Below are 144179 nucleotides of genomic sequence, written 5' to 3'. Positions count from 1 at the left end.
CATATACAATTTTAAACTTTCTCACAAAGAGAATTTCAGGCCCAAATCACTTCACCATTCAATTTTTCCAAACTTTTAAAATAAAAATAATATACCAGTCTTGGAGAAATTCTTTCAGAAAACAGGTTAAAAAGGAAGTCTTCCTAACCAATTTTATGAAGATGATGATTAAATGTAATGTGGGATCCTGAGTGGGACCCTGGAGCAGAAAAGACATTAGGCAAAAACTAAGGAAATCTGAATAAACTACAGACTTTAGTTAATAAAAATGTGTTAGTGTTGGTTCATTAATTATAGCTAATGTACCATACTTATGTAAGATGTTAATAATAAGGGAAACTGAGGAGGTATGTGGCAACTCTCTGTACTGTCTTCTCAATTTTTCTGTAAATCTAGAACTCTTCTAAAAAACTGTCTATTAAAAACCTTGAGATAAGAATATTGTAGAAATATAATAAATATAGGGATACTACAATAAAATGACAGCTTTTATATTGAGATAATTACCAAAAACAAACATACAAAAATAGATTTTAAAATAAAATAGACGTTTGCACCCTAATGTTCATATTAGCACTATTTACAATAGCCAAGACATAGAAGCAACCTAAATGTCTATCAACAGATGAATGGATAAAGAAGATGTGGTATATATATACCAAACACACACACACACACACATATTCAATTTATGTGTATATGTATATTTATTTATACATGTACACACATGGACTGTTACTTAGCCATAAAAAAATGAAATAATGTAATTTTCAGCAACATGGATGGACCTAGAGGTTATCATACTAAGTGAAGTAAATCAGACAAAGAAAGGCAAATATCATATGCTACCACTTATGTGGAATCTAAAATATGATACAAATGAACTTATTTACGAAACAGAAACAGACTCACAGACATAGAAAACAAATTTATGATTACCAAAGGGGAAAGTGGGGGAGGGATAAATTAGGAGTTTGGGATTAACATATACGAACTACTATATATAAAATAGATAAACAACAAGGTCTTACTGTATAGCACAGGGAACTATATTCAATATCTTGCAATAAACCATAGTGGAAAAAATATGAAAAAATATATATACACACACATATATGAATCACTTTGCTATACACCAGAAACTAACAAAACATTGTAAATCAACTATACTTCAATAAAAATAAATAAATAAATAATAAAATAGATTTTAAGGCTGAAGAGTAGGGTTAAAGAATGTCAGTGTATAATGATAAAAGCTTCAAATCGCCAGGGGGATATAGCAAATCTAAATCTGTATGCACTCAAGATATAGATTCATCTAAAATATAGATTTAAATATCTAAAGCAAAATTGGACCAACCTATCAAAAAATGTATAAACTTGCCATCATAATGAGAGATATTAACTCACCTCTCTTACCATTTGATAGATCAAGTAGACAAAAAAGACAGAATATAAAATATTTGAACAATATAACTAATAAACATTATCTAGTGGGTATATATGGAGCCCTGTACCCAATAATTGAAGAACACACATTCTTTTCAAGCACACATGAGACCAAAAAACTGATTACATATTGAAATACAGAGAGAGTAAAAATGAATTCTAAAAATCAGTTTCATAGAGATTACTTTTCTGGCACCAAGAGAATTAAGTAAAAAACCAATAACAAAAAATAACTTAAAGCTTCAAGTCTGGAAATTTTTTAAAAAGACCTTTAAATTACCATTGAATCAAAGAAGAATCATAACATCACTATATATATCAAGTGTGTGTGATGCAGCTAAAGCAGTACTTAAGGAAAAAACTACAGCTGCAAGTATGTTTATTAGAAAACAGAGAATGGCTGAATAATCATGAACTAATTATATAACAGAAGTTAAAACAACAGAATAAAATCAAAGAAGGTAGAAGATGTAAATAATAAAAAATATGGATGGAAATTAATGAAATAAGAAATAAAACTATAATAGAATCAACAAAACCAAAAGTTTATATGAAAAAATTAACAGCATTAACAAAATGTTGTCAACACTGATCAAAATAATAAATAATAGAGCAAAAACACCAAGAGTAAAAATGTAAAAAATGTAAAAGAACTAAAATATAGCAGATTAAGGGAATAATCAAGAAGTTACCAGGAACAAGCTTAAGCAATAAATTTGAAAATGTATTTGAAAAACTAACTGAAGAAGTAGGAGGAAAATACATATTATTCTGTAACCACAAAGAATTGAATTCATATTTAAAAATTTTTCTATGAATAAAATTCTAGGGCTGATGGCTTTAGAAGGTTAGTTTCACCAAACATTCAAAAACCAGATAATTACAACCTTATACAAATTTTTCTAAAGAATTGGAGAAGAGGGAATGCTCCCCAACTCATCCCGATCGATCCCCGACTGGAAAGGACAGTATGAGAAAGGAAAATCAAAAAGTCAGTCTTACTCCCAAACAGATTTTTTTAAAAACCATCAAATTGAACTTCACATTATATGAAAAAGACAGTATTTCATGGCCAAGGGTGGTTTATCCTAGGGATGCAATGTTATTTTAACATTAGACAATATGACAGTGGAAAGGGGCATTGGTAAAACCCCTGTTAAACTTCCTCTCCTGTGCTCGGAGTAAAAATTGAAAATGGAATTCCTCTTGCACAGAACTATGGGCACAGTGATAAGTCCTGTGTGATACCATGAAACATCCCGAGGAATCAGTATTTTCAGACGTTATATCTTTGCATCTATTTGGTTTGAGGGATAAAAATATCATCTTTCTCCACATTCCCTAACCAGAAGCATCTTCCTCACAGAATTCCAGTGTCACCGTCCAACCATTAGACACCACGACTTTGATTTAAAGGGACCATTTCCATGGGCCTCCGACTAAGGGTTATTAATTTGTAAGCACATACCAGTTTGCTAGATTATGTTCCCACGACAGCTAGCTGAGACCTAGAATCTGAGGGAACAGGACATAGGAATACAATTCCCAGTGGGAGGAGCTTCAGAAAATTGGGTCCTTCAGAGGATGAAAATAATGATCCCAGAATCACTGCTGTACTGGCACTTCCCTTAGCTCACAGCCTTAGTAACGTGATGGGTGGGTGTTTTGGCCAGTATCACTATTCAAAAGTTTACAGAGTATTTAGTCCAGATATAGGATCCTGCATATCACATCAGATCAAGAAACCCACTTTACAGCAAAGGAGGTGTGGTTGTGGGCATGTAATCAAGGGATCCACTGCTCCTCTGGCATCTGCACCACCCAGAAGCTGCCGGCCTGATAGAACATAGCACTGCCCAACTGAAGGTACAGCTGAGGCTCCAACTTGGAGACGACGCTCTCCAAGGATGGGGCACCATCCTTCAGAATATTCTCCAAATAAACACCCTGTATATGGTGTTGGGTCCTTGAAAGGTAGAATGAAGGAAGCAGCAGTGGTCCCATTTACCATCAATCCCAGTGACCCTCCCAGGGATTTTTTTTTCCTGCCCTTGTAACTCTGGGCAATGCCAGCGTGGAGGCCCTGCTTTCCACTGGGAGACATCGAAAGAGTCTAATCAAAGTTAAATCTATGGCTGCTGCCCTGCGTCTTCAGGATCCTTGTGTCTGGGGACCAGAAGGCTAGGAGAGGAGCCATGCTCTTGGCAGGGATCACTGGCCCTGATTATTAAGAGGAGGTGGGACTGCTGGTGCACAACGGGGACAGGGAGGAAGACCTTGGTATCCAGGTGATCCACAGGACATCCCTGTGAAGCAGCCACAGCCTGAGAAAAGCATGGTAACCAGGGATGAAGGTCTGGATCACCTCTCTAGGGAAGCCATCTAGCCCAGCAGATCTACTAGGTGAGAACAAGAGGAATTTAGAATAGAAGGTAGAGGAGGGAGATAATGATTATCCATTGTTATTCTAACACCAGTTGCAACTGCAAGGACTATAGTTTGTCCCACTAACATTTCACAAGGTTTGTCCAAGAAAAGACCAAAGAAATCCTGAAGGAACTGTTTCCAGATGGGATGATCTTATTATATAAACAGACCACCCCATGCAAAAGGATGATTGTAGTGGATACTGTGGTACACTGTACAAATCTCCTCCTTTAGGACTGAGTCCCTCATTCCCCTAGTGGCTGACAGTTCAAGGTGAAGTCCCTACCTGGGACCTATGTCAGTCAAAGGAAGCCCCTTCCTGGATGCTGCATGCATCGCACGACTGACTAACAGTGTGGGTACAAAGACCTGGTTCCTTTATCTCAGCTCTGAAGGACCACCCCAGCTCCAAAGAGACCTTTTTTGTGACCCCATAACTTCCCCCTCTGATCAATCCTGCTGCCTTTATTTCTCACAGCTGTTTTTGCCAAGAGCACCCCCTATTGGGGTGCTTCCAGCACTCAAATCTTTCTTGACAGAATGCAAATAGCATAAGTGCCCTTCTACTGTTTAGTGAAGCTAAGATGTTTGAATATGTGATATGAAATAGAAAAATGTCTCTTTACATAGCAAATCTTTCCTAAGCGTATGGAAATCTTAGCATTCAGTCTTTCATTAATTCAAAACGCTTTTCTTTATCACCTATAATGTACAGAACAATTTCAGGTTATGAGAATGCAGAGATGATTTAAAAACGGTCTCAAACCATATGGAGCTTACAATTAAATTGGAAAAAAAGAAGTATATGGGGAACTTAAATATATAAAAATAGGTTCAAACACAGAAAGAACAGTATAAAGAAGTCTGGGGTGGGAACTTACATCACTTCCATTTGGGTATATCCAGTAAGTTTTCTTGCAGAGGGTGCCATTTCAGCTGGCACTTGGAAACAGGTGCGAGGGGGATTGGTGAGGAAGAGGTAAGTGCACCTTGAGCAGAGAGAACTGAATGAGGAAAGGCATCAAAGTGTTGCAATGTGGGGCTTACGTACGTGGGGCAGCAACTGCATTTGGCTGGGTTTGGGTTGCTGAGAGAGACGGAAGGTAGACAGCCTGGAAGGAGAGCTTGGGACTGCATTGTAAAGGGCTTTGAATGCTTGCTTAAGAGAGAATCAAAGAAAATTTGAGCAAGCGAGTGATGATCTCAGATCTGTTTTAGGACAATAGCCAATGACCTGCAATCAGGAGGTGTGAATTCAATTCCCACCTCTTCTAGCTGTGTGTCCTTGAATAAATTTTATAACCTCTCTGTGTTTTGGATTCCACGTCTGGAAATAAAGCTAGATTTCAACTATTTTTCTTAAGCAAAGGGATAAGTTACTGACAATCAGAGATTATAGGGAATGCTGTCTCTGTAATATAGGCATTGATAATATATTGTCTGGTTATTAACAGATTCTCTGTTATTTTAATATTTATTAATTTATTGGCTGCAACGGGTCTTAGTTGTGGCACACAAGATCTTTGCAGCATGCGGGATCTTTCCTTGTGGCTAGCGGGCTTCTGTCTAGCTTGTGCGGGCTCCAGAGCACACAAGCTCAGTAGTTGTGGCACAGGCTCTAGAGCGTGCGGGCTTAGCTGCACCCCCCAACCCCGGCATATGGGATCTTAGTTCCCTGACCAGGGATCAAACCCCCATCCCCTGCAGTGGAGGGTGGATTCTTAACCACTGGACCACCAGGGAAATCCCTCAGATTCTCTGTTTTGATAGACCCAAACTGTGGGGGTGATACTTTCATTCTCCCAACCTGAGACATCAGTGAAGGCATTGAGTAGTTATGTTCTAAGATGGGAACTCTGAGTCCTAAACACCTCTGCGTGTGTGTGTGTGTGTGTGTGTGTGTGTGTGTGTGTGTGTGTGTGTTGGTAGGGCTCAGGGGAGGCAGTAGAAGTGAGCGATGTCTTGATTGGTTCTTAACAATAATGGCTGCCATGTATTACAGATTTACTATGCTCCAGACACAGTAATAAGTGCTTTAAACATATTTTCTCATTTAATCAATACAGTTTTGTAAGAAAAGTCCTGGGGAACATTGGACCACTTGTCCATGCATCTGCTATAAAGATGTTAGTAGGGAGAACAAAGCTTTATGACTATATAACAAAGGTATTTACCCCTTATGTAGTGACTGGAAGATTCTGATTATAATCAATTAACTTAAAGAGTCAGCAGACACTGAACCTACATGTAGTTAACTGATGGAGTAGTTAAAAGGAGCAGAGTTCATTCAGTCCCAAGTTGACACTCTCTGCATTTTAAAATGATGAGAAGTTGTTTTGGATTCTAGCTTGGGAAAAGGAATAAAGATGATTCATTTACTAATTTGCTGAATGACAGATATTTGAGCTGTGCATTGGTCACTGATGCTGGAGGAAATATATTCTTCCACGTTATTTTCTTTAATCTCAGAATGTATCATGATTTTAATAATCCCAAGTATTTCTTTATGATACTAACAATAAGCCCCATTTTCCATCTCATCAGAAGCATCCAGGTTCACTGTAAACCCTTCAATCTCTCTGAGCTTCAGTTTTCTCATCTATAAATAGGAATAATTCTTAATTTGCAGAGATATTGTGAGCATTAGAAATAATGTGTGCAAGACACCTCATATACTGCCTGTCACACAGTAAGTGCTCAGTTAACGGTGTCCATCCAATCACTTCTGCTTTACTTTCTATATAAGCAGATGGCTATAATTTTGCACAAGTAGACACATGCTCTTTCATTATAATATCTTTCAAACTATTTAGTTCCTTTATCATAATAAATGAAGAGACTTATAAACGTCTAATGGAAAAAGCTCAAGACACTATCTTCATGCTAAGATGTTGTGATTTGTAAGACTTTTGTGATGCGAACCCTATATAACAGTTTTTTCAGCCCTCTCACCAGTTCCCTATCTGCAACCTTACATGGCAGCTAAACTTAGCTACTCGTACCTCTTCTACACATGATGTTTCTTCACGATACTGAAATGACATTTTCGTATTTTTCTGCCTGGCTAATTCCTCTGCAAGCACTATAGCCTCCATAAAGTCTTCTACTCTCCATTCCCACCCCATTCCCCTGGCTGATTTTGGTACTTTTCTCCTGGGTTTCCACAGCATTCCACGCTTACTTTGGCATGCTGAGTAACACACTGAATTGTTACAGATGGTTTTCTTAATTATTGCTCCCACTAGACAAGAAATCCTTAGTACTGGGATATGTGTTTCTAATCTAAATATTGTCAGAGTCCTATACAGTCCCTGGCTCATGGTTGGTGCTCCACTAATGTTAGTTAATTGTTGAATGAGCATGAGGTGGGGTAACAAATGTCAATCATTTCCTCTCTAGGGACTAGTGCTATCAACATGGTACCCACATTCTTAAGGATTCTTATCCTTAAGAATGTAACGATAAAAAACATACCCTTTGCTAGTAAAGGCTTTTGGTTCTGATATTGACAACATGATATACATTTTGGAATAAACAGAAGTCCCTCATAATGGTAAGTCTAAGTCTAAGTATCTCTAATAACTGATAAAAAATGATACTTATTAAGGGATTTATCTAAAATTTTCCCAAAACCATATATTCAACAAGTAACTAAAAGTCAAGCTAACAAAAAGTCAAACATAATAATATTTAATTTGGAGGCCCCAAACCATCTTCATTCAAGTTTTAAGGGACTACCTCCTGATTTAATATAAGGATTTTATTACCAAGTGAGTTAGTTCATAGCTACCCTATTTCTTTTCTTTTCTGATTTGTTAAACTTTAATCTTAGCTCCTTTGCTAAAATCTTTCTAGCCTAAGGAATTGTAATTTTTTATTTTGTTTATTTTCCTTTGAAATCTGAAGAATTTTCAACATTTTGATTGTAATCATCTACAATGGAACCAAATTAAAGTCTTTACCAGTTAATAGGCCAAGAAAGGCATTTTGGGAACTTGAATTATGATAAAATATAAGCTGAAAATATTCAAAGTTGTAAACATAATGTGAATGTATAGTTAGGAAAATCCACTTGGTGATCTCAGGCTTGTAAATAACTCAGAGTGATCTTTTCTTGGTTAAAAGCCAGTTTGCTAAATTCTATGACTATTTTTGGGAAAGTATGTATTTTAAAGGCCATGAAAAAAATCTAATGTTTTTCTTCTCTCTTTACTGAGGTCTTTTCCCTTTTATAAAGCCTGTCCTGTTTCACCCACAAGAGATTTTTTTAGAAGCGATTTTCTGAAAGAAAGAGAAATTTTCTTCATGCATATCAAAGAACGTGCTCTTATTGTGATGATACCATGGTATATCATGGCAAAAGCAAAACCTTTCTGATTTTAATCTACAGTTTTACCATCCCTGTGATGTGACTCCTTTTCAATGTATCTATTTACTTTGCTTACAGTGTATCCATTTACTTCCCCCTTTCTGGCTACAGCAAGTTCTAGTTGAGATCATTTAGATGTAGGTGGTGTTGGAATCACCAAGGATAAGCTGCAGTGCTTTCTGCATGATAAGCTGCAGTGCTTTCCGCAAGACTTGTCCTCCTTTCCACATTGATTCTAGACACAGAAGTTAAGTGTCTCATGGTGGAAAGCATACTAGTCCAAGAGTCAAAACCACATGTTTCTGGTACTTTCTAGTTGTTCTTACCTTGTAAGTCTGTAAGGCTTCTACTGCTTGTAGCACCATTATAAGGTAGAGGCCCCTTTTGTCTGAAGAGTTTTAAAAGGATTATAGTGGTCATGGTAGTTGATTTCCCCACAACATTCCTTCTCCAGATGATTAATCTAAGACAGTGGTTTTCAAATTTGGCTGTACATTAGAGTCACCTGGGAAATTTTTTAAACTCTGGGTGCCCTGGCTACACCCCAGACCAATTAAATCACAAACTCTAGGGGTTGGGTCCAGATACTCAATTTTTTTTACATTTTCCCAGTGATTGCAGTGTGCAGTCAAGGCTGAGAACCTTTGATCTTGGGAATGCCATGACCTTTGTTAGTAACCAGTTTATGAATGAGCATGTGATCCAATTTTGGCTAACAAAATGCAAAGCAAAGGCTGCAGGATAGCTTTGGGAAAAGATTTCCTTCCCCCAAATGAGACAAGAAATATAAAGCGCCTTGTTAAAAGTATGACGTTGAAAACACCTCTCAGAGGCAGAAAGAGCTGCCAAATCAGACAAAAGTGCAACTAAAACATGGAGCATGCCCAACCTCTAAGCTTCCAGTTACCCAAGATTATAAATTTTCTTATTGTATAAATAAAATTCACAGTTTTTCTGTTATTAGCAATTGAAACATTCTAAGCAACTTGCTCCAAATAGGAAATACTGATTTTACTCCTGGCTGCTATAACTCTAGGTCTGTGATTCTCAAGCCTGGCTACATGTTAGGATGAGTATCACTTTCAAAAAAATGCAAAATCTTGAACCACACCCCAGACCTACTGAATCGGAATCTTTGGGGCAAAACTTAAGACTATATTTTTACAAAACTCACCAGAAGATTTAAACACAGCCAGGGCTGTGTGACAATAACTACTTTTATAATAAGGAGAGAAAATAAAAGAAAATAGAGTTATTACGTCATGCAAATTAGGATGATTAGAAAGAATTTAAAACATTATATAGTATGACTTTATCACCTCACAGGTGCAAATATTGAGGTCCAGAGAAGTGAAATTATTTGCTTCTAGAAAAACATCTGTTCCTTAATACAAGTACAAAAGTTATGTCTATATTTGCATTTTGGCCTTTCTGCAACTGAATGTTTCTTTTGTTCTGAATCACTGGATTGGGATGTGGGCTTATAGATTGTGGACATACTTCTTTAAACAAACCAGCTTGGAAACTACCTGAACTAAATACTAAAAGATATATTAATATCTTGTTCAGCTAACATGTAACTTATACCAGAGACTTGTTTCATGCATTCTTGTGCTCAGAAATATTATGAGTTAATTCCATTGGCATTTCCTTGCCCTTTGCTCTGCTGAGGTTGAATGTGGTTGGAAACCAGAGGTCTAGGGGGAAAATTGCCAATAGTTGAAACAATATCTCCTGTCAGGTTTGTTTGATCTCTTTGTGTTTATTACCCTTTAGATATGTCCTTGGATACTTTTCCCCTACATTAGGATTCTTTAGCTTTCTACTGAGACCATTTTAGATAATTGACGCCATATGAAAATTGGTGTTTAGGGTGGGGATTCTTATCTCACATACCAACTTCCATAGAAAGTCTTGTGCATTGTATCACCAGTGAGAAAAATCTGCCTCTACCTAGCCCAATACTGATATAATAATTATTATATTATAATAATGAATACAGTACCCCATTCTGAAGGGAGCTGGAAACAGAATGTCTTCATCAATTAGGTTCACATTTATAGGTAACTTGTAAGTGGCTACTATAGTGTAAGTGGCAAAGTTCAGCATGTTGTTTCTGAGATGCAGTAATATATGCTTTCTCCACAGTCCATATAAAATTTGATGTTATCAGGGTGAAATTGTGGATCTTTGGACAGCCCTACTATTTATGGATTCTGTATCAGCTCAGAATCTGAAGGATGAGTATGTAGGGGTCTATGCTCTTCACACTTGGGTTATCTTGGAGTATGATGGATAGTGGTTTGGAGCTGTGGTCATGGAGGATTCATACTCCTAATAAATATAATAAAATGATGTTTTTAAATATATAAATTTTAAAATATTAGTACTTTGTTTCTGTTCTCCTGTTTCCAAGATTTTATCTTTTTGCCCCCTCAGAGCTAATCTCAAGGAGATTTGAGATACTAAAACTCAACACATTGGCCATAAAGTAGGAAAATAGAAACCAGAAAAGGAAGCCCATTCTGTTCCATCCCTTTAGGCACCTTGGAAACTTTATGTAAGAAGTGTTAGGGAAACTGAGAATGTTTGGAAAATACTCAAATGAATACAAATTTAAGGTATTTGTTAAAGTACTATATTGGTACAGCAATATCTTTGCATTAGAAACAATATAACCTCTGTGATAGCAAAAGTTAAGCCTAAATTAGTGTTTTCCAAGGTATAGTCTGCAGAACAATGATTATGCACAATACAAAATACAGTTACATGAAAACTTTTAAGTGAGTAGTCTGGGGAAATTGAATTAAACAAGACCTTTCAAAGTCTTTAATACTCTACTATAGAGCGTGATCATCCAAAAATGAGGCCCTAATCTGCCACCTTTTCCAAACATATTTGAGCATGTGATCTTTTTTTTAATGAAGCATTTTGCAGGAGTAAAGCTGATCTGTATCCTTCTGTGGTATCTCAAGGACCACAATAAAGACTTCTCTGAGGTGAAGTGGAGTGGATTTCTGAAAACAGGAGAGAAGAACCAGAGGCTAAAGGCTGGAACTGCACAGTGTGACTATACCTGCAGATAAGGAGCATTACAATGGCTCACCTCACAGACTGGATACATGTGTACACCAGTAGCATGGGGCTGCTGCTCCACCATCCCTTGAGATTTATGGGTGCCACTCAGTTACAGAAACCGTTATCTACAAATTATTTTCAGAATTTGACTTAATTTTTTATTAAAATGCCTACTTTTGTTTAAACACACAACACCCTCCTCCCCACAAACACACACTACTTAACACCTTCCCAACAGTAGTAATACTTCCAACTGGTATCCAACAATTGAGCTCATTTTGTTGCTGTTGTTGATGTCATGAATTTGTGAGCCAACTTTCCTATGAAGATCTGGCTCTCAACCACATTAACTACCGAATGCATAAGAGGATCAAAGTGAGGCACCTCTTTCTGACTCTGGCCTTCTCTTCCAGCATTAAATTGATAACCATCATTTATTGAGCTTTCAACTGTAAAGCACCTCTGCATTACCTCTTCTCTTTATTTTTTTAAACATCTTTATTGGAGTATAATTGCTTTAAAATGTTATGTTAGTTTCTGCTTTAAAACAAAGCGAATCAGCTATACATACACATATATACCCATATCTCCTCCCTCTTGCATTTCCCTCCCACCCTCCCTATCCAAGCCCTCTAGGTGGTCACAAAGCACCAGCTGATCTCCCTGTACTATGCAGCTGCTTCCCCCCAGCTATCTATTTCACATTTGGTAGTGTATATTACTACATGCCACGCTCTCACTTCATCCCAGCTAACCCTTCCCTCTCCCCACCTCCTCAAGTCCATTCTCTACATCTGTGTCATTATTCCTGTCCTGCCCCTAGGTTCTTCATAACCTTTTTTTTTTTTTTTTTAGATTCCATATATATGTGTTAAGCATATGGTATTTGTTTTTCTCTTTCTGACTTACTTTACTCTGTATGACAGACTCTAGGTCCATCTACCTCACTACAAATAACTCAATTTCGTTTCTCTTTATGGCTGAGTAATACCCCATTGTATATATGTGCCACATCTTCTTTATCCATTCATCTGCTGATGGACACTTAGGTTGCTTCCATGCCCTGGCTATTGTAAATAGAGCTGCAATGAACATTGTGGTACATGACTCTTTTTGAATTATGGTTTTTTCAGGGTATATGCCCAGTAGTGGGATTGCTGGGTCATATGGTAGTTCTATTTGTAGTTTAAGGAACCTCCATACTATTTTCCATAGTGACTGTATCAATTTATATTCACATCAACACTGCAAGCAGGTTCCCTTTTCTCAACACCCTCTCCAACATTTATTGTTTGTAGATTTTTTGATGATGGCCATTTGGACTGGTGTGAGGTGATACCTCATTGAAGTTTTGATTTGCATTTCTCTAACGATTAGTGATATTGAGCACTCTTTCATGTGTTTGTTGGCGATCTGTATATCTTCTTTGGAGAAATGTCTACTTGGGTCTTCTGCCCATTTTTGGATGGGTTTTTTTTTTTTTCATATTGAGCTGCATGAGGGGCTTGTATATTTTGGAGACTAATCCTTTGTCAATTGCTTCATTTGCAAATATTTTCTCCCATTCTGAGGGTTGTCTTTTCATCTTCTTTATGGTTTCCTCTGCTGTGCAAAAGCTTTTAAGTTTCATTAGGTCCCATTTGTTGCTTTTTGTTTTTATTTCCATTACTCTGGGAGGTGGGTCAAAAAGGATCTTGCTGTGATTTATGTCATAGAATGTTCTAACTATGTTTTCCTCTAAGAGTTTTATACTGTCTGGCCTTACATTTAGGCCTTTAATCCATTTTGAGTTTATTTCTGTGTATGGTGTTAGGAAGTGTTCTAATTTCATTCTTTTACATGTAGCTGTCCAGTTTTCCCAGCACCACTTATTGAAGAGGCTGTCTTTTCTCAACTCTATATTCTTGCCTCCTTTATCAAAAATAAGATGACCATATGTGCATGGGTTTAATATCTGGACTTTCTATCCTGTTCCATTGATCTATATTTCTGGTTTTGTGCCAATACCACACTGTCTTGATTACTGTAGCTTTGTAGTATAGTCTGAAGTCAGGGTGCCTGATTCCTCCAGCTCCGTTTTTCTAGAAAGATTGCTTTGGCTATTCCGGGTCTTTTGTGTCTCCAAACAAATTGTGAAATTTTTTGTTCTAGTTCTGTGAAAAATGCCACTGGTGGTTTGCTAGGGATTGCATTGAATCTGTAGATTGCTTTGGGTAGTATAGTTATTTTCACAATGTTGATTCTTCCAATCCAAGAACATGGTATATCTTTCCATATGTTTGTATCATCTTTAATTTCCTTCATCAGTGTCTTATAGTTTTCTGCATACAGGTCTTTTGTCTCCTTAGGTAGGTTTATTCCTAGGTATTTTATTCTTTTTGTTGCAATGGTAAATGGAGTGTTTCCTAAATTTCTCTTTCAGATTTTTCATCATTAGTGTATAGGAATGCAAGAGATTTCTGTGCATTAAATTTGTATCCTGCTACTTTACCAAATTCATTGATTAGCTCTAGTAGTTTTTTGGTAGTGCCTTTAGGATTCTCTATGTATAGTATCATGTCATCTGCAAACAGTGACAGCTTTACTTCTTCTTTTCCAATTTGGATTCCTTTTCTTTCTTTTTCTTCTCTGGTTGCTGTGGCAAAAGCTTCCAAAACTATGTTGAATAAGAGTGGTGAGAGTGGGCAACCTTGTCTGGTTCCTGATCTTAGTGGAAATGCTTTCAGTTTTTCACCATTGAGAATGATGTTGGCTGTGGGTTTCTCATATATGGCTTTTTTATGTTGAGGTACGTTCCCTCTATGCCTACATTCTGGAGGGTTTTTATCACAAATGGGTGTTGAATTTTGTCAAAAGCTTTTTCTGTATCTATTGAGATGGTCATATGGTTTTTATACTTCAATTTGTTAATATGGTGTATCACATTGATTGATTTGCATATATTGAAGAATCCTTGCATTCCTGGAATAAACCTTACTTGAGCATGGTGTATGATCCTTTTCACATGCTGTTGGACTGTTTGCTAGTATTTTGTTGAGGATTTTTGCATCTATGTTCATCAGTGATATTGGCCTGTAGTTTTCTTTCTTTGTGACATTTTGTCTGGTTTTGGTATCAGGGTGATGGTGGCCTCGTAGAATGAGTTTGGGAGCATTCCTCCCTCTGCTATATTTTGGAAGAGTTTGAGAAGGATAGGTGTTTGTTCTTCTCTAAATGTTTGACAGAATTCGTCTGTGAAGCCATCTGGTTCTGGGCTTTTGTTTGTTGGAAGATTTTTTAATCACAGTCTCAATCTCAGTGCTTGTGACTGGTCTATTTCTATTTTCCTGGTTTGGTCTCGGAAGGTTGTACTTTTCGAAGAATTTGTCCATTTCTTCCAAGTTGTCCGTTTTATTGGCATATAGCTGCTTGTAGTAATCACTCATGATCCTTTGTATTTCTGCAGTGTCAATTGTTACTTCTCCTTTTTCATTTCTATTTCTTTTGATTTGAGTCTTCTCCCTTTTTTTCTTGATGAGTCTGACTAATGGTTTATCAATTTTGTTTATCTTCTCAAAAAACCAGCTTTTAGTTTTATTGATCTTTGCTATTGTTTTCTTCATTTCTCTTTCATTTATTTCTGATCTGATCTTTATAATTTCTTTCCTTCTGCTAACTTTGGGGTTTTTTTGTTCTTCTTTCTCTAGTTGCTTTAGGTGTAAGGTTAGGCTGTTTATTTGAGATGTTTCTTGTTTCTTGAGATAGTATTGTATTGCTATAAACTTCCCTCTTAGAACTGCTTTTGCTGCATCCCATTACCTCTTGTCTTTAAAACAACCTGTGGAAGTAGTCATTATTATCTTCATTTAGAAGTGAAGAAACTGAATCTTGGACAGTTTAAGAAACTTGCCGAGATAACACAGCTACCTCCCAGTAAGTCTGTACTTCAATAAAGTTGAAGAAAGTGTATTGATGGCTTCAAAAGCTCAATAACAAGAAAAGTTACTCCCGATAATGTATTAATTTGTAAGTATCTAAGAAGTCAAAAATGGCAGCTTTTTCTCCTTCTTTCTCTTTAGGTTTGGTAAAAATCCTTTGAAATCCTCTATTCTTTGCAACAGCCAATTACACCAAACTATCAAAATGATCAAATCCAAAGTGCGTGCGTGTGTCTTTGTGTGTGTGTGTGTATGTGTGTTAGGATGGAAAAATGACAAAATATCTAAATTATTTTGGAATCAAAACCTTGCACTTATAAGCTGGTAAGCCAACCATGGGAAAAAATATATAAAATTAATGCAATAATGGTGTTTATGTTTTTATTACCCCATAATTATAACATTCCTGTGATTGTTTTTCTTTTCCTGCTGGCCTATAAAATGTTGCTGCCTCAACTTGTTTTAAACATCTACATTTGTAGGATTAGGACCAGTGATGTTTTGCCAGTTTCCATGAAAGAGAAGCCAGCTGTACCAAACCCACCTTCTTTGATAAAGTCTTTCATTTAATTTGACACCTGGCACTCTTATCTGTATTCTTTTCAGTGGAACTGTCGTGGTCTTTGACTAACAATACACTCTCTGTCATGGGAAATATGGCATAAAATTGGTTATTGTGCTGATTATTATACTTTGCTGTTATAACTTACATTAGTTATCCTCTTATTGTAAATAGTGATTTACTGCAAATTTAAGGTTCCTTATTTTTAGGCTTACATATTAAAATAAAACTTTCCACATGATCTTTTTCATTGCTATCACATTATTTATTCCAAAGGTACTTGTTATTTGTCCTTATTCATTTTGCACTATTTCAAATGCTACCAAAATTCACATTAAAGTATAGAGACATAATTAAGTCTAGGTTTGCCAAGGAGGATTAGTGGGTGGTTACTTTTCTTCTTTCCCACAGAAGGATTGATTATAGAATTCCTGTAAATGCCAAGTTTTCAATGTGATCACATTTCTAGAAGTCCATTTTCTAGCAAGTTTTCAGGAATCACTCTCTTACATTAAGAGAGGTATGTATGCCTGCATAAGTAAAAGGTGTCCTACCTAAAAATTTTGGGTTCATACCTAGGAACAAGAAATTGTTCCTAAAAACTGTATTACCTTGAACCACCCACTTCTGTTATCAAGTAAAACACTTTTAGAATAAATATTTAACAGTATATCTATATTTTTTTCTGGCATGACCCCAATATTACTCATTATTTTAAATTAAATTATCTATTAAAACACTTTTAGCCTTTGTCTCAGAATTATTTTAATTATTTAAAAAATACGAAACTTTAAAATTGTTAGTAGATATAGCCTGTTAAAGTTGGCCTTTGGGTTTGTCTGTTCTGCTTGGAAATGTTCCAGACCATTCTGACTTTGACCTTGTAATCCAGTATTTGCCAGTCAAAGCAGCATTGTATAAAGCATCCCATGTGTCTTCCTTGACCTACATCTCACCAGCTTTCCTATTCTCCCCTCAGTCTTCCCCTACCCGCAGGAGTAAAGGGCAATGATGGCAGTTCCATGATTTCTCCTTCGATTTTATAATAAAATGATGCTGGGGGAACAGGGCCAATGGACTAAATGTGGAGATGAGCACTGCTCTAGATCTGTACTGCTTATTTATTGTCTATCTCAATGCATAGTCCACAGACAATTTATAGCTGAAAACACATGTCTGATGCTTGTTTAAAATGTGGATCCTTGGATCCCAACACAGACCTACTGAACTCAGGGAAATTCTCTGGCGTCTGCAATTTTAACAGGCTCCCCAGCTCTTTCTCATGCACAGTGAAGTTCAAGAACCGCTGTTCTAGATGGCCAGACACACTTCACTGCACATGCTGCAAAAAAAAAGAGGTACACTGGAGACTTCTCTGAAGATGACAAAATGAGGAGTCCCCTGAATCTCTTCTAGAGAAATTTCCCTGAAATAGTTTTAAAGCTAACAAAAACCAAAAATATCCTGGGCAAGAGCAATAAATGCCAAAAGTAAGCACATACTAAGCTGTGACATTTTAATAAGTATTTTAACCTCAAAAAACATTTTTTACCTCTAAAATGGAATTACAATCAGTTCCTCATAAAGGGGTTGTGAGGGATAAACAGAAAGCACATAAAGAAGCTAGCATAGCACCTAGTATACAGGCAGCACTTAAAAATTGTCCACACTTCTTCACTCTTTCCACTAAGATTTTTGTCAGCTTCTGCTCACCCCAAGCTAGGAGTGCAAGCTGAACATTTGCTGACATTATACCACTGAGGTCTGAGCCTCCTCCTTATGAGTCAATAGGGTTTGATATTGGTCCTAAACCCACAATTTTTAGGGCATTAGTTTCAGAGAACTTACACTTCTGTACTGATTGCTGGTGTTAACACAAATCTACCCTGCCTCCCATCTTTTTTTTTTTTTTTTTTTCTTTTTCCCTTTTGCGGTACGCGGGCCTCTCACTGCTGTGGCCCCTCCCGTTGCGGAGCACAGCCTCCGGAGGCACAGGCTCAGCGGCCATGGCTCACGGGCCCAGCCGCCCCGCGGCATGTGGGATCCTCCTGGACCGGGGCACGAACCCGTGTCCCCTGCATCAGCAGGCGGACTCTCAACCACTGTGCCACCAGCGAAGCCCCCATCTATTTTTTTATATCCACCCAGACCTCCCAGGGACTATGATTCGGGTACTCTTCAGATACCAACTATTACTGAGGCCTAGAAGCCCCTGCTGAGGCCTCTTGATCCCTTACATGTCAATGTCCACTAGCCTAAGACTCACACTCACTCCTCCACTGAGGCTCCATCCTGCTGACTCCTGTCTATAGAGAGATTCTCCTGTGGGTCCCAGTTCCCAGTTATTTCCCTGCTGGCCACAGGAACTGTCCCTCTCAACCCAGAATATGTCATAGCTTGGAATGTACACCACCACTTTCTACAAGCCTCCATACGAAATGGTAAACAGTGAATATACACTATCCCTTGCCCTTTGGCCCCTCTCCCCAAACTTGCTCCTCTATGTATGCACTGTCTTGCCTCCAGCTTTGATTCAGGTTCCTTTCATATTTATTTACATCACAGGCTAATCAAATGAAAATTAACACCAAAAAAAAAAGTGACAGCACAGAATGACAAAAGTTTAAACTGTGTGAAATCGACAAGCATCTAAAACAGGGGGAAAAAATACCTATTACAACTTACTGTCGAAAGAGCTAAAGTCAGGTAATTTTCAGATTTCTTTTATGTAAACACCAACGCTGACAGAGTTGTCACAGAGTGACAGTTATATCTCTTTTTGAATAAATGTTCAAATGATAACAGAGTTAAATGCTATTTCTTAGAGGAGTCTCATTGACTCCATGGTAGCTGAATATATTGGGTTGGCCAAAAAGTTCATTCGGGTTTTTTCCATGGAAAAAATCCAACGAACTTTTTGGCCAACCCATATAAAGCCAATCAATACACAGAAGTAGTTTTATTGCCAATTTCCTCATTCACAGTCTGCAAGAGTCAGCTAAGAAATTTTCAGGTAAGAATTCTACTTTATAAATTAAGAAACTGAGCTTAGAGAAGTTATTAGTCTTTTTAAAAAAATTTTATTAGAGTATAGTTGATTTAAAATGCTGTGTTAAAAAAATAAATAAATAAAATAAAATGTTGTGTTAGTTTCTGCTGACAAGCAAAGTGAATCAGTTATACATATATATATATCTACTCTTTTTTAGATTCTTTTCCCATACACGTCATTACAGAGTATTGAGAAGAATTCCCTGTGCCATACAGTAGCCCCTTATTAGTTACCTGTTTTATATATAATAGTGTGTATAGGTCAATCCCAATCTCCCAGTTTATCCCTCCCTGCCCTTTCCCCTATGGTAACCATAAGTTTGTTTTCTACATCTGTGACTATATTTCTGTTTTGTAAATAAGTTCATTTGTACTCTTTTTTTAGATTACACTCATGATATCATATGATATTTGTCTTTCTCTGGCTGACTTACTTTGCTCAGTATGACAATCTCTAGGTCCATCCATGTTGTTGCAAATGACATTATTTCATTCTTTTTTATGGCTGAGTAATATTCCATTGTATATATGTACCACATTAAGAAGTTACTAGTCTTAAGTCACAATAATATTGATGGAAGAAATGGGCTCAAACCCTGCCTTTATGACACCAGAGTTGGTGGCTTTGACTCCTTTGTTGTCTCCCCCATATTGAACGGGGAACACAAATATGCCCTATGTCATGTGCACAAAATGAAATTAATTTGTGTGCAGAATCTTCTCGTGGAGCTCTTTTGCTACCCAACATGATCTTAATTGATGTTTGTTCTGATGATGTGGTGGATTCAGGGGTCTATTTTCATTTGAGCTGCTGAGGAGCATAAGGAGAAGGTGGGGATTTATAGCCCTTTACACACTGTATTGAAAGCATATGCTTATAAATTACAGACCTTCCCTGTTAGCCTGTGACCATTTAGAAGGCATGATCTTCCTTATTTCTTCATTAATGGAACCTTTCACTATAACAAAGAATGGCTGATTTTGTAATAAACCTTAAGATAAGAGAGGCAAACCTGCCCATAGTATTTGTGAAGCCCCGGGGCAAAAACATAAATGAAAATTTCTAGCTCATGGCCTGCCCCCTTTTTTTCCCTCATGCTCCGCTCAGTCCTATACTAAGTTTCAAGGGCCCTCAAAACTTGTATGTGGACACTCCAACCTGTATGTCAAAGGTCTGTCTACATACACCCAGGAAAATAGACATCACTTGGCTACTTCTCAGGCCTGGGATGTGTCGAGTGACATCACGGTGCCCCTTTAGGAGGACCAGGGAGCATGCTCATGCAGCCCTAGAACAGGGTTTGTGTCCACACGGGACAGAGAACTTTGAAGACCTGTGTATCAGACCATGTCTAGAAGAGGGACTCATAGTGTCTGGTTGGGCCTAGCTTCCTTGATCCCCTTAACTCTTAGGACTCTGTGGGAAGGGACACACCACAGGAAGGCTTTAAAGTGTAGGATCTAAACATGCTACTGGATCTTGCTATGACCTACTTTACAGAATGAGGAAATGAAAACTCAGATACTTTATGTGCCTCATTCAGGCTTTAAAAACTAGTGAGAAGATCTGAAGCGATGACTTCTAATGTCAAATCCAAGACATTTTCCACTACACCAGCTGTACCATTGTGTTCCTATAGGGAACAGTAACAAATTATCCAGAATATTTAAAAGCAACAGATTCTCTCTTAGCTTTTCTCTGCAAGCAAGGCTGCGTTCTCCCTCTGGACATCATCAAAAGGTTCACATCAACTTTATAACCTCTGGGCCTCTGACCTCTAAAGCAGAGAATGGGGCTGATTGAGCGATAGTAAATTTGTAAGGGCTTCTGTCTCTTGTGGAGCAGGACTGTCAAAAGTGATGCTTGTTGTGTCGAAAGAAAATTGAAGTTTTGTAAGAGCTGTAACCAGAGACTTCTTCTTATCATAATATGTCACTCATCCCAGTTGGTTTCCAGTCAGGACGGGATTGTGGGAAATGAGCATTTTCTTTCTTAGCAATTGCAAAGACCAAACTGAACATCAAGGAGTTCTTACGACTAGCATCTCTGGGTTCTAATTCATTTCCCATTTAAAGATTAGCTTCATTTAGTTAGGTTCTATTGTAAACACAGAGAAGAATATGTTAAAATGTTAGGAAAGACTAAGACTAGTACCAAGACTAGGTTTTCATGTTTTAATTCTCTTTGTGACAGAAACCTCTAAATTGAAGAGAATTACTTACTAGTCTTTTATTATTATTACTATTTATTGAGTATGTACCAAAGTCAGTACTATATCAAGTACTTTACATTTTCTCCTTTAATCTGCACACAACTGGGAGATAATTTTTTTTATTTTTTAATAAATGAAGAAAATGAGGCTCAAAAATTTTAAGTAAACTCATCCAAGGCTACTTAGCTAAGAGTGGTTAAATTGGAATTCAAAGTCAGGCCTGCTTTCCCTCCCTTAGTTGTTTGCCTTTTATTTTAAAAATCCATCTAATGGAGATCAAATTTTTGCTTTTACTTTGTTCACCAATCTATTCCAGATTCTAGTTGATGGTTTCAATGCAAAGAAGAATGGATAATATCTACATTATTAACCCTATGAGAGAGATGGTATTTCTCATGTAATTTTATACTCCCACATGTGTATTCATGATGCTTTGGGAAGACAATGATTTTCTTTGATATCTGTCTTGACTATCCAAAAGAGAATAAGGATGCTAAAAGAATAAGGACAGAGTACTGGGCTTATATTTGAGAAATACGGGTTTAGACTTGTGAGTCTAATATATATGTTATATGTTGCTAAACACCATGTGATAAGTAAGCAACAACTCTTCAGGTGTATGTGTGGGTTGGTGCAGAACCTGGGCAGGTTTCTAGGTTTCCTTCTAAATATTCCTGGCTGTGCTATAAATCCCAGGAAGGTGACCTACATTTCTTGGTCATTTCTCATTCTGTTTTCAGCTCAGCCTGGTGGCTAGTTGGAAGCTCTCACAGAGACTGCTGGTCATTGGGGCTTCCCTGCCACGCAGACCCTCTGCCCTTCTGAGCAACCTCTCCCGCTGGCTAAAGTAAGTCATTTTTCCCTTAGGGAACCAAATCCAAACACTAGACCTTCTCTCGAAGCCTGTAATTAAATCTGGCGGGCAGGTCAGCAGTGCCACTGGGTCAGGAAACAGAAGAAAAAGGAAGTGGAAGAAGTGGCATTTGTTTCTTGGCTGGCGCTGGTTCTTCTCAGAGGGAGGCTCTGGCAGCCACACAGTGGTGTCCCTGTGCCCAGAATATTCATGCTTGCTTGGGGGCTGCCAGCTGGCTCCGAAATGGTGCTTCCCAATCAAGGGCTTTCGTGCTCACTCAGCACTTAAGGCTGAAGCCCTTTCTGGTGGTCTGCTGCTGCCTGAAGATCTTTTTCTGAATTCACCACCTCAGATTATAACACAGTAGAGCTTCTCATACTTTAACGTGCATCACACTTGCTCGAGGGGCTTGTTAAAAAAAGACTCCAGGACTCCCACCCAAGGATTCTGGTTTCGTGGGGCCCAAGAATTTGTGTTTTTAACAAGTTCCCAGGTGATGCAGATGCTGCTTGTTTATAGCTACAAAAGGCTACAGGTGGTCAAGGAAGGAGAAATGAGTTGAGGTCAAGTGTCCAGAGACTATGAAAACAAGGTGTCTTAGAGAAGATGCACAAGAACTCTGTGGTGCCTTAGACATAAAATCTGCCCCATAATTTGCTTTCAAAACATAGTTGAGGGCATTGTTTATTATCAACAATTGAGTAACTAAGGAAAAACTGTCCCTTTTCTAATTACATAGCATGAAATGCATGAATATCAAGTGTACAGTTTGATGAATTTTGACGAATGCACACACCCATGTGATCTATAACCTTATAAGATATAGAACACTTCCATCTCCCCAGAAATTCCCCTCATGCCCCTTCCTAGTAAATCTCCTCCTACTCCTCCCCTCCAGGAAACCACTATTTTTATTTAGTTTAAAAAAGTAGTTTTCTTGTTCTAAAACTTCATATAAATAGAAGAATACAGTATATACTCTTTTGTGTCTTGTGTCTTTCGCTTTGCTCGGCATGTTTTTGAGAGTCTTCATGCTACTGCATGTTTAACAGGTGCTCCTTTTCATTACTGAGTAGTGTTCCAGTGTATTAATATCATACAATTTGTTTATTCACTTCTCCTATTGATGAATGTTTTTTTTTTTTTTGCGGTACACGGGCCTCTCACTGTTGTGGCCTCTCCCGTTGCGGAGCACAGGCTCCGGACGCGCAGGCTCAGCGGCCATGGCTCACGGGTCCAGCCGCTCCGCGGCATGTGGGATCTTCCCGGACCAGGGCACGAACCCGCGTCCCCTGCATCGGCAGGCGGACTCTCAACCACTGCTCCACCAGGGAAGCCCCTGAATGTTTTGATTGATTCTAGTTTTGGGCTATTTGAGTAAAACTGATATGAACATTCTTGTCTAAGTTTTTCTGTAGATCAGAGGGTAGGTATATTTAATGAGAGTGGTTGTGTCATTTTACACACATAGAGAACTTCTAATCCTCTCCAACATTTCATGTTGTCAGGTTTTAAAATTTCGGCCATTCTGCTGGGTATGTAATGGCATTTTTACCAAGTCCAAGTTCATACTGCTCACCACACAACAGGCCAAGAAATCGAGAGACGAGTTGTTGGGAGCATGGAATAGTGACTTTATTTGGAAAGCCAGCAGACAAAGAAGATGGTAGACTAGTGTCCCAAAGAACCATCTTTCCTCAGTTAGAATTTAGGCTTCTTTTATCCTAAAAGGGGAGGGGGTAAAGTCCTGGTTCTGGCAGGACTCCAGAGGGGATGTGTTAATTTCTTCCTTCCTGCAGCCATTCACAGGTGGGCCTGGTCAGGATGTTTCCTGTGAGCTAAACAAAGGTTTTTAGCTTAACAGTCATTACTTGGGAGGCAGGGTTCCCAGAGATGGACCATTATGTATAATTTAAGCTTATAGGCAATATCCCTTTAGTGATTAACTTGTAATAGAATACAAAGGTTCTTCCCAATTACAGTATCCCATTGTGACTTATTTTTTATTTATTTATTTTTAACATCTTTATTGGAGTATAATTGCTTTACAATGGTGTGTTCGTTTCTGCTGTATAACAAAGTGAATCAGCTATACATATACATATATCCCCATATCTCCTCCCTCTTGCATCTCCCTCCCACCCTCCCCATCCCACCCCTCTAGGTGGTCACAAAGCACTGAGCTGATCTCCCTGTGCTATGCGGCTGCTTCCTACTAGCTATCTATTTTACATTTGGTAGTGTATCTATGTCCATGCCACTCTCTCACTTTGTCCCAGCTTACCCTTCCCCCTCCCCATCTCCTCAAGTCCATTCTCTATGCGTGCACCTTTATTCCTGTCCTGCCCCTAGGTTCTTCAGAACCTTTTTTTTAGATTCCACATACATGTGTTAGCATAGGGTATTTGTTTTTCTCTTTCTGACTGACTTCACTCTGTATGACAGATTCTAGGACCATCCACCTCACTATAAATAACTCAATTTCATTTCTTTTTATGGCTGAGTAATATTCCACTGTATATATGTGCCACATCTTCTTTATCCATTCATCTGTCAATGGACACTTAGGTTGCTTCCATGTCCTGGCTATTGTAAATAGTGCTGCAATGAACATTGTGGTACATGACTTTCTGAACTATGGTTTACTCAGGGTATATGCCCAGTAGTGAGATTGCTGGGTCATATGGTAGTTTCCCATTGTGATTTAAACTTACGTTTCCCTGATGACTAATGATGTTGAGCACTTTTTCTCGTATTTCATGGCCATTCGTATACTTTTCTCTTTCTTCAAGTTTTCTGCCCACTTTAAATATTTTGGACTGTTTGGCTTTTTATTATTGAGTCCATTATGCATTATGATTATAAATCTTCTGGTAGATATACATAATGCAAACATCTCTGCAACTGTGTGCTTTTTCATCTTCTTAATGATGTCTTTTGATGAGCAGTTTATAATTTTGATAAACTCTATTTAATTTTTTTATAGGTAGTATTTTCTGTGTCCCTTGTAAGAAATCTTTGAGTCACAAAGATATTCCCAGATATTTTCTCTTTCTATAAGCTTTGTAGTTTTAGCTTATTTGATATCTTGCAAATGAATTTCAGTGTATGGTGCAACTTTGTAATTTTTAAATGATTTCCTTTTTGTCTTAGTTACCAGGGATATCAGAGTCTAATTTTAAAGTTATGGCCACTATGTTAACTTTTATGGCTATCACATTTGCATTCTTCTTTTCCTTACTGCTTGTTTTCTATTTTTATTTTTTCTTCTTATTGTATATTACTTTTATTTAAGAGGGGAAATATTTATACTTATTATTAAATAAGTAGGATTTCCTTATTTATCCTAGTAGATAATTAGACTTAAAATTTGCTACTTCGAATTTTCTTCTGTTGTAGAATATGAAGAACAGGTGGGACCCCAGGCGAAGGCATAAGAGATCTCTGGATAATAACCACCCAACTGAATAAGAAAAATCTAATTTAATGAAATATCAGATTAATGCCTCCTGTAATCAGTGCGGGGTCCAAATGCAGTTCCTGATCCCTGTCAAAGAATTTCCCTGATTCTGTCTCACCTATGTTTGTTTTTTGTCCAAATGCCTAGAATTCCACCTCAATATGCCACCAGTTGGGCTTCTACCTGTTCTTTTTGCTCAGGAATATAAAGAAAGTTAAAAGGATGTGTTTTGTCTCACCATGCCTTATCTCAATATTAACACACCTGTGTTTGCAGTACAGTATGAGGAAGAATGAGAATATGAGTCAGATGACCTGACAATATATTTCCTCCTAGCAAACAAGATGTGTGTGCTGGCCCACCTGTCTTTACACTAGCCCTACCTTACTACAAATAATCAAACTCCATCACACAGAGCCTTGTATTTATATATTCATTTATTTACAACAATGTTTAGTATATCAATAAGATTTCTCACAGGCTTCAACATAATTAAGGCAGGCTATTTACTGTGCCAGATACCAATCCTGATAGCTTTATTGTCCAACCAGCCTATCTCTCTTCCAAATAAAATTTAGTAGAATGCAACTGAGTAGAAGTGATGGTGTTGGAAAGATAATCTTAAACCTTTTATAATTTATAAGAAATTTAAAATAAGGAGAGAGACCTTCAAGATGGGTGCAGAGTAAAATGGGGAGATCACCTTCCTCCCACAAATACATCAAAAATACATCTATATGTGGAACAACTCCTACAGAACATCTACTAAATGCTGGCAGAAGACCTCAGACTTCCCAAAAGGCAAGAAACTCCCCACGTACCTGGGTAGGGCAAAAGAAAAAACAGAGACAAAAGAATAGGGATGGGACATGCACCTCTGGGAGGGAGCTGTGAAGTATCCACACACTAGGAAGCCCCATCACTGGCGGAGATGGGGTGTGGGTGGAGGGGAAGCTTTGGAGCCATGGAGGAGAGCACAGTAACAGGGGTGCAGAGGGCAAAGCAGAGAGATTCTTGCACAGAGGATCGGTGCTGACCAGCACTCACCAGCCCGAGAGGCTTGTCTGCTCACCCACTGGGGCGGGGGGGGCTGGGAGCTTAGGCTTGGGCTTCTGAGGCCAGATCCCAGGGAGAGGACTGGGGTTGGCTGTGTGAACACAGCCTGAAGGGGGCTAGTGCACCACAGCTAGCCAGAAGGGAGTCTGGGAAAAAGTCTGGACCTGCCCAAGAGGCAAGAGACCATTGTTTCGGGGTGCACAGGGAGAGGGGATTCCTTCCCCATCTGCCGACAGAAGGCAGAGCACTGCCTAAGTGAGCTCCAGAGATGGGTGCAAGCCACAGCTATCAGCTCAGACCACAGAGATGGTCTTGAAATGCTAAGGCTGCTGCCGCTGCCACCAAGAATACTGTGTGCAAGCACAGGTCACTAACCACAACCCCACCCACACCTCTGCCCCACTGGGAGCCTGTGCATCCTGCCACTGCCAGGGTCCCGTGATCCAGGGACAACTTCCCTGGGAGAACACACAGTGTGCCTCAGGCTGTTGCAACATCATGGTGGCCTATGCTGCTGCAGGCTCGCCCTGCATTCCAGTTATGACTACTGTACCCTTCCCTCCCCCCGGCCTGAGTGAGCAAGAGTGCCCTAATCAGCCGTGGCTTTAACCCCCTCCTGTCTGGGAAGGCAACAGATGCCAGAGGGTGACCTACACACAGAAGTGAGGCCAAAACCAAAGCTGAACCCCAGGAGCTGTGCAAACAAAGAAGAGAAGGGAAATTTCTCCATGCAGCCTCAGGAGCAGTGGATTAAACCCCCACAAGCAACTTGATGTACCCTGCATCTGTGGAATACCTGAATAGACAATGAATCATCCCAAAATTGAGGTGGTAGACTTTGGGAGCAAATGTAGCCTTGGGGTTTGCTGTCTGCAACTGATTTGTTTCTGATTTTTATGTTTATCTTAGTTTAGTTTTTAGTGCTTGTTATCATTGGTGCATTTGTTTATTGGTTTGGTTGCTCTCTTCCTTTTTTATTATTACTATTTTTTAATGTTAATTAATTTTTTTTTCTTTCTTTTCTTCTCCCTTTTTTTCTGAGCCATGTGGCTCACAGGGTCTTGGTGCTCCAGCCTGGTGTCAGGCCTAAGCTTCTGAGGTGGGAGAGCCAAGTTCAGGACACTGGACCACCAGAGACCTCCTGGCCCCACATAATATCAATCAGTGAGAGCTCTCCCAGAGATCTCCATCTCAGTGCTCAGACCCAGCACCACCCAACAGCGACCAAGCTCCAGTGCTGGACGCCCCATGCCAAACAACTAGTAACACAGGAAAACAACCCCACCCATCAGCAGAGAGGCTGCCTAAAATCACACTAAGTTCACAGACACCCCAAAACACACCACTGGATATGGCCCTGCCCAGCAGAAAGGCAAGATCCAGCCCCACCCACCAGAACACAGGTACCAGTCCCCTCCATCAGGAAGCCTACACAAGCCACTGAACTAACCTCACCCACTGGTGGCAGACACAAAAAACAACGGGAACTACAAAACTGCAGCCTGCAAAAAGGAGACCTCAAACACAGTAAGTTAAACAAAACGAGAAGACAAAAATGCAGCAGATGAAGGAGCAAGGTAAAAACCCACCAGACCAAACAAATGAAGAGGAAATAGGCAGTCTACCTGAAAAAGAATTCAGAGTAATGATAGTAACGATGATCCAAAATCCTGGAAATAGAATGGAGAAAATACAAGAAACGTTTAACAGGACCTAAAAGAAATAAACAGCAAACAAACAATGATGAACAACACAATAAATAAAATTAAATATTCTCTAGAAAAAATCAATAGCAGAATAACTGGGTAGAAGAACGGATAAGTGACTTGGAAGATAAAATAGTGGCAATAACTACTGCAGAGTAGAATAACAAAAAAAAAAATGAAAAGAATTGAGGACAGTCTCAGAGACATCTGGGACATTAAACACACCAACATTTGAATTATAGGGGTCCCAGAAGAAGCAGAGAAAAACAGAGGGTCTGAGAAAATATTTGAAAAATTATAGTTGAAAATGTCCCTAACATGGGAATGGAAATAGTGAAACAAGTCCAGGGAAGTGCAGAGAGTCCCATACAGGATAAATCCAAGGAGAAACACGCCAAGACACATATTAATCAAACTAACAGAAACTAAATACAAACAAAAAATATTAAAAGAAGCAAGGGAAAAGCAACAAATAACATACAAGGGAATCCCCATAAGATTAACAACTGATCTTTAAGCAGAAACTCTGCAAGCCAGAAGGGAGTGGCAGGACATATTTAAAGTGATGAAAGGGAAAAATCTACAACCAAGACTACTCTACCCAGCAAGGATCTCATTCAGATTCAACGGAGAAATTAAAACCTTTACAGACAAGCAGAAGTTAAGAGAATTCAGCAGCACCAAACCAGCTTTACATGGAATGCTAAAGGAACTTCTCCAGGCAGGAAATGCAAGAGAACGAAAAGACCTACAAAAACAAACCCAAAGCAATTAAGAAAATGGTAAAAGGAACATACATATCAATAATTACCTTAAATGTAAATGGATTAAATGCTCTGACCAAAAGACACAGACTGGCTGAATGGATACAAAAACAAGACCCATATATATGCTGTCTACAAGAGACCCACCTCTGACCTAGAGACACATACAGACTGAAAGTGAGGGGATGGAAAAAGATATTCCATGCAAATGGAAATCAGAAGAAAGCTGGAGTAGCAATTCTCATCTCAGACAAAATAGACTTTAAAAAAAAGACTATTACAAGAGAAAAAGAAGGACACTACATAATGATCAAGGGATCAATCCAAGAAGAAGATATAACAATCGTAAATATTTATGCACCCAACATAGGAGCACCTCAATACATAAGGCAAATGCTAACAGCCATAAAAGGGGAAATCGACAGTAACATAATCATAGTAGGGGACTTTAACACCTCACTTTCACCAATGGACAGATCATCCAAAATGAAAATAAATAAGGAAACACAAGTTTTAAATGACACATTAGACAAGATGGATTTAATTGATATTTTTAGGACATTCCATCAAAAAAGAACAGAATACACTTTCTCCTCAAGTGATCACAGAACATTCTCCAGGATAGATCATATCTTGGGTCACAAATCAAGCCTTGGTAAATTAAGAAAATTGAAATCGTATTAAGTATCTTTTCTAATCACAATGCTATGAAACTAGAAATCAATTACAGGAAAAAAACTGCAAAAAATACAAACACACAGAGGCTAAACAATATGCTACTAAATAACCAACAGATCACTGAGGAAATCAAAGAGGAAACCAAAAAATACTTAGAAACAAATGACAATGAAAACATGATAACCCAAAACCTATGGGATGCAGCAAAAGCAGTTCTAAGAGAGTTTATAGCAATACCATCCTACCTCAAGAAAAAAGAAACATCTCAAATAAACAACCTAATCTTACACCTAAAGCAATTAGAGAAAGAAGAAGAACAACAACAAAAAAAACCCCAGAGTTAGCAGAAGGAAAGAAATCATGAAGATCAGATCAGAAATAAATGAAAAAGAAATGAAGAAAACAATAGCAAAGACCAATAAAACTAAAAGCTGGTATTTTGAGAATATAAACAAAATTGATAAACCATTAGCCAGACTTATCAAGAAAAAAACGGAGAAGACTCAAATCAACAGAATTAGAAATGAAAAAGGAGAAGCAACAACTGACACTGCAGAAATACAAAGGTCATGAGAGATTACTACAAGCAACTATATGCCAATAAAATGGACAACCTGAAAGAAATGGACAAATTCTTGGAAAAACACAACCTTCCAAGACTGAACCAGGAGGAAATAGAAAATATAAACAGACCAACCACAAGGAATGAAATTGAAACTGTGATTAAAACTCTTCCAACAAACAAAACCCCAGGACCAGATGGCCTCACAGGCAAATTCTACCAAACATTTAGAGAAGAGCTAACACCTATCCTTCTCAAACTCTTCCTAAATATAGCAGAGGGAGGAACACTCCAAATTCATTCTATGAGGCCGCCATCACTCTGATACCAAAACCAGACAAAGATGTCACAAAAAAAGAAAACTACAGGCCAGTATCTCTGTGAACATAGATGCAAAAATCTCAGCAAAATACTAGCAAACAGAATCCAACAGAACATTAAAAGGATCATACACCATGATTAAGTGGGGTTTACCCAGGAATGCAAGGATTCTTCAATATATGCAAATCAATCAATGTGATACACCATATTAACAAACTGAAGGATAAAAAACCATACGATAGGGGCTTCCCTGATGGCGCAGTGGTTGAGAGTCTGCCTGCCGATGCAGGGGACACGGGTTCGTGCCCCGGTCCAGGAGGATCCCACATGCCACGGAGTGGCTGGGCCCGTGAGCCATGGCCGCTGAGCCTGCGCGTCCGGGCCTGTGCTCTGCAATGGGAGAGGCCACAACAGTGAGAGGCCCGCATACCACAAAAAAAAAACCCAGCAAACCATACGATAATCTCAATAGATGCAGAAAAAGCTTTGGACAAAATTCAACACCGATTTATGATAAAAACTCTCCAGAAAGTAGGCATAGAGGGAACCTACCTCAACATAATAAAGGCCATATATGAGAAACCCACAGCCAACATCATTCTCAATGGTGAAAAAGTGAAACCATTTCCCCTAAGATCAGGAACAAGACAAGGTTGCCCACTCTCACCATTATTATTCAACATAGTTTTGGAAGTTTTAGCCACAGCAATCAGAGAAGAAAAAGAAAGAAACGGAATCCAAATCGGAAAAGAAGAAGTAAAGCTGTCACTGTTTGCCGATGACATGATACTATACATACAGAATGCTAAACATGCTACCAGAAAACTACTATAGCTAATCAATGAACCTGGTAAAGTTGCAGGATACAAAATTAATGCACAGAAATCTCACCTACCTAAGGAGACAAAAGACCTGTATGCAGAAAATTATAAAACACTAATGAAAGAAGTTAAAGATGATACAAACAGATGGAGAGATATACCATGTTCTTGGATTGGAAGAATCAACATTGTGAAGATGACTATATTACCCAAAGCAATCTACAGATTCAATGCAATCCCTATCAAACTACCAACGGCACTCTTCACAGAACTAGAACAAAAAATTTCACAATTTGTATGGAGACACAAAAGACCCCAAAGAAATCTTGAGGGAAAAAAACACGGAGCTGGAGGAATCAGGCTCCCTGACTTCAGACTATACTAGAAAGCTACAGTAATCAAGAAAGTGTGGTACTGGCCCAAAAACAGAAATATAGATCAATGGAACAGGACAGAAAGTCCAGAGATAAACCCACGCACTTATGGTTAACTTATCTTTGATAAAGGAGGCAAGAATATAAAAGGGAGAAAAGACAGCCTCTTCAATAAGTGGTGCTGGGGAAACTGGACAGCTACATGTAAAAGAATGAAATTAGAACACTTCCTAACACCATACACTAAAATAAACTCAAAATGGATTAAAGACCTAAATATAAGGCCAGAAACTATAAAACTCTTGGGTGAAAACATAGGCAGAACACTCTATGACATAAATCACAGCAAGATCCTTTCTGACCCACTTCCTAGAGAAATGGAAATAAAAACAAAAATAAACAAATGGGACCTAATGAAATTTAAAACCTTTTTCACAGCAAAGGAAACCATAAACAAGACGAAAAGACAACCCTCAGAATGGCAGAAAATATTTGCAAATGAAGCAACTGACAAAGGATTAATCTCCAAAATATACAAGCACCTCATGCAGCTCAGTATCAAAAAAACAAACAACCCAATGCAAAAATGGGCCGAAGAACTGAATAGGCATTTCTCCAAGAACATATGCAGATTGCCAACAAATACATGGAAGGATGCTGAACATCACTAATCATTAGAGAAATGAAAATCAAAACCACAATGAGGTATCACCTCACACCAGTCAGAATGGCCATCATCAAAAATTCTACAAACAATAAATGCTGGAGAGGGTGTGGAGAAAAGGGAACCCTCTTGCCCTGTTGGTGGGAATGTAAATTGATACAGCCACTATGGAGAACAGTATGGAAGTTCCTTAGAAAAATAAAAATAGAACTACCATGTGACCCAGCAATCCCACTACTGGGCATATACCCTGAGAAAACCATATTTCAAAAAGAGTCCTGTACCACATTGTTCATTGCAGCACTACTGATGTTAACCAGGACGTGGAAGCAACCGAGGTGTCCATCCACAGATGAATGGATAAAGAAGATGTGGCACATATATACAATGGAATATTACTCAGCCATAAAAAGAAACAAAATTGAGTTATTTGTGGTGAGGCAGATGGAGTTAGAGTCTGTCATACAGAGTGAAGTAAGTCAGAAAGAGAAAAATACTGTATGCTAACACATATATATAGAATCTAAAAAAAAATATGGTTCTGATGAACCTAGGGGCAGGACAGGAATTAAGATGCAGACGTAGAGAATGGACTTGAGGACATGGGGAGGGGGAAGAGTAAGCTTGGATGAAGTGAGAGAGTAGCATTGACATACATACACTACCAAATGTAAAATAGATAGCTAGTGGGAAGCAGCTACATAGCACAGGGAGATCAGCTCGGTGCTTTGTGACCACCTAATGGGGTGGGATAGGGAGGGTGGGAGGGAGACGCAGGAGGGAGGAGATATGGGGATATATGTATACGTATAGCTGATTCACTTTGTTATACAGCAGAAACTAACATTGTAAAGCAATTATGCTCCAAAAAAGATGTTAAAAAAATAATAAAGTTAAATTACAAAAAGAGAAAAAAAAATAATAAGGTCTTTGGATACCTTTGCACTTCATTAGTAATGCATTTCTTGTCATAGACCTCACAGTCTACTGTGGCATATAGGATGTCTGGACTCTCCTTTGAGTTACTGACTTTGATTATTTGTTGAAAAACTCCTTTTTATTATATTTGGTCTTTCTGGTCTGCCATTTCTCCTATGCCTTCCTGTTTCTCTGAAAATTATTACTCATATGCATTGAACCTTTAAAAAAAAAGCCTCAGAGACGGTTCACTGATTCTGAAGAAATAAATTTGGCACTAGTACTTGGAGAATAAGGAAGCATCACAAGAAAGAGTGACCTTGAATAGAATCCAGCATCTACCATTAAGAACAATTGATCTGCTGCTTTTTCTGGGCAATTTACTCTAAAGTGAGACAGAGAGAAAACTAATATGGTCGAAAGAGGCAGGAGATAGAGGGATTTCATTTCCAGAAGCTAGAGCTTTTTTGGGGACTCACCAGCAGTTGTGATAGAAATAGCACAACATAGAAGTCTGTTGTGCACAAGATCTCAAGCAGGTTTCTGTCACTAATTCACTTTACTTCCTTGAAAAGGGAAGAGGACTAAGAAGTACTATGTGTGTACTATTTATCAGACATTCGATACATAATTTTAATGAAAATCTCCAGGGTGTGCCTAGCAGTTAAGTATTCTCATCTCCACTCTGCAAAGGAGAACACTAAGGCTCAGAAAGTTTAAGTAACTTGTCCAAGTTTACGTGGTTGCTAAGATACAGTTCAAGTCTGATTCCAAAACTCATGTCCTTGTACAAAACCATACTGGCTCCTTAATCTTCAGTCTGCTCATCTGTAAAGGGAAGGAGTGCTAGCAGATGCTTTCTGATGTCTTTCTGGTCTCTAGCACTCTGTCATTTTACATGCATAGGGACATGAGGGCTGTAAGAGATATGAGTAATAGAAATACACAATGTGCTTTATCTTGTGACACAACTTTCCTTCTAACTTAATGTTATCTTCCTAAATTATAAGGGGAATGAATGTCCAAATCCAAAGTTGTAAGAAGATACTACTTCAGATTTAGATCCAAAACAGCAATACAAAGGCTGCATATTCTTTCTTTCCATACTTTGCCAAAAAGATCTTTAAAAATAAAAATATAGGGCTTCCCTGGTGGCGCAGTGGTTGAGAGTCCGCCTGTCGATGCAGGGGACGCGGGTTCGTGCCCTGGTCCGGGAGGATCCCACATGCCGCGGAGCGGCTGGGCCCGTGAGCCACGGCCACTGGGCCTGCGCGTCCGGAGCCTGTGCTCCGCAACGGGAGAGGCCACAACAGTGAGAGGCCCACACACTGCCAAAAAAAAAAAAAAAAAAAGACAGTTTTAGTATGAACTTCAATACTAACTTAAACTTCAAAATTTTAATAACTGAACAGTATCATGGTTACACATCACTTTAGAAAATGAACATTTGACATGTATAACTGATTCATTCTGTTATAAAGCAGAAACTAACACACCATTGTAAAGCAATTATACCCCAATAAAGATGTTAAAAAAAAAATGAACATTTGTTTTATGCCTATGCATACATTTCAAATGCATGCTGCTGTTTTTCCTATTCAAATGTTTTCTAACCTTGTTATGTCTTGGATTTTTCCAACTTTTATAAGAATGTGAAAAAGAACCATTTTATCTTATCTACTAAATACAGAAGCTATATTCTATGGCTGTATGGGGGGCTGAAGATTTCTTTATAACCAGTACAACTTCCCCTGTGAGGTTTTGGACTTTGCTGTAGATGTTAACCTGATAGACACAAAGGCCACAAAGTATCCAGACTAACCTGGGTCCTGGATATCTGAAAGCCCACCCTGGCAGCATCCAGAGGATAGTGTACTCCTTTAGATAGTTACCGTATTCATTGCTGGGAAACTAGTCAAGGCAGAGGATTCTCCATGGAGTACTCTGCAGCTGGAAAACCAATTCCAGCCCTGAAAGTAATGGTCTTCAAACTTCCTGTTTGTATACTCCCTCAAGGAATTTGAAAATCAATATAACTCCTTGCAAAACTTTAAGGTGACATCTAAAATTTGTCTAAAATGTAAATAATTACAAATTAAATAATTTCCAACTTATTTTAAATATTAACTTTTCAAAATAAAATTGTTATACAATTTTAAACTGCCTCCTAGAGAATATAAATACCAAAGTGATTTGATCCCCTATTATCATCCATCTAAAAGAATAGCAGTTCAAAAATAAGCTCTTATTTAACAACTGGAAATTTAAAATTTTCGTTTTATTTTTTTGAACTCGTTTCTCCATTTCCCTTCCTCATCAGGTTTTATTCTAATTTCATACAATCTTATTTATCTAACATAATATAATTTTATTCTCTTTTTAAGTAAGAAAGTAATATATTTATTTCCTTATTATGCTTAGTGCACTTGTCCCTGAAAGTGACAGTGTGAGTAAATCCTAAACAGAGAAGCAAGGGAAGAAGTTTTTCCCTAGTAGTGATGACAGTAAGGAAGGTGGTAAACACACAGGTGTAATGAGGCCAAGGCAGGGGCCAGCTATTTTCTCTAGCTGGTCCAGGCCTTGGTCTGCCCACCATTACATCTTCTAACAAGTACATTCTGCGGTGATGGTGATTGCTATTCCCACTCATCTTTCTGTCAGTCTTCACAGAAAAATCAATATAATTTTATTCTGGAAAGTCTCCATTAAGGACTATTATACTTCTTCACAGCAAAAATATAAGCCAAATTTACTTTTAAAATTTCTTAAGCTCTAAATGTTAAAAAAAAGTCTCCTGAGTAATATTACAGTTATTAGTAGTAAACAGTTGAGAAAAAGAGTATATTACTGAGTTATGTTTAATATAATTGTGTTAAAATATTGATAAATATATATTAAGTTAAAAGTAATAATAAAAAGTAATATTTTAAAAATACCTCTTTTTGTATGTGTATCTCTCAGTGAGATGGATCAGCCAGGATTTTTCCCCATGGATCTGAATATGAATATTACTTACTATTAGAATAAGATAGGGGTTTACTATTGATTCTATTCTTGTTTGTAATTGAGGTTAGTGCTAAAATCCTTATTTGTAGATGGGATGGAAGGCCTTTCATTATAGTTATGACACAATTCTTGGACTTTTAAATAGCTTTTATGTCAAAATTTATATATTGGTATATCATATGAAATTATTTTTAAAGATCTATCAGCTGAAAATTTATTTAACCCTCCTTCATTTCTGTGGAAAGCAAACAATTAGAGACTGTCTGTGATTTGTTACACAGATATGAGATCCTCCTCACTCTTTTATACCAGCACAGCCAGCATTTTCAGGTATCCCTGTGTTTGGTATCACTGCTAAAATGCTTTCACTCTAGGGCAATGCAATGGATGAAAAATATGTCTTTCTTTTGTAAGGCTGCCCCAGATCCACAGACTCTTTCTTAGGGAAGAATTCACAGGAAAGGTGTGGCTCTGAAAATATCCTTAGCGCTATCTATGTGCTTGGAAGGTCTCTGTAAACCCCTATATGAGTACTCTTTTTGAGGACCACTGTCTTGAAGCATTTGTGGTCCCTTGGTGGCCTAAGAGTTTTTAAAGGACAAATTAATAGGAAGATGGGCTGTTTTCATGGCTCTACTACTGATTACCTTTCTATAATATTTTAGTTAGTGATTTCTTACAGTCCTGCCTTGAGGTAACTAACACAATGTCAGTGTAATATAGTAGGAAAGGACTGGATTTAAGAGTCCCAAAGCATGATTTCATCTATTACTTCTGCTTCTAATTGGCTGTGTGCCTGTAGAAAACATTGCCTTAATTCTCTGGGCCTCAGCTTTCTCATTCGAAGGCCGCACTAGAACAGTGTTTCCCAAAGCTAAATGGCATAATTTTAGGTGGTATATGTGTAAACTTTGTTATACATTTCTTTTATTGTTTATAAGGAAAATCAACATACTAATCAGCATACTAAATCTATGATTCTTGAATATAGTTTTAAAAATGCATCTAAAAGGGGGAATATTTAAGATTTTTTTAACATATAATCTACCAAAAAAACCATTAAGTAACTAGATATGTAAAATCCATGAACGTGGTATGAGAATTAATTAAGTTTGAGAAACACAGAGTAGTTACAATTACTATGGTTCCACCAAATTCCAACATTGTATGATTTTATGAAAAAGAACTGGAAGAAAATAAAAAAAGAAGGGAGGAAACATGGGAGAAGAGAGGGAGGGAGAGAGGAAGAACTTTAAGAAGGATATTTCTCAGTAGGCTTGTAAAGTGCCATAGTCATGAATATCAACCCACATCAGAAACTCCAAAAAGCAAGTTCAGGCAAATTATTCAGTTAAGCATTCATAGACAGATGTTTTAAAAGCAGAATAACAATTATGCAAGTCAGGCTTTCTTAACCCGCTGAGCATGAGCTAAAATCTTCACCATGTCTACACAGCCAAATGATGTGGCAATTTGATGTAATTACCTGGGCAAGGCAGGCAAATAACACCACAAAATTTGGGGGACTGAGTTACATACATACATCATTGATCTTTACTGATCAAATTATCCAGGTAATCTGTTTACCTCTTTGTCACATGGCCTGTCTTGCCACAGCCAATTCCAATGCCGGAATTTTAATTAAGACAGTTTACTGAGAATAAATGCCCTCCAAATAAGTGTGGGGTTTTCCAGATTAGTAAAGAAATTCAACTTTTTAAAAGTTAATCACTACTCAGAGATAAAGAATACATTGAATTACTCTGTATTAATGTGAGCAATTTTCTAAGCCTTGTACATCTTGGGCGTAATGTGTAAATACATTCAGCTAGTGATATTAAGATATTTTTTTGCTTCATTTTTTATGTTATTATGGTCAATTTCCTTGAACTCTTTTAAGTAAGATATGAGTAAAATCTACCTTTGCTCTTCCTTCCTGTGTCCTAATCTTTCTTTTAGAATCAATAAAATGAAAACTGTTCACCCAAATAAAAATATTTTAACGTGCCCACAGAGACACAATACACTCACACATGCACACACAGGTACACATAAATAAACACCACCAAAGTTTCTTTTAGAAATGCCATAGTTACTACATACTAAAGATGGATCAATCCAAAAAGTATGTAAAAAATGAATCTTGGTTATGCCTTCAGCTAATGCCTTGCTTGTCTTCCTGTCCTATTTTCTAACAAAGAAAGAGAGATCACCCTATGTGGTATAGCCTTCAGTGTCTCTTGGATCTCAAGTGCCTTTTCTTTAAATAACCATAGTAACTTTATATTTGTGGCTTTACAAAGCACTTTCCATTTTCTCTCTTTAATACAACAACCTTATGTGATAGTGACACCTAAAGAAAATCTGGTCAATTTCTCTGAGCATTTCCTTTTGCTAGGAAAGTTCAGGATATTAAGACAACAATACTAATAATAGTTTCCATGTATTGAAAACATTACTACTAGAGAGTTTTATGTATAAAAAATCTTTATTATTCCTCACAACATTGTAAAGAGATGTTTTATTTTATAGATTAGTAAGCGATGCTCTAAGAGTAACATGCCCAGAGGCATACAGATAGTAGTGGCAGAGTTGGGATTTGAACCTAAACCAATCTTTTTCTGAAGCGAGAAAAACTTTATTCTACTCCACACCACCCCCTTATTACTAATGATTACTGCTTAATGTTTGTTGAATGAAACCTAATTCTCAGACATGCTCTTTCCAGATGGGCTTTGATAGCAGATGTCAGTTTGAATCCCTTAGGTAGCTAGGATCAAGCAGAAAAAGGTTGGAAATTTTCCAATTGACTATGAGTAATAATGAGGCAATCTGGGTAATATATAAACCCATTCACACCAACTCTTCTCCAAATCCCCCAGAGCATTTTTATTTAGCAGGGCAACCAGAGAAGGCTAACTGGGTTCCTGAAAGGGAAGGTGGAGCAAGAGGAGCTTTGCTCTAACATGAGCAGGTCATTCTATCACCAATATAATCCGGGAAGGGTCCGGTTTTAATAAGTGTCAGTCCTGAGACCACCCAATATTGATTGAGCCATACCACTATGGTAGATCTCTGTTCCCCTAAATACCCCAGAATGAGGGGAAGCTGACAATGTGAACACTCAATGGTGAAATATCTAAGGATAATTCTCCTTGAACACATGCAGGTTTGTCATACGCATTAATGTAAGTAACCATGTGCTATAGGTATTCTGAGTGAAGACCTGTTAAATTTATGTGCAAATTACCAAAGACTATGCTAAACAATAACAGCAGTAAGCCCACATTCAGACAATGGAAAAAAGGAATGGGTTTATTGCCAAGAGGGAGTTAGATAATGCTTATAAGTCACACTGGGAAATACTTGCTCCATATAGCTCCATATTAATCCATAACATCCCTTTGTAGCAGAATATGGCATGTTTTATTCTTCCCCTTTTCCAAGTTAGGAAACGGGTTCAGGGAATAAATAAAATTTACTGAATACTAATGTGTCCCAGGCTCTAGGAAATAGCTCACATTATCTTATTTAACCCTGTCACAAGCTTCAGAGGAAAATTTCATTGTTACTCTATTACATAAGGAAGTTAAAGGTGGAGAAATAAATCACCAAAAGTCATGTGGCTGGTAAGTGGTCCACTGAGGTTCTAGCAGAAGCCTGTCTGACTCCAAAACTCCGTTAGCACCGTGCTGTATTTATTTGATAAGAATTTAAGGGACTTGCCCAGAGTTCCCAATCTCAAACCCATGTCTGTTAGTTCTGAAGTCCTTTATTTTTCCGTAACCACAGTCTCCTTAATATTGAATCTGGTAATGGATTTTACTAAAGGAAGAGTAGATTCTTCCTCTTGAAGCATCTCTGAAGTGAGGTTATTACTCTATGATGGCTTCCATCCAGATAAGAGGCATATCCACCAGAAATAAGTATTTTCTGAGCATCCATCTGCCCCACACTGCGATAAACACTGCTAAATTCACCAAAATGAACCTGACAGCTACTGGAATTTCTAGCAGCAAAATGCTTTTCTAAAACCAATGAAAATTAAGTACTCGTACCTTTTCAGTTCTCACGTTTATTCTAAAGAGGAGTAGGGAAATCAGATGATTCCATTTCCCTTTGTACTGTTTGAGGAACAGAGGTGAAAGCCCAGCTTCTTGTCTTTGAATCATAACCCTTGGACAGTAGGTCAGGCAAACTGGTGGTCACCTTCAGGTCCCAATCTGCAGAGCAACCCACCTCAGGAAGCCTCGTCATTCAGGGAGGTGAGGTGCCAGGTTCCACAAACCTGGACTTGTGGAACAAAGTCCACAAACCTGGGGGAAGGCCTCATCAGCCAAGAAGAGCACAGCCAGCAAGCGGTAGTGGGAGGTGGAAGCAAGCTCGGGGCTGGCAAGAGGGAAGAGTGAGTCACCCCTTTATGTGGAGTGGTTATTCCAAACACAGCAAAAGCGAGCAAGCACTTCCTGCCCCTGACTACTCTGACTACTGTGCAACAGCCCCTTTGTGTAGGCTACTGAGTCACAGGACAGAAAGGCTTTAGAACTGAGGGAGAGGACACTGCTAGTATATAGTGTAATACAAGTTTTACCGAGATTAATCTGGTCTGGTAAAATTTCAGTCTGCCGTATAAAGAACTTATCTCTTTGTTTCTAAAACCCTTCCCCCACTGCTCCCTATTCTTATTCTTAGTGGTGATATCAATTGAGAGGTGTCCATATTTAGCAAGACCCTTCAGCGGAGTTAATCACTAAGTCAACTAATTTTAGTAAAAAGATTTGTGTGTGCTTTTGTGTGATCATCTTACTTATAGAATGAAAATGCCATAAAGAAAAGATTATTAAACCCATTGGTGGTTCGAGGAATGCCTGGTTGTTTCATAAGAACAGAAGATTCAAATGCTGGGTCATATTGGAGCTATCTGGTCCAGTCTGAATGGATCTAGTTTGATGGCAGAAGCAGATGGAAAGCACTGCTATTCCCACTGGCTTCAACTTGGGGCCTGATTTTTGTTGGTATTTCAGCATGCTTCCTGCTGCCTTTCTGTGCTCTTCTGGAAGCAGAGCCTAGAAGCCTGAAGACTACATTTCCTAGACCTCATGTGAGTTCTGGTTTAGGATCCTCCAATAAGAGACACTTGTATGAGATCTGGAAGGTGAAAGAGAAGCCACCATTATTGCTTTGGCAGTAGCCAGATGCAGACAGTCTTTGGCTGACAGGGACTTGAGGTTCTGCCAGTGACTTCTGAGGGCCCTCCTGCAAATCATCCTCTTCGGCACCGCAGGCAGCTGATATAACCAAAGGAGGTTCCTTACAACTCCTGTACTTTCTGATTTCCTGAATTAAATGGTAGTTCCTCTGATTTTTCTTGCCTTCCAATGTTTTGTAATTCCCTAAATTAAATTCCTTCTTGGTTGAAATACCTACAGATTGCTGTTTTCCTGACCAAACCCTGCCTGGTACCTACTTCAAAAGGGCAAAGAATGTATCCAAACAATTTGCTTTCCACAACTTATTAAGGGTCTATTTCCATCTAGCTATTCATCTTTTTTGAGTTTTTTTATATTTTCATTGCTTACTTCTTGTGGCAATGAACTACAAACTGTACTACCCAGGCATAAAGTGTATTTCATATATTTGCTCCTATTAAAAACTATTCCAAACTCCAGGGCATCTCTGGTATAATATTAATTAAATGTATATTCATCTACCTTACGTCCTTTATTTCATTATGGTTACTGATCATATTTAGGTTGAAGTATTTTGGTTGTTTAGCCTGTTCTTAGATCAGAGGATATCATTTTTTTAACCTGAATTTCAACTTTTAAATTTAGTTGTCCTTCTCTGAACATTTTCTGAACAAAAAGTAGAAGGACAGAAAGATAGAACTGAGCTGAGTTCTTAACAATAGCAACCAAAATTGTGAAATATGTAAGCTGACTAAAGAGGTGAGATAAGACTTTGAGATAAACTATCTCTGTGAATTAACTTCCTTCACAAAGATCAGTCTTAATCTTTGCTCCCGCCTTACTCTTTTACATTTATTTTATTTTCATTTCCCAACCTCCAAAGGAACTATACTTCTTTTAGATACTACTTACTTGAAGTTCAATACTGTAGGTAATAGATTTATTCTGAGTAGCTTAAACTCTAAACTTTGTCATTCAATAAGCATCGAATCAAAATGGAGTGAATAAAATAATGAATTTGACATTGTTGGGTATGCTTTACTTTTGCATGAAGGACACTATACTAACAGCAATGCTCTCTGAAGACTGTGGATGATGTTGTTTGATTACCTGACTTTCTTACACAGTAAGAGTTTAGGTGTTCACTGCCCAAACTCTAACATGTCTACTTACTCTGGGTTGTACCATGAAACTTTCAGGGTAAATCAGTAGGCACAAATTGGAAGCCCAGACCACAGACCAAAAACAGTCTGCAGATTTAGTCATTCACTCATTCAAAAAATATTTATCAAGTTTCTCCTATCTGCCAGATTCTGTTGTAGGAACTGGGAATACAGCCATGGGTAAGATAAACCAAAATCTCTGCCTTCAAGAAGTTTACATTCTGCTGCCAGTATCCTTGTCCCTGCAGTGAGCCACAGACGCCCCCCACCTCTGCAGGAGACCCTCCAACACTAGCAGGATCTTAGAGATAGCTTCATCCACCAGAGGGCAGACAGCAAAAGCAAGAAGAACTACAATCCTGCAGCCCATGGAATGAAAACCACATTCACAGAAAGACAGACAAAATAAAAAGGCAGAGGATATGTACCAGATGAGGGAACAAGATAAAACCCCAGAAAACCAACTAAATGAAGTAGAGATAGGCAACCTTCCAGAAGAAGAATTCAGAATGATAGTGAAGATGATCCAGGACCTCAGAAAAAGAATGGAGGCAAAGATCGAGAAGATGCAAGAAATGTTTAACAAAGACCTAGAAGAATTAAAGAACAAACAAACAGAGATGCAAAATACAATAACTGAAATGAAAAATATACTAGAAGGAGTCCATAGCAGAATAGTTGGGGCAGAAGAACAGATAAGTGACCTAGGAAGACAGAATGGTGGAATTCACTGCTGTGGAACAGAATAAAGAGAAAGGAATGAAAAGAAATCAAGACAGCCTAAGAGATCTCTGGGACAATACTAAACACAAAAACATTCACATTATCGAGGTCCCAGAAGGAGAAGAGAGAGAGAAAGGACCCAAGAAAGTATCTGAAGAGATTATAGTCAAAAACTTCTCTAACATGGGAAAGGAAATAGCCACCCAAGTCAGGAAGTGCAGAGAGTCCAAGGCAGGATAAACCCAAGGAGAAACACACTGAGACACATACAAATTATATTGACAAAAATTAAAGACAAAGAAAAATTATTGAAAGCAACAAGGGAAACATGACAAATAATATACAAGGGAACTCCCATAAGGTTAACACCTGATTTCTCAGCAGAAACTCTAAAAGCCAGAAGGGAGTGGTATGATATATTTAAAGTGATGAAAGGGAAGAACCTAAACCAAGATTACGCTACCCAGCAAGGACCTAATTCAGATTCGATGGAGAAATCAAAAGCTTTAGAGACAAGCAAAAGCTAAGAGAATTCAGCACGACCAAACCAGCTCTACAACAAATGCGAAAGGAACTTCTCTAAGTGGGAAACACAAGAGAAGAAAAGGACCTACAAAAACAAACCCATAACAATTAAGAAAATGGTAATAGGAACATACATATCAATAATTACCTTAAATGTAGATGGATTAAATGGTCCAACCAAAAGACACAGGCTTGCTGGATGGATACAAGAATAAGACTCATCTATATGCTGTCTACAAGGGACTCACTTCAGACCTAGGGGCACATACAGACTGAAAGTGAAGGGATGGAAAAAGAGATTCCACGCAAATGGAAATCAAAAGAAAGCTGGAGTAGCAATCCTCATATCAGACAAAAAAGACTTTAAAATAAAGAATGCTATAAGAGAAAAGGAAGGACACTACATAATGATCAAGGGATCAATCCAGGAAGAAGATATACCAATTATAAATATATATTCACCCAACATAGGAGCGCCTCAATACATAGTGAATGCTAACAGCTATAAAAGAGGAAACTGACAGTAACACAATAATAGTGGGGGACTTTATCACCTCACTTACACCAATGGACAGATCAACCAGGCAGCAAATTAATAAGAAAACAAAAGCTTTAAATGACACAATATACCAGATAAGATTTAATTTATATTTATGGGACATTCCATCAAAAACAGCAGAATACACTTTTTTCTCAAGTGCACACGGAACATTCCCCAGGATAGATCACATCTTGGGTCACAAATCAAGCCTCAGTAAATTTAAGAAAATTGAAATCATATCAAGCCTTTTCTGACCACAGTGCTATGAGATTAAAAATAAATCACAGGGAGGGCTTCCCTGGTGGTGCAGTGGTTCATGCCCCGGTCCGGGAAGATCCCACGTGCCGCGGAGCGGCTGGGACCATGAGCCATGGCCGCTGAGCCTGCACGTCCAGAGCCTGTGCTCCGCAACGGGAGAGGCCACAACAGTGAGAGGCCCACGTACTGCAAAATAAATAAATAACAGGGAAAAAAACGTAAAAAACACAAACACATAGAGGTTAAACAATACGTTACTAAATAACCAAGAGATCACTGAAGAAACCAAGGAGGAAATCAAAAAATACCTAGAGACAAATGACAACGAAAACATGACGCTCAAAACCTATGAGATGCAGCAAAGGCAGTTCTAAGAGAGAAGTTTATAGCAATACAAACCTACCTCAAGAAACAAGAAAACTCTCAAATAAACAATCTAACCTTACACTTAAAGGAACTAGAGAAAGAAGAACAAACAAAACCCAATGTTAGGGGAGGACCTTCAAGATGGCAGAGGAGTAAGACGTGGATATCACCTTCCTCCCCACAAATACATCAAAAATACATCTACATGTGGAACAACTCCTACAGAACACATACTGAATGCTGGCAGAAGACCTCAGACTTCCCAAATGGCAAGAAACTCCCCACGTTCCTGGGTAGGGCAAAGGAAAAAAGGAAAACCAGAGACAAAAGAATAGGGATGGGACCTGTACCTCTGGAAGGGAGCTGGGAAGGAAGAAAAGTTTCCACACACTAGGAAGCCCCATCACTGGTGGAAATGGGGGGTGGGCAGGGGGGAAGCTTCAGAGCAATGGAGGAGAGTGCAACAACAGGAGTGCAGAGGGCAAAGTGGAGAGATTCCCACACAGAGGATCAGTGCCAACCAGCACTCACCAGCCTGAGAGGCTTGTCTCCTCACCTGCTGGGGTGGGTGGGGGATGGGAGCTGAGGCTCCAGCTTCAGAGTTCAGATCTCAGGGAGAGAAAGGGGGCTGGCTGCGTAACACAGCTTGAAGGGGGCTAGTGCGCCACAGCTACCCAGGAGGGAGTACAGGAAAAAGTGTGGAACTGCCTGAGAGGCAAGAGACCATTGTTTTGGTGTGCACAAGGAAAGGAGATTCAGAACACTGCCTAAACAAGCTTCAGAGATGGGTGCAAGCTGCGGCTATCAGTGCAGACAGCGGAGATGGGAATGAAATGCTAAGGTTGCTGCTGCAGCCGCCAAGAAGCCCGTGTGCAAGCACAGGTCACTATCCACACCTCCCCTCCCGGGAGCCTGCACAGCCCGCCACTGCCAGGGCCTTGTGATCCAGGGACAACTTCCCCAGGAGAACACACGGCATGCCTCAGGCTGTTGCAAAGTCATGGTGGCCTCTGCTGCCGCAGGCTCGCCCCACATTCCATAACCCTCCGTCTCCCTGGCCTGAGTGAGCCAGAGCTCCGTAATCAGCCACTCCTTTAACCCCCTCCTGGCTGGGCGAAGAACAGACGCCAGAGGGTGACCTACATACAGAGGCGGGGCCAAATCCAAAGCTGAACTACAGGAGCGGGGCGAACAAAGAAGAGAAGGGAAATTTCTCCCAGCAGCCTCCGGAGCAGCGGATTAAACCACCACAGTCAACTTAATGTACCCTGGGTCTATGGAATACCTGAATAGACAATGAATCATCCCAAAATTGAGGCAGTGGACTTTGGGAGCAATAGTAGACTTGGGGTTTGCTGTCTGCAACTGACTAGTTTCTGATTTTTATGTTTAACTTAGTCTAGTTTTCAGAGCTTGTTATAATTGGTGGATTTGTTTATTGGTTTGGTTGCTCTCTACTTTTTTTTAATTACTTTAAATCACTAATATTCTTTTTTACTTTTTATTGTAATAACTTTATTTATTTATCTTTCTTTCTTCTCCTTTTTTTTCTGAGTCGCATGGCTGACAGGGTCCTGGAGCTCCAGGAAGATGTCAGGCCTGTCCCTCTGAGGTGGAGGAGGCGAGTTCAGGACATTACACCATCAGAGAGCTCCCGGCCACATGTAGTATCAATAGGTGAGAGATCTCTGTCTCAATGCTAAGACCCAGCTCCACACAATGACCAGCAAGCTCCAGGGCTGCACATCCCATGCCAAACAACTAGTAGGACAGGATCACAAACCCACCCATTAGCAGAGAGGCTGCCTAAAATATTAATAAGTTCTCAGACACCCCAAAACACACCACCAGACACAGTCCTGCCCACTAGAAAGACAAGATCCAGCCTCATCCACCAGAACACAGGCACCAGTCCCCTTCACCAGGAAGCCTACACAACCCACTGAACCAAACTTACCCCCTAGGGGCAGACACCAAAAACAACAGGAACCACAAACTTGCACCCTGAGAAACGGAGACCCCAAACACAGTAAGATAAGCAAGAAGAGAAGAGAGACAAATATGCAGCAGATGAAGGAGCAAAGTAAAAACCATCCAGAACAAACAAATGAAGAGAAAATAGGCAGTCTACCAGAAAAAGAGTAATGATAGTAAAGATGATCCAAAATCTTAGAAATGAAATGGAGAAAATATAAGAAGTGTTTAACAAGGATCTAGAAGAACTAAAGAGTAAACAAACAATGATGAACAACACAATAAATGAAATTAAAAATTCTCTAGAAGGAATCTATAGCAGAATAACTGAGGCACAAGAATGGATAAGTGACCTGGAAGATAATATGGAAATAACTACCACAGAGCAGAATAAAGAAAAAAAACAATTGAGGACAGTCTCAGAGACCTCTGGGACAATATTAAACACACCAACATTCGAATTACAGTGATCCCAGAAGAAGAAAAGAAAAAGAAATGGACTGAGAAAATATTTGAAGAGATTATAGTTGAAAACTTCCCTAACATGGGAAAGGAAATAGTCACTCAAGTCCAGGAAGAACAAAGATTCCAATACAGGATAAATCCAAGGAGAAACACGCCAAGACACATTTTTTTTTTTTTTGTGGTACACGGGCCTCTCACTGTTGTGGCCTCTCCCGTTGAGGAGCACAGGCTCCAGACACGCAGGCTCAGCGGCCATGGCTCACGGGCCTAGCCGCTCCGCGGCATGTGGGATCTTCCCAGACCAGGGCACGATCCTGTGTCCCCTGTATCAGCAGGTGGACTCTCAACCACTGCACCACCAGGGAAGCCCCAAGACACATATTAATCAAACTATCAAAAATTAAATACAAAGAAAAAATATTAAAAGCAGAAGGGAAAAGCAACAAATAACATACAAGGGAATCTCCATAAGGTTAACAGCTATCTTTTAGCAAGAACTCTGCAAGCCAGAAGGGAGTAGCAGGAAATAAAGGGATGAAAGGGAAAAATCTACAACCAAGATTACTCTACCCAGCAAGGATCTCATTCAGATTCGAAGGAGAAATTAAAACCTATACAGACAAGCAAAAGCTAAGACAATTCAACAACACCAAATCAGCTTAACATCAAATGCTGAAGGAAATTCTCTAGGCAGGAAACACAGGAGAAGGAAAAGACCTACAATAACAAACCCAAAGCAATTAAGAAAATGGTAAAAGGAAATACATATCACAAACTACCTTAATGTAAATGGATTAAATGATCCAACAAGAAGACGTAGACCGGCTGACTGGATACAAAAACAAGACCCATATATATGCTGTCTACAAGAGACCCACCTCTGACCTAGGGACACATACACACTGAAAGTGAGAGGAAGGAAAAAGATATTCCATGCAAATGGAAATCAAGAGAAAGCTGGAGTAGCAATTCTCATCTCAGATAAAACAAACTTTAAAATAAAGACTATTACCAGAGACAAAGAAGGACACTCCATAAATTGGTGGGTGCACCAATTTACAGTCCCACAAACAGTGCACAAGGGTTCCCTTTTCTCCACATCCTTGCCAACACTTATTTGTTGTCTTTTAGATAATTGCCTTTCTGACAAGTGTGAGGTGATACCTCATTGTGGTTTTGATTTGCATTTCTCTGATGATTCATGATGTAGAGCATATTTTCATGTATCTGTTGGCTATTTGTATTACCTCGTTTGGAAAAATGTCTCTTCAAGTCCTCTGCCCATTTTATTGTTTGTTTTTATACCCAGAGTTCTACTTTTTTGACAGATAACATTGAGGAACAGAGTTTAGCTGTGTTTCCATGTGCATTTGTATGCTGGAGGTGAGCAAGAAGAGAAGGGAGAAAGGGTATTGTCCATTGTCAAGTCAAGATGAAGAATGCTGGCTCTTTATTTATTTATTTACAGTTTACTAACATCTTTATTGGAGTATAATTGCTTTACGATGGTGTGTTAGTTTCTGCTTTATAACAAAGTGAATCAGTTATACATATACATATGTTCCCATATCTCTTCCCTCTTGTGTCTCCCTCCCTCCCACCCCTCTAGGTGGTCACAAACCACTGAGCTGATCTCCCTGTGCTATGCGGCTGCTTCCCACTGGCTATCTATTTTACGTCTGGTAGTGTATATGTGTCCATGCCACTGTCTCACTTTGTCACAGCTTACCCTTCCCCCTCCCCATATCCTCAAGTCCATTCTCTAGTAGGTCTTTATTTCCATCTTGCCCCAGGTTCTTCATGACCTTTTTTTGTTTTTTCTTAGATTCCATATATATATATTAGCATACGATATTTTTTTTTTCTCTTTCTGACTTACTTCACTCTGTATGACAGACTCTAGGTCCATCCACCTCACTACAAATAACTCAATTTCGTTTCTTTTTATGGCTGAGTAATACTCCATTGTATATATGTGCCACCTCTTCTTTATCCATTCATCTGTCGATGGACACTTAGGTTGCTTTCATGTCCTGGCTATTGTAAATAGAGCTGCAATGAACATTTTGGTACATGACTCTTTTTGAATTATGGTTTTCTCAGGGTACATGCCCCGTAGTGGGATTGCTGGGTCATATAGTAGTTCTATTTGTAGTTCTTTAAGGAACCTCCATCCTGTTCTCCATAGTGGCTGTATCAATTTACATTCCCACCAACAGTGCAAGTGTTCCATTTTCTCCACACCCTCTCCAGCATTTACTGTTTGTAGATTTTTTGATGATGGCCATTCTGACCAGTGTGAGATGATATCTCATTGTAGTTTTGATTTGCATTTCTCTAATGATTAACGATGCTGAGCATTCTTTCATGTGTTTGTTGGCAATCTGTATATCTTCTTTGGAGAAATGTCTATTTAGGTCTTCTGCCCATTGTTGAACTGGGTTGTTTGTTTTTTGATATTGAGCTGCATGAGCTGCTTGTAAATTTTGGAGATTAATCCTTTGTCAGTTGCTTCATTTGCAAATATTTTCTCCCATTCTGAGGGTTGTCTTTTGGTCTTGTTTATGGTTTCCTTTGCTGTGCAAAAGCTTTGAAGTTTCATTAGGTCCCATTTGTTTATTTTTGTTTTTATTTCCATTTCTCTAGGAGGTGGGTCAAAAAGGATCTTGCTGTGATTTATGTCACAGAGTGTTCTGCCTAAGTTTTCCTCTAAGAGTTTGATAGTTTCTGGCCTTACATTTAGGTCTTTAACCCATTTTGAGTTTATTTTTGTGTATGGTGTGTGGTATGCTTGCCCTCTGTTAATTACCAATACCCAAGAATTGATCTGGACTGTTTGGGAAATCTACAAGGCTTAAAAATTATCAAATGGTCTCTATATGGATGGTTTTCTCTTCATTTACCCATGGGCTTATGACTTAGAAGCTATTATATTTTTATCTTCCTAATTCTGCTAGCCAAAAGTTAGGGTTGAGTCAGCCAAATGCTTCCAAAATGAGTTACAGAATGTACACTTACTCATGAGAAACGCCATTGTATACAACAGACTTGTTCTGGGGCAGTACCAACTTGTGCCTGGGACATCTAGGTATTCAGTGTTTATTTTTTTAATTAAAAGAACATGAGTAAGAATGATATTTATAGCTAACCCGTGCCTTAATAAGTCTGCACTGAAGAATGGTCATTTAAATGACAGTTTAGAAAGTTTAAGTTAAATACTTCAGAGTAAATCTAACACCAAAACAATTTAAGGTGAAAAAGAGACATGACTGTTTACTTTCTTTAAAATGATTCAGGAAGATAACTGAATCAATCCTATAGGTTCAGCTCTGATACTTCTCCCCTTAAGTGAGGGAAATGCTTACAAGAGCAAGAACTTCATCCTAAAGTAGGTCTAATGGGCATCTGTGGCTTGCTTAGAAAGGGCTCTGACAGCAAGCAAACAGAAAAAGCCTCCACAGTGTAAAACACTAAAATGACAGAATCTGATTGAGTCATGGATAAAAGTAAAGGTAACTGCAGCTATGACTACAGTGAAAGTAAGGTAGAGAACTAAATATTTACTGAATTTACACACTGTAAATTGTTCATTTGAAAAATGCAGGACACATTTGTTAAAATTCAGTATTCACTATGATGATGTCCTGGGTTGGATTTTGAGGCTCAGAGACAAATATTTTTGTGCTGGAAGTTTATTGGAGATATCCTTGGGAGTAACACCTGTAAGAAAGTAAAGGAAGCAGGATTGGGAAGAGGAAGAAGTTTATCTTTGATTCAGTAGCAACAAAGGCCACATCTGGTCCTGCGGGGAGCTCTGGGGTTGGGATGACCCTTCAGAGTTGCTCTAAGTTGAGGGAGCAGTCCCCTTGGCAAAGGTATTTCTGAAGAAAGGACTCACCTGTGAGCTTTCACAAGCCAATGTGGCAGCTGGGGCAAGGAACACCTCAGCCATGAAAAGGGAATGTGGGTGGTGCACTTCCGCCCTTGCTACAGTTAATGTACTTGCTTCCCTCAAAGACAGGGGAAGCCATGGCATTGGAAACGGTGAATGACACACAGACTTCCCTGACTTACACTGCACAGGGAGTATCTTAGGAAGAAGTGTGGTACAGTGTGTCATTTGGATGAAGAAAACCTAGGATCAAATTGCACTGGGCAATTTATTAGCTGAGAGCAGGGTCAGCTACAAATTTACAGGACCTGGTACAAAACGTAAGTGCAGAGTCCCTTGTTCAAAAGGCAGGAACGTAGGCCGTTAAAGCAACTAAAATATAAAGCTTTTTTTTTCCTTTGGCAGTCTCTCAACTTCTTATGGTGTTTTTATTTGCTATTTAATGTTGTCATTTTTAATGTCATGATTGTCATTTTCATTATTACTGATTGATTATATTTTTACGCGGAAAAGGTTAGGTGTTGAAGAGAAAAAGACATATCTCTTCTAATTAGGTAAGAGAAAAATAGAAGAAAATGGGTATCAATGCACATGTATGTGGATTACAAATTAAAATCCCTACCCCATTTTCCTTACCAATACGTAGATTTGTAAATAAGAAATCAATATGTATAAGAATGCTAAAAAATACAGAACTATCTATTACTATAAAATTGCATTAAAATGGCATCCATCTAAAATTCCATATATACAGTTGACCCTTGAACAACACAGGTTTGAACTGCATGGGTCCACTTACAGGTGAATTTTTTTTTGATAGAAAATACTACAGTATTACATGATTTGTGGTTGGTTGAATCCATGGATGCAGAACCACAGACATGGAGGAACCACAGATACAGAGGAACTGTGTATATGAAGGGCCGACTGTAAATTATATTTGGAAGATAAGCCACCTTGGCTAGTTTTGAAAACCTATGGGGCTTAAGACCGAGTGCACCAGAGGGCTACAGGAAACCAAGACTCTGCTCCAGACAGAAAATCAATGAAGAAAAAGTGGTCTCAAATGATGCAATAGACCAGATGAACTTAACAGAAATCTATAGAACATTCCATCCAAAAATAGCAGAATACACATTCTTTTCGAGTGCACATGAAACATTTTCCAGGATAGATGACATGCTAGACCACAAAACAAGTGGCCTAAATAAACTTAAGAAGACTGAAACCATATCAAGCATCTTTTCTGACCACAACAGTGTGAAATTAGGAAACAATTACAGGAAGAAAACAGGAAAAAAAAACCATAAAAACATGGAAAATGAACAATGTGCTACCAAAAAAACCAATGAGTCAATGAAGGAATCAAAGAGGAAATCAAAAAATACCTTGAGATGAATGAAATAGCAACACAACTTTCCAGAATCTATGTGACTCAGCAAAAAGAGTTCTAAGAGGGACGTTTATAGTGATACAGTCCTATATCAAGAAAGAAGAAAAATCCCCCCCAAAAAAATCTTAATAAATAAAATCTTAAATAAATCTTAAATCTTCCAAAGTTAGTGGAAGGAAGGAAACAATAAAAATCAGAGCAAAAATAAATGAAATATAGATTTAAAAAGCAATAAAAAAGATCAACAAAACTAAGAGTGTGTTTTTGAAAACATAAACCACATTGATAAAACTTGGGCCAGACTCATCAAGTAAAAAAGACAGAGGGCCCAAATAAAAAAAATTAGAAATGAAAGAGAAGTTACAACTGATATCACAGAAATACAGTCATAAGAAACTACCATAAATAGTTATATGCCAACATATTGAACAATCTTGAAGAAATGAATAAATTCCTGGAAACATACAATCTTCTAAGACTGAATCAGGAATAAATAGAAGATCTGAATAGACCTATTACTATTAATGAAATTGAATCAGTAATCAAAAAACTCCCAGCAAACAAAAGTCCAGAACCAGACAGCTTCACAGGAAAATTCTATTAAGCACTTAAAGAGGAGTTAACACCTGTCCTTTTCAAACCATTTCCAAAAACTGAAGAGGAAGGAACACTTCTGAATTCATTCTATGAGGCCAGCACTACCCTGGTATCAAAACCAGACAAAATACTACAAAAAAGAAAAATTAAAGGCTAATACCCCTGATGAATATAGATGCAAAAATCCTCAATAAAATATTAGCAAGCCAAATTCAACAATACATTAAAAACATCATACATCATGGTCAAGTGGGATTTATTCCAGGGATACAATATCTGCAAATCAATCAGTATAATACACCACATTAACAAAACAAAGGATAAAGATCACAGGGTGATCCCAATAGATGCAGAAAAAGCATTTGATAAAATTCAACATCCATTCATAATAAAAACTCTCAACAAAATGAGTACAGGGGGAACATGATAAAGGCCATTTATGACAAACCCACAGCTAACATCACACTCAATGGTGAAAAGTTGAAAACTTTTCCTCTAAGATTAGGAACAAGACAAGGATGCCCACTCTTGCCACTTCTATTTAACATAGTATTAGAAGTCCTAACCAAAGAAATCAGATAAGAAAAAGAAATAAGAGGAACCCAAATTGGAAGGGAAGAGGTAAAACTGTCACTATTTGCAGATAATATGATAATATATATAGAAAACCCTAAAGGATCATCCCCAAAACTATCAGAACTAATAAATTCAGTAAAGTTGCAGGATAGGATACAAAGTTAATATACAGAAATCTGTTGCATTTCTATACGTTAATAATGAACTACCAAAAAGAGAAATCAAGAAAACAACCCCATTTACAATTGAATCAAAATGAATAAAATACCTAGGAATAAATTTAAGGAGGTAAAAGACCTGTACTCTGAAAACTGTAAGACACTGATGAAAGAAATTGAAGACGATATCACAAAATGGACAGATATTCTGTATTCAAGAATTGGAAGAATTAATATTGTTAAAATGTCCATTCTACCCAAAGCAACTTACATATTCAATGTAATACCTATCAAAATACCAAGGGCATTTTTCACAAATAACCCTAAAATTTGTATGGAAACACAACTGACCCCAAATGGCCAAAGCAATCTTGAGAAAGAAGAATGGAGCTGGAGGTATCGTGCTCCCTGGCTTCAAACTATACTACAAAGCTATAATAATCAAAACAGTACAGTGCTGGCACAAAAACAGATCAATGGAACAGAACAGACAGCCCAGAAATAAAACCACGCATAAAAGTCTATTAATCTATGACAAAGGAGGCAAGAATATACAATGGGGAAAATACAGTCTCTTCGATAAGCAGTGCTGGGAAAACTGGACAGCTACATGTAAAAGAATGAAATTAGAACATTTCTCACACCATATACAGATATAACCTCAAAGTGGATGAAAGACCTAAATGTAAGACCGAAAACCATAAAACTCCTAGAAGAAAACACTGGCAGAAGACTCTTTGACATAAGTTATAGTAATATTTTTTGGATCTGTCTTCCCAGGCAAAGGAAACAAAAGCAAAAAATAAACAAATGGGACCTAATTAACCTTAAACTCTTTTGAAAAGCAAAGGAGACCATCAACAAAATTAAAAGACAACCTAGTGAATGGGAGAAAATATTTGCAAATGCTATGTACCATGAGGGTTAATATCCAAAATATAATAAACAGCTTATACAACTCAATTAAAAAAAACATTAAAAAAACAGGCAAAAGACCTGAATAGGCGTTTTTCCAAATAAGACATACAGATGGCCAATAGGCACATGAAAAGATGCTCAACAACACCAATCATCAGGGAAATGCAAATCAAAACCACAATGAGATATCACCTCACACCTGTCAGAATGGCTATCATCAAAGACCAAATGTTAGGGAGGATGTGGAGAAAAGGGAACCCTAGTACACCTTTGGTGGGAATGTAGCATGGTGCAGCCTCTATGGAAAGCAATATGGAGGTTCCTCAAAAAACTGTAAATAGAACTACCATATGATCCAGCAAATTCCACTGCTTGGTATATATATATGCACTAATTCAAAGAGATACATGCACCCCAATGTTCATCGAAACATTATTTGCAGTAGCCAAGATATGAAAGCAGCCTAAGTGCCCATGGAGAGATGAAAGGATAAAAAGATGTGATATTGTGAGATATATCTATATATGTTATATATATATATATATATATATATATATAAAATGGAATATTGCTCATCCCCCCAAAAAGGAATAAAATCTTGCCAATAGTAACAACATGGATTGACTTGGAGGATATTATGCTTAGTGAAATAAGTCAGACAGAGAAACAATATACTTTGTTTTCATTTACATGTGGAATCTAAAAATCTAAATGAATGAACAAATATAACAAGAGAGAAACAGCCTCACAGATACTGAGAACAAACCAGTGGTTACAAGAGGAGAAGGAGTGGGGGGAGAACAAAATAGGTGAAGGAGATTAAGAGGGATAAACTACTAGTTGTAACATAAATAAGTCACAAGGATGTAATGTACAGCAGAGGCAATATAGTCAGTACAGCTATTTCATGATAATCTTGCCTTGGAAAATCATCCTCAACTCACTCCTACCTCTATAAAAATACTGAATCACTATGTTGTACACCTGAAACTAATATAATACTGGAAGTCAACTATACTTCAATAAATTTTTAAAAACGTTTACTAAAATTGTCACTTCTGATTATCTTAAATTGATACTTAGAAAGTACTGTGATCGGGCTTCCCTGGTGGCGCAGTGGTTGAGAGTCTGCCTGCCGATGCAGGGGACGCGGGTTCGTGCCCCGGTCCGTGAGGATCCCACGGGATGCAGAGCGGCTGCACCCGTGAGCTATGGCCGCTGAGCCTGCGCGTCCGGAGCCTGTTGCCCCGCAACTGGAGAGGCCACAACAGTGAGAGGCCCGAGTACCGCAAAAAAAAAAAAAAAAAAAAGAAAGTACTGTGATCACCCAATATAGTTATCACACAAGATTACTGTTCAACTGGATTTTTCAAATCAATGAAAATAGCTCCTACGCATTAGATATAAAAAATAATCATAGCTTAGTGATTAGCCTGCAGTTTTCAATTTCAATTTGATCTAAGTAATTCTAGTAATAATAATAACAATGAATTTTCCTAATAAACATAAATGTCAATTTTTAAAAATTTCCCTGGGAAAAATGCTCAGGTTTATTGTATTCCCCTACACGTATAAGTTCCATGAATATGCTGGTATGCTACACTAGACAGAAATGATTCTAATGACTTGGTACAAAATAATATACTAATATTCTATATAAATAATATACTAACAATAACTATTACATATAGATATAATAGATAAATTAGTCTTTGCTTTACAAAGGAACTTGCTACTGGATTTCCAATATGTTCCACTAGGTATAATTTTATATCTCTTTGAAGTTATAAAGTTCTTTAAGATCTGATTAAAAGCTCTAGAATTCTCTTTCCATGAAAAAAACCACATTTACACATAGATCATATTTGGGATATACTCTTATGAACACATGGACTATGAAGTTTTTTCATGAATCCCAAGTTAAAAAGCACTCCCCTAGTATATTTAGAAAGTAGCTTAATTGTCAGAAATTCAGTTTCCAAATCACTTTTCAGGGACATGAACAACATACAGCAATCTGGCCAGCTAGGTCTAATTAAACAAAACAAAACAAAACATAATTATGGAAGAGAAGAGACATCTTGGTGCCTAAAAAAGGCCTTTTAATAGATTTCATAGATGTTGGAGGCTGGAGAGGAATCCGTGTATCCCTCTGGTTTCACAGGACAGCCTGTCGCTAGGGTTTGCCTTGGAAAATCATCCTCAACTCACTCCTACCTCCACCCTTCCTTTACCTGAGATAACATCTTGATTAAACAACAACCAGGTGATAAATATCTTTTGGTTGTACCCTTTTCCTATTTATTCATACTGTGAAAATCTTTAGCAGATGTGATTTGCTTGGGTGTTTCTTTCTCTCCAGAATACTTTTGCTTTTTGGATTCTATGATTTAGTAATAACCTTGTATCATGTATTAAAAATCAATTATTTATGCATTCATTTAACAACTACTCATTGAGCTCCTACTATATGCTTAGCACATGTAATGGGGGATCCAATGAGTAAAATCACAGTCTCATAAGGCTGACAGTCTACTCAGAGAGATAAACTATAATCAAAGAGAATAGCATAAGTGCTATGCAGGAAAGGTACAAAGAGCTACAAAAGGATATAACTGCAATACTGGACAGGTCAGGAGGTCAGGAAAGGAACTGAACGTGCTGAAATTTAAAGAAAGAATGAGAGTTAACCAGGTGAGTAAGAGTAGAAAAGCACTCCTGTGCAAAGACCCATGTCCTCTTCTGTGCCTGGACTTGCTCTTGCTTTACTCAATTTGGTCTGTGCTTGGATGTTTGTATCTTGCTCAAATAGTCTGTGCAAAGGCCCTGTGGCTAGAGCAAACTAATTGGAGGTGTAGGTATAATTCATATTCCTCTTGCAACTACATACTTTTTTCACTCAGAGACTCAGGGACTCAAGGTGTCCCAAAGACTGAAAGTTTTCCTCTCCTGCATCTAGAGGTAGTTTGGCTGGAAGGAGGAGCTTTGGATCTGAGCATGAGAAGAGATGGCTATTACCAGCTGTGTACTTCTAGGCAAATCACACAATCATTCCCTTCTCGGGTCTTGGTGTTTTCACTAGGATAATCCATATAGGAACATTTTAGCAAATATCTTTATCAGTTAGCTGTAAAGAAGACATATAAAGTGTAGTGGATGTAGGTAGTGGTGATAATTTCAGTAGTGTTGGTGGTATTCTTTTCTAAAACTCCATCCTGCTCAATGTTTTCCATAAAGTGATTAAATGGCAGCCACAGAGCTTCTGCTATGTGGCAAGGGCTAGGAGTGGGGAAGAGGTTTTTAACTTTAAGGCAAGATATATGAGTCTGTACAAAAAGCGTTCATTTTTTTGGCTTCCAAATAGAACAAAGCCATTGCCTTGTGTGTGCTGGGGGAGGGACTGTGGTCTTTAAGTTCAGGTAAAAGAGCTACAGCTAGGAATTTGCAGAGCATTTTAAAGAAAAGCAAAACCTACTGAAAAAAATCATGCAGAAAACAATCACGACGTACTTTAAACAAATTTAATTCTTAGGCCAAGGTTTGAGCAAGACACACATTTGAGCACAGATGAAATTGAGTAAGGCAAGAGCAAGTTAGGACACAGAAGAGGATTCTCGCTGGACCAACGCAGCATCTCTTCCCCTACACTGACCTGTAAAGATTATCCTGAGTGCCAAGGAGTGAAGAGTCACCCCAGCACCCAGCTTATGTTCTTAGCGTGCAGAACATATACAGAGAGTAAACTTTGCCTTGGTCTCATTTCAAAAGAGGGTTTCAGACATTCCCAGCAAGTCCTTTTTTTGCCTTTATAAACTCATAAGTAAACAAATTCTTACAAAAAGATCCCTCTGCTTGGTAAATCCTTCCTGACTATTGTCTAAAACTAGGGTGCCAAGACTGAACACACTCAGTTAATTCTGTCACTCAACTGAATTCTGTCTTGATTTCTGTTTGGGAACCTATGTGTTACCTTATATTACATCTCGTTAAATCCTCATGTTCTCAACCAAACTTCCAGAGTAAGTTACATATTTAAAGCCAAAGCAAATCAGAACTATTTTGACTGAGCCAACTTCTCCCAACGTTTACTGATACACTGCTTTCTAACCCATACCCAGCATTGTCTCACTCACTAATGGGGTGAATGTGAACTCAACCCAGTGGTCTATGTTAAGCTGTTTCACCTTCCAGCTGAACAATGCTCCCCTTTAAGAAGTATCAGAGAATCAAAACTGCTAGATGAGACCTGACTCAACTTGTTTCTCTGTTGTAGCATAAGATTAAAGCATTTTTTCACCTGCTTCCCCCAACCTCCACCCTTTCTTAATCCTCTATCCGGCTGATTCATAACAGCTGTTAAATAACTAGACATTTAGGTAAAGGCAAACTGAACCTGTAAATCAATGTGTGTGATATAATAACCAACTCTTTCCGGCACAGCTTGATCGTACTGTCTTGGTTTGCTTTTTTTATGCTGATTTCAGCTGCAGCATCTGCGTGAAGGAGTTTAGCACAATTGTAAATACTAATCTCCAGGCTACTAATGTCATTATGGAAATGGGTATAAATAAATGAAACTCACAGTACATTCCCAGACATGTGATGGGAAATTTTGAAGACATATTTTTCCTCTAAGATGTTTCAGTCCTCCTGAGTGGAATATTTGTTAGGATCATCTTGCTTGTAAACTACAGAAGCCAATATCAGAGCTAGTTTCAGCAGAGCAGGTAAATTACAATGGTACAGAATGTCTCATCAACCCAGTTGCAGGGATGTAGTGGGGCCTCAGAAGGGAACTGACACCAGAACCTGGAAAGCCATAAAGATTTTCTTTCCATTTCATCTCTTTTAGTCCAACTGTTCATTCTTTTTGCTCTGCATCGACTAGTTTCCTCTGTGTGGCAGACATTGGCTGGTTGTTTGGCAAATCTATTTTCCTTCTCTTCTAGGGACACATCTAGACCACAATTCCCATTAGGTATAGCCACCTACTCAATTCTGGCCTTCATTTTGAAGCCTGGCCCATAAGAAGCTCCTGTACAATTCTCTTGTCTCTCTCTCTCTCCCCATCTGCTGGCAGAATGAATGAAGACCTTAGAGGAAGGTCAGAGCCACAGGATAAAAGGATCTCAAGCCCTGAATAACTGCATGCCACTCCCTCCTCCTATTAACCCCTCCCCCCAACTACCATGGACTGGATGTGACTGAGAAACAAAGTTCTATCCTGTTAAATTCTATAGCACTGTTAAGCTGTTGAGATTTGGGGATTTATATTTTAAAGCAGCTAGTATCACTCAAAGTCTCCTTTCCTGTTTTGGAAAATTCCCAACCTGCAGTTTCAGAGCATATATTTTACAAATACAGCCCCCCAAATAAGGAAAAAAGTCTTCTCTCCATTGGTTTTAATTCCACATGTTCAGGAATCAGACTGATTGAACCAATGGGTCAATTCCAACCCTTGATACAATCAACTTTAATGAGGGAGATAGGGACTTCCTTGGTGGCGCATTGGTTAAGAATCCACCTGCTAATGCAGGGGACACGGGTTCGAGCCCTGGTCTGGAAAGATCCCACATGCCACAGAGCAACTAAGCCTGTGCGCCACAACTACTGAGCCCACGCACCACAACTACTGAAGCCTGTGCGCCTATAGAGCCTGTGCTCCACAGCAAGAGAAGCCAATGCAATGAGAAGCCCACACACTGCAACGAAGAGTAACCCCCACTCGCCACAACTAGAGAAAGCCCGCGTGCAGCAATGACCCAACGCAGCCATAAAAATAATTAATTTTTTTAAAAAAGAATTCATGTTTAAAAAAAAATGAGGGAGGTGGGGTTGTCATGTGCAAAATGGCCACTAGAGGGTTCACCATGTGAAGAGAATAAAACCAAGACAGATCTGAGTTCTTCTTCCAGCTCTGCTGCTAACTTGCTGGATAGTGTTAATCAACACACTTAACTGTTTTGGGCATCAGTACCCACATATCAGAATGAGAGATTTAGATTGTCATCTCCAAGGTCTTCTGCAACTTTAATATAACCCGTAAAGCTTCCTATTATGCCTAGAAAACAACTCAACTCTTACACAATGAAATGAGTTTCCTTGAATTTTTTTGTGCTTAGCATATAGATGCCCCAAATATCACAGGACCTTTTTGCTTTTCCCAGACACCCTGTTTGGTACCCTCATATCACGGGAATGCATAAAGGTACCATTCTAAAAGTTACTTCTATCAATAAATTGTTTGTGGAATATACTAATGGCTTTTTCTGCTGATCTTTCTTAAGGTTTTCATAGTTTCTGGGATTACAGTGTATTGATTAAAAGCACAGATGCCAAAGTCTGACTGCCTGGATTCAGATCCCAATTCCACCATTTACTAACTTTGTAATAGCTACCATACAGAGTTATTGTAAGGATTTTTTAAAATTCACATTTATATGGCTCTAGTATAAAATGAATGCTTAATAAATATTTGCTGAAAAAATGAACTTATCTCCTTCTTTTGCAATTGTTTAAGTATCTGTCTACACCACTAGCCTTTAAGCACCTAAAAGTCAGACACCCAGTTTCACTGAACTTCCTGTCATTCACACCCTAGCCTAGGGTCTAGCATGTAATATCTGTTTAATAAACATTTTTAAATGAATAAATGGTATTACATGTAATAGTCTTACAAAAATACAAGTGGTATGTATTTCTCTCATATTAAGGTCCTTCAATTAATTACTACTTATTAAGGATATCTCCTCTTTTGCCAGAGGTGCATTCCTTTATGAATAGTCTAAGGTATGACATTCTTCTATCCCAGGGTTTCTAGTATGTGGCTATTGATTAGAATTTCTTTGGGGTCTGGGGAGCTCTTTAAATATACTGATGACTGGGTCCCACCCAGACGTACTGAATTGAAATACTGGAGGTAGATCCTAGGCATCAAGCTATTTTTAATGCTCCCCAGGGAGCAGCCAGGGTTGAGAACCTCTATTCTGGCCTGTTAATGTTGCAGCCATTTATTAAGTATATGTGTTTTTCATTTTTATAACTCAGATTTTTCAGGCCTCTACTTGTTTAGCATGGTCTGTTAGGCACTATATTAATCAGATTTATCCAGAGAAACAGAATCAACAGGAGATATATGTGAGAGATTGATTTATCTTAAAGAATTAGTTCATGTGATTGTGGAAACCCAGCAAGTCCAAAATCTGCAGGGTAGCCTGCAGGCTAGAGACCCAGGGAAGAGTTGCAGTTTGAGTCCAAAGGCAGTCTGCTAGCAGAACTTCCTTTTTCTTCCCAGGAGATCAGTCTTCTTCAATTAAGCCTTTCAACTGACTGGATGACTCCCAACCACATTTTGGAGGGTAATCTGCTTTCTCAAAGTCTACTGATTTAAATATTAATCTCATCTAAAAAATACCATCTTAAGGAAACATCCAAAATAGTGTTTGACTAAATATCTGAGTGCCATGGCCTAGCCAAGTTGACAGATAAAATTATCATGGGCACTTAGGACCTCAATTTTTGCCATTTCTTCTACTTATTTAAAGCAATTACCAGTGACTCCATAGTGCTCCAACAGGGATTGCTTTACAATAATCAATTTCCGTACTGTGGAGATTATGACTGCTGCTCTAGAAGAAGCAGGAAAAGCAAACCTGAAGTGGAAGAGTTAAAAGTCTAACTCACGGAGAAATTAAAAACTTTACAGACAAGGAAAAGCTGAGACAGCTCAGCACCACCAAACCAGCTTTACAACAAATGCTAAAGGAACTTCTCTAGGCAAGAAACACAAGAGAAGGAAAAGACCTACAATAACAAACCCAAAACAATTAAGAAAATGGAAATAGAAACATACATATCAATAATTACCTTAAATGTAAATGGATTAAATGCTCCCACCAAAAGACACAGACTGGCTGAATGGATACAAAAACAAGACCAATATATATGCTGTCTACAAGAGACCCACTTCAGACCTAGGGACACATACAGACTGAAAGTGAGGGGATGGAAAAAGATATTCCATACAAATGGAAATCAAAAGAAAGCTGGAGTAGCAATTCTCATATCAGACAAAACAGACTTTAAAATAAAGACTATTACAAGAGACAAAGAAGGACACTACATAATGATCAAGGGATCGATCCAAGAAGATATAACAATTGTAAATATTTATGCACCCAACATAGGAGCACCTCAATACATAAGGCAAATACTAACAGCCATTAAAGGGGAGATCGACAGTGACACATTCATAGTAGGGGACATTAGTACTCCACTTTCACCAATGGACAGATCATCCAAAATGAAAATAAATAAGGAAACACAAGCTTTAAATGATACATTAAACAAGATGGACTTAATTGATATTTATAGTACACTCCATCCAAAAAAACAGAATACACATTTTTCTCAAGTGCTCATGGAACATTCTCCAGGATAGATCATATCTTGGGTCACAAATCAAGCCTTGGTAAATTTAAGAAAACTGAAATTGTATCAAGTATCTTTTCCGACCACAAGGCTATGAGACTATATATCAATTACAGGACAATATCTGTAAAAAAATACAAACACATGGAGGCTAAACAATGCACTACTTAATAACCAAGAGATCACTGAAGAAATCAAAGAGGAAATCAAAAAGTACCTAGAAATAAATGACAATGGAGACCCAATGACCCAAAACCTATGGGATGCAGCAAAAGCAGTTCTAAGAGGGAAGTCTATAGCAATACAATCCTACCTTAAGAAACAGGAAACATCTCGAATAAACAACCTAACCTTGCACCTAAAGCAATTAGAGAAAGAAGAACAAAAAACCCCAAAGTTAGCAGAAGGAAAGAAATCATAAAGATCAGATCAGAAATAAATGAAAAAGAAATGAAGGAAACGATAGCAAAGATCAATAAAACTAAAAGCTGCTTCTTTGAGAAGATAAACAACATTGATAAACCATTAGCCAGATTCATCAAGAAAACCAGGGAGAAGACTCAAATCAATAGAATTAGAAATGAAAAAGGAGAAGTAACAACTGACACTGCAGAAATAAAAAAGATCATGAGAAATTACTACAAGCAACTCTATGCCAATAAAATGGACAACCTGGAAGAAATGGACAAATTCTTAGGAATGCACAACCTTCCAAGACTGAATCAGGAAGAAATAGAAAATATGAACAGACCATTACAAGCACTGGAATTGAAACTGTGATTAAAAATCTTCCAACAAACAAAAGCCCAGGACCAGATGGCTTCACAGGCTAATTCTATCAAACATGTAGGGAAGAGCTAACATCTATCCTTCTCAAACTCTTCCAAAATATAGCAGAGGAAGGAACACTCCCAAATTCATTCTACGAGGCCACCATCACCCTGATACCAAAACCAGACAAAGGTGTCACAAAGAAAGAAAACTACAGACCAATATCACTGATGAACATAGATGCAAAAATCCTCAACAAAATACTAACAAACAGAATCCAACAGCACATTAAAAGGATCATAAGCCATGATCAAGTGGGGTTTATCCCAGGAATGCAAGGATTCTTCAATATACGCACATCAATCAACGTGATACACCATAATAACAAATTGAAGGAGAAAAACCATATGATCATCTCAATAGATGCAGAGAAAGCTTTTGACAAAATTCAACACCCATTTATGATAAAAAAAAAAAAACCTACAGAAAGTAGGCATAGAGGGAACTTTCCTCAACATAATAAAGGCCATATATGACAAACCCACAGCCAACATCGTCCTCAGTGGTGAAAAACTGAAACCATTTCCACTAAGATCAGGAACAAGACAAGGCTGCCCACTCTCACCACTCTTATTCAACATAGTTTTGGAAGTTTTAGCCACAGCAATCAGAGAAGAAAAGGAAATAAAAGGAATCCAAATTGGAAAAGAAGAAGTAAAGCTCTCACTGTTTGCAGATGACATGATACTATACATAGAGAATCCTAAAGATGCTACCAGAAAACTCCTAGAGCTAATCAATGAATCTGGTAAAGTAGCAGGATACAAAATTAATGCACAGAAATCTCTGGCATTCCTATACACTAATGATGAAAAATCTGAAAGTGAAATTAAGAAAACACTCCCATTTACCACTGCAACAAAAATAATAAAATATCTAGGAATAAACCTACCTAAGGAGACAAAAGACCTGTATGCAGAAAATTATAAGACACTGATGAAAGAAATTAAAGATGATACAAATAGATGGAGAGATATACCATGTTCTTGGATTGGAAGAATCAACATTATGAATAACTCTACTACCCAAAGCAATCTACAGATTCAATGGAATCCCTATCAAACTACCAATGTCATTTTTCACAGAACTAGAACAAAAAATTTCACAATTTGTATGGAAACAGGAAAGACCCCGAATAGCCAAAGCAATCTTGAGAACGAAAAATGGAGCTGTAGGAATCAGGCTCCCTGACTTCAGACTATATACTACAAGGCTACAGTAATCAAGACAGTATGGTACTGGCACAAAAACACAAATATAGATCAATGGAATAGGATAGAAAGCCCAGAGATAAACCCACGCACATATGGTCACCTTATCTTTGATAAAGGAGGCAGGAATGTACAGTGCAGAAAGGACAGCCTCTTCAATAAATGGTGCTGGGAAAACTGGACAGGTACACGTAAAAGTATTAGATTAGAACACTCCCTAACATCATACACAAAAATAAGCTCAAAATGGATTAAAGACCTAAATGTAAGGCCAGAAACTATCAAACTCTTAGAGGAAAACATAGGCAGAACACTCTATGACATAAATCACAGCAAGATCCTTTTTGACCCACCTCCTAGAGAAATGGAAATGAAAACAAAAATAAACAAATGGGACCTAATGAAACTTCAAAGTTTTTGCACAGCAAAGGAAACCATAAACAAGACCAAAAGACAGCCCTCAGAATGGGAGAAAATATTTTCAAATGAAGCAACTGACAAAGGATTAACGTCCAAAATTTACAAGCAGCTCATGTAGCTCAATAACAAAAAAACAAACTACCCAATCCAAAAATGGGCAGAAGACCTAAATAGACATTTCTCCAAAGAAGATATACAGATTTCCAACAAACACATGAAAGAATGCTCAACATCATTAATCATTAGAGAAATACAAATCAAAAGTACAATGAGATATCATCTCACACCGGTCAGAATGGCCATCATCAAAAAATCTAGAAACAATAAATGCTGGAGAGAGTGTGGAGAAAAGGGAACACTCTTGCACTGCTGGTGGGAATGTGAATTGGTACAGCCACTAGGGAGAACAGCATGAAGTTTCCTTAAAAAACTACAAATAGAACTACCATATGACCCAGCAATCCCACTACTGGGCATATACCCTGAGAAAACCATAATTCAAAAAGAGTTATGTACCAAAATGTTCATTGCAGCACTATTTACAATAGCCAGGAGATGGAAGCAACCTAAGTGTCCATCATCGGATGAATGGATAAAGAAGATGTGGCACATATATACAATGGAATATTACTCAGCCATAAAAAGAAACGAAATTGAGTTATTTGTAGTGAGGTGGATGGACCTAGAGTCTGTCATACAGAGTGAAGTAAGTCAGAAAGAGAAAAGACAACTATGCTATTGTCTTTTGCTAACACATATATATGGCATCTAAGAAAAAAAATGGTCATGAAGAACCTAGGGGTAAGACGGGAATAAAGACACAGACCTACTAGAGAATGGACTTGGGGATATGGGGGCGGAAGGGTAAGCTGTGACAAAGTGAGACAGTGGCATGGACATATATACACTACCAAACGTAAAATAGCTAGCTAGTGGGAAGCAGCCGCGTAGCACAGGGAGATCAGCCCGGTGGTTTGTGACCACCTAGAGGGGTGGGATAGGGAGGGTGGGAGGGAGGGAGACGCAGGAGGGAAGAGATATGGGAACATATGTATATGTATAACTGATTCACTTCGTTATAAAGCAGAAACTAACACACCATTGTAAAGCAATTATACTCCAATAAAGATGTTTAAAAAAAAAAAAATGTCTAACTCAAAAGCCCAGCTCTCCACGGCCAGGGGAGGATTCTACATCAGCTGTCTTTGTCGCCAGAGCTCTCTTGTTTCACATTTGTCTCCTTGTGAATGTCTCTCAGAAAACTGAGCTACTATGTCTATCAAATGAATATACACATTCATCTGCTCTTATGGGAATTACATCCAGGAAATCTAGATTAATCTCAGATCAAAACTGCCAGTGTAACCAACAGATTCTCTGCTGAAAATAGCCGCAATAACTATATCAACACGTAATTGTCCTTTTCAAAAATTTGATTCCAAAATCTGAACCTAATCAGAGTTCCTCAGTAAAGGCTTATAGGGTGTTTTCCTTGCTTGGATAAATGAAAATCCACTCTAGAATAAAGACTCCTTTACAATTTTACCTGTGATTCCAAAATTGAAATTATTTTGGAAAAGTACAATTGTTAAGCAGTGGCTTTTTCATCTAGACTGTAGATTGAGTGGTCAGAATGTCAGAGGATCCAGATCTCCAGAATTATTGGAAATGTTCCTGACTTATTTGACCCCAAGCGTTGTAAGAGACTTTGTATAAAAAGTCTGCAAAACATGTTTTGTAGCCAACATTGCTTTCACACCAAAAATTCAAATTGGAATAGTTTTAGAATGAATTAGAGTTTTAAAATAGTCCATAATTTCTAGTTAATCCCTCATGTTTGTTAAACAATTTTTACATCTTTTGTATAAAGTATCTGTACCACTGATTAAATTGGATGATTTATAGATTGGTTAGTCCCGTGAAATTTTAAGTGAATCTTGGAATAATAATTTCTGTTATGTATTCATGTTAAATCATGCATCATTTAGCTTTATAATTAAGCTTAATTACCAATAATATATTAATAATCCCACTAATTAAAATAATAATTACTGGCTTCAAAATTAGTAATACTATCCCAATCTATCCCAACAGCTTTTATTGCTAAAGGGGCAGGCAGTGCCTACTCCAAACTAAAAGGATTACTCTTTTTCTGACTGATTAAGAATATACTCAAAATATTGAATCATAACCCTTTTTCACAAAATGAAAGTTTTGCATGGCCTGTCTTAGTTCAAAGTGAATTAAAATTAGGCATGTTTTGAAAGTCATCATTAGATTTGGGGGCAAGTTGACAGATTAGGAAACTACTGATTCCTCGGAGGAGTCTGCAAGCTATGTGGTTGGAAATATAAAATTACTTACATCAGGTGTTCTCACACTACCTTAGAGTCGTAGATTTACATGGTGGTGGAATATAGCATAATATCTCAAGCAATGTGTCAAGATCACTGTGAGATACATGGCAAATAATTCGTTATTATGACAGGAACCAAAAAAACAAAGCTATATGATTTGTGAAATTTTACCCTCCCTTCCTCCTCTGCCCCCATTTCTAATGAGAAAGATTTCTTCCTCCCTGAATCAGCTTTTAGAACATCTGCCTTTTGTTGTACAGAATGCAGGTAAAGGAGGGACTTGAAAATTAACAGAAGCAAGAGAAGCAAAGTTGATGTATATGATAAAGAGCTGAGACAGAAAGCAGAGGGGAGAGGTATAAAAGGTTAATCAGACTGGGTTTGCGAGAGTTTTCAAGGGCAATAGGAAAGGAAAGATAATTAGGAATATCTGGAGATGTTTTTGGAAAAACTGAAAGTAACAGAGATGAGGAAAAAGGATTTATTTTAAGCATATTTCCCGTGGTTCATAAATGTCAACTCTTTTGGCATTTTAAAGAGAAGTGAAGAAGTTAAGTAGCTTCTCAATTATTTTGAATGCCAGACTGATGTTTCTCTGAAAAACTCCATGCAGAAAAGGAGCCACAGGGAGGCTCAACTTTATTTAGGTTACATTACTAACAATAATAGTTTACATACTTTTAATAAACTGAAGTAACATTACTTTTATTCAGTTGCATGTTTCATGAGCGGGGAGAAAGAGGTAAACTTAAAACTCTCTTGCCAGAAACAACATAGCCCATAGTGACCAGCTGGTATTAATGTACCATTATTAGATGTGGCAGTTTCAGTATATTGGAGAGCTTATAAATTGTAATTTTTTAAAATGTTACCCTCATATTATTTATCTTACTGATGGAGGTTTCACACAGCTGATGTCAGAGTCAGAATTAGATCTCAAACTAAAAACAAATTCAGTATAATGCACCACGCTATGGACAGTTTTTAAAAAATTCAACAAAAACTTAACTCCATTAACACTTCCTTATCTTTTTATTCACCAGATATGCAGATATGTTAAAGGAAAATAATTTTCATAGTAGACAACTATTTTTATTGGCCTATTAAGTTACCATCAATCTTTCTTAGGTTAAACAATCACATTATTTGATTAAATATTAGTATTTTTATTCCTTGATATTTAAAAAGTACTCCAACAACCAGTAGCACAGGTATCTCCTGAGAGCTTTTAGAAATGCAGAATCTAAGACTCCGCTCCAGATGTATTGAATTGGAATCTGCATTTCACTTGATCTCCAGGTGATTTGTAATCATATTAGAATTTGAGAAGCATTGTTCTAATTCATAGATGTTCTTCAAGTGTAATCAGTGACTACCTGTATCAGAATCACCCAGGATGTTTATAAAATATGCATTTCTGGATCCTATCTGAGATCTAGTGGGGCCTTTGAAAATAAACTCTTAATAATATTCTGTGTGATTCTGATGCACATTAAAGCTTGAGGAAAAAAGTACTGTGCATTTTCGTGTATCAATATTTTGACCCATCTGCTACTCTATTTATATTCAGCTCTAAACCTATAGCTACATGACTATTGGGTTTGCTGTACTTCTTGGGTTTGCTGTACTTCCTTGGTGCTTATTGGCACCCCATCCTTTCTGAGCCATCCAAGGCATAAGCTCATTACACTCAGAAAGTCTTTCTGGCCTAGTCTTATTGGCTTTTCCCATATCTCTATTCAAGTACTGGGGAAAAAGAGAGTTTTCTAAATCTTGAGGGTAAAAGTCCTTCCCAAAAGAATCACCTGGGAGACCATATGTAGCTGTTTCCTGAGGGTCTTTTACGGGAAGACATTTTTTTACTTCCAAAATATATTTTAAATTCATAATGTAGTACTAAATGCTTTCAACTTAGTTTAAGGGAATGGGCAATGCAAGAGAAACTACAATACCTGCTTCTAGTGCCTTCTCTGCTACCTATTAGCTATTGGCCTTAGGCAGATTATATAATCTGAGCCTCCTTGCCTCACCTGTGAAATGAGGATAATGATACCTGCCTGAAGGTTGGGCACCGCTCCAGACTGTCCCTTGAGATCCCTTCCAACTCTGAGATCCATGATTCCATTATTCCGTCAAGTCAGCATATATCACAGTAATCACCATTTTGTGTTTCTACACTCTTGGATTCTTTCATCAGTTTTCCTCTCCAATCTGTCATCTCCTTGAAGTCACCTAGGTATACCTCTCCCTTACAACTATTTTAGTAGAAACAAATTTAGAACATTCTTATCAGAGAAATTTACTTTCACCATAAGCTTAAAATATGCCTTTATTTAAGATAATTAACCTGTCACAGTTAAAACACCATGTCTGTTAATTATGTACTCAAGTGGGTGTGGATAACGAGCCATACTTGAGAAATTTAATAGTTGTCACTTAATTTAACTACTCACTGAGCTCATCTAAAATACATGAGAACAAAATAGTAAGGTGGAGCCTCTAAGGTTTCACGTGCAGTAGGAACAACTCAGCAAACCCATTAATGAATACAAAATCTGTAAAATTCAATGAGCCACTGGAACATACAAACTGAACAGATAATTCAAATTCCTGCCCATTAAAAATTACTGAATCTCACCTACATTTTCTGAGTTTAATAGGGCTAAATAAAACTCCATATTCAGAACCTCTAACATTTTCCCGAGTAGAAGGACAAGGTGCTTGTTGAGCTACAATGTGACTTGTATAAGTGACCACTTCTACTTTGAAGAATTCTTGTTAAACATTTCCTGAATGCTGCACTTAAGCAGCTGTCATGGTGCTCTACTTATAAAAGACTTTGCTATACTGTTTCCTGTTATAGTTGTATCTTGAGTTATAGACATATGGCTATATGATGTATTCATTAAGAGCGGAAGCATTGAAATCAGACAGACCTGGATTTGAATCCTGGCTGACTTACCGGTTATGTAACATTGGGCAAATACTGAATATCTTGTTTTCTCACCTGCAATGATGTTAATAATACCTTCCTTCAGAGGATACGGAGGATTGAAGGAAATAAATTTACTTAAAAAATAGATTTATACAATCATGCATTTGCTCATTCATTTTGTCAACAAATGTTTACTATGTGCCTTCTATATGTCTTCTAGATTTCAGGAATGATATATTCCTGATATTTAGCAGAAAACTAGCCAGACAAGCCACTACCTTCAATGAGATGATATTGTAGTTGCCTGTAACAAATTCTGTCTCATAGTAATCATTGAACAGTTGATGATGATGATGACTGTTTTTATTATTAAAGGCATATTACTTTAACCCAAAATTAAATGTTAAACCCAAAATACCATTAAACATTTAAAGTGCACAGCAATAAATAGGTACATTGCTCATTGTTGACATCTCCCATACACATGTGCAGCTTTTCCAAACTCAGTTCCTATGTGAAGGGGCTAAATCCCTGAGGTACAGACAAGCAGACCTGAAACTGCATCAAAAAGAAGAATTTTAAATGAGCTTTAAAATTTAACTAATACTGAAATTGCCCAGAAGAGCAGTATAGGGTGATACTTCAGAGCATAAACTCTATAGCCATTTTATTACGTTTGAATCCCAACTCTGACACTTGCTAACTTAATGACTCTGGATAAGTTACTTAATCTATCTCTGCTTCAGTTTTCTCATATGTAATATAGCAATAATAATTGTTGCTACCTCAAATAGTTGCTATGGATAGTAAATGAGTAAATCCATGTAAATCCTTTACAATAGTGCCTGGCACAAAGTAAGGACAAAACAAGTGTTAAACAATGTTATTATTATTATCACTATTTTATTATTATTGCCACAAAGCACTTATCATCGGCATATGGAGAGAAATGTGTATGAGGAAACTAAAATGAACTTCCCCTGGATGGTATAGGGGAAATAATTCAAAACCCTGTGCATATATCTATGTTTAGTCACCATCTGCTGTATTTTCCAAATTATTAATTCGAATATGTGTTACATGAGGAAAAAAAGACTTCTAGATGATGTTAAATATGAGTCACATGAAGAAAAAATGAGTTTCATAATCCATAAATTTAAGAAGGGTTAGACAGCTTTCAAAGTTAGACAGCTTTCTTACTGCAGGACTTCTCAGAGCACTTAATATGCTAATATGCAAGATCATTTCCAAAAGAAGAATACAGTATTTCCCAAAATTATTTTATCAAAGTTTTGAAGATATAGTGTTAAAGGAAATAAAGTTTGGGAAACAACGATATAGATGGGAGGGAGATTTATTCTGGAAGGTACATAAGGTATCATCCTCAATTTACTCAACTGTTAAAAAAAAAAAGTAATTTAAAACTGGTAAGAAGGAAATAGGTAAAGGGGAACGGTCAGTGGTGTACTGAAGCAAGTTCATACTGCCTTATGAGAGTCAAGGGTTAAATTTTCAGGAATTTTGAGAGACAGTTTTTAAACAGAGCCACTATTTTTTTCAGCTTTACTGAGGTTAATTGACGAGACCACAAGATATTTAAAGTGTACAATGTAATGATCTGATATACATATACACTGTGAAATGATTCCCCCCATTAAGTTAATAAACACAGCCATCAGCTCACATATTTACCTTTTTTTTTTTTTTTGGTGAGGACATTTAAGTTCTATTCTCTTATATAATTTCTCTCTTGTATAATTTCAATTTTACACAACTACAGTCACCATGTTTTACATTAGATCCTGAGACCTTATTCATCTCATAACTGAAAGTTTGTACCTTTACCATGGTCTTCCTATTTCCTCCACCCCTCAGCCACTGGCAATCACTTTTCTACTCTAAACAGAGCCATTATTAAAAAATAAACTATATAAACTTACAATTAAATATGTACAATTGAAAATGAACATCATACATATTCAAAAGTAATCAGTTCCTAAATATTTTACTGCATTTTTAAAATTATCTATGCTCTTGAGGTTATTTACATCTATTGTATCTGTATAGTAGAAATACTATATAGTGGTGCAGTATCCCACATCTCTTTCCCACTCTGTTTGGTGACTTCATCTTGGTAGCTTGAAATCAGCCTTGATGAGAGTATTTATACCATGGAATTGTACAAATGCTACGGATCAGAGCTTGATTTATTGTTCTGTAGATTTTCTAGACTTAAGGATGCAATGGAGAAAATGTTAATAATGCAGATTAAACTTAAAAGCGTGTCAGGTCTGTAGTAGTTACATTGTAAATAACACAAAAAAATTAAGGAAATCGTCTTTCAGTATTCAATGAATTGGGAGATTAGGTTTGACATAAATACACTGTCATGTGTAAAGTAGACAGCTAGTGGGAACATGCTGTATGGCACAACGGAGCTCAGCTCGGTGCTCTGTGATGACCTAGACTGGTGGGATGGGGGGATGGGGAGGTCCAAGAGGGAGGGGATATACGTATACATATAGCTGATTCACTTCACTGTACAGCAGAAACTAACACAACATTGTAAAGCAATTATACTCCAAAAAAATAAAAAACAAACTATTATCTGATTCAGCAATGAAGTCACCAAAATCATTTATGGACTAATGCGTGAGATTCCAACATACATTGTCACTGCTTCACTTTCATCTCGTCTATTAGCATAAATGAATTAGCCTTGTTTTGTTAATGTGGTGCAAATGTTGATTAATTTGCAGATATTGAATTGTTTGTAGTTTTCTCTTATGATTGTTTATATCTCTGTGATAAGAAGCCATATTTTGGATTCAATAATAGGAACCCACAAGGGGGGCCTATAGATTAAAAAATAAACTTGTAAATACTAACTTAGAGTATTCATTCTGGAGTGAACTGAGAGACTGTCTGATCCACTGCAGATATCGACTAGCTTCACATTATACTTCCATTATGTGCTGTTGTTTTACCTGCAGGAAGATTAATGGACATCAGCAGTTTATTATGCTCTTTTCTTTTGCTTATGTCTAAAATTTTTATTTATAAAAGAGATGGAAAGAAATCTAACTAAATATTTCATAGAGAGGGCACATTAAATTGTCTTTAGCCGTATTTGTCTACCTTAACTTTGGGCTTTGGACAGAGAGCTATCAGCTCATTTTGGAGTTGAAATTTAAGGACAATTAACATTGGGTAAAAGTCTGCATATTTACATAGCTTCAAACCTTTTTTACACTAGCTGAAATAATTTACAACATCCTTTTCATCTCTTACCATCCCCTCCAATCGAGAACTCATTTGCTCACTTCTCCCTTACCCAGATATCTCATGGACTTACATCAATGCTTAGGTTTCAGACACCACAGGGGACCTCACAAAATTTGAGCCCACAACAATTATTCTAACACACAGTTTTATTGATGACTAATTTAACTATGGGAAAATCTGTCACTTGTCTTCCTCCATCTTCCCACCCACCTACCAGCAACACTTGCACATTCTCCTGTGTCAGTGATGTCTCGTGCATTTTCACCACTGATAATCTTCCCAAAAATGTGTAGCAATGCTTCTCCTAACATTTCCCCCAACTTTCACTTTTATTCTAATATAATATGCTGAGATAAAATGTTTGCATTCTCTGAACAGGTTCCACAGCCCTGTACCTAGACTCTTACATTTATAGGAAATTAAAGTTGATGTTAGAGACCACCTGGTCTGTTGTTTTCAAAAGTGTATTACACAGGTCATTATTAGGCATTGGCAGAAAAGGGACTGCTTTACTGCAGGAATTATGAGAGCTTTTAATGTGCTAATAGAATTGTGATATTTTTAGAAGGTTAAGGAACATGGCATTTTCCAAATGCATGTGCTCGTGGAAACGTTTTCCTTGGAACATGTTTTAGAATCTGAGTTCCATGGAATATGACTTGAATTAATTCCATCCTTATACTACAGAAGGGGAAAATAGGATCCATAGAGAAGAGCAACTTGCCCAGAATCCCTCAGATATATATGGTAGAATGAAGATTTATATGGTAGACTAGGACCGTTGAGTTCTTTTTCTTATACTCAAGTTTTCAATATCTTTGTGTGGGTCCAGCCACACCCTTTCTTGGTTCTCCTAATAATCAATAGACCATATATAGCTAGTAAATCAGATATGGGTGAGACTCGAGGTAAGAGTCATTCTGAGGCAAAATTCCGTTCCAGCTGTGAACCCATGAGATCAGACAAGTTGTGTGCTTCCAAAACACAGCAGTAGAACAGGAATAGGATAGATATCCCCATTCCAAAGTGGGAAATAGTAAAGAAGGAAGGGGTGATGGGTCCCAAGTAAGTTCAAAACCGAGCCAGGCAAACTTCATGAGATCTTAAGGCAGGAGAACAATCCTCTTTGGCTCAATGCTCTGTCCTGCCGGGCAACTGGCCCACTTTCCAGACCCACTGGGGTGCTGGTCTTGCCCCCAAAGCTCTGCTGTGCAGGGGTCGGCCCCACAGCTCTGAGAGGCCCCACTTAGGGCAGAGGTTTTCTGGCCTGTTGAAAGCAAGGTGATGACCTCCCTTTTTGAAAACAAAGAGGCAACCCTGAAGATTTCTGAGTCACTTTAGGGGTCAGTCTTCCCTCGTCTTCAAGAATAGCACATGTTTGCAGCCAAACAGCTCTACGGTCCTGTCCTATAAAATCCTAGGAATCTGACACCCTTCCTTAATTCCTTCCCATCTCTTTTCCTCTTCAGTTCAAACTGGCAATTTTCCTGCTGGGGTAGCTGATTAAGTTCAGGCTTCATACCTACATCTCTTATCATACCATCATCTCTTATGCTTGGCCACACCCTGAGTGTTCCCTTATAAATATACTTTCTCTTTTTTTGCAATATGGATAGGCTGAGAATTTTCTAAGTCTCAAAGTTCTAGCTCCATTTTGCTTAATAATTCTGTCTTCAAGTCATGTCTCTCTATCCAAATTTTACTATAAGCAGTCAGGTGGAGCCAAGTCACACCTTCAACACTTTGCTTAGAAATCACTTCCAAAAAGCACTAGAACACGAACACAACTCAGTCAAGTTCTTTGCCACCTTATAACAAAGATCTCCTTTCCTCCATTTTCCAATAACATGTCTGAGGCCTCATCGGAAAGGCCTTCACCATTCATTTTTCTGCCAAAATTCTGTTCATGATTACTTGGGTAGTCTCTAAGATGACTGAGGCTTTGTCTACAACTCTCCTTTTTTATTTCTGAGCTCTCACCAGAATAGCCCTTAATGGTCCACTCACAGCAATGTAGGCTTTTCCTCGCCTCTACCCACTTACCCAGTTCCAAAAGCACTTCCACATTTTAGGTATTTGTTACAGCAGCACCCCAACTTCTTGGTACTAATTGCTGTCTTAGTTCAGGCTGCTATAACAAAATACCATACAACAGGTGGCTTATTAACAAAAGATATTTATTTCTCACAGTCCTTGAGGCTGAAAGTCCAAGATCATGGTATCAGCACAGACAGGTTCTGGTGAGAGCATTCTTCCAGGTTGCAGACTACTGATTTCTTGTCATATCCTTATATGGTGGATAACAGAGAGAGAGAGACAGGAAGCAAGCTCTCTCACTTGCTTCATCCATGAAGTGCACATATCTTTTAGATCATATTTTTCAATTTTTGTTTGAGAAAATCAACAGACTATAGACATAAGATACAAGAAATTTAGCAATAACAAAAGATTTTCAACACATTTCATCGCGTACCTACAATATACCAGGCATTATACTAGGCCCTGGGGCTGAAACCACAAACCATACACAATCCTTGGCATCAGGGAATTTACTGTCTCATGAGGTACACCCACTAGTGAATAGGCAACAATGCAGTATAAGTATAGGGTGATGCAAAAGTACAGATGAAGGAAAACTAATCCAGATTTAAAAAGGAGGAGTACAAGGAATATCTCACAGAGGAAGTGATATTCAAGACTCCTAAAAGATGAGTAGGTGAAGGTGTAAAGCGTTCAGCAAAGGGGTTCTAAACTAAAAGAACATCTTCAAAGCCCTGAGATTAAAGAGAACTTGACATGTTTGAGAAACTGATAGCATCTGAAGTACAAAGGGTAAGAGATGAGGCTAGAATGATAATGCTGCTAGATCACAAAAGGCCACGTAAGCCACATTAAGGATGCAGGGTGTTACAGAGATGGGCTTGAGAGCAACTGACATGTTTTAAGAAGAGATGGGTGCAGAATGGAGAACTGATAAGAGGGAGTCAAGACAGGAGTCAAAGACTAGGTGGAAGGCTGTTGCAGTCATCCCAGGAAGAGATAATGATGACTATGCTAAGATGAGTAGCAGGGTGAACAGGGAGAAGCAAGGAGAGTTTATGAGGCGGACTAACAGGATTTGGTGGTTGGTATGTTGGGAGAAGTGAGACAAGCGAGGCAAGGATGAGCTGGGTAGATGACGGACCATTGACAAAATAAGGATCCCGGGGGAAGAGAATACTTGAAAGAGGGGAGATAAGAGTATATTAATAGGTATGTTAAGAAGAGACTGTTATGATACATTTCTTTAGTTAGCATTCTATATAAAAATGTATATTGAAAATGCATTATGTCTCTGTCATACTATTGTCATACATCAGTAGGGAATATAATAGTAGAGAATTCCTTTTACATAATTTAGTAAAATTTGAAAATAATCTTTCCTCCTTTCCTGGAAATTTATAGATTATTTCTAATCCTCAATTACTACTGTATTGTCCTGGCTCTCCTGGTTTTAAATATATTTTTGATATAATAAAAGAGAAACTAAAAGTCCAATGTTATCAGATGGAAACAAATATAAATTGGAAGCTATATATGGACTAAAATTTCCAGGTATTGTGTGCTTTTGTTTCATACTTCCAGATTGCTTTGTGCTCCTTTAAAATATTTTTCTCACAGTTGGTAAAAATGCTCCACGTGGAATACCAACAATTATAGCAGCTGGTGTTTACAGCAAATGACAAGGCTGAATTAAACAATTATTATCTCCATTGCAGGATGGTCTATAAAAACAAAAAAAACCCTTTTAAGAAAGAAAGTCAGGAGGGTTTTAAAGGGTTTTAAAACCCTCCTGATTTTTAAAGGAGGTCCAACTGAATTTGTGTTCCTATCTGTTTGGAGTTATAGTACTAACCTTGAGATCAAAATAGAATGCTGCTAACATGGAAAAGTGACCTCAAAAATTATGCAAAAGTTTACACAGCTCATAGCAAAACATACTCTGATAATAAATTACAAATTCAGTGTGCTAGCTAAATTGGCAAAAGTCTTAGGAATTTTTATATAAGAACTCTAGAAAGTTCCTAGCTTTGAAAATCAGTAAGAATTCTTACCCTTTATAATCAAGGAAGGACACCATAAACAATAGAAATCCATTTTAAAAAGAAAAAAGATATCCCAAATTAAATAATTGCTTCTTCATCTATCATAGCTGTGTTTTGCTTATTTGCCCCCAATTTTGTTTTAAATAGCATCTCATAATATTTATTACCTTTTTAAAGTGAAAGTGGTAGAAAAAAAATAAAGCAAGGAATTCATATTCACTTCCTTCTGGTTGTATGGGAAGTAACTCCAGATATATGAGAATGCTTACTGAATAGTGGAGAATGTATTTTCCTGATCAAAACGCCTCAGAAGTATACAAGCACAAGATGCCAAATGCCATGCAGTTTCATATCAGCAGACATAGCAGATTTCCTACTTCTCTAGTCCTATGAAGTGTGTATAGCTCAACCATTCGTGTTTACAATTAGTTGGCAATCAAAACTTAATTATGGGTTTGAATATATTAAAGAACAACCAAAGCAGCCAGGAATATAAGATGCAGAAAGAAGAAAAATGCATTGCTGTTATCCTATACTTGCTGCTACTTCTTCCTCTTGGCCATTTGCTAATTTACAGCTCCAGGCACCAATGTCATAGAAAGTAGTGTTCTAAAGTCTGTGGCAATCTCACCAGGCTAAGAGATAAAAAATTAAGAGTTCAGGACTTCAAAGACAGACACTGCTTAAAGGACTAATATTCTGAAGAAAAGCAAGCCCAACATTTTGCATGCATTTTACACCTAAAACATCTGCCAGCCCCTAAGCTGTGCACTGGTGATGAACAAAAATTAGAGTTCATATCCTGTTAAGGAGGTAGAATCTGGTAAATGCTCTAGGATTTCATTTACTATCCTTAAAATCTTAGGCCCTAGGAGTAACTACAAATTATAATCATACTAGTTTTCACAAATTCTGAAACATAACTTTAGATCAATTCAGTCCCTAACTGAATCAAGGTATCTTCCTGGTACTGTATCTACCACAATAAAATTAAAATCTCTTTGGAGGAAATTAATATCTCCTACAATTTTTCATAGACAATATTCAATACAAAATCAACTGGCATACATGTATAAAGAATCAAATGATTAAAGGCCAAGAGCAAAAATAGGCAATGGCAATAAATCAATAATTGAGATTCTGAAGTTATCAAACACAGACTTAAAATAACCATGCTTAATATTTTTAAGGAAAGAGGTTTAAAAAAAGATAGAGAATTTCACCAGAGGACCAGAATCTACTAAAAAGGCATCCTATTGAAATTATAGAACTTAAAAATACAATACCATAATTAAAAATTCAAATTCAAGAAATGGGTTTAATATCATAGATACCAGAATACAAGATTCAGAATAGAGTTTGATAGAAAATATCCAAATTGGTACCCACTGAGACCAAAAAGAGGAGAAAAAATATAGAAAAGAACATAAGAGACATCTGGGACTTAGAGAAAATATCTAACATATGTGTAACTGAACTTCCTAAAGGAGAAGAGAATAAATAACTGGCCAAAACTTTTACAAAACTAGTGAAAGACACAAGAAATTTAAGAAACTCTTTGTACCCCAAGCAAGAGAACTACAAAGAAAACCATGCTTATATACATCGTGATAAAACTACTGAAAGCCAAAAACAAAGAGAAAATCTTAAAAGCACTCAGAGGAAAAAGACACATTACCTTCAAAAGAGTAACAAAAGACCAACAGCTGACTTCTCAGAATTTTCAACAGAAACATTGGAAACCAGAAGCAAATGAAATGGTATTTTTAAAGTGCTGAAAGAAGATAATTGCCAAATCAGGATTCTTTATTTAGGGAAAATAGCCTTCTAAAATGAAGATAAAATGAAAATGTTTTCAGACAAACAAAAACTTCGAGATATTGCTGCTGCTATAGAAATACGTAATGGGGTTCTTCAAGCAAAAGGAAAACGATCCCAGATGGAAGGTCAATCATACAAGAAGAAAGAAAGAGCACAAGAAAGAATAGATAGCTATGTAAACCTAAGTGAATAGTAACTGTGAAAATAATAGATAAAATAAATGAAATAATTTCAAATTACAACTTGCAGTTTGAAAAATACTGCCCCTACCAGACTTTTGAGCCATATATTCTAGCTGTCTGGCTATGATGGAGATAAGCACAGGATACTGGGGAAGGACAGAGCATCTGTCCAGACATCCTGGAGACACAGGAAAGATTTTCCTGAGAAAGCAGTACTGGTGGCTCCCCTTAATAAATTCTTTGTTCTTGAAAAAGAGTCCATGGTTTCTTGAATACAGTTTACTGTTTCATCACCAAGGATTTTGCTCGTGCTATTCTGACTAAAATGCAAACATTACCTCTACCTCACCTCCCGATCTCCATATGTTCAAATCTTTCAGGTTTGAACTTCAGTGCCTCTGTAACCTTTAAGCCTTCCCTGGCCATGCATGACCAACCATCCCTGACACTCACCCCAATCCACACTATAATCATCTCTGTCTTTCTTTTATAAAAGGCATGTGTGTTTATGCTGTCTTCCCTATTAAGATTTGGGTTCTTCAAGAATGTTCTACGTTTTTCATCATTATTTACCCTCCAATAAATATCTGTTGAATAAATGGATAAAGGATGGATGGACACATGGATGGAGAAGCCTTTATGACCATTCTCCAGGTAAGTACAGATTTTGCTCTGATTTGGCACTTGCTTAACTATCAGTCAAGGTGCATCATGCCATTTTCTCTCCATCTCTGCTTTCTTCTGGTTTTAATCACACATTTTTTGGATCATCAAAAGCTACAGCAGGAACATATCTGAGCTAGCAAAAACTCTCAGTTAACTATTTTTGACCTTGAAGTCAGTTAGAAGGGTGCTATAAAAGGGGAAAGTGATAAAGTGATATTGTGATTTGCTGAGGAGGAAATATAAAAGTGTTTTTCAATACATTCAACTGGTTTATAATTTTCAGAGTAAAACATCAGCAAGTACATGCCCTTGAAATCAGTGTTTCTTCATGCTGCTTTATGTCTGGATCAGGACAGGGAAAGTAAACAATATTCACAGTAAAATGAAAACAAAATACTGAGTTGTTATTTTGTGCAATGCACTAGCCTGCACGCAGATAGATGAAGTCTCTAAAAATAATCTATGTTCAGTCATGCACAGATAAAAATTGCCACTAACACCAGCAATTCAGACAGAAACACTGCCTGAACCTTCCCATGCACAATGAAACAAACCTCCTCAACTGAACACATGTAGTGTTCTCAATATTTCTCTGGTAAATATTCAAGCAGATAATCTAGGAAAAGTCAGATTTGTGACACTTGATTTGCTAGTTAAAAGCATTAAAAAAAGTGCCTGTGACGGGCTTCCCTGGCGGTGCAGTGGTTGAGGGTCCGCCTGCCGATGCAGGGGACACGGGTTCATGCCCCGGTCCGGGAAGATCCCACATGCCGTGGAGCGGCTGGGCCCGTGAGCCATGGCCGCTGAGCCTGCGCGTCCGGAGCCTGTGCTCCGCAACGGGAGAGGCCACAACAGTGAGAGGCCCGCGTACCGCAAAAAAAAAAAAAAAAAAAAAAAAAAAAAGTGCCTGTGGTTTGCTATTTGTGTATTAAGTGAGTTCTTCTATAGCCTTTAGAACAAGAACAACTAGGCAGAATTGATAATATATCCCACGGACTTCAAGTGCCTTGAGCAGGTGTGACTAAATGACTACCTACTACCCATTCTCCACTTCTCCCTAACATTCATGATTTTGTTGGAGATCTCAAGGTGCTCAGCTTAAAACAAAACAAAACAAAAATACAGACATCTCACAGTCTTTCCTGAAGTTGAGGATAGGTCATGTGACATAGGTCTCGTCAATGAAATGTAAGCAGAAGTCAAGTGCAGATTTCTGCAATTTTTTTTCCTGGAATAAACACTACCGTCTTCTTCTGTACTCCTGCCTGGAATATGAACTCAATGGCTAGTGCTATAGCTGCAACAGCTGTCAGGTAACTTGAGGAAAAGGCTGAGAGAATTGCAAAGACCTCTATTCTGACCACTCAAGGTGTGGAACCAATGCTAGTAATGCTAGCAATTTCCAAACTAATGTGAGAAAAATAACACATGTTTTTTAAACCAAAAAATTTAAGCTTTTCGGTTACATTTGGCTGAAATTAAATCCCAGAATTAATCAAGGTGACTTCTTATCAAGTTCTACCCACAAAAACCTAGTATATACTGTTTCCTCAACAAAACAGGAATGAATGAATGAGTGAATGAATAAATGAATGAACTAAGCAATCATACTAAGCAATCATTCTACCATTCATGGCAACATGTATTTGAAATGCCTAGGAAAAAAGGAAGTGTGAAAAAACAATACCAAATGCTATGGCAAGCAACATTATCCCATTTCAAAATAGACTACTGGCCACCATGAGTCATAGAATACACATGTGGACATATCAAAACTGGTCACTGTTCTATCCAAGATCTGCCTGTGAGGCACAGATCCCTGTGACAGCCAGCTTATTCCATAAGGAGGCACTAAAACTTTGGAATCAGACCTGTTAGAATTAATTGCTTTTCAATGATCACCTAGATCAGAAATGGAGAGGGCATTAATCCTGCCAGTGGAGAAAATCAGTAGAATCAATCTTAGACCAATGGGGAATGCAGGAGCAGAGGAAATACAATGTGGGGTGGTGGGCAGGCTCTTTCAGGAAGGTCTCCAAGCAATATGCCAAGATTGACAGATAAGGAAATGAATTTTCTCCCCTACTGTATTCAAGAACTTTTTGTGTCAAAGACGTTTGACTCCACTGTTCAATTTTTGACTTCAGAAACATGAAAAGTAGTTTTGCATTATAGAAACTCAGGGACTCCTCTCCACCCATTTACCTGAAGTGTAGCTCCTGCACCAACAGCTTTAGCATCAACTGGGAGCTTGTAGAAATGCAGGCGTTTGGGCCCCAACTTAGACTATTGAATCAAGTGCTTCTTTTTGCATATTAAAATTTGAGATATACTCTGCTAGAAAGCTTGCTAAAATATTGTCTGTCTTGATGTTTGAGTAGTTATTTCACTATATTTAAGTCAGTTCAGAAAGTAAAAATTCATTTCCCCTTTGGTTTGTAAATCCCCTCATTAATAATTTATTCAAGGATTATAACTTCTCTAAGTCCTAGGTATCAAATAATTTTTTAGCATGTTTCTCACACTTTTCTTTTCCATACCATTTTATTATGTGGTTATGTTAAAAAAATAATCTTGAGATAAATTGATCCCTCCCCCCTTCCCCTCCCTGGAGGTTGGGAGAGAGACGTCATTCATCAGGAATCACATTTACTAAATCTAGAAATTGGTCCTTTTAGTAATCCTTTTGTTATTTACTTCAAGGTGAGGTTTTGACTGTATCATTTAAGAGCCTACAAAGCCCTTGGGAATCTGAATCATCCTTTTCTCCCTTTTGCCAATATACTTTCACTAGCAGGGAAACTCTAAATGAATGGCATGAGGAAAGGCCAAGTGACCTGGCTGGAAGGCAGAAGATTCGTTTTTACAAATCAGATATGCTTACAGAAAATGAATTACACTGAGGTTAGGAAATTAGAACTCTTTCTGCCGACCAGGCCTATTCCAGAAATGATACAACTGTGAGTAAATCACTGTCTCTATATTTCTTCAAAGGAAGATGTCAGGGTGGGCACAGGGTTGTTAATTAACCAAGGGCTCATTCCCTCTGCCCACAGATATGCACATTCCTTGGGCAGAGTGGTTGCAGTTTTTAACATTACAGCCAGATGTGCAGAGAAATACAGTTTATTTTCTCTGTAACCTACTGGATTTTCCTTTATATCAGAGGGAGGCTTTAGTTCAACCTCATAAATTAAGTCTGACACAATAAATAGTGTATTAAATTAAATGCTTAATCTCTTCCAAATAAAAGGCTTGGTCCTGCATGTTCTGCCTCTACCCAGGTCCTCTTCAAGAAGGCCCTGGATGAATGGATGCATACTTTGTATGGTCCTCTCCTTTCTTTTCTGAGGAGTGGATACTGTCTGGGGTCTCTCAGGAACCACCAGGTGTGACTGGTTCCATCCCTGAGCTTGCAGGCATCTGCTGCTAAACTCTGCAGCAGACATAACCTGTAGTCCCTCTCTCAGTTTAGTCACATTCTACTATTCCTGAGTGATCTGGCCCTACCATGGGTCACCCTGGTAGACCAGACCCCTCTAAGGCTCTGGCATGTTCTCCATATATATCTTGGCCTAGTCTACCCAACCCACATCCTCTATCACAGTCACTGGATGTCTTGCCTCAGGGACCTATGGTAGACCCACTACCCACAATTCAGCTTTCTTCAGCATCTGCCAAGGGACATGCAGGTACCCGTTGAGTTCCTTACCTGCCTCCCTTGCTACCATCTGCCAATGAGATATGCCATTGCCCTTGGCCATGATGGAAGTAGATGCTAGTGGGGACAGAATTCTACAAAGCCGACATAGAGGACAGGTATGGGAAAAACACAAAAGCCTTGTGTTCTGTCTTCTCCCTCTGCTTCTCTCTCCTCTTCTCTCAAATCTCTGGCTTTCCAATTCCTCTACACCAGTGCTACTCAAACAGATGCCAAGCTATGGACTGTTAATGGCCCACACCAAGACATGCACAGAAATTGAGAATAAAGTTTCTGACACTCTTAATAGCAATTTGGCAGAGTAATTTTATATCTATTAAATCTAATTAAAATGTAGGGCTTTGTTTTTCTATTTGATATTTCTCATAATTCATTTTTATTATGTCTTTTTAAATTATAGGTGCAAGATGTATTGGAAACTTTTAAAATGTGGTTCTTCCTCATGGTGAATTTGAGAGGTACTAAAACTCATCATATCTACTTTTATGAAGCAAGCTTCATACCTAGAATCATGGAAAGGGCATCCTCTTTATGCTGTGTGAGAAATATGAGATGAGTCCACCAGACTTGAGCCTGGATGTGCTAAAGAGATTTATAACATATTTTTTCTTGACAAAGCCTAGCTTTTGTGCTTATTTTAATTTGTAGATGCAAACTAAAATCTAATTTGACAGTCAAAGCTGAGCAGATTCCCTGTGTTCTGTTGGGGATGGTGTTCTGACACCCTTCACCTAAAGCACTGAAACCCATTGTTTCAAGGAGTGAGAAACCCCAGAGCAATGTGATCTACAGGATAAGGAGAAGATATATCAAAGGAAATGTTATCCTGAGGTTGCTGATGTAAAAAGGTTGGAGAATGACTCTATTTCAAGAAAATCTGAAAAGAATGTTTTTCATAATCTTATTAAGCCCAAATAATGCGTCCTATGTGCTCCTGGTCTTTGCAAGAGAAGAAAATCTCCAGCAAACCATCAGCATTCAAGTACACTTTGCAATTGGGTCTCAGTCTTTTCCAGTCTAAAGACCAATGAAAATAATTTGTAGACCACATTTGAACAACATAAATTGAATGCTGTTCCCTAGAGAAAGCTTGCACAAGCTGGGATGCCTGAAGCAGTGCTGGCTTTAAGTGGGTATTATTACTATTATTATTTAATTAAGTTTCTGGCTGAGCATCCTGCTGAAAGGATCTCTAAAAACTAACCTAACATCATTACTCTAACAAAGTAAGACCTAAATTGGGAAACAGGAGAAAGCTACAGTGATTTCTCATCATATTGAACTACCTTAGACATAATGTTGAATCTCCTTGGAGTTAGTTTCCAAAATACTGGGTTGGCCAAAAAGTTCATTTGGGTTTTTCCATAAGATCTTAACGGAAAAACCGGAACAAACTTTTTGGCCAACCTAATACAAGTTCCTTTGTCACCACCCAATTGAAGAAAGGCTAAATTGTGCTTGAACGTAATTGTCTTGAGATTGTATTATGTCCTACAGCTTCTCTGAGAGTGCCTTTTTTCTCTGCTCCTTACTTCACTCCTTCTTCAAGGACCCAAATTCCTTCAATGTGTCTGCCAGAAGTGATCTTAACTCCAATCAAAACGGGGAGGATGTGATGTGATTTATCTACCCAAGTTGATAGATTAACCAATTACACTTTAGTGTGACTGTCAGTCTATTTACTACTCAAGGAGTATTTGCATCTCTTCTTTCTGACTTTGGTTATAATTGTAGATGTTGGACAACTGCAAGTCACCTAGGTTTATCTCATTTGAGAAAAAAGAGGCTTTTCTTCAAGGAAAATCTGTAGTCTCCCAGATGGACCTCTGCTTCCTGAGTGGAATCCATACTTTAAGTGATGCAGGTAAAAGGGCAGTGTCCTTCCTCACCAGCTTCTAGAACCAGGCATGGCTGTGGCCCTCCTGCCTTTGAAGATGAAATTCCTCATCATAGTTAATATATTAAAATATATTCACATTATATATTAAATATATTATATGTAATTATGTCAACTAAATTCAGTTGCAACAGACTTACTGATACAATTTCAAATTTTGTAGGAATTTATTTCATTTGGTAGTTTTATTTTATTTAAATATTTGTATATACGTTATATATAAATATATGTTTTTACTTATTTATTGCAGTTTGGTAGCTTTCTCGCTTTGGTGTCAATTTGTTTTTAGCTCTCAAATATTTGTATTAGTTGTCTTGGCCCAGGTTCCTCAGAAGCAGAATCTGAGATGAGGAATCAGGTATGGGTGTTTTATTATGGAAATACTTCCAGGAGTTGCAAGAAGTAGGTGGAGACAAAACAGAAAAGAGAAAGAAGCCAAGCAGGGGTGTGATCTGAGATGAAATCTCAGCCTCAGCCTGATCTTGTGGGGAGCTCTGGAACATCACACAGCAAGGTCCGTCCTACCTTTTGAGGCAAAGGAGCTGGGCTCCTGATGTGAGGGTAAAACTGGCAGCCGGTGGATAGGAATATTCCCATGCACTTCCCTTACTGGTAAGGCAGCTATGTGCCCAAGGACAGTCCTCTGACAGAAACAACAGAGCCTTTAGCAGCACAGAATACAGTGGCTGGGGGACAGGAGCACAGTGCTGGTGAAACGGACTGGGGAGAGGGGCATATGGGCAGGAAAAACAGTGTCCGGCACAACAGGCTTTGAAAAGCTCACAAGCACCATGCCTGGAGCACCTAAAAGATAAAATAAGCCTTGAAATCCAGATGGCTTCTGGCATATCATAGGTCTGCCAAGAGGCCTCCCCCTTCCTCTGTCCAATCTAACCCCATCTTTAACCCTATCTTTATCTTCTCCTTTCTTCCTTTAGCCCAAGACCTAAGCATTGTTCGTGGTATCTGATACACTTAAGGAATCCGCTATGTCTCCAGAATTAAACAGAGCAGAAGAGTGTTTTAGCATCCTATCTGGTAAAATGAAAGAAACAATTTTTTCAATGATTCACCTATTTTCATTGTTATAATTTCATATTTGCCCATCTTATTTTCTGATTGGTTCTTACTCAACAATGGTTTCCAATATTTAGCCTCGAGTGTTCTCTCTTACTTAATGATCTAAATCCAACTCAAGAGATACAAAGATCCTTTTTACAATATGATGCTTACACTCTAATTGACTTTTTTGTCAAGTACAGTTTTCAGGTACATAGGTAAAGCTTTATACTTCAGAATGTAAAAGAATGTAAGAGACTGTTCCATGAAGGGAGGGATACTCTATAGTAAAAACTTTTTGAAAACCCCGGCCCCAGATAGGAACGGTGATCTTGGCAAAAGCACTACAAGCATGAAAAGCAAATCTGAATCTGGAATTCAAGTCTATTCCATGAGGCCGTATCTCTGCCTTCTCCAAGTGCCTAGCTATTTTCCCTAGAAATAATGATATACCAGGGGCTTACTGTTGGCCTCTGTGCTACAGCAATGGCCATAGCCAGATCAGCCTTGGTGATGTGAATTCTATGTTGTTGAGGTCATACACAGCCATATTCCTACTATTATAGAAGTTTTGTGGTTCTTCACTCCCACTTTGAGTTGGGAGTTCAAGACTCTAAATGTACTGTTTTCTTTTTATAAGGTCTCTAACACAATCAAGTGCAGTTAACACACTCCATAATTTTTCTAATGATCATGTAACCTCTACTTGATCACTCAGAACCTTATTCTCCATCAGCTCACCATCTCACACTGTCACCAGTTATAATTCAAGGAATCATGACACTATTACATGCCACCCGTTATCAGGGTTCAATTTCTACTTAACAAGGAGGTCATTCATGTGTTCATAAAATATGTGAGCAACCCTAGTTTTAGAGTCCCCTCCAGAAGGTCTGTTTTCTGAGCTCTAGCAAAAGAACAAGGCACAAAGCAGGGCAAAGAAGATGGATAATGAAGTTGGGGGGACAGCAAGGGTTGATGAGATAGGATGCTTAAAATGGGTCTATAACCCAAAACAGGGATTATTACTACCTTTATTTCAAGAACTCCTTTATGCAGTTGTATTAAGCTTTGCAAAAGTTAAAGAAGATAAATACTAAAATCCATGGAAACCTAACCCTTTGAAAACTTATTTATATTAAGGACTTTTCATTTGTTCGGTCATATATATATGTTCTTTCTAACCTCTGCTTCTTTTTTGCTATAGTTCTAGCTTTTGGCCTGTATTTCATCAATATCATATCAATTTGATTTAATGTTTGGTTTCACCACTAGATTAATAGCCCCATAGAGCGACCACTGCAGAAGTCTCTGCAGAAGTCTCAGGTGTTAGTACCCATGACCACAAAAACTGTATACACAGGAGCTATTTATTTGAGGCTCTAGGATAATCTTCACACAAATATTTAATCCACTCGTTTTCTTAAAATTGTTTTCCACCATGTTGTGGGATGCTGCTTGGCCTAACATGACATAATAGGTGTCAGGAGAATCAGGAAAATGTAGGAGGAAATTTGTCAATGAAAAAAAAAAAAAATGAAGATTTCTGCCAGATCCTTCATTTCAGACTTGCTGGAAACTCAGAACTACCATCATGGGCTTTGGTAGTTATAGAAAACTTTGAGTGGTGCTAAGAAACCTCTGACATGGGTGAACTGGAAGCCTGTATTGCTTCTAATTCAGCATAATTTCTTGAGCTGCTTGGCATGTTTATTAGGGATTATGAAGCACAAAAGCTCACGTCTTTTTTAAAAGAGAAATGAGCCTATTTAGTGATTGTGACAACTTACAAGATTAAGAAGCCTGGCATTTAGCAGTCATTGGCCAAAGCTCACAGCTAAGGGCCTTGGAAAGTGGGAAGAGAGATTTCAGAGCCCAGGTGTTCCCATGATGCTAACATGCAGACCTCTACTTAGGGAAATCACAGTTCTACTCTACTCACATGCCATTGCCTTGCTGGGGATGGTTCCTTCTTGGCTCCTCTAGATCAGGATTAGATGCCAGTGTTTAGCACCACCTAGAAATCCACAGTATAACTGGTCAGTTGACATGATTAGTGAAAAAAAAAATGTTCTCCAAAAACAGGGATATGGCTCAGTTCTTCTAAATTTTGAACTTGCTGTCTTTCATGATCCTAATTAAAGCCATAACCCAACCATCCAATTCACAAATGAATTGCAGAGATAGGACATAAGTGTGCAGTTGGAGGAGTATAAGTCCTCTGGAAAGTGTTCCCTACTATAAAACACTGCATACCATACCGGGCCTCACCATTCCATATTACATCCTGTCAATTTTCCTGGCTAGTCAAGGGAAGAGGGGAGGAAGGTACAGCTTTAATCACTAGCTTGGCTTTACCCCCAAATTGATATTCCCTGAGGTGTCTTAATCGCAGTCAGATATAACTTTTGCCTGGAAAGCATTCAATTTCACAAGCATTTGTTGAGAACCTACTATACATCCAGCACTATTCTAGGCACTGTAGATACAACAATGAACATAAACAAATTCCTACCCTCCTAAAGCCTACATTCCAGAGGAAGGAGATATATTAAAAAATAGACTCTGGGAGATTCAAGATGGCGGACGAGTAAGAAGTGGAGATCACCTTCCTCCCCACAAACACATCAGAGATACATCTACACATGGAACAACTCCTGCAGAACACCCACTGAACGCTGGCAGAAGACCTCAGACCTCCCAAAAGGCAAGAAACTCCCCACGTACCTACGGGCAAAAGAAAAAATTAAAAACAGAGACAAACAAGTAGGGACAGGACCTGCACTACTAAGAGGGAGCTGTGAAGGAGGAAAGGTTTCCAAACACTAGGAAGCCCCTTCACGGGCGGAGACTGCGGGTGGCGTAGGGAGGGAGTTTTGGAGCCACGGAGGAGAGCGCAGCAACAGGGGTGCGGAGGGCAAAGCAGAGAGGTTCCCGCACAGACGATCAGTGCCGGCCAGCACTCACCAGCTCGAGAGGCTTGTCTGCTCACCTGCCGGGACGGGCCGGGACTGGGAGCTGAGGCTTGGGCTTCGGAGGTCGGATCCCAGGGAGAGGACTGGGGTTGGCTGCGTGAACACAGACTGAAGGGGCCTAGTGGGCCACAGCTAGCCAGGAGGGGGGTCCGGAAAAAAGTCTGGAGCTGCTGAAGAGGAAAGACACTTTTTCTGGCCTGTTTCCTGGTGCGCGAGGAGAGGGGATTAAGAGCGCCACTTAAAGGAGCTTCAGAAACGGGCGCGAGCTGCGGCTATCAGCGCGGACCGCAGAGACGGGCATGAGACGCTCAGGCTGCTGCTGCCGCCACCAAGAAGCCTGTGTGCAAGCACAGGTCACTGTCCACACCTCCCCTCCTGGTAGCCTGCGCAGCCCGCCACTGCCAGGGTCCCATGATCCACGGACAACTTCCCCAGGAGAACACACGGCGCGCCTCACGCCAGCGTGACGGTGCAACGTCACGCCGGCGCAGCGTCACGCCGGCCTCTGACGCCTTCAGGCTCGTCCCACATCCGTATCCCTCCCTCCCACCTCCCTGAGTGAGCCGGAGGCCCCGAAGCTGCTGCTCCTTTAACCCTGTCCTGTCTGAGAGAACAGTCGCCCTCAGGCGACCTACATGCAGAGGCGGGTCCAAATCCAAAGCTGAACCCCAGGAGCTTTGCGAACAAAGAAAAGAAAGGGAGATCTCTCCCAGCAGCCTCAGGAGCAGCGGATTCAATCTCCACAATCAACTTGATGTACCCTGCACTTGTGGAATACCTGAATAGACAACGAATCATCCCAAATTGAGGAGGTGGTTTTGGGAGCAACGATATATTTTTTTTTTCTTTTTCTCTTTTTGTGAGTGTCTATGTGTATGCTTCTGTGTGTGATTTTGTCTGTAGAGATTTGCTTTTACCATTTGTCCTACGGTTCTGTCTGTCCGTTTTTTTTTTGTTGTTTTTTTAGTATAGTTTTTTTTTTTTACATCTTTATTGGAGTATAATTGCTTTACAATGGTGTGTTAGTTTCTGCTTTATAACAAAGTGAATCAGTTATACATATACATATGTTCCCATATCTCTTCCCTCTTGTGTCTCCCTCCCTCCCACCCTCCCTATCCCACCCCTCCAGGCGGTCACAAAGCACCGAGCTGATCTCTCTGTGCTATGCGGCTGCTTCCCACTAGCTATCTATTTTATAGTATAGTTTTTAGCACTTGTTATCATTGGTGGATTTGTTTTATGATTTGGTTGTGCTCTTTCTTTCTTCTTTTTTTTATTACTTAAAAAATTTTTTAAAATTATTTATTATTTTAATAACTTTATATTTTTTTTCATGCTTTCTTTCTTTCTCCCTTTTATTCTGAGCTGTGTGGATGACAGGGTCCTGGTGCTCTGGCTGGGCCTCAGGCCTGTGCCTCTTAGGTGGGAGAGCCGAGTTCAGGGCATTGGTCCACCAGAGACCTCCCAGGTCCACATAATACCAAATGGTGAAAATCTCCCACAGATCTCCACCTCAACGCCAAGACCCAGCTCCACTCAACGACCAGCAAGCTACAGTGCTAGACACCCTATGCCAAACAACTAGCAAGACAGGAACACAACCCCACCCATTAGCAGAGAGGCTGCCTAAAATCATAATAAGGTAACAGACACCACAAAACACACCACCGGACATGGACCTCTCCATGAGAAAGACAAGATCCAGCCTCATCCACCAGAACACAGGCACTAGTCCCCTCCACCAGGAAGCCTACACAACCCACTGAACCAACATTACCCACTGGGGGCAGACACCAAAAACAATGGGAACTACGAACATGCAGCCTGCAAAAAGGAGACCCCAAACACAGTACATTAAGCAAAATGAGAAGACAGAGAAACACACGCAGATGAAGGAGCAAGGTGAAAACCCACCAGACCAAACAAATGAAGAGGAAACAGGCAGTCTACCTGTAAAAGAATTCAGAATAATGATAGTAAAGATGATCCAAAATCTTGGAAATAGAATGGAGACAATATAAGAAATGTTTTATAAGGACCTGAAACAACAAAAGAGCAAGCAAACAATGATGAACAACACAAGAAATGAAATTTAAAATTCTCTAGAAGGAATCAATAGCAGAAGAACGGATAAGTGACCTGGAAGATAAAATAGTGAAAATAACTACTGCAGAGCAGAATAAAGAATGAAAAGAATTGAGGACAGTCTCAGGGACCTCTGGGGCAACATTAAACCCACCAACATTCGAATTATAGGGGTGGCAGAAGAAGAAGAGAAAAAGAAAGAGACTGAGAAAATATTTGAAGAGATTATAGTTGAAAACTGCCCTAATATGGGAAAGGAAATAGTTAATCAAGTCAAGGAAGCACAGAGAGTCCCATACAGGATAAATCCAAGGAGAAACATGCCAAGAAACATATTACTCAAACTATCAAAAATTAGATACAAAGAAAAAATATTAAAAGCAGCAAGGGAAAAACAACAAATAACATACAAAGGTATCCCCGTAAGGTTAACAGCTGATCTTTCAGCAGGAACTCTGCAAGCCAGAAAGGAGTGGCAGGACATATTTAAAGTGCTGAAGGGGAAAAACCTACAACCAAGATTACTCTACCCAGCAAGGATCTCATTCAGATTCGATGGAGAAATTAAAAGTTTTACAGACAAGCAAAACCTGAGAGAATTCAGCACCACCAAACTAGCTTTACAACAAATGCTAAAGGAACTTCACTAGGCAGGAAACACAGAGAAGGAAAAGACCTACAATGACAAACCCAAAACAATTAAGAAACTGGTAATAGGAACATACATATTGATAATTACCTTAAATGTAAATGGATTAAATGCTCCAACCAAAACACATAGACTGACTGAATGGATACAAAAAGAAGACCCATATATATGCTGTCTACATGAGACCCATTTCAGACCTAGGGACACATATAGACTGAAAGTGAGGGGATGGAAAAAGATATTCCATGCAAATGGAAATCCAAAGAAAGCTGGAGTAGCAATTCTCATATCAGACAAAATAGACTTTAAAAAAAAACTATTACAAGAGACAAAGAAGGACACTACATAATGATCCAGGGATCAATCCAAGAAGAAGATATAACAATTGTAAATATTTATGCACCCAACATAGGAGCATCTCAATACATAAGACAAATGCTAACAGCCATAAAAGGGGAAATCGACAGTAACACAATCATAGTACGGGACTTTAACACCCTACTTTCACCAATGGACAGATGATCCAAAATGAAAATAAATAAGGAAACACAAGCTTTAAATGATACATTAAACAAGATGGACTTCACTGATATTTATAGGACATTCCATCCAAAAACAACAGAATACATTCTTCTCAATTGCTCATGGAACATTCTCCAGGATAGATCATATCTTGAGAAACAAGTGAAGCCTTGGTAAATGTAAGAAAACTGAAATAGTATCAAGTACCTTTACCGACCACAAGGCTATGAGACTATATATCAATTACAGGACAATATCTGTAAAAAAAACAAACACATGGAGGCTAAACAATACACTACTTAATAACCAAGAGATCACTGAAGAAATCAAAGAGGAAATAAAAAAATACCTAGAAACAACTGACAATGAAAACACAACGACCCAAAACCTATGGGATGCAGCAAAAGCAGTTCTAAGAGGGAAGGTTATACCAATACAATCCTACCTTAAGAAACAAGAAACATCTCAAATAAACAACCTAACCTTACACCCTAAGCAATTAGAGAAAGAAGAAAAAAAAAACCCAAAGTTAGCAGAAGGAAAAAAATCGTAAAGATCAGATCAGAAATAAATGAAAAAGAAATGAAGGAAACAATAGCAAAGGTCAATAAAACTAAAAGCTGGTTCTTTGAGGAGATAAACAAAATTGATAAACCATTAGCCAGACTCATCAAGAAAAAAAAGGAAAGAGACTCAAATCAATAGAATTAGAAATGAAAAAGGAAAAGTAACAACTGACACTGCAGAAATACAAAGGGTCATGAGAGATTACTACAAGCAACTCTATGCCAATAAAACAGACAACCTGGAAGAAATGGACAAATTCTTAGAAAAGTACAACCTTCCGAGACTGAACCCGGAAGAAATAGAAATATAAACAGACCAATCACAAGCACTGAATTGGAGCCTGTGATTAAAAATCTTCCAACAGGGCTTCCCTGGTGGTGCAGTGGTTGAGAGTCCGCCTGCTGTTGCAGGGGACACGGGTTCATGCCCTGGTCCGGGAAGATCCCACATGCCGTGGAGCGGCTAGGCCCGTGAGCCATGGCAGCTGAGCCTGCGCATCTGGAGCCTGTGCTCCGCAACGGGAGAGGCCACAAAAGTGAGAGGCCCGCCTACTGCAAAAAAAAAAAAAAAAAAAAAAAATCTTCCAACAAACAAAAGTCCAGGACCAGACGGCTTCACAGGTGAATTCTATCAAACATTTACAGACGAGCTACAACCTATCCTTCTCAAACTCTTTCAAAATATAGCAGAGGGAGAAACATTCCCAAACTCATTCTGTGAGACCACCATCACCCTGATACCAAAACCATATAAAAATGTCAAAAAGAAAGAAAATTACAGACCCATATCACTGATGAATATAGATGCAAAAATCCTAAACAAAATACTAGCAAACAGAATCCAACAGCACATTAAAAGGATCATACACCATGATCAAGTGGGGTTTATGCCAGGAATGCAAGGATTCTTCAATATAGACAAATCAATCAATGTGATACACCATATTAACAAACTGAACGAGAAAAACCATATGATAATCTCAATAGACGCAGAGAAAGCTTTTGACAAAATTCAACACCCATTTATGATAAAAACCCTGCAGAAAGTAGGCATAGAGGGAAATTTCCTCAACATAATAAAGGCCATATATGACAAACCCACAGCCAACATCGTCCTCAATGGTGAAAAACTGAAAGCATTTCCACTAAGATCAGGAACAAGACAAGGTTGCCCACTCTCACCACTCTTATTCAACATAGTTTTGGAAGTTTTAGCCACAGCAACCAGAGAAGAAAAGGAAATAAAAGGAATCCAAATCGGAAAAGAAGAAGTAAAGCTGTCACTGTTTGCAGATGACATGATACTATACATAGAGAATCCTAAAGATGCTACCAGAAAACTACTAGAGCTAATCAATGAATTTGGTAAAGTATCAGGATACAAAATTAATGCACAGAAATCTCTTGCATTCCTATACACCAATGATGAAAAATCTGAAAGAGAAATTAAGGAAACACTCCCATTTACCACTGCAACAGAAAGAATAAAATACCTAGGAATAAACCTACCTAAGGAGACAAAAGACCTGTATGCAGAAAACGATAAGACACTGATGAAAGAAATTAAAGATGATACAAACAGATGGAGAGATATACCATGTTCTTGGATTGGAAGAATCAACATTGTGAAAATGACTCTACTACCCAATGCAATCTACAGATTCAATGCAATCCCTATCAGACTACCAATGTCATTTTTCACAGAACTAGAACAAAAAATTTCACAGTTTGTATGGAAACACAAAAGACCCCAAATAGCCAAAGCAATCTTGAGAAAGAAAAACAGAGCTGGAGGAATCAGGCTCCCTGACTTCAGACTATACTACAAAGCTATAGTAATCAAGACAGTATGGTATTGGCACAAAAACAGAAATATAGATCAATGGAACAGGATAAAAGCCCAGAGATAAACCCACACACATATGGTCACCTTATTTTTGATAAAGGAGGCAAGAATATTGTGTGGAGAAAAGACAGCCTCTTCAATAAGTGGTGCTGGGAAAACTGGACAGCTACATGTAAAAGAAATTAGAACACTCCCTAACACCATACACAAAAATAAGTTCAAAATGGATTAAAAACCTAAATGTAAGGCCAGACAGTATAAAACTCTTAGAGGAAAACATAGGCAGAACACTCTATGACATAAATCACATCAAGATCCTTTTTTGAACCACCTTCTAGAGAAATGGAAATAAAAACAAAAATAAACAAATGGGACCTAATGAAACTTCAAAGCTTTTGCACAGGAAAGGAAACCATAAACAAGACCAAAAGACAACCCTCAGAATGGGAGAAAATATTTGCAAATGAAGCAACTGACAAAGGATTAATCTCCAAAATATACAAGCAGCACATGCAGCTCAATATCAAAAAAACAACTCCATTGAAAAATGGGCCGAAGACCTAAACAGACATTTCTCCAAACACATGAAAGAGTGCTCAACATCACTAATCATTAGAGAAATGAAAATCAAAACAATGAAGTATTACCTCACACCAGTCCAAATGGCCATCATCAAAAAATCTACAAACAATAAATGCTGGAGAGGGTGCGGAGAAAAGGGAACACTCTTGCACTGTTGGTGGGAATGTAAATTGATACAGTCACTATGGAGAACCGTATGGAGGTTCCTTAAGAAACTAAAAATAGAACTACCATACAACCCAGCAATCCCACTACTGGGCATATGCCCTGAGAAAACCATAATTCAAAAAGTGTCATGTACCAAAATGTTCATTGCAGCTCTATTTACAATAGCCAGGACATGGAAGCAACTTAAGTGTCCATCAACAGATGAATGGATAAAGAAGATGTGGCACATATATATAATGGAATATTACTCAGCCATAAAGAGAAACGAAATTGAGTTATTTGTAGTGAGGTGGATGGACCTAGAGTCTGTCATACAGAGTGAAGTAAGTCAGAAAGAGAAAAGACAAATACCGTATGCTAACACATATATATGGCATCTAAGAAAAAAAAATGTCATGAGGAACCTAGGGGTAAGACGGGAATAAAGACACAGACCTACTAGAGAATGGACTAGGGGATATGGGGGTGGAAGGGTAAGCTGTGACAAAGTGAGACAGTGGCATGGACATATATACACTACCATTTGTAAAACCGACAGCTAGTGGTAAGCAGCTGCATAGCACAGGGAGATCAGCTCGGTGCTTTGTGACCACCTAGAGGGGTAGGATAGGGAGTGTGGGAGGGAGATGCAAGAGGGAAGAGATATGGGGATATATGTATTTGTATAGCTGATTCACTTTGTTATAAAGCAGAAACTTACGCACCATTGTAATGCAATTATACTGCAATAAAGATGTTAAAAAAATAAAATAAATAAATACATAAAATGTATAAGGTATGTAAAATGATGAGAGTAACAGAAATAAAGTAGGAAGAGGGGTGTCAGAGAAGAAGGCAGGGTCAGTTTTAAATAAGGTAGTCAAGGAAGGCTTTGCAGAAGAGAAGTCAACATTTGAGCAAGGACGTGGAGAAGGTGAATGTGAGGACACATGGAATCAGGGGAGGCCGGTTTGACTGGAGCAGAGAGATGAGCTCAGAGAAAAAGAGAGGAGCCATGGTGCAGGGCATTGCAAGCCCCTATGGCTTTTACCCTGTGTAGCAATTAGAAACCATTGGAGGATTTTGAGCACAACTAATGACTCTTAAAAATATATGGGGAATTCCCTGGCAGTCCTGTGCTTGAGACTCTGCTCTTTCACTGCCGGGGGCCTGGGTTTGATCCCTGGTCAGGGAACTAAGATACCATAAGCCGCGTGGCGCAGCCAAAAATTGTATATGTATAGTGTGTGTGTGTGTGATCACTCTGTTAGACTCTCTCTGGCTGCTTTGTTGGAATTGACTGCAGGGGAGCAAAGGTGGAAGCAGGGAACCTAGTCCAGAGGTCATTGCACTGATCCAAATGAGAGGCAATGATGGCTTGGGCCAGGGTAAGAGCAGTGGGAGTGGTGAGAAATGGTCAGATTTCTAATATATTTTGCAGCTAACACTGACAGGATTTGCTGATGAATAGGATATGGAGTGGGAGAAAATGAGAGGAGTCAAGCTGGATATCAGTGAGCGGCTGGAAGGCTGGACTTTAGTGTGTAACAACAGAATCACCTGGCAAAGAAACCAAGCCAGGTACAAGCTGGATTTATATGTTTAATGCCCACAGGCAAAAGGAAGCTAATGTGTGGCTATTTTCTTATGTCTTTCATAAATCAGCATGAATTAACTACTGAGGTGTGTCATTTAAAGGACAGGATATGGCCTGCACACATTTAAATTTCATAACGGTAAATACAATACTACTCCTGTCTCGTTAATAGGGAGTTGACATCACCCTCAGTCAGCCTGTGGTTGAGTCTTGCAGGGAGAATGCTACTGAGTTTTCCAAGCCTTAAGAAAATAATGTGGGCTTTTACCTAATCTAAAATCACGATCTATGAAAGAGAAAATGCAAGCTTGGATGTGGAAACATAAATGAAATAATATAGCAGAATACTATAAAGTTGAAGACAGTACCAAAGTACGTTTATCCTACTGAAAATTTCAGTCATAATATCTTTTCTTTAACATTGTATTTTCCTTTCTTCCCCATAGTTCTTAGCACTTTTTTGCCTTCAAAATTTGGATAAGGTAACAAAAATTTGTTTTAAAAAAATGGGCAAAAGTAACAAAATATATAAATTGTTATCCATTTTTCAAGCATTAGATCATACTTTCCAAAGACAATCCCAATTTTTAATTTGATTTTCAAGAAAATAAAATCTAGGGGTACCTCAAGAATCACCAATTTGGAGACTTCCCTGGTGGCACAGTGGTTAAGAATCCGCCTGCCAATGCAGGGGACACAGATTCCAGCCCTGGTCCGGGAAGATCCCACATGCCGTGGAGCAACGAAGCCCGTGTGCCACAACTACTGAGCCTGCACTCTAGAGCCCACAAGCCACAACTACTGAGCCCGCATGCTGCAACTATGGAAGCCCACGCACCTACAGCCCATGCTCTACAGCAAGAGAAGCCATCACAATGAGAAGCCCACGCACCGCAACGAAGAGTAGCCCCTGTTTGTCACAACTAGAGAAAGCCCGTGCACAGCAACAAAGACCCAACGCAGCCAAAAATTTTAAAAAAAGAAGAGTCACCATTTTGGTTTACTGTTTTCATGCCCTCAGTCAGTTTCTTGCTGTGAATATCTGACGCAGTACTTTTGAAGTCATGTGGAAGAGGTTTTGAAAGTGGAAAAAACCCAGGCCCTGGAGCAAAACAGACTGTGGAAGTATGACCATGGGGAAGTGATTAAAATCTCTAATTCTCAAGTTCTGTAAAATATAATAATGGATAATATTAATGGATAATAATATTTGATAGGGTTGTTGTAAAGTTCAAATTAATTAACATGTATAAAGCACCTATGTAAAAAATATGGATTTAATGGGAACAATTATTACTGTCAGCATTTTCGGTAAATATAAAAACAAAACCTCAGTGAGCATGGCCACGTTTTTGGAGAAACACAATTTTGAGATTAGCACAAGTTAATAAAAAGATATTTTACTCTATCATAAAATAAGGCCTGTCTTTCAAGAACAAATGAGTGACCACTATTCTATATCTCTTGTTTTTCCCCTCATTTTTATGAGTCATAAAGGGCATGGTATGTTTCACATACATGACCTATCTGTATTTTATTTGCTAGTTCATGATTTCAAACACAAAAGTCTAGTGGCCACTAATCATTGGTTCAAGCTCTTCAATTTCACAATCTCAAAATATCATTAAAAAATAAGCTGGGGATTTCCCTGGTGGTGCAGTGGTTAAGAATCCGCCTGCCAACACAGGGGACATGGGTTTGAGCCCTGGTCCAGGAAGATCCCACATGCCGTGGAGCAACTAAGCCCGTGAGCCACAACTACTGAGACTGTGTGCCACAACTACTGAAGCCCATGCGCCTAGAGCCTCTGCTCTGCAACAAGAGAAGCCACCTCAATGAGAAGCCTGCGCACCGTAATGGAGTAGCCCCCGCTCGCTGCAAATAGAGAAAGCCCGTGTGCAGCAACAAAGATCCAACAGAGCCAAAAATTTTTTAATTTTAAAAATTTAGAGGCTTCCCTGGTGGCGCAGTGGTTGAGAATCCACCTGCCAATGCAGGGGACACAGGTTCGTGCCCCGGTCTGGGAAGATCCCGCCTGCCGTGGAGCGGCTGGGCCCGTGAGTCATGGCCACTGAGCCTGTGCGTCTGGAGCCTGTGCTCTGCAGCGGGAGAGGCCACAGCAGTGAGAGGCCCGCGTACCGCAAAAAATAAAAAGCAAAAAAAAATTAAAAAAAAAAAAAAGCTGGTGATTCTATAATACTCAAGAGAAAGTTTCTAAAAACTCCACTCTTCCCTAATCAAAGAAAGAGTGTGGTGAACATTGATTGTTTTACCTTGCTCAGCATGCCTTCCCTATATCTTTCTACAAACAGCACTTTCTACAAAAGCACTTTTATTGAGATATAATTCACATACCATATGTTATAGGCTGAGCTGTATTCTCTCAAAATACATACGTTGAAGTCCTAACCTCCATGTCCCAGAATGTGACCATATCTGGAAATAGGATCTTTATCAAGGTAATTAAGTTAAAATAAGGTCATTACACTGGGCCCTAACCCAATGACTAGTGTCCTTATAAGAAGAGAAAATGTGGACACAGATATAAACAGAGAGAAGAAGACACCACAATAGAAGACAGTGATCTACAAGTCAAAGGGAGAGGTGTGAAACAGATCTTTCCCTCATGATCTTCAGAAAGAACCAACCCTACTAATATCTGGATCTTGGAGTTCTAGACTTCACAACTGTGAGAAAATAAATTGCTGTTGTTTAATCTACCCAGTCTATGGTATTTTGTTATGGTAGCCCTAGCAAATTACTACATCATACAATTCACCCATTTCAATGGATTTTAGCATATTCACAAATATGTGCAACCATCGCCACAGCAATTTAAAATTTTTTCAAAAAACTATCAACACTCTATCACTCTATCCCTCTAGTACTAATCTACTTTCTATCTCTATAGATCTGCCTATTCTGAACATTTCAAATAAATGGAATCATATAACATGTGGTGTTTTGTGACTGGCTTCTTTCATTTTAAATGTTTTCAAGATTCATCATTGTTCATCAGTAATGCATTCCTTTTTATGGCCAAATGATACTCCATTACATGGATATACCACATTTGTTTATCCATGAACCAGTTGATGGACCTTTGGGTTGTTTCCACCTTTGGGGTATTAGGAATAATGCAGCTGTAAACATTTGTGTAGAAACAAATTTTGTAAAGGGAAAAACCTTGTGTTTGGGGGGAGCTGAAACCTGTTCTAAATGGACAAAAACTCCTCACTATTCCCTTGAGTTGATTTCTGGCAAATTTCCACCTTTCTTATTTTCTCTCAGGCCTGCCCATCATTCTTATTTTAAACAAACTATCACCATCCACTCTCACAGGCTGATTCATGGTCGATTTGTTCAACAATTGCATGGCATCCAGTTTACTGAAGAATATACAGGACCCTCAGGGGAGAATGAAAGTGTCATTGTAAATGGAGCATCAGGACCATTAGAAGCTCAGCCTGGGAAAAGACACGTGGGTGAGTGAGTGGGTGGGTATGGAGCTATATTTGTGTTCAGAAGCATTAGAAGTCTCCCCAGGTGTGGAAGGGCCCCGCCAAATCATGTTAGACTGAAATGCAGTCGTTGAAGCTCTGCCAGAAAAGGAGAGGCATTTGAGTTAGACGAGGTGCACCTGGCTCATTAGCTCATCAGGCTGTTCTTCAGTGCTCACATAAAGATGTAATTTATCAGAATCCTATTTAACCATTAGTTGTAATATGAGCCAATAAGCAGTGGGGAAGTCAGAGGATCTTGATTGTTGCTAAATTATATCATGGAGAGCCTGAAAGAAGAAATTTATGGGAACACTGATGGAACAGGTCACCAAGTCCCTCTTTTGACTAAAGTTCCCCTTTTTTTGGCATGGAATTTTTTTTTTTTTTTGGTACGCGTGCCTCTCACTGTTGTGGCCTCTCCCGTTGTGGAGCACAGGCTCCGGATGCGCAGGCTCAGCAGCCATGGCTCACGGGCCTAGCCGCTCCGCGGCATATGGGATCTTTCCGGACCGGGGCACGAACACGTGTCCCCTGAATCGGCAGGCAGATTCTCAACCACTGCGCCACCAGGGAAGCCCCGCAGTTTTTTAAATACGGGAATTCTCACAGTAACAGTATACAGGTGGGAGTGTACATTGTGTCTCTATGGCAGGCTTGTAAGACTAATGGTCTCGCAATGTTGGTTCAGCAACTATGTAATAAGCAGAGCACTTACTATGTGCCAGACATCACGCTACATGCCAGATGTGCTGCTGTGAAATAAGCACGGTCCTTGCCTCACACTGTCCCAGACAAGGTTATTCACTGATTTGTGGATTAGTGGACTGTTCCTGACATATCTACTGGATATTTTAGTCCTGTAGAATCTAGTTAGATAAGTAATATCTCTCTTATGCCTTTGAATATTCTTAGATTCTTAAATATCAATCTAACAACTGAGCACCTATATTTGCCAGACACTATGCTAGGCACAGCAAGTTCAAGAATAACTAAAATATATGGTCCTTGCCATCAAAGAACCAACAATCTAGGATGTGCTTATACATGTGCAATACCATAAACCATAGGATGTACATACGCCATATACATGATGGAAGATTCTAGAACAGAGGTATAAAAAAGTGGGAGCACAGAAGTCCTCATTCTTTCAAAGAATATGGTTGGTGGTTGTGCACAGGAAAAGGGCTGGGGAGTTTTCACAGAGAAAGTGAGCTTTGAGCCAGCTCTTATGGGTTAAAAGCATTTGGGCAGATAGTGAAGGAAGTTAAGGGAATTCTAGTTGGAGAGAATAGCCTGAGGAATGGCCCAAAGGCATGAAGGTAGTGTTTGGAAGAAAGGCAAGTAGGCAGACATTCTCTGCATTCTTTTCTATGTCACCTCCCAAAGAGAAAGGCTCAGATCCACAGACTGTTCAGGTTAAACACTTCAGTGAAAAGTTAAGACCGGTCTGTCATTTCTCATTTGAATACCTGGAAGGTCTCTAAGCATATCAAAGCATGCTCAACTTTCTGGAGCTTACCACATATTCAGCTTCAGTTTCTATAAAAGCAGAGGGCAAGTTTAACAGGCAAATAGTGTTGATTGATAGGATCTTGCCTTGTCAACACTAAGTAGAGACTAAGGTGTAAGTACAGTTTGTCCTTTAGCAAAGCTGACACTAGGTAGTCCTCCAATTTTCTGTGATGACTTTAACTTGGAAATAACTGGCAATGTTCTTCTCATGAATCTATGTAAGTTGGATTACTACAGGTCAAGGACAAACTGTGTTCAAACCTGTTTGAACACAAGCATCACAGGTTAGTGATAAGTTCTGAAATCAGATTGCCTTGTTCTAAATCCCAACTCTTCTACCTACTAGGTTTATTCTTTCTGAACCACACAAACTCACTTGGCCTCAATTATTTTATCTGTAAAATGTGGATACAGTTGTACTTGCCTTAGGGGCTATTGTGAGAATTAAATAAATAGCGAATGTAAAGTATTCAGTCTGGCACCTGTACAACATTGGTACATGTGAGCTGCTATTGCAGAGAAGTGGTGAAGACCCTAACTGTCCTTCTGTTCTCATCTGAATCTGAATCCTGCCCCTGTACATTCTTTAGCAATTTAGTTTCTAAACTTTGGTTTCCTCATTTATAAATGAGACAATAACATAGAGTTATTGTGAAGATTAAATAAGAGAACTATATCTCAGTTAAACTGGAAAAAAGATATATTGAGGGGAAAAAAGTATATGTAAAGTGATAACCACAACATCTGGCACATAGTAGGTACTCAAAAATAACATCTCTTGTTATAATTAGTATTATATAAATCATACTAAAGAAAAATTTACATGTTCTCAGTAGTCATGTTTTGTAAACTCTTAAAAATTAATTTTTGCGGTAAGATAATTTTGAATACATTCTGGATATTTAATAAAAGCCTGTGGTTGGCCCTTTTGTACAGGGCAAATACTTCAATAACTAGAAATTAAACATTTCCTGGAGACTTTCTGCTTGCCAACAGCATTTCCTCACCTCTGTTTTAATATTTAGCCTTTATGGCTTTAATATCTATTGATACATATGTTTGTTTTGGGGAAGTGTTGGGGTTGGTTTGCCTGGGAATGTGAGGAATGTGACAGGTTTATTGGGAGTAAAATTGAAGGAAAGTAGCCAGGATTAGGCAGGGACAGCCTTCAGGGTCTTTGCAGACTGACAAGGTCTCTGCCAGTCCAAAGGAGAGCCCAGAGCCAGACTTGCTCATTAGTGTCATCATGAGCTTGGGGGGTTGGACCCTCATATCCTGCCTTGACCAATTATTGGTCAGAGCCAGCCTGAGAAGCACATAACCTTAGCTTGCCTTAGTTGTATTCCAGAGTACTTCAAGACAGGTGTGCCCTCAGGTTGAAAGCTGAGATGGATTGTGAAGGAGATAGCTGGAGGCCTTCAGCTAGTGGAATTCCTCCTAGCTAGGCAGCAAGTCCCTTCTTGGAGGAACATCTGAGGAGTGCATGTCTGTGTCTGCTACCGGAAAATTTCAGGAGATTATGATGGCAATAATGGAACCTGTCTCAGACTGTTCAGGTTGCTATAACAGCATACCATAGACTGCGTGGCTAATAAACAACAGAAATTCATTTCTCACAATTCAGGAGGTAGGGAAGTCCAAGATCAAGGCACTGGCAAATTCAATGTCTGGTAAGAATCAACTTCCCTGGTTCACAGATGGCTGTCTTCTTGTTGTGTTCTCACATGGCAGAAGGGGCAAGGAAGTTCTCTAAAGTCTCTTTTATAAAGGCACTAATCCCATTTATGAAGGCTCTGCTTTCATGACCTAATCACCTCCCAAAAGCCCCCCTCCGAATATTATCACATTGGGGACTAGATTTCAAAATGTGGACTTTGGGGAAACACAGATATTCAGTGTATAGCAGACCCAGTTTATGTACTTCCCCACATTTTCTTAGGCCCTACCTGTCCCTGGACTTCAGCCAGTTTCCCAAGAAAGAGCCCCAGCCAACCCCCAATATCCCTTTATCTCCTACACCAGCAGTTGCTTCAGCCTCCCCTGGAATGCAGGTCAGGTTTGCATTTGGCCTTCAATGCATCCACCATGGTAGGAATTGCAGAGCTCTGTCGTTTACCTCAGTCACCTAGACCCATGGAGGCTCTGGCCCCTTAACTTCTGAACTCACATGAGGCCCCATGCCACAGGACATGGATCTGGCCCGGTAATCCAACCCGCTTGAAGTGCAGGAGAATTAATGCCCCATGGGCTGAACTCCGTCCAATGAGAAACAGAAGATTAAAAGGATCAAGTACAAGAAATCTCTTGTACTTTCTCCCCTTCAATGGACTATCCCAGGATGCCGAGGATCTACATACCCTATGTGCACGAAGTCCCATTGAGTGCCCATCTGTGTTTTCTTGTGACACTGTGGCCAGCACAAAAACACACTACCTTGCATTTGCTTTCCCTCCATCCTTATCTCATTTCCTCTTTGTTCTTCTCTCTTGCTGCCCTGGAATCACAGTTCCAAATACAGTTTTAGCTTCAAGCTTGTTTTCCTGGACCTGAGCTGAGAAACTAGTTTATTATTCCATGATAACTGTGTGTCTAGCACTGTTCTAGGAGCTTTAAATATATTGTCACAACAACTCAATGACATAAATATCCTTAATATTGTCATTTCTGTTTTACAGGTGAGAAACTGGGATACAGAAATATTAAGGATCTTTCACAAAGTTCTATAGCTAGTAATTGACAGATCTAGGATTTGAAACACAGATGGTTTGACTTTAGAGACAAGGCCCTACGCTGTATCTGTAGTTGAGTTTGGTTATCAAGTCTGTTTTTATGGTTAAATGTATATATATTGCCAATTCCACTGGCAAAAAGGCTGCCACATATCATCCAAGGGAGTACTGCTGAGTCAGACATAATATGAGAAATATTTATCTAATTATAAAATTTGAATCAAGTAAAGGAAGATCATCCAGAGGCCTTGGAGGAATACTTGGGAGGTCTGGATTCCCTCTGGCTTCCTCAGTTTAGTTAGCTATTTGAATTTGGATAAATCACATAACCACTCTGTACCCATTTGCTAGCTGTAACATGAATGTATAATCCCTAAACTGCCTGCTTCACATGACTTTTGTAAGAACTGTCATATCCATTATAACATTTCTAAATACTGAATTATTACTGCTATCTCAATAAGAGTAATTCTATTAACAAAAGGCTTACTAAATATTATGAAAATTTATATCAGTTTTTTACATCTCCAAAAAAAGGGCTGAGGTAGACTTTTGAAGACACTAGAATATAACGAGATAATGCGCATTTAAAATAATCAATAAAAATAAGGCAAAGGGAAAAGTTTCCAAGAAAATAGGTTTAAGAACAAGATCTATGCGTGGCATAAATGCTATCTATCTTTGCTAGTGGTGGAATACATATTTTGTATTCTTTCTGGGACCAACAAAAGGAAGGAAACATCATCAGTTATTGGATTCCTAGCATCCACAAATTGAAAATTAACCAGTTGCTCAAATAATCCTGACACTGATAGCAGAGAGAAATTTCTCTATTTGTCTGCACACAGAGGACATTACAAGAGTAATGAGTAGTATCCTCAACAATATTCTAGCAATGCATACATTTTTCCCTCAGTGTAGACTAATGATAACACATCAGAATATAACTGTATAATGTAATCCTGGGAAGAACCCACGCTGAAGTAGTCTGTGGCATTCTGGCTCAATCCTGGGCTAGCTTTTATAATTCCTAGATAAATAAATAGAATAGAATATGAATAATAACAATAAGAGGCCAGAACTCAGTCTGAACTGAACTCCACTGAAACAAAGGGTGGAAAGGGTCTTTATCAGCCCTTTATAGGGCTAATATGACTAGTGGAAAAGTACTAGAGGATGCTGGGGCATGGGGAATGATTGATCAATGGGATGTGTGGAGCACATTGAGTTTGCAAATGTTTTTCTCTGTGAACAAGCCATCTGTGTTTGCTAATTAGTAGTGCCCATGGGCTCCTACCTTTCCTCGGAGGCTGGGAGATGAGGGTGCTAGCTTCCATGATAATTACATTTCAAAGTGATGGCTCTGAGGTCCCTGAGAAAGACATTCCTGGGCTGTAAAACTGGAAGGAGGAAAAAAAAAAACCAAAAAACTGGAAGGAGGATTTTTAAAAGAATGACAACTCAAAGGAGCAGAAAAATAAGGTACAATTATAAGTTTTCTTATGTAAATGCTTTAGAAAAAAGGAAGTCAGAGCCTAGAGTCAGGAAGAAGACTGTCCAAAATTTAGTCATGCTGAGGGAAACATAAAGCTATCTTGGTCCACATGTACATACCCACACACACTTGCACATAATTTATCTTCAACAAATAGGCTCTGCTATCAGTGTTCACAACACTTCCTCTTTATTATGTCATATTTACTTGATAGAATCTGCACAGTAAGCATTGTTAAAGTGTATTTTATAACTACATGAAAGTTGCCTTATATCACAAACAATGATAAAACAGACAGCAAAAATAATATGATTTGTACATAATCCATCATTGTTAACAGAATGTAAACAAGCCAATGGGGGTGGGATATAAGTATTCAACAAATGTTTGTTTGCTGGTTGATTATTGAACTTTGGTTTCATGATCCATTTCTTACTGAAGTATCAGAAGATGTCTATTACATGCTTTTTTATGTTTTAAGAGCATTTGGGAAATATTTCAGGTTATTTCTGAGAACTATTTGTATCATCATGGAATATTACATATAAGGCTAAGAATGAATTTTAAAGAATAATACCCCCAGAACCTCTGCAGCTAAGGAGGAAATTCAATAATGTTGACATGGGAAATGTCACAGCACCCATCTTTCCACCAAGAGAAGGATCCATTTTCAATTCAAATTCAGTCTGAAAGTTATTCTTCATTCTGAAGGGAGCAAAATGTAACAATTCCCCGCAGTTCTTCTATTATGGAGAATGTGGAGGGAACAGACTGAATGAGAGAGAACAGACAGTGCACAAGAGTGACAGAAAGCAGTAGATCCAGGCAAATAGAAAAACAAGTTGTTCCAGGGATTACCAGAGACCAGCAGTGTGGGGAAATATTACCATCTTTCAATACACTTGATAAAGACCATAAATGAAATAATTCAAGGAGCAAGAATTTTTTTGCGACGACATGGATGGACTTGGAGGGCATTATACTAAATGAAATAAGTCAGACAGAGAAAGATAAATACTGTAATATATCACTTATATGTGGAATCTAGAAAATAAACAAACTAGTGAATATAACAAAAAAGAAACAGATTAGTGGTTTACAGATACAGAGAACAAACTAGTGGATACCAGTGGACACAGGGAAGGGGGAAGGGACAAGAAGGGGTAAGGGATTAAGAGGTACAAACTATTATGTATAAATAAAAAAGCAACAAGGATATATTGTACAACACAGGGAATATAGCCAATATTTTATAATAACTATAAATGGAGTATAACCTTTAAAAATTATGGATCACTATGTTGTGTACCTGCAAATTATATAATATTGTACAGCTATACTTCAATTAATTTTTTTAAATTAAAAGAAAAGAATTTTTGCTACTACTAATAAACACTGGCATACAAAGAAACAACCATCTTAGTGAAGGTCACCCGGGGGCAGCAAGGTCATACAGATGAGAGTAAGAGGAATCTAGATAACAAAGGAAAAGAAATCCCAATAAGACCAAACCAGAGACAATCAGCCAGCACACACTAGGCTTACCCTGGACAGGAAGAATTTGAAATTTTGGCAGAAACGTACAAATATTATTTAGAACTGATGAGTAATTATGCTTAAGTTAATGTACAGTAAACTCTACCTAGTTTGAATTATTTCAACTAATCCTTCATTTTTCTCATAAAGTCTAGAGAGAAAAGACCCCGCTAGATATACTAAAGATGAGAAACCAGGTTGGGGGAATCCCAGCTAACCACTGCAGTTAAGATTCTGCTACCCAGTAGGGCAGGGAAGATAAACAGAGCCCTCTTAGCAGGCCTGATTCCTATCTGGGGCTGTTCCTATGACAGAGGTTGGAATCAGGAGGCCTACCAGCAACCTATTTCCCTTGTACTTCAAGTAACACTTTAAGGCATTTTCTCACAAGAAGAACATAAATAGTGTTTAAGGATCCGTGGCAGCACTCTGCAGACAGAACTCTCAGAGCTTATCATTGGAGATCAACCATTTATTTTTCTAAACAAAGGTCAAGATTAAGCTTGAAGGATTTAGCTAAATCTCTAATACAATAGGATTCAGTTAAGATTGGAGTTTGCCTCTTCCTTCCTAAATCGCGTAAGAGAGAAAATCTGTCCGAGGCAGTGGGGAGCAAGATACCTGATGCACAAATGTTATTTATAATACTGTCCTCTAGCACTTTGTGAAAACGAACCCATAGGAAGCATTAAAACTCCCTCTGTTTGGGTTTGTTTTTTTTTTTCTCTCTCTCTCTTTTCATTTTATTTGCTTCAACCCAGGGTCAACACATGACTGAGATAATTAGGGCCAAAAGAGAAGGGAAAACGGTGGTGTGGATTTCAGTTTCCTCATGTGTATCTGGCTTGATTGATCACTTCAGCAGGGACAGTATGTATATTTGAAAATGCATCAGGAAGGTGTAAGTAATCTCTATTCTCTTGGCATTTTAATAAAGTTACTAAACAGAAGCCATCAGCTATCATTTTTGCCTGCAATGGTATTCTCTTTAAAGGAAAACAATCAGTGGAAAGTGGCACTAGGATTGTTTTAATGTGGGTCCATTTGCAACTCATTTAGTTTTTTATGTAGCTCTGCCAATGTGTTCCACTTCTGATAGTCCAGTGAGTCACTGGCATCGTGTCAATTACAAAAGCCAACCTCTCTACCTGTGTATATACAGGGAATTGGCAGGCATGTGAATTTAGGTTATGTATTGTGCCATTGGGTCAGGGAAAATACAACAGGATCTCCAGAAGGTGGATAAAATAATCTCTCAAAAGACAGAAGAAGTACCAGGTTCCTCTGCCTTGGTTTTGATTACACCTCCTCATTTTTTTTTCCTTTTGAAAAGCTTGATAATATGCAAACTTCCATATACCCAGGTTTTTTAATCCTTTCAAGAAAACATTATACATGTGAGATTATCAAGAAGACAGTGCTGCTCCTATTCCCAGAAAAAAAAAAATCAAACCACAGAGATTATGAGAAGACACTAGAGGACTCAGAGCTTGTAAATGAAACACAACTGTTTCCTTTAGTCGAGTTTTTCCTTTCATAAGGAAAACTCTAAGATACACAAAAAGAGTTCTTTATGGCTGGATGCTCTTTTACTGCTAATGCCTTTTGACGGTGTGTTACAGCTTATTTAATCCAATTGAATTTGATTATTCATGTCAGTAACAAGATAAACTGGTTGACAGAGGGAATTCTCTTCAGCCACTGGTTCATATCAAATCTGCAAATTCAGTTGTCTAGAAAAGAAGAGATAGGGGCAGGAGAGAGCCAGAGAGACAATTCTAATCCAGGCTATTCCTGAAATTTGAATTTGACCAAGGAGAAGGTATTGATTATGGAGACAATTGATACTTCCTCTAAAAAGCAGAATGAAAACTTTCCAGTGGAGTACAAACCACTCATCGAAATATAGTCTCAAACTATATTATCAACCATGTCCACCCCATTTTTACACACACACACACACACACACACACACACCTTGCTGCAGTTATACAAATCCTTGATGCTTCCTAAATAGAACAAATTACCTCTTTGCTGTTTCCACGCCTTTGCACATTACATCCTTTGCCCAGGATATCCTTCTTTGAATTGACAAACTTCTTATCCTTCAAAAGGTAGCAAAAATACCACCTTGCCAAAAAGTCCTCCAGGAAACCCTCAGTGTCCCATAGCAATTTGTATATCCTCTTAGCTCAGTGTCCCTCAACCTTCTTTGCAATAGGCACCCCTGGGATCTGGCATGATCTTGTTAGTAATGGCAGCTCAGTGGGATGCTATATGAGAAAGGAGTGGCAGGGTGAGGGGTTGGAGACAATGCCTCTCTCCTACAGGGATGAAATTTCCAGGGTATGAATGTAATTTGAAATACAGTTCCCCTGCCCCACTCCCACCCCATCAAAAATTCTGGTTTACCCATCCCCAATTCCCAATTCCAGTCAATCACTATTCCAGTTATTACTTTTGTCATAACATCTTATGAATATTTGTTTATATCTTTGTCTCTAATACTAGATGTTTTTATTCATCTTTATAGTCATCATGCCACATCCCCTCAGTACAATCCCTCATACATAGTAGGTGCTCAACAAGTGTTTGTTCATGGAAGAAGTGAGCGAATGAATAAGTGACTAAGTAAAACAATGATTTCTGGGACACCATAAGAATTTAGCATCCATAATTGGTGAAGAGAGGAACCAAAAAAGGAAGTTCTTCAAACTGAAAAGAAAGGATGCTAACTAGTACCATGAAATCATATGAAAGTATAAAATTCATTGGTGAAACTAAATATATAGTCAAATTCAAAATCTACTAATATTGTAATGGCAATATTTAAATCACATATAACTCTAGCATAAAGGTTAAAAGACAAAATTAGTAAAAATAACTATGGCTATAACAATTTGTTAATGCATACACAATATAAAAAGTTGTAAATTGTGATATCAAAAACATAAAATGTCGGGGAGGGGAGGTAAAGTGTTGAGCTTTGGTATGTGAACAAAATTAAGTTGTTATCAGCCTAAAACAGGGAATTCCCTGGTGGTCCAGTGGTTAAGACTCCACGTTCCCAATGCAGGGGCTGGGGTTTGATCCCTGGTCAGGGAACTAGATCCTGCATGCCGCAACTAAGACCCGGGGCAGCCAAATAAATAAATAAATATTTTAAAAATACTAAAACAGATGGTTTATAAGATGTTTTATGAGGCACAGCACTTCTGCAGTCGGTCACAAGCTGAGGCACCGGCACAGCCGTCTCGCCCTGGCAACTCTGGTCTGAAGTGCCGGGTGTGAGGCCTCTTCATGCAGTATCCTGTGAGCAAGTGAAATTAGATGAAGCACAAAAGGAAAAAAAGATTGATTTCTCTGGAATCTTAGCCAAACTGTTGCAGATTTTAGTAGATACTTTTTATGCGATTAAAAGAATTATACCGGTGAATCAGGAAGATGGCGGAAGAGTAAGACGCGGAGATCGCCTTCCTCCCCACGGATACACCAGAAATACATCTACACGTGGAACAACTCCTACAGAACACCTACTGAAGGCTGGCAGAAGACCTCAGACCTCCCAAAAGGCAAGAAACTCCCCACGTACCTGGGTAGGGCAAAAGAAAAAAAGAAAAAACAGAGACAAAAGAATAAGGACGGCACCTGCACCAGTGGGAGGGAGCTGTGAAGGAGGAAAAGTTTCCACACACTAGGAAGCCCCTCCACGGGCGGAGACTGCGGGAGGCGGAGGGGGGAGCTTCGGGACCGCGGAGTGGTGCACAGCGACGGGTGCGGAGGTCAAAGCAGGGAGATTCCCGCACAGAGGATCGGTGCCGACCGGCACTCACCAGCCCGGGAGGCTTGTCTGCTCGCCCGCCAGGGCGGGCGGGGCTGTGAGCTGAGGCTCGGGTTTCGGTTTTGGACGGAGCGCAGGGAGAGGACTGGGGTTGGCGGCTTGAACATAGCCGGAAGGGGTTAGTGCACCACGACTAGCCGGGAGGGAGTTCGGGGAAAAGCCTGCACCGGCCGAAGAGGCAAGAGACTTTTTCTTCCCTCTTTGTTTCCTGGTGCGCGAGGAGAGGGGTTTAAGAGCGCTGCTTAAAGGAACTCCAGAGACGGGCGCGAGCCGCGGCTAAAAGCGCGAACCCCAGAGACGGGCGCGAGCCGCGGCTAAAAGCGCAAACCCCAGAGACGGGCGCGAGCCGCGGCTAAAAGCGCAAACCCGAGACGAGCGGGAGACGCTAAGGCTGCTGCTGCCGCCACCAAGGGGCCTGTGTGCGAGCATAGGTCACTCTCCATGCCCCTCTTCCGCGGAGCCTGTGCAGCCCGCCACTGCCAGGTTCCCGGCATCCAGGGACAACTTCCCCGGGAGAACGCACGGCGGGCCTCAGGCTAGTGCAACGTCACGCCGGCCTCTGCCGCAACGTCACGCCGCCTCTGACGCCGCAGGCCCACCCGGCATGCAGTGCCCCTCCTTCCCCCCCCCTCCAACCCCCGGCCTGAGTGAGCCGGAGCCCCCGAATCAGTGGCGCCTTTAACCCCGTCCTGTCTGAGCAAAAAACAGACGCCCCCCAGCGACCTACACGCAGAGGCAGGTCCAAATCCAAAGCTGAGCTCCTGTGAGCTGTGAGAACAAAGAAGAGAAAGGGAAATCTCTCCCAGCAGCCTCAGAAGCAGCGGATTAAAGCTCCACAATCAACTTGATATACCCTGCATCTGTGGAATACCTGAATAGACAAGGAATGATCCCAAATTGAAGAGGTGGAATTTAGGAGCGAGATCTATTATTTTTCTCCCTTTTCCTCTTTTTGTGAATGTGTACGTGTATGCTTCTGTGTGAGATCTTGTCTGTATACACTTGCTTCCACCATTTGTCCTAGGGCTCTATCTGTCCATGGTTTTCTTTTTAAAATATTTTCTTAATAATTAATTTTAATTGTAATAACTTTATTATACTTTACCTTCATTCATTCTTTCTTTCTTTCCTTCCTTCCTTTCCTCCTTTAGACAACGAATCAACCCAAATTGAGGAGGTGGTCTCTGAGAGCAAGATTTATGATTTTTCCCCCTTTACCTCTTTTTGTGAAGGTGTATGTGTATGCTTCTGTGTAAGATTTTCTCTGTATAGCTTTGCTTCCAACATTTGTCCTAAGGTTCTATCCGTCCCTTTTTTTTTTCTAAATATTTTTAATTCAATATATTATACTTTATTTTATTTTTACTGTATCTTCTTTCTTTCTGTCTTTTTTCCTTCTTTCCCTCATTCCTTCCTTCCTTCCTCCCTCCTTCCCTCCCTCCCTCCCTCCTTTCTTTCCTTATTTGCTTCTTCCTTCCTTCCTCTCCTCCTTTCCTTCTTTCTTTACTCATACTTCTACTAATTCTCTCTACTTTTTCTCCCTTTTATTCTGAGCTGTGTGGATGAAAGGCTCTTGGTGCTCCAGCCAGAGGCTCTGCCTCTGAGATAGGAGAGCCAACTTCAGGACACTGGTCAACAAGAGACCTCCCAGCTCCACATAATATTAAACGGCGGAAATCTCCCAGAGACCTCCATCTTAACACCAGCACCCAGCCTCACTCAACGACCAGCAAGCCACAGTGCTGGACAACCTATGCCAAACAACTAGCAAAACAGGAACACAACCCCACCCATTAGCAGAGAGGCTGCCTAAAATCAGAATAAGGCCACAGACACCCCAAAACACACCACCAGACGTGAACCTGCCCACTAGAGAGACAAGATCCAGCCTCATCCACCACAACACAGGCACTAGTCCCCTCCACCAGGAAGCCTACACAACCCACTGAACCAACCTTAGCCACTGGAGACAGACATCAAAAACAACGGGAACTACGAACATGCAGCCTGCAAAAAGGAGACCCCAAACACAGTAAGATAAGCAAAATGAGAAGACAGAAAAACACACAGCAGATGAAGGAACAAGATAAAAATGCACCAGACCTAACAAATGAAGAGGAAATAGGCGGTCTACCTGAAAAAGAATTCAGAATAATGATAGTAAGGATGATCCGAAATTTTGGAAGTAGAATGGACAAAATGCAAGAAGCAGTTAACAAGGACCTAGAAGAAATAAAGATGAAACAAGCAACGATGAACAATGCAATAAATGAAATTAAAAGTACTCTAGATAGGATCAATAGCAGAATAACTGAGGCACAAGAACGGATAAGTGACCTGGAAGATAAAGTAGTGGAAATAACTACTGCAGAGCAGAATAAAGAAAAAAGAATGAAAAGAACTGAGGACAGTCTCAGAGACCTCTGGGACAACATGAAATGCACCAACTTCGAATTATAGGGGTTCCAGAAGAAGAAGAGAAAAAGAAAGGGACTGAGAAAATATTTGAAGAGATTATAGTTGAAAACTTCCCTAATATGGGAAAGGAAATAGTTAATCAAGTCCAGGAAGCACAGAGAGTCCCATACAGGATAAATACAAGGAGAAACACGCCAAGACACATACTAATCAAACTGTCAAAAATTAAATACAAAGAAAGCATATTAAAAGCAGCAAGGGAAAAACAACAAATAACACACAAGGGAATCCCCATAAGGTTAACAGCTGATCTCTCAGCAGAAACCCTACAAGCCAGAAGGGAGTGGCAGGACATACTGAAAGTGATGAAGGAGAAAAACCTGCAACCAAGACTACTCTACCCAGCAAGGATCTCATTCAGATTTGATGGAGAAATTAAAACCTTTACAGACAAGCAAAAGCTGAGAGAGTTCAGCACCACCAAACCAGCTTTACAACAAATGCTAAAGGAACTTCTCTAGACAAGAAACACAAAAGAAGGAAAAGACCTATAATAACGAACCCAAAACAATATAGAAAATGGGAATAGGAACATACATATCGATAATTACCTTAAATGTAAATGGACTAAATGCTCCCACCAAAAGACACAGATTGGCTGAATGGATACAAAAACAAGACCCTTATATATGCTGTCTACAAGAGACCCACTTCAGACCTAGAGACACATATAGACTGAAAGTAAGGGGATGGAAAAAGATATTCCATGCAAATGGAAACCAAAAGAAAGCTGGAGTAGCAATTCTCATATCAGACAAAATAGACTTTAAAATAAGGACTATTAAAAGAGACAAAGAAGGACACTACATAATGATCAAGGGATCGATCCAGGAAGAAGATATAACAATTGTAAATATTTATGCACCCAACATAGGAGCACCTCAATACATAAGGCAAATACTAACAGCCATTAAAGGGGAGATCGACAGTAACACATTCATAGTAGGGGATTTAACACCCCACTTTCACCCATGGACAGATCATCCAAAATGATAATAAATAAGGAAACACAAGCTTTAAATGATACATTAAACAAGATGGACTTAATTGATATTTATAGGACACTCCATCCAAAAACAACAGAATACACATTTTTCTCAAGTGCTCATGGAACATTCTCCAGGATAGATCATATCTTGGGTCACAAATCAAGCCTTGGTAAATTTAAGAAAATTGAAATTGTATCAAGTATCTTTTCTGACCACAACGCCATAAGACTAGGTATCAATTACAGGAGAAGATCTGTAAAATATACAAACACATGGAGGCTAAACAATACACTACTTAATAATGAAGTGATCACTGAAGAAATCAAAGAGGAAATCAAAAAGTACCTAGAAACAAATGACAATGGAGACACAACGACCCAAAACCTATGGGATGCAGCAAAAGCAGTTCTAAGGGGGAAGTTTATAGCAATACAAGCCCAGCTTAAGAAGCAGGAAACATCTCAAATAAACAACCTAACCGTGCACCTCAAGCAATTAGAGAAAGAAGAACAAAAAAACCCCAAAGCTAGCAGAAGGATGGAAATCATAAAAATCAGATCAGAAATAAATGAAAAAGAAATGAAGGAAACGATAGCAAAGATCAATAAAACTAAAAGCTGCTTCTTTGAGAAGATAAACAAAATTGATAAACCACTAGCCAGACTCATCAAGAAAAAAAGGGAGAAGACTCAAATCAATAGAATTAGAAATGAGAAAGGAGAAGTAACAACTGACACTGCAGAAATGAAAAAAATCATGAGAGATTACTACAAGCAACTCTATGCCAATAAAATGGACAATCTGGACGAAATGGACAAATTCTTAGAAATGCACAACCTGCCAAGACTGAATCAGGAAGAAATAGAAAATATGAACAGACCAATCACAAGCACTGAAATTGAAACTGTGATTAAAAATCTTCCAACAAACAAAAGCCCAGGACCAGATGGCTTCACAGGTGAATTCTATCAAACGTTTAGGGAAGAGCTAACACCTATCCTTCTCGAACTCTTCCAAAATATAGCAGAGGGAGGAACACTCCCAAATTCCTTCTACGAGGCCACCATCACCTTGATACCAAAACCAGACAAGGATGTCACAAAGAAAGAAAACTACAGGCCAATATCACTGATGAACATTGATGCAAAAATCCTCAACAAAATACTAGCAAACAGAATCCAACAGCACATTAAAAGGATCATACAACATGATCAAGTGGGGTTTATTCCAGGAATGCAAGGATTCTTCAATATACGCAAATCTATCAATGTGATAAACCATATTAACAAACTGGACGAGAAAAACCATATGATCATCTCAATAGATGCAGAGAAAGCTTTCGACAAAATTCAACACCCATCTATGATAAAAGCCCTACAGAAAGTAGGCATAGAGGGAACTTTCCTCAACATAATAAAGGCCATATATGACAAACCCACAGCAAACATCATCCTCAATGGTGAAAAACTGAAAGCATTTCCACTAAGATCAGGAACAAGACAAGGTTGCCCACTCTCACCACTCTTATTCAACATAGTTTTGGAAGTTTTAGCCACAGCAATCAGAGAAGAAAAGGAAATAAAAGGAATCCAAATCGGAAAAGAAGAAGTAAAGCTGTCACTGTTTGCAGATGACATGATACTATACATAGAGAATCCTAAAGATGCTACCAGAAAACTACTAGAGCTAATCAATGAATTTGGTAAAATAGCAGGATACAAAATTAATGCACAGAAATCTCTTGCATTCCTATACACTAATGATGAAAAATCTGAAAGTGAAATCAAGAAAACACTCCCATTTACCATTGCAACAAAAAGAATAAAATATCTAGGAATAAACCTACCTAAGGAGACAAAAGACCTGTATGCAGAAAACGATAAGACACTGATGAAAGAAATTAAAGATGATACAAATAGATGGAGAGATATACCATGTTCTTGGATGGGAAGAATCAACATTGTGAAAATGACTCTACTACCCAAAGCAATCTACAGATTCAATGCAATCCCTATCAAACTACCACTGGCACTTTTCACAGAACTAGAACAAAAAATTTCGCAATTTGTATGGAAACACAAAAGACACCGAATAGCCAAAGCAATCTTGAGAACGAAAATAGGAGCTGGCGGAATCAGGCTCCCTGACTTCAGACTATACTACAAAGCTACAGTAATCAAGACAGTATGGTACTGGCACAAAAACAGAAAGATAGATCAATGGAACAGGATAGAAAGCCCAGAGATAAACCCACACACCATATCTTTGATAAAGGTGGCAAGAATGTACAGTAGAGAAAAGACAGCCTCTTCGATAAATGGTGCTGGGAAAACTGGACAGGTACATGTAAAAGTATGAGATTAGATCACTCTCTAACACCATACACAAAAATAAGCTCAAAATGGATTAAAGACCTAAATGTAAGGCCAGAAACTATCAAACTCTTAGAGGAAAACATAGGCAGAACACTCTATGACATAAATCACAGCAAGATCTTTTCTGACCCACCTCCTAGAGTAATGGAAATAAAAACAAAAATAAACAAATGGGACCTAATGAAACTTCGAAGCTTTTGCACAGCAAAGGAAACCATAATTAAGACCAAAAGACAACCCTCAGAATGGGAGAAAATATTTGCGGATGAAGCAACTGACAAAGGATTAATCTCCAAAATTTACAAGCAGCTCATGCAGCTCAATAACAAAAAAAGAAACAACCCAATCCAAAAATGGGCAGAAGACTTAAATAGACATTTCTCCAAAGAAGATATACAGAATGCCAACAAACACATGAAAGAATGCTCAGCATCATTAATCATTAGAGAAATGCAAATCAAAACTACAATGAGATATCATCTCACACCAGTCAGAATGGCCATCATCAAAAAATCTAGAAACAATAAATGCTGGAGAGGGTGTGGAGAAAAGGGAAAACTCTTGCACTGCTGGTGGGAATGTGAATTGGTTCAGCCACTATGGAGAACAGTATGGAGGTTCCTTAAAAAACTACAAATAGAATTACCATATGACCCAGCAATCCCACTACTGGGCATATACCCTGAGAAAACCAAAATTCAAAAAGAGTCATGTACCAAAATGTTCATTGCAGCTCTATTTACAATAGCCCGGAGATGGAAACAACCTAAGCACCCATCATCAGATGAATGGATAAAGAAGATGTGGCCCATATATACAATGGAATATTACTCAGCCTTAAAAAGAAATGAAATTGAGCTATTTGTAATGAGATGGATAGGCCTAGAGTCTGTCATTCAGAGTGAAGTAAGTCAGAAAGAAAAAGACAAATACCGTATGCTAACATATATATATGGAATTTAAGGGAAAAAAATGTCAAGAAGAACCTAGGGGTAAGACAGGAATAAAGACGCAGACCTACTGGAGAACGGACTTGAGGATATGGGGAGAGGGAAGGGTGAGCTTTGACAGGGTGAGAGTCATGGACATATACACACTAACAAACGTAGTAAGGTAGATAGCTAGGGGGAAGCAGCCACAAGGCACAGGATATTAGCTCAGTGCTTTGTGACAGCCTGGAGGGGTGGGATAGGGAGAGTGGGAGGGAGGGAGATGCAAGAGGGAAGACATATGGGAACATATGTATATGTATAACTGATTCGCTTTGTTATAAAGCAGAAACTAACACACCATTGTAAAGGAATTATACCCCAATAAAGATGTTTAAAAAATAAAAATAAATTTAAAAAAAGATGTTTTATGAAAGCCTTATGGTAACCACAAAGCAAAAAATGTATGGCAGATACACAAAAGATAAAGAGAAAGGAATCAAAGCGTACAACTATAGAAAACTATCAAACCACAAAGAAAACAGCAAAGGAGGAACAAAGGATCCAAACGACAGACAGAAAATAATTAACAAAATGGCAATATTGAGTCCTTAACTATCAATAATTACTTTAAATGTAAATGGACAAAATCAGCAAAATGAAAAGACAACCTAGAGAATGAGAGAAAATACTTGCAAACCATATATCTTATAAGGGGTTAATACTCAAAATATATAAGGAACTCATACATCTAATAGCAAAAAAAAAAAAATCCAATTAAAAATTGGCAAAGGACCTGAATAGACATTTTTTCAAAGAAAACATACAAAACAGGTATATGCTGCTCAACATCACTAATCATCAGGAAATGCAAATCAAAACCACAATGAGACCTCACTTCACACCTGTTAGGATGGCTATTATCAAAAGTCAAAAGATGGTCTTCCCTGGTGGCGCAGTGGTTGAGAGTCCACCTGCTGATGCAGGGGACACGGGTTCGTGCCCCAGTCTGGGAAGATCCCACATGCCACGGAGCGGCTGGGCCCGTGAGCCATGGCCGCTGAGCCTGCACGTCCAGAGCCTGTGCTCCGCAACGGGAGAGGCCACAACAGTGAGAGGCCCGCATACCGCAAAAAAAAAAAAAAAAAAAAGTCAAAAGATATACCAAGTGCTGGTGAGGATGTGGAGAAAAGCAAATCCTTGTGCACCATCGGTGGGAATGTAAATTGGTACAGTCATCATATAAACTAGTATAGAGGTTCCTCAAAAAATTAAGAACAGAACTACTGTATAATCCAGCAATCCCACCTCTGAGTATATATGCAAAGGCAAAAAAGTAACTATCTCAAAGAGATATCTGCACTCCCATGTTCATTGCATTATTATCCACAGTTGCCAAGATATGGAAACAACTCAAGTGTCTGTCAACAGATGAACAAAGAAAATGTTATAAATGGAATATTATTCAGCCTTAAAAAAGAAGGAAATTCTACAACCTCCAAAAACATGGATGAACCTGAAGGATGTTATGCTAAGTGAAATAAGCCAGACACAGAAAGCCAAATATTGCATGATCTCATATACATATGGAATCTAAAATAAAGGTCATATCCTAGTAACAGACTAAAATGGTGATTACCAGAGGTTGGGAGGTGGGGGAAAAGGGGAGATATTGATCAAAGGATACAAACTTTCAGTTATAAGATGAATAAGATCTGGAGACCTAATGTATAGCATAGTGACTATAGTTAGTAATAATGTATTGTATATTTAAAATTTGCTGAGAGAGTAGATCTCAAGTGTTCCCACCATACACATGTACACAAAATGTAACTATAGGTGGTGACGGTAATCAATTTACAATGTATACATATATCAAAACATCATGTTGTACACCCTAAATATCTACAATTTTAATTTGTCAAAAATAAATAAAAATTTTAAAATAAGCAATAAATAAATAAATAAGCAAGAAAAAGAAAAGCTCATTTGAACATCAAGGTGAGCAGTTTCTCTCCCATTAATGAATATACTACTTTCAGCTGTTCCCTATCAAGATAAATAGACTCCATGGTAAAAGGAAATCTGCTGAAAATAAGAAAGTAGAATAAATGCTCCTAAAATATAAAAAGCTGACAGAGTTATTTTATTTCTAGCCTCAGGACTTCCTTCTGCATTAGTCTCCAACTCTAAGAAAACTTGTTTGCACTGCAAAGAGGTGAGGTTGGGATGTCACCTCCAGATGGCTTCAGAAGGATAATTGCCTCTGATCAAGTTGTCTGTCAGCCGTCACCATTACTAGTACCATCAAAAAGCTCCCTAAATCAAGAATCAGTTTAACAACAAAAAAGGAGTCACTGCTTCCTAAATGCTCCATTTTCCCAAGCAGATAGCTACCTTTTTCACTGACTTAAAGGATTTTCAACTGAAGTACTACATATACTAGCATTTCCTTGTACAGAACAGTAATATGCCCATGTATTAAAGGAAATAAACACACTCATTTACGTAGTTTATGGAGCATTTCCCTAAAATACTTCAGACCTTTTATTTCTCCATAAGGACTGAATTTTGTCCATCAGTTGGAAAAAATTGTAACACATTGCCTTAACTTGATTATTTAAGGACTTAATTTTCTTGAGTGTTGGAAGGGCTGTGAATAAAACAGAAATAGCCTTAAATTTTCCATAAATTTTATCTTTGATTCCATTGTACCACCACCTATCAGGGAGATGGTACAGGAATAAGAGGACAGTGATAGAAAGAGGGAAAGAGAGTGTGAGAACCATGGCTATTGCTTTAAACTTTTATTTCCATGTCCAGTGTTCAAGATCTGTTCTCATTTTTATATTTTATAGAAAATGGGTTTAAAGTGCAAATGCTGAACCTATCCATTTGTTTGAAATACTTGATACACTATCAATTTAAATCCAAACATCTGAAAGAAAACCAAAACATTCCATCAATCTCAGAAAGTTTCGGAAACAACTAGATGCACTGAACACAATAACTTAATGACTGGAGTTTTTAATTTTCTCCCAGACAATTGGAAATCTTTTGATAGAGTCTTTTAAGTTGTTCTAAGATTCTCTGAACCATACAAATATAAAATAAATCACAAATAACATAACATATGACTGCAGTATACTCTGATGTTAACTCCAATTCTTCTTCACCAGAGTATAGGTGATGTACCTAAGCAGCTGTGTCAGTATTTAGTCTGGATTTGCCTCTCCCCTGTCCTAAATTTGTATTTCTAACCCTTGTTAATTTTTTTCTACATCTTCACAGTGCACTATTCCACCTTAGTCACTTTCAGGTAACAGGACAACACACTAAAGGTGAAGAGTTTTGTGCACTTTGCAACAGTTCTAAATTTAGAGCTGCAAATACAGGCTTTCCATCTCAGCCATGGAAACGTCATCAACCACATTTCTATTGCTCTTGTTATTTATGTTTCTGTTCTGAATTGCTCTTCTATAAGTCCTTATGCAAGAAGTAGAGATTACACTTTTATGTGACTGATGTCAAATGCTCTAAGCCTTCTTGCCTGAATCGCCGTGAACGGAGGTGTTGGAACACTATTGTGGCTTTCAGAATGAATAAACCCTGCTCTCACTCAAGGACTGTCCTCGAAGTTGCCCTCAGTGTGGAATTCCAAATGGGATTGTTTTATTTTTAATATTGTTATTATTTATTACTTATTACTTTTTTCCAGCTTTATTGAGATATAGTCGACATAGAACATTGTAAGACACATTCTTGATGTGACTCTCAGATTAGTGTACCATGACTTGGCTTCTTAACCAGCTCTTAGTCCTCAATGGACATTTTTGAAAGGTGCTGATTAACTGTTTAATGAGGAAAGTAATCTACATACTCCAACTTACCCAACAAACTTTCCCCAAGTTTCTAAGCACCTTTGGATATAATTAAAACAGATAGTGTTAGTGGGATGTCAGAAAGCTTTTTTTTTCTGCTAAAGCCAGGGGAATTCAGAAGTCTAAGACTGGTACAAATGGGATTCAATTTAAATCTAAGGATCTAATTCCTAACTTTAAGGCTTTAAATCTAGTAGAATAGTTAATAGTTTGTCTTCTTTTTAAAGAGGTTTTAGAATAGACTATTTTTGTATAAATATTTACTGAGAATCTACTAAATACCAGGCAACTAAAACCAGAAAGTCACTGTCCTAGTTCCCATGCAGCTTGCAGTATAGAATCAAGGCAACTAACTAAATAAGAAGTTATGGCAAAGTTTGATGTATGTTATGACAGAGGAATTTCAGGCACTCTGACATCAAGGAAAAGTCAAGAAAATATCTTCTGAAAGAAGTGCTACCTAAAAGAGATACTGAGGGGTAGGTGAGTTGGAGTTAGAAAAGAAGGAGTGGAGGTGGAAGGATGTTTGAAACATTCTCCAAAGCATTTATTTGTTTGTGCAAATGAAAGCACAGTGAAGACATGGAACTGACAGAAATTCAGAATGGCTGGAATTCAAAGGAGAGGGTAGAGAGACATGAGATGAAGTTGAACCCCAAAGCTGAGAGAGAGGTGACAACTGCAAGCCATGTTAAGGAATTTCCCCTGCAAGAAATACAGGAAGTTATTGAAGCAATTTTTTTTTTAGAAAAAATGTCGACGGCAACAATGCAGTCAACAGATTAGGGGCAAGTTAGGATGTAGGAGACCAGGTAAAAGGCTGCGAAAGGTAACGGTGACTTGGATTTGGATAATGGCAGAGGGAACAGAAAGAAATGAATGGAGTCTGGACATTTTTAGAAAGTCAAATAGACTGGTTGGAAGGGAAGAGGGGAAGGGAAGAGGGGAAGGGAAGGGAGAAGAAACATGGGAAATAGATAAGGAAGAATCATGATGATAGCTTGAAAGTGAGGTTATTACTGAACTCAAAAATATGATTCCAGGAATTTAAGCATAGAGCTCTGTTTTCATCAAAGACTAAAAACAGTTTAAGTGATTCAGAGTCTTTCTTGTTCAATGATTCTATAGGTATGTATCTCCTAGTCATTTGGTGCTAAGAGAAAATTTAATTTTTCAAGTCATCTGTAGCTCTCAGTTAAATCCACAGTATAATCTGTGAAACAACCATCGTCGTTCAGACTTCAATTAGACATCCCCACATGTAGAAAGAAATCCAATATTCACACTTTTAACACTACAAAATATCTGTGTGTAAATATTGATCTACTTAGAATAATTTGAGAAAGTATAGATTGGGAAAATTTTGATGCAAAGTAGTTTGAATAAAGCAATAAAGTATATTTTCTACATGACATTATGTATTCTCTAAGTGATGAAGAATTAACATATTCTTTACATAAAAATAACTGAAAAAAACAAAATCTTAATGAATTCCCAGTTAGATTCCATTTTAAAGGATTATTAAAAGAATACAGAATATTAATCTATTCATGGCATGGGTAATTTTCAGTATTTATATGTGGTTCTTTTAAAAACATTTATTACATGGTCTATATCTACAGAAATTATTGATGAGAAAAAGTTGCTGGAAAACAACCTACCAGCAGTTCCTATAAAAAGTATAATGAATGTTATACAAGATTGAGTGAAATAAAAATACTGAAAATAAATGTTGGAATTTTGTCCTGCTCTGTATCAACATGTTGGGAATATATTTTAGAAACCCAACATTAATAGAGGGGAACACACTGAAGTCCTAGTAATCAATACATCATTGTGAAATACTGAGATTTTTAGGATTTTCCCCCCCCAAAATATCCATTACATTCCTACAATAAGTAAAAAGTCTGGAAGCCTACCCTGAGTATGTATGCATGTCAATAATAACAAAATCCTTACCTCCTCTGTCCATAAATCTGCTTATCTTCCTATGGTCCCTGTCTCAATGATGGTTTGCTCTTGCTACTAGGCACCAAAATAAAAATCTGGGGAGCATGCTAGACCTCACCACTGACATTTACTATGTCTCTGATTTCAGCCAATTTATTTCTTAAATATTTTTCAAATTCATCTTTTGTTCTCTAGAATCACCTCTAGCCCTTGATATCTCTCACCTGAATTACTGCAAAATTTTCCTAACTGGGTTCCCCTCCATCAAGTCCTTTCTTTTCTTTCAAATCCATCATCTATACTTCCACCAGAGAGATTTATCTAAAACATAGATCAGACCAGGTCACACTCTGTCTAAACTCCTTCATCACCTTTCCAGTGCTCCTTTCGGTATATACCTTTTATTCCGTTTTTGAAGGTTTCTAATGGAATTTCAAACGTTGTGATCTCGCAGACTTCCAGCCTGATAATGACAGGACATCTTGCATTAGACTAACAGTTCCTCAAGAAACAGTTACAAACTCTGCACAAAATACTTTAAAAACAACACTTTAAAAGCACTGGAGAATGGCCAAAAGCAGGTAGAAACTGGAGGTGACTTGACCCTTGAAATTACAGGATCACATTGGATTTATGTAGTTTTTCCCCTGAGGCCCTCTCAGGTCTCTCTGGTGTTTGGAATATAGAGCTCGAAAAAAGTCTGCAGTCTTATTGGCCTGAGAAATGAAATTAAGTATATCCCTCCAAGGAAAGATGAAGTCACAGAAAGGGATGTCTTAAAAGTTGCATACAAATATCCCCTCAAATCCCCACCCATCTCCCCAGCTTCATGTGCATGGGGAAGAGATTCCAAAGAAGCCAGAGGGAAAACACTGAAAGGCCAAAAGAACTAATCAAATATTTTAGCTGCTATCTGCTGCACAGAAGCAGTTTAGAGTTCAAGTCCAATCAAATTGGAGGGGCTTGGTAAACATTTGGGGTTTTCCACTGAATTCCAGAAAGGTCACACATTGAAAATAAAGACGACATTCTAGGACTAAGTGGTTTTCTCTCGAACTAAGGACAAAACTAAAATAGGCCTGATTCAGCAAATCGTCAAACCAAACGCCATTAAGTTCAAAATGTTCTGTCTATAATTTAACTGTCTACCAGAATAAAACTTAACTCTGAGTGAGGGTTATCAAACTACAGTCTATGGCTTGTTTTTTATAATCCTCAAGACAAAAATGGTTTTTACATTCTTGATGGGTTAAAGAAGACAAGGAAGAAGAAGCAGAGGCAGAAGTAGCAGCAGCAGAAGAAACAAAAACCATACGTGGTCCACAAAACCTAAATTGCTTACTATCTGTCCCTTTACAGAAACAGTTTTCCAACTCATAGCATGTCTCCAAAGAACATCGCATAGTTTAGCATTTGTACAGAGATGCTTAAACATTTCAATTGTACTATAAAGTAAAAAATAAAAACTCCCCATGTCCCCATTTCCACTTCCCAAAGTTTCTACTTCATTACTGACAGTTTCTTCTCTATCCATATATTCACACACATACCTCATAAAATATTACTACAGATTGGATTATGGTATATATTTATAGGATATACTATTCTCAACTGGCTTCTTAATAATTAATAACATATTCTGGCTATTTTCCATATTAACACACATAACTCATTTCAACTGCTGTTTAGAAATCCACTGTATACATGTACCATGACTTGTTTAATCAGTTCCCTGTAAGTGAATATCTAGTTTGTTTCCAACTTTTTGTTGTTATTATGGAAATATGTCTTGACAGTCCTAACATGTGTTTCAGTGGGAAACATATTCATAGAATAAATTTCTAGGTTAGGAATATGGGTCCAAAATGTTACATGTTTCAAATTTTGATACTGATAAAATATCTTCCATAAGGATTGTACCCATTCCTAGGGCAGTATGAAAATACCTATTTTCCTACTCATAAAGAAAAGAACCTAGCATAATCCGGAGTTTCTATTTACAGTGTATCATCCATTGTGTCCCATATGCCATTAAAATTACTAGTAATGTAAAGAAACAGGTAAATAAGTCTCAAAGTCAGAAGAAAAATCCATTCATGGAAATAGATCCACAATGCCGGTCCATAAAAAAAAAAATCTTAAAATAATCATAATAAATATACAGTTTGCATAGGTGAAGAGAGGAGAAATTCCAGGAACACTTTGTAAACTGAAAATACAAAAGCACAAATGGAAATCCTAGAACTGAAGACTTAATATTTGAAATAAAAAATTCATTGCATGGGATTATCGGTAGGTTGCATACAACAGAAAAAGAGGATCAATAAGCATGAAGACTTCGTACTAAAAACCCTCCAAACTTAAGCACATAGAAATAAAAAAGCTTCAGTGATCTATAGGACAGTATCAAGCAGTCTAACGTGTGGGTAATTAGAATTCCAGCAGAGAAGAGAGACAGTGGGTTAAAAAAATGTGTATATCGGGCTTCCCTGGTGGCGCAGTGGTTGAGAGTCCACCTGCCGATGCAGGGGACATGGGTTCGTGCCCCGGTCCGGGAAGATCCCACATGCCGCGGAGCGGCTGGGCCTCTGAGCCACGGCCGCTGGGCCTGCGCGTCCGGAGCCTGTGCTCGCAACGGGAGAGGCCACAACAGTGAGAGGCCCGTGTACCACAAAAAAAAAAAAAAAAAAAAAAAGTGTATGTCTATACCTATACACAGAGATTAATTGAAAAAACCCTTCTAAGTTTGTTTAAAAACTATAATCCAGAGATCCAGAAAGCTCAGTGAATTCCAAACAGGATAAACACACATGTTATACTTTCAGTTTGCTTTAGAGAAAGGTGCAGGGAACCCTTGAAGTTGGAGGTTCACTTCACAGAGTTTGTCTATAGCTCTACAAAGCGTGTTCACCTCTCGACAAGGACAAAGTCTTGGTTCCTGGTTAGAGTAGTTGGGAAAGTAAAAAATGAACTTTATTCTTAGCTGCCAAATTTGTATACATCTATCATTTATCAAGTTGCTACTATGTGCTAGGCCATTTGGGTGCTTTAACATGTTATGTCATTTAACCCACACAAATTTATGTATAATTTTATGGAACCTAAGGCTCACAGAGGTTTATAACTTGCTCCAGGTCATATAACCTTGTAACTCTTAGAAGCAGAATTTAAGTATAATTTTGTCTATAAATGAAAGCTGTACTCTTTCTACCACATTTACCTTAGGCACCTTCAAAATATACATATATATACACAGTTCAATTTTGCTTATTTAATGATGAATGTTAAACTATTATACGAATCCAGTGACATGTCACTCACTATCATTCCCTAGATTTGGTTAGATATGTCCCTCAACCAGCAAGTAAAGCTCTGCCCACACCCTGAGCCAAACCTGGCCAAACAGTTAAGTATTTGCAGCTTCCGACTCATCCACTGATTCAATCTATAATTAGTCTTATTTCCCTAAACAGAGTAGTTAGTGTACCAAAGTATCCCACCAGGCTGCTTTCTTTGCCCAGAATCTGGTTGATTTGTTTTCTGGATCAGTACTGAACTCATATTTTAGTTTCCTATTATGTATTCCATTTGCACACTTAGGCCTGGGGCTGCTCTTGGCTGGAGCCCAGTCATCAAGATGCCTACCCTTCAATATAAGTGGACCCTACCTTCTTTATGCACTGGCAGGGACCCTGATCCAAACCAAATTGGCTATTTGGAGCCACACTAATGACTCGGAAAATTCTGTCTCCCATGGCTATCAAACAACAGCCTAGATTGAGTACAGTCTACTTGTTGGTCATATGGGTACTGAAAAATGTTCTGTTATGCATGTCTATGACAATCGTCCTATCAATGAAAGTCATATCCTGAAAATCATAGATAGCATTTCTTAATTACCTGATACCATCTTTTATGCACCAGATAGACACAGGGTTCCCAAATGCCTAGCAGCAGAGCCTGCTTAAGATTTTAGAGTTTTCCTTTGCTCCTTTGGGGTTGGGACACACTGATCACCCCATCTGGCTGTGAGAGCTCTCTACAGTCTGGGCTGGCAGTATGCTGATCTTTTAAAGTTTCTTTCCCTACCCAATCCCCCCTTTTTGGTGAGGTTTCAGTGAGGTCAGTTAGGTGTGCATCCTACAGCTTAATTGGCTTAAAGTGTGCTCTCCTTTGGTGTGGTCTCTTTGGGGGCTGATTGGGAGAAAGAAAAACCGATGGTGTAACTGTTTTTTTTTTTTTTTTTTTTTTTTGCGGTACACAGGCCTCTCACCGCTGTGGCTTCGCCCGTTGCGGAGCACAGGCTCCGGACGCACAGGCTCAGCGGCCATGGCTCACGGGCCCAGCCACTCCGCGGCACGTGGGATCTTCCCGTACCGGGGCACGAACCCGTGTCCCCTGCATCGGCAGGCGGACTCTCAACCACTGCGCCACCAGGGAAGCCCGGTGTAACTGTTTTGATACTGAACATTGATAAATGTCTTTTTGAAATAAAGAACCAGTCCCTCTAAAAAAAAAAAAAAAAAGATTTTAGAGTTTTCCAAGTCCAATTCCCATGAATATTTATCTGAATGTGAAGAGTGGTAGTATTTGTGATCACTAGTGAGCATTCAATCGAAGGTAGCACACCTGAAAACCTTGCATTTACAAAGTAACAATAATAATATTCACTAACATGTACTGAGTATTTGTATGGGCCAGATTTATACATGTATTATCTCACTTAGTCCTCAAAACAACCATAAAAGAGGAGTGTGGTAGGCAGAATAATGGTCTCTAAAAGATGTCCACACCCTAATCTCCAAAACCTATGAAAATGCTACATTACAATGCAAAGGAGAAGTAAAGTAGCAGATGAAATTAATGTTGCTAATCAACTGACCTTAAAATAGGAAGAATGTTGTGGGTCATCTGAGTGGGCCCAAGGTAATCACAAGAGTTCTTAAATGTGGAAGGCAGAGGCAGGAGAGTCAGTGTCAGAGTGATGCAATGTGAGAAACACTTAAAGGGCCATTGCTGGCTTTGAAGATGGAAAGGGATCACTAGCTGAAGATCCTGTGCACAGCCTCTAAAGAAAAGGCAAGAAACAGACTCCCCCTTGGGGTCTCCAGAAGGAATGCAGCCCTGCCAACATCTTGATTTTAGTCCAGTGAGACCCACATCAGACTTCTGACCTACAAAACTGAAAGATAATTGTGTGGTGTTTCAAGCCACTAAGTTTGTAATCATTTGTGCAGCAGCAATAGGAAACTAATACAGGGAAGTACCATTATTCCTCAGAAGGTGAGAAATTTTGAGTCCCAAATAAGGGGAGTTAATTACCTCAATGGACAAATACTTTGTAATGAGAGAGTCTCATGGTTTGAATTATGAAGAAGGTGAAATTTCTGTTTATTTTCTTTAATGACATTATTATTTCTGCTACTCCTGCCCCTAAAAATGGACGTGAAGCTGTGGTTGACTGCACTTATAGTCATCTAGCATATGGCTTTCAAAACTATAAACTGGCCTGCATATAATAAAGTATTTTTTCTGAAAAATCTCATCTCACAGTCATGGGATGAATATTTCACGTAAGTCAAGTGACAAAAGCATCTTCCCAGAACCAGCACAATTTCCATGTAAGAATTCCAAGAACTAAAAAAAGTCAGTAAATGAGAGTTAGCCAAGCAAAGAAATCTATCAGAAAATGGCTTAAAACTAGGAACAGCATATGGATTGTTTTATCTGAGCTAAAATGCCATTTTCTGTTGTCAACTGTATAAATCAAATAGCTGTATCTCTTGAAATCAACCAGCTCATATTAGTGTCTCTGGCATATAGCAGGGCTTTAGTGTTTGTAAATTCCTTAGGGGTGTCAGACATATCACAGAAGCATATTTCATGATAAGCCCTATGTGTGTTTTTATTAAATATCACAGTAAATCCTCACCTGCATAACTCTGAATAACATATTTCTGTGGTAAATCCTTCATCAGGCAGTGATCTATACTGAGGCGAAAAATGCCTCAAGCACCTTCATTTTTAGCACTTTGTTCCAGTGACTTTAATCTACAGCTTACTTCATGAGCAAAGTATATACTGATACATCTAATGGGTCCTAAACCCTATTTGGCTTAAAATACCATTCTCTAGGGAATTGAAATGTGGTTACTGATATGAAGTCAGCTAATAACATAAAAACTATATTTAACAATTTATTAATTTCATTTGTAAGGCTGCAGAGCAGAGAGCCAAGACAACAATTGCCTTAATCTTTTGTTCCTTATCCTATTTCCACCCACTGACAGGCAGCATTTGGGTGGTTCCTAGGGCTAAGCTTAGGATCTGCCTAGGAAAGAGCTTTCACACAGGTGGGGCTCTCCTCCACCCTGTGTCTTCAAGCTCTCCCTAGGTCCAGCAAATGAACACTCAGGACAAGTTCTCCCATGTGCTTGGGCCATGTATTCAAGTCCCTTAGTCATGGCCCTTCATTTCTGACTTTCTGTCTTGGATGACTCAAACAGACTAAAGATCAGGAAGACTATTTTTCATCTTATGTATCTCCGATTATTTTATGTACACATCGTGGCTATATTAGTCACGTAGAGGCACAATATTGCTGCATAACAAATGAGCCCTAAAACTCAGTGGCCCATGGCAATAAGCATTTATTCTTACACTTGTGGATCTGTACGTACTATGGTTTGGCTAGTCTAGGCTTTCTTTCAGGCTGTGGGTTGGCTGGCCTTGGCCCTTGGCTGCAGGTTTGGTCCCAAGTCTGTCTCAAGTATCTTTGTTCTGGGGCTAGGCTGATGGGGGAACAGCTATCCAGGGTGTGTTCTTCTCATGGCACTGGAGCACTGGAGCATAAGAAGGCAAGCGGGACCATTCAGGAATGTTTCTGGTCTCTGCTGTGTCACCCACATCTCGTTACCAAAGCAAGTTACATGTCCAAGCCCAAAGTCAAAGGATAGGAAAAATACAGTTCACACACATAAGAGCAAGGCAAGGGAGGGAATGACATAAATCTCTCATGGGAGAATGGAGAATTGAGACCAAAAATTCAATCTACCACACTGGCCCATATCCATAGGATATCCTAATGAACCAACTCTTGGAAGGAGATGAGTAGAGGAGGGTAAAAAAAAAAAAAAAAAAAGAAAGAAAAAGCAAACTGCAGTTAGAATAGCTATGAGTTTCCAGCAATAAATCAAATTAGGCAGTTGTATATTAGGTTTTATTTGCTAACATCCTTAATCCTTGCATTTTAGCATAATTATAATTCATCCACACCTTCTTTTATAGTTACTCTCCCATTTTCTACCTATGTAGACATTCTGCTACTAGATTGAGGTATTTAAAAATAGTGCTTGCTCTGGAGTTTGAAAGGCCTGAATTTTAATCACAGATCCACCATGTATTTATAAAGTAACCCTGAGTAAGTCCTTGTGTGTTTTGTGGCTTAAGGTTCCTTACCCTTAAAATTATGCTGCTGAGTTCTTGCAAAGATTAGTCATAACACATGTAATAGTTCTGGCATATAGTAGGCGTCCAAAATAGGAACTTATTTTCTTATAATTTGTCCTTCTCTCTGTCCTTTCATCCAGGATTCACCACAGAAATTTGTTTGTTGGTTCAGAATAGTCAGTGGACATCTGACCATTTGTCCACTTTGACCGTTTGTCTGTAGACAAATAATACTTTGAAGCCAAGCTATCTGTGGTTATCAGGAGCACACCATCTGGAGAACTTTCTCACAAGTCGGCAAGTCCCTGGCTTTGCTCTCATTCCTGTGGAATATCTTGAGGGAAACGTAAGTATAGAATTTCAAGCATGTCAGTGTCTAAAAGTACAATCAGTTTTCAACTAAGCAACAAAGAAAAACTGATCCCACTCCCTGCCAGGGCACTTTAGGCCAATGGGGTTTAGAAGCTTTAGATACTGCTTTATAAGAAAAGATTCCTTGAGATCCTATACTCCATCTCAAATTTAATGTTTAACCCCACTTCAACTTCCTAATATGTGTTATAATTGTAATTTACCAATAAATTGTACAATCAATTGAAAAATCAGTCTATTTCAAGAAATCACAGTCTATTTCAAGAAGGTAGGATTCATCTCTCTTTTTCACCACTGTATTCTTAGCACTTTGGCATAGTAGATGCTCTATAAATATTTGTCAAATAAATAAATAAAAGAATTAATGACTAAACCTAAATTTTAAACAAACTATAGAGCTTCCTAATTAAATACAAACTAAGCCCATTATTTTTATTTCTCAACTCAAAATGCATTTTTATTTACTCTCTTCTATTGACTTTAAGCTATTATTTCAAATAATTGTCAGTCCTAGGCCTTAATATTTGAATTGTAATAAATTACTCTTTGAGATTTACTGTGTAATACCTCAGTTTTCTACTTTGTATGCATGCAGCATTTAGGGGTTAAAGAGGAGGTCATTATAATCCAAGTAGGGATATATTTGAATTTATAAAATGAATAATAATGTTAAAATGAAGCTCTCATTATTCCATAGTTTGATCTTTAAACAATTGGACTTTAACTTTTTAATTCTCATGAATTAAAAGAAGTCTTGCACTTAGACTTATTTATCATATTGTACATGCTTTAGAATCAAGCAAATGCTTGGCAATCATTTAAAGGAATTATCATAAAATCACACTTCAGAATTTGAACTGAAGCAGCAGTTCAAGAGCTGCCAAGGAATTGACTAAAGGATGAAGTTATGTGAGTGTGCATGTGTGTGCACACACACGTGTGTGTAGACATATGTAACATATTCTAATCCACTAATTGACAGAAACATATGTAATGCATAATCATAGGTAATATTTTATTTTATTTTAATGTACCTATAATGCAAAAGTTTAAATATAGTTTCAAACAGTGCATTAAATCTTAGAGTGTTCTTTTTGTGGAAAGGTTTCTAAGTAACATGGTTTTCTATTTTAATTACATTAACTTAATTTGAAAAAATTCATAAAACTATAAGAAAAAATAAAATCACATATAATGGGGATATTCCTACACTCTTCATTGGCACCATCCAGGGAAAAAAGCCCTATTACATTTTTGGTATATTTCTCTTTTTTTCTTGTGAGGATATATATATGGGATGGGAGAATAACAAAATCAAAGTCATACTGCGTAAACAACTTCGCTTTCTGCTTCTTTCACTCAACAATACATACTATATAGTAAGCATATCTTTCAAAGGTCTTTATTTGCATCATTTTAATGACTGTATAACATTCTATATTATGTATTTACCCAATCCTCTAATGTTGGGCACTTAAGGTATTTTAAATTTTCTAATGTTATAAATGAGACAGTAATTATGGCCTGCTGCCAACTACTCTGTTCTACCCAGAAGCAGGCTTCACCCTAATGAAGTAGTAATGCCCCGTGTGGCCAGATTTTCAAACCAGGACAACTCATTGGTCAGTTATCAAACAATAGATTGGTGATTCTTTGCTGAGCACCCACCCCCAGTTGAGCTAGTCGGGGTCAGCAGAGATCATATGTTCACAGTGTCGAGAATTATGCTAATCAAAGTGTGGTAACTGCGACGGTATTCAAAGGTAGGCAAGATGGTTTTAGGTGGTACAGGAACACATGAGTAGTCATATGTCTGCTTTCAATGAGTAATAAAGTAATACCGATAACGTAACCTCTTTGCACGAATACTTGGGTCAGTTTTAGTGATGATTTATGCCTTTCATTCATTCATTCAACAAATAACTCACTGAGAATCTCCTAGATCCTAGGCTCTGTTTTTAAGCATTGGGGATGCCACTGTAAACAAGACAGATAAGATCTCTACTTTTAGGAGGCTTATATTCTAGCAAGAGAAACGATAATTAAAAGTAAACAAATAAATATTTAATTTAAGTTCAGGAGGAAATAAAGAGAACAGAATATGACTTGGTAGCCTTGGCTTAATTTTAGATAGAGAAGTCTGAGTATTCTTTTCATAGAAGGTACCCCTTCTATTAAGTGAAGGAACGAGCCATGTGAAGATCTAGGGGGCTAGCATTCTCAGCAGAGTGAGCAACAAGGACAAAGACTTGAAAGAGACCAAGCTTGGTGCATTCCATGAAGCAAAACCAGCCTGCTTGACTCAAGCAAACTAAGCAAGGGGGAGCTGGTAAAGATGAAGTCAGGAGGGTGATTCAGGAGCCAGATCACAGAGGGCCGAATAAGACTTGATAAGGATTTACTTTGTTCAAAGTGTAATAGCAAGCCACAGGATGGTTTTAAGTGGGTTTACTGAACAAATTAATATTTTGAAAATAACATCTGCTGCTGTGTGGAGAATGATTGGAGGAATGCAGGAACAAAAATAGGAAGACAAACTAGGAATTTAATGAACACCACAGCCAGATATAATAATAACTTGGACCAAAATGACAGATGGATATGATGAGAAGTGTCAGACTCAAGGTATGGTTTGAAGGTACAGCTGACCAGATTGGTTGACAAAAGAGAAGTAAAGTTTGAGAGAATGAAGGATGACACCTAGATATTTGATTATGTAACTCAGTAATTGTGTAACTTTATGCCATATACTAAAAAAGAAAATCTGTGTAAAGGGCAGGTTTGAGAAGGAAAAATTAATAATTTTGGTTTTAACATATGATGTTTTTTAGACATACAAGTGGAAGTATCCGGTAGACACTGGAGTTTAGAGGAGAGGATGGAAGGGGATTAAAATCAGCATGAAGATGTTATTTAAAGCCATGTACCTGGATGAGATCACCTAGGGAGTGATTACAGTCAGTGAGAGGGCAGGACAAAGAGCTTCAGGCTGGAGCACTCTAACATTGTAAGATCTGGAGAGATGGGGGGAAGGTGCAGTGGAAACTGGGAAGCAGAAACTGTGAGATGAAAAAAAAAAGAAACTGTGAGATGAGAGGACAACCAGGAGAGTATGGAAGGCAGGACAGCCGAGACAAAATTGCTTCAGAGTAGATGATGATTTGCTGGGAGGTTGCATAAAATGAAGATTGAAAATTGACTGCTGCTTTTAGAAATATGGACATTGCTGGTGGTTTTCACAGAGCAATTTCAGGGGAGTAGTGAGCACAAAATCCCAACTGAAGTAAGTTAAAGAGTTAGCAAGATGAAAATATGAAAGTGTGACAGTGAGTACAGAAAACTCTTAAGAAGTCTTGCTATAAAGGGAAGCCCAGAAAAGCTGCTGGAGCCAGTGTGATGATAAGTCTAGGAGGTTCACTTTTGTTTAATTGAGATGGGAGGTCTACCTGTCGGCTGATGGGAATGATCTAGTATTGGGGGGAGTGGATGTTCAGAGGGTGCCACAAGAGTGGAGGGACTGTCCTTCAGAGGAGCAGGACCTACTCATCCTTTGTATCTAGAGGGAAGACAGAGCATGAGGGTAGGATAAGGAGACTGGTAGATTTGGTAAAGGGGAAAGGAAGCAATTCTCTTGTTCTTGCTTTTATTTTCTTAGAGAAATTTTTTAAAGTCAAGGTTATCAGCTGAGAGTGAGGACTGGGAGGGAGTGTTGGAGGTTTGAAAAAAGAGAAGATATAAAGCAGTCATTTGAAAAAGTAGACAGGAAACTGACCAGAGAATTCTAGTAAAATTATCCTATAGTGTTGAGATTTGTGGCAATACACTTAGCTGCTTGAATGCAGATGTCGAGTAGGCAGAGTCGAATATAACCAGGGTTTGGATTTTGCCAAAAAAGCACAATGGAGACAGAAAAGGACAAAAGAATTGAGGGCACATGAAAGGGAGTTACGGTGACAATCCATGGAATCTAAGCTGGGTAATTAAAGAAGTAAGGACAAAGGGGAGAAGTGGACAGAGAAAAGGTATGGGGTAGATCAATGAATTATTGGGATGGTGGTGTCCTTGAGGAGGCAGGAAGAGATACTCTGGATATCAGAAAGTTGGATGATGGAAAGAAGAATTTGGAGGTTATTAATAATGATAAAATCTAGGTTATGACTGTGGGAGTAGGTGAACATGGTCAGGGGGATGGTGGAAGGGAGGAAGAGATATTGGAGTGAGGAGGTCAAGGAACTAGAACTGATCTCCTTAAGTAAGTGGTGCTGAATCCTACCTGTTCATTCAGATCGACCTGAGAGTTAAAGAACAAAAACTAAAACCCTAATACCTGAATGCCATCTTAACTAATTAAATCACTATCTCTGGGGTTTGCAGAAGGCTTGAGCCCAGGTAATGTTTAAAACAACCCCAGCTGATTCAAATGTGCAGCCAGTTTTAAGGACCAAAGATCTACACAGATGTTGAAGTAACCAGAAATGATGTCAAGAGTGTTACTGAACTGAACTTGGGTCCACTCATCCACAGTGCAGCAAAGCCAATCGACTGACACTGGGTTGTGATGAAGGAAAGTACAGTGTTAATTTACAGCCTGCCAAGCAAGGAAAATGGGTAGCTCATGCTTAAAAAACCCAAACTTCCTGATAGCTTTCAGGGAAGGGTTTTTAAAGGCAACATTTGGGGTGAGGTTTGCAGTTTGTGGACTTTCTTCTGATTGGCTAGTGGTGAGGTAACAGGGTGATGTTTCAGGAATCTTAATCATCAACCTTCTGGTTCCAAGCAGTCTGGGGTCTACTTGCTTGTGGTCAGCACGTAGTCACCATCCTCCACCTGGGTGGGGGTCTTAGTTTCTGCAGAACAACTCAAAGATATGTGACTAATTGTTATGTATATGCTTTGAGGAGAAACTAGAACTCTGTTTTACAATCTGAACTATTGTCATTACTTTTCTTGCTTGACTACTTTTCCTTTCTGTGTTCCCCATCTTCCCTAATTAGTAACTGCTTGAGTCTGCTCTTTGGAACTCAGGGAAGGTCTAGGAGACTAAAGCCTTTTTCTACAAATAAGAAATGGGGGACATGGAGGGGTTTTTGTACCCAAGAAGACCCCACAGGGTCCTGCTTGATACTCCTCAATCCTGAGGGGAAAAGGGGTGGGACAAGAAAGGGAATAAAGTTTTGGATAGAGAGGTTAATCATTAACTTGGCAGGGGGACTTGGTTTTAGGGGGACTCGATTTCAAGAGTAGTGGTGAAGGGAAATGCAGTGAGCTAGCTGCTAAAATCGTTCATGCATGAAGCAGAATGACTGAGTCGATAGGAAATGAAAGCAGTCTAACATAATCTCAAGGGAACTAGGGTTTCTGAAAGAAAAGTAATGACAAGAAACAAGGAGAATACCTATTTTTCTATGCCTACCTCCAGGATCTGGAAATGTGGGGTGTGGAAGCAAAAAACAGCCATCATTTGAAAGGGCAGCAGGTAAGCAGGATGCAGCAGAGTCAGGTCTTAGAAGGTGATGGTATTCAGAGAATAATTGAGAAGAGAATTCAGAGAAGATAATTTAGGGAAGAGTTTGAAGGTAAAAGAGGTTCAAGCTCTCAGTTCCAAAGGCTGCACTGGCAGGGACTGCAGTTTGGGAAGGAATGAGAGAGTGGGTCAGATAAAGGGATATACAGAAATGTATGCATGAGAGTCCCTATGTTGATCTGAGAGGCTTGGACTTGTGGTAATTAGTCCCATATCCTCTCAGGGAAAGGTAGAAAAATTAATTCTAAGTACACCTTCCTTCTTGGGATAGGTTGCCTAGGTAGCATGTGGTGATGAAGCAAGTGGAGGAACTGGGTAGGTGGGGTGGGAGCCTATGAGTCTCAAGCCCTTTTAAGCTAGACCGAGAACAGTGTCAAAAGGGGTAGGAGAATAGTCCTACAAGGTGTAAACTATGAGCCTTCCTTAAAATCTTTGATATAAGCAGTTAAATGGTCTGTATCTCAGAACTTAATGAGTTATGTTGCATTATCTATTTATGTGCCTGTGTGCCATTAGGCTTTAAATTGCCCTAGCAGAATTTTTTTTAATTTATCATTTTACCCCCTGCACCTAGCATAGTGCTAGCTACAAAGGAAGTGCTTAATAAATGTTTGATGTACTGAAATGAAATGCTTAAAAAGCTAAAGACAAGGTTTTATTGCATCTAGAGTTAAGTATCCAAGTGAGGCACAATATTTTGTTAGCAATTCTGGATTGTAATCTTACCGGGCTGCACCTATTGCTAAGTACACTTACATTTCTAACCACAAAGAGCAGTTTTTTACTTGTTAAAATAATTTTTACTTGTTAAAGTAAAATTAAAATAGTTTCTGCCAGGAATTGGTGCCACAATATATGTCATTAAGTAGCACATTAAGAAATCAATATTTCTAGCTTGCACTAAGTACGTTAAGCATCCCTTAATTTAGAAGCGTGAACAGTGTATGCGCTTAAGATTCCTTTCACAAAAAGAAAAATTAGATCAGCTAACTCAAGGACACAATGAAACCTCGACGTTGTCTTTAGTTCTAGACTTTTTGCTCTATTTGCGGCGCAGGTTTTTCCCTTTCTTTGGAATTTGTCGTTTGGAATTGGGGCAATCTAACACAAAGCAAAAGCAAACAGAAGAGACTCTCCACTCAAAAAATCAGCCGTATGCTCTCAATCTCTTGTGGTAGAACCCTGTTGTATTTCTTCCATATTTGTAATAATGTGTCTCAAAAACCCAAATACCAAGTGTTTAATCTAACATGGTGATTTGCTAGAATACTATTTTTTAAAAATCTTTTTCATGCTGTATATCAAAATAAAGTTAAGAATTTATTTATGGGGAAAAAAAGAAGGAAAATAGAACAAGATCATCCTATTTGGATGCAACCCAAATGCAATAAAAATATTCAAAGGAAAATATTCAAACATACAAAAATTTATAAAATCACAAATATGTAAATCACAAAACAATTGAAAGAAAAAATACTTTCATCAAAAGTGAAAAAGGGTTAATTTCCATATTAAAGTGTATAAGAAAAATAACCCCAATAGTTAAATAATCAAAGGATATGAACAACTTCACACAAAAAGAGATATAAATTGCAAAGGAAATAAACTTAAGATAACAATTAAAATATTAGTTTATACTTATTAAATGAGCCAAACTAGATTAATAATAATCCAAATTCTAGTGAAAGTGTGGTGCAAAATATTTGCACAAAACGCGTAATATTGTAAGTTAGGGTAATCATTTTAAAAACTTACATTGAAATGTTATTGTTTAACATTCATACCTTTATATTTAATACTTCTAGCTCCTCAGTAAAAAAAAAAATCAATATAGTGAATACACAATTTTCCAAGATGTTCATTGTATATTATTTACAATTGTAAAATCATAATAGGAACAACCTGTACAAATTATAACAAAGGGATAGTTACAGTACTATGAAAGGTATATGGAATCCTTGGACTACTCTGCAGAAGTACCTCCCTTATCTGTGGTTTCACTTTCAATTACCTATGGTCAACCGCAGCCCGAAAGTATTAAATGGAAAATTTCAGAAATAAACAATTCATAAGTTTTAAACTGTGCACCATTCTGAGTAGTAAGGCAAAATCTCACGCCATCTTGCTCTATCCCAGCCAGGATGTGAATCATCCTTTTGTCCAGCTATCCTACCTCTTAGTCACCTAGCAGCCATCTTAGTTATCAGATCAACTATCGCAGTCACAGTGTTTGTGTTCAAATAACCCTTATTTCACTTAATGATGGCCCCAAAGCACAAGAGTAGTGATGCTGGCAATTCAAATGTGCCAAAGAGAAGCTGTAAAGAGATTCCTTTAAGTGAAAAGGTGAAAGTTCTTGACTTAATAAGGAAAGGAAAAACATGTACGCAGAGGTTGCTAAAATCTAGGTAAGAACTAATCTTCTCTCTGTGAAATTTTGAAGAAAGAAAAAGAAATTCATGCTAGTTTTGCTGTTGCACCTCAAACCACAAAAGTTATGGCCACAGTGTGTGATAAATGCTTAGTTAAGATGGAAAAGATATTAAATTTATAACATAAGATATTTTTGAGAGAGACCACATTCACATAACTTTAATTATAGTGTATTGTTATAATTGTTCTATTTTATTATTATTAATCTCTTACTGTACCAAATTTATAAACTAAACTTTACCATAGGATAAAGTTTCTATGTACAGAAAAAAACATAGTATATATAGGGTTCGGTACTATCCATGGTTTCAGGCATCCAGTGAGAGTGTTGGAATGTATTCCCCATAAGGGATCACTGCAGTACATGACAGTGGAACAACGTTATGGAGCTATTAAAAGTAAACTTATGAAGTCTATGTAACCACATGAAAAAATACTTATGCAGATCAATGAAAAAATGAGTAAGTTTAAACTTGTATGTGCACTGAGATTATATTCAATAAAAATATGTGGAATTCAGATTAAGATTAAAAGGAACTAACATTTTTAATATAATTATTTCAAAATTAATAATAGTAGCAGCTAATATTTACTAAGCACTTACTACTGTCAAGCACTGTTCTCAGTACTCTATGTATTTTACCTAACATAATCCTCAAACAAGACAATTAAGTAGGTATTATTAATATCTCCATTTTATAGATGAGGAAATTGGAGTCCAAAGAGGTTTAATAACTTTTTTCAAGGTCACTCAGCTATAGTCAGAAGGCACAGAGTCAGAATTCAACCCCTGGCAATCTGGCCTCATGATGATATAACAATGAATTATTCTTCTTCTTCAAGCTACTCTATACTATGGTTGAGATATTGCTTAAATGATTAACAAAGAAGGAATTTTCTGCAAACTTTTCTACTCAGACAAAGCTAAAGGTGTGGAAAATAGATCTCTTTAATTCTTTGCCAAATTCCATGGGGATTTCTCTAACTCTTAAGAATTATTTATTTAAAAGGAGCTTGGAAAACAATGACAATTCCTTGTTTCTCTATTCCTACTATCATTCCTAATAAACCAGTCTCCACTATAACTGCTTCAGGGAGAGTTAATACAGCCAGCTCTCAGGGACAATCAGCTCTATCGTGCACACTGAGGTAAACATAAGGTTCATGTGTTCACATCTATCTGGTGAATACTGCTACAGTTCAACTGTAGAAAAACTACAATCAAATCATAGGAAATCATGTTTCCTGGGTGAATAAATGCAAAGACACAGGCTAAAAAAAGATATGTTACAATACCATACAATATCACTTATATGTGGAATCTAAAATATGATACAAGTCAACATATCTATGAAACAGAAACAGTCTCACAGATATAGAGAACAGATTTGTGGTTACCAAGGGGGAGGGAGGGTAGGAGAGGGAAGGACTGGGAGTTTTAGATTAGCAGAGGCAAACTATTATATACAGGATGGATAAACAACAAGGTCCTACTGTATAGCACAGGGAACTATATTCACTATCCTGTGAGAAACCATAATGGAAAATAACATGAAAAAGACCATATATATGTATAACTGAGTCACTTCGCTGTACAGAAGAAATTAACACAACCTTGTAAATCAACTATACTTCAATAAAAATTTTTTAAAAAGATACGTTACAATGATTGGATTTTTTTTCCCCTTTCATAAATAAAAGCCTGTAGGAATCCCTCCTTGAGCATTTTTGCCCATTGTCATAGCATTCTTTTTTTGCTTTCACTCAAAAACAAAGGTAAATCTGAGTATCATCCAGCAGACATAAGCAGTTCAGATTCCTTTTAGAGGAACAATCCACTGATTTCTCTTGCATAGCCTGAGACCAGAGGGTTGTGGTAACATTTTCAGCAGACCCAGAATACTGGGTCATCACTCCAAACTAGTCCTCTTTTCTAGCTCATTCCTAAGAATCAACATTCTATTTTATTTTATTTTATTTACAAATAAGTAAAAGAGTTTATTTAGAGTCCTAAGAATTGCATTTCTGGAGACACCGATTCGAATGGCAACTCAAATGTACTCCGGGATAAATAGAAAATAGCGGGGGCTTACAAAGTCAACAAAGATATTCCTGAGAAATTACATAGGTTATCTTTAGAGAACTACAATTGCTGCTGGCAGGCATTTTCACCTGCTGGCAGCAGATTGGTTGTTAAGCCGTGGTCTCTAGGGAGTAAAAAAGACAAGTTCCAGGTGGTCTGAGGGTGGCTGCATCCAAACTCTATGCTGTGTTCAGGGGTGGACATGTGTTAAGTTCTACTTCCTCCCAGCTCCATCTTAGAT

This window comes from Phocoena phocoena, chromosome 6 (assembly GCF_963924675.1).
Source record: "Phocoena phocoena chromosome 6, mPhoPho1.1, whole genome shotgun sequence".
NCBI classification, from domain to species: Eukaryota; Metazoa; Chordata; class Mammalia; order Artiodactyla; family Phocoenidae; genus Phocoena; species Phocoena phocoena.
This window is presented reverse-complemented; position numbering follows the sequence as displayed.